Source organism: Sciurus vulgaris (genome assembly GCF_902686455.1).
Source record: "Sciurus vulgaris genome assembly, chromosome: 3".
Classification (NCBI taxonomy): domain Eukaryota; kingdom Metazoa; phylum Chordata; class Mammalia; order Rodentia; family Sciuridae; genus Sciurus; species Sciurus vulgaris.
This window is the reverse complement of record NC_136463.1, coordinates 130190865-130325329: the sequence shown is the minus strand read 5'-3', so window position 1 is coordinate 130325329 and position 134465 is coordinate 130190865. Positions and strand designations below refer to the sequence as shown.

The window sequence follows — 134465 nt, the reverse complement described above, 5'->3', positions numbered from 1 at the left end:
TAAAATCATCATCTCTAGACTGCATTACTGCATTAGCTTCCCAGCTGTTGGTTCTAATTTTGATATGAATCTTGCAATGACCCTACATTGACTTTGGAAGCAAATCTGTCTGTCATCTGGCTATTGTCCACCTCCCAACCTCATCTCCCATTCACCCCATCCCCTACACATATCAAACATTATAGTCTTAGTCAATGATTTCAGCCCAGCCTTTGTCTCCAAAAGCAACCCTCGATTTGAATCTTCTCACTTCTTTTAGTCTATTCTCCACATATAAACTAAAAAGATTTTCTGCTTCCTTTCTAAAAGTTGGCCCAAAGGTAAGCCAAGCCTTTGGTCCTCCCAGGAACTCAAAGATCTTATTCAAAAAACTGAGGTAGTGGACAAGGTCCCCGGTTCCATGCCTGTTCTCCTTCCCAGTCTTATGTTCTTGTTCTAAAGGACTGGTGACCCCTAATAGCCCCTTGCCTGGAATCCTGGCTACCATTTCCTTATTCTGCCTATTGTTATCCTTTTTTCCAATATAGAGGAGAAGTTCTCTTAACAGTCTCATTAACAGGGACATTGAGAAAAACATTCCCTTACTATTGTCTCTCTGAACAATACCTCTAGTTTTCTTTTGGAGGGCAAAGATTTGCTTGTTCCTTAGCAGATTGCTATCGTTCTGGGACCTGGCACTCTTAGTAGTCTTATTCAAGCAAAATCCTACCTCCTGCCTACATGGGGAAGGTCATTGACCTTTACCATCTAAATAATAAAACAACGACTTTACCAAAAACTGATCTCAATATCCATGTCACAAGCATCACTTATAACAATAAAGTAGAGAGAGTTATTTTGTGAAACAAAACTGTGCTCTGCTATTAAATGTATAATTGTAAGCACGGATTTTGTGTATACATTCAGATAAAATATTACTAAGACATTATCTAAAAGCAGTGACTTTGATATAAACTTCATTTTCACTGTATCAGAGCCAACAACTTTTCATATGCCTTCGGAACGCTGAACATTGTCTTGAACAGAGAGGCCTTTGCTGCTTACTGAGAATCCGCATGCTCCTAATGATTGGGTCTGAGCAATAAATAGTCCATGAGCAGGAGTCTCTCAAGAGTTGAGGTATTCATGAGTCAGTGTGCAACTCTGACCCTCCTTCCTCCTGCCGTGATACAAAGAGGGAGGGGTTTTGAGATGGTGGAGCTAGAAAACACAAAGAATCTTCTGTGGATCTTTGTATCATAGCATAGAGGGCATGTACCCTGATGAATTAGTTCCAACTCACACTGGGACTAGCATGAGTAAGAAATAGCCCTTTATTGTGTTAAATCACTGGGGCTCTAGAGCTATATTTTTACCACATCAGTGCCGATGTTATCTTGACATATACATTCCATTATCTCAGATTCTAACATACGAAGAATATGGAAATACACTTTTAAATTGAGAGAGGTATTGATATAGGGAATCATCAATTAATGTCAGTTTTTATAAAGGTTCAGTTCATCTTATCGGAATATATTAAAGACATGGGGAACATTGACAAGTAGCCTGAGAGCTCTCAATATGAACTTTTATCACTAAAACCATAGACAGGTTAAGCAATTGGACTCACACCAAAAACACATACATTGCAGCAAATCATGTTGAAGACTCAATAGAAGTCTTGAATATAAGTTATATAAAATAAAACCTTTTATATTCTAAATTTGATTTAAGCTCAGCAGTTCAAAAAAGATTTAGGACACAATTTATTGGATGGAACTGTCTGAGGTACAGATCTGCTCAGTTTTGGAAAATAGATTCCATACTGAAGAGACTGTTTTCCTTTCTACAATGGATATATAATCCACATTCAGCCACACATTAGCAAATTCTTGATCTTTGGAGAAATGTTAAACTAGAACATCTTTCTTACTCTTGTTGCCCACTTACTAAAGGCTTGTGGTTTAATTGCCTTCTCCACAGCGGGCTTAAAATATTTGACCAACTAGATAAAAATAGATGCAGTTTCCAGAATGTTTCTTGGCTTTTACCCAGGATAAACTCTTAAAACTACTTCTCAAATTATATAGTTATTGTATGTTGTGGAGATAGGGTGAAGATGAGGTGGGAAAGGAAGAAGAATTTTATTAGAAAATCTAAGCTAATATTGTCACTGTGATTTAGTATTAAAGTTGGCCTGAGGTTCTAGTTGTCAAGGCAAGAGGAAGTCCTGGTGAGTTTTGTATTTTATTTCTATTTTGGCCAAAAAATTAATGTTAATGAAGAGGGTTACTATTTAGATCACTAAAAAGCTTTTTGATGGTTTGATTTTGAGTAGCGCTACATCCTGCCTAACCCAAAGAATTCTCTGCAAAGTTTACCCCATTAAATGAAATCAATTTACTGGTCCAGTGAAATTATTTCATACTGTAAATACTTTTTGAATGCTCATAAGAGAAAATTATATCTAAGAAGTAGAGAAACAAGTTTAGCAGGAAAGGAGTCACCACTCACAAGGACATTTAAAGATGTTTCTACTGGAGTATTTTTTCCATTTACGTCAATCAATCATTTGTTTTTGTGGATAGCAGTTAGCAGATCCTATCTGGAGAAAGTTCTGGGGGGGGGGTGGTCTATGAAATGTATAAACATCATTGTTTACTGGGGAAAACAACTCACTCTGATGTCATACAAAACATTCCTCATATAAGAGTGATTAAATCCCAAAGTCTTCATTGACCAAGGTGTCTCACTGTAATCTATTTCAGTATATTTTTCGTAGTTGTTGCAAAGAGATAACCTATTTCCTTGGCGTGGCCTCTGAGCCATCTCGTTCTTCTGATTTTGTGGGTTTCTGTGAGCATTGTTTGCAAATCCAAGATAAGTTGCTGTGTTACCCATTCACCCAAATCCAGAGCAGGCAGGGTCTATTTCAATTCTATGATTTCTTTTATGTAACTGATGGTAGAGACCAGCCCAAAAGACAAGTATTGGAATGCCAAAGCCACCCATGAAGTGGTGTCTTTGCTTCATCATAAACCAGAGACCTGTTTCACCACTGCTACTGAAGTTCTGCTGTGACCACAGAAAACTATTGGCTCTGACCTGTCAATGTGACCCATGATCTCTGAAGTCCAGCAGATCAGTCACCTTTGAGCTTGGGTTTAGACCAGTGCTCATTTTATTCACACTCTAAGGAGACTATTGACAGTGAGACTAACAAATAGTATAGTTCTTGACTTTAGGACTTGGAGAATAGACTTATAGGACCCTGGTAAGCAAACTTGCCATTTACCCTTTAAGAAGGGAAATCCATCTGGGAATCTGCTTCATACGGTGATTGCGAAATAATTTGCCTTTCTATACTCTTGTTTCTGTAGCTCACCAGTGAGAGAAGGATGGAGTAGAAGCCACAGGAAATCTCAGGCAAGCCTTAGGTCAGGTTCCTCAGAGAAAAGACTCTGAAACAGAGAGTGACATACAGAAGAATCATGGATGTTTGCAGTAAGAAGCAACATCTGTAAGGGAGTGAGAGGCAGAAGACTGGGTAGAAAGTGCAGAGGAATTCCGTTGGGATTGCAACAGAAGTCTCATGAGATCCTCCAGGGCATGCCTGGAGCAGAAATGGCTTTTCAGAGATTTCCCCCAAACTGAGGTAAGAGGACTGTACTCCATACCTACTTATCATTCAGCCAGTAGACATGGGCTTTCCCTGAAGAGGCCATATTACCCAACACAAGGCAGCTTGTTTAGCCAAGGACAAATCCTCAGCAGGTCTGTAGCTTCCAGTAGACAACACTCCAGGCAGCTAGGAGAACGATACCTTGATTCATAGGGGGAACATGAGTGACATAGGACAGCATCTCCTACACCCTCCTGATCCTTCTCCCTCCATGCCTTCAGTGAACAATTAAGTGTAGTTTCAGAAATATTAAGGGGAATGATACATTTAAGGGGGAAATGATTAGCTCAATCTCGATCAAGGATACATAAAAAGTATAGGACTACTTACTAAGGAAATCCTAAGACCATCCTTTAATAGAGAAATTAGTGCAATGACTCTGATGATTATAAGCTACTAGAGTAATTTTTTAAGTGGTATTGGTGTGGAGGTAGAGATCATAATTGTTTACATGATCTAGCAATAATTAAGCCAGTTGAGGTCTGACCACTAGACCTCTTCATTGTGGAGTGAATCCCTCACCTGGTTATCTTTTGAACCAAACTTGACCTTTGAGTTCTCTATCAGCCCATGACCATTGGGTCCTCAGCAATAGCCTTATAACTCTGACTGTCAGAAGATTGTGAGGTTCAAACTTCTTTTGTCAAGAGATTTTATGTAGATATCTCACCAGAGCCCTTGTCATTGATAGCATTTTCCTTCATGACTTCTCAAAGTCATTTTAACTCCTATACTACATTTAAATAAATATATACCTTTACACATTATCCAAAATCCACAAAATACAGAAAGGAAAAATGACGATTTAAGGATTACTTTGAATGTCACCACTGCTAACATAATGGTCCTTATTCATCCTTCCATTCTACCCATGCACAAGCCTTATTTTTAAAAATAATTTTAGTATGGAGTCGGAAAGCTATGGATGCAAGTCTTGGTTTGATCACCTAACAGTGTGGTCTCAAGTAATTTATTCTTGACTCGTTTATTCATTCATAAAATGGGAATAATTACACTCACCTCATGGAATTCTGTTAAGCTTTAAAATGAGGTGGTATATGTGAACCACCTATCCTTTTGCTTGGCATACAGCAAAACATTCGATAAATGGAATATCTCTTGACATCCCCACCTGAGGGGCTAAATTGCAAAACCACAAAAGACCTAACTTTCAAGAACTGAGTTATGATCTGAGAAAAGCCTCTTTTAAAAATATTTCAGGCTTCATTGCTTAAATTAATTCCAAACTTTTCTAAGCTATTAAGAGGCAATGGACAATTTGATTCAGCTGTGTAACACGAAGCTGTGTAATTAAACATATATATCCTGAAATTAATTTTACATTCACTTTTATAATACAGTACACTTATATAGAATAACACATGGCTCTTGATTAAGCAGCAGACTGCCGTTCAATCAAACAGCTCAAGATAGACCATAAAATGTGAAAACGCAGCATCAGCACCTAAATATGGTTATGGGATTTTAATATTCACTTCCACACTCTCACCTAGGTAGCATAAAAATGGATGTTTCAGAGAGAAAAATATTAAGAAGATGTTAACATTAAGTTGATCACATTTCTGTTAAATGCTATTGGGTCATCTAGATTGATTCTAAATAAGACAAGGGAAATTTAGAGATCTGTCTTTCAAAGTAAAGTTAATTAGGGCCAATATAATTTTGGTTTAAAATTTTCAATTACAGAAATAAAAAACAACTTTTAAAGGCATTTGCGTTTACTATTTTCTATATTTCTTAGTTTATCTTCAAAATAAAATCTACCGAACTGTGCACACATTATTATGGAAACATTTTCAAAATCTCAACTCTAAATAATCCAAAATCTTGCACAGTTGGGGTAGTGGGGAAAAGAATAAATGAGATCCACAGATGATTTCTTAAAATCTTGTTTCAATCTTTAATGTGATTTTCTTCCCTTCTATAAACCTTTATCTGAGCAGTAAAAAAGTCAATAAAATTGGCAATTTGAATTTCATTTTACCCATCTCCTTATGTCAAAAGACCTTTCATGTAGGGAAACCCCCATGCTGTACTCAAATTCCATTGCCCACTGTTCTTTGCATGAAAATCATTTCCCCATTTTCTGATCATGTCCCCAAAGTCCCAGCTCAAATGCCACAGGTTCTAAAACATAAGCATTTTCTTAAAGCTTCTCTTGTGTGATGATTCTCCACCTGTCTCTCACATTTCTGTGTGTCTTGTGAGCAGAGAGGCACTGGCAACTTTTGTTCTAGATTATCTAGATTATCTTTTCCAGGATGTTTGAATAGAGAGCAGTTTCAGAAGATAGATGACACCAAAAGCCCCCAGCAGAGGACAGCTTTGTTTACTATATAACATAACAAAGATATTGTCTCTCTCCAGAGCAAAGCAGGAGCGGTTTGCTTACATCCCGTTTTGAAGAATTTGGGTTCTCCAAGCTGGAGGCCCTCCACATAAGCAACCCCACTGTTTGGAGGCTCAGCCTCCATCTAAGCCTCTTCTGGTCAACTTTGGGGGTGGGGACTAAAGGGAACTGGAGCAAACTCAAAGTGCATATTGCTTGCCATGCTGTGAGTGATACATGTTTTGGCCTCTGCTATAGAAATATCTTGTCTTCCACCAGCATCCCTAACTGGCAGGCTTGCAAGTGGGGAAATTGCAGTGTCTTCACAGTTCTTGACATAGTACACATTAAGAAGGTATACAAATCACAAGTGTACAAGTAGGTGAATTTTTACCTATTTTAAAAGTTAACATACCAATACAAACAAAGCCCCCCAAACCAAAATATACCAAAAACTTTAGAATTCCACTCATCTTCCTCTAACAGAGTAACCACTTTGCTGATGTCTACCATCATAGTTTGATTTTACCATTCTGGAACTTCCCATAAATGAAATCACACAGTGCCCATTCTTTTGTATGATTTATTTTGTTCAAAATTGTGTTTGTGGAATTTATCCATATCATTGCATATAGTTTTATTTTCTTCATTCCCATGACTGAGCAATATTCTATTAGGTAAATGTAGCCCATTTGTGGTGAAGTCTCTCCTGAATCGCTTAGCTTCCTCTGTTCCCACAATCCTTTATTAGTACCTTTCTTGTTCAACTCACCACCTTCTATGTTGTATTTTAGTTATTAAAGTATATTTATTATCTCCTGAACTAGACTATATATTCCTCAAGAGAACCTGAGCAATATATTCATTCATTCTATTGTACAAACATTCACACTTATGACTGAAGAATGTGAGTTGCCAGCACTGTGCTCACCCACATAGCTAGTACTAAAATATGTGGTGAATGATTGAGTGTTGAGCAAGCAGGAAGCAAAGGGGAAGAAAGCCACAAGGAAACGGCTGAGGAAATTCACCAAATAGAGGTGTCTTGACTCACATAAACTTGACTCTTTGTATAAGGAATAGGACCATTTTTTTTAAAACAAAGAGAAAAGACTTACATAGCAAACTGTTTTAAAATCTTCACATGATTGTCATATTGGCATTAGGAAAAGAAAAACTGTGATTCACACATTACCCCAAATTTGCTCTACTGTAAATATTTTCCATTTCATTTTACTATAATTTGTTCATTTGCTCAAACCACAAGTACTGGCCTCACCTTTTCTTTCTCTATACCTGCCATCCAGTGTTTCCATAAGTCCTGTAGGCACCCCTCCAGAGTACACCTCAAATTTGTGCTGTGCCCATCTCCACTTCTAACCATCTAGTCCTGAGAGTCTCCTGTTTCTCTTCTGCTTCACCTCCATCCCTGATATGGCAGCCACGGTTTTCTTTTCTGTTTTTTGTAGTGTCAAAATATTTGAAAAACTTATTTATTAAATTTAGATTAATGAAATTAGGTTGAAATTCTTATCTGCATTGTAAATAAACCTATGATGTTCAATTTGAGATCAGGTTATCATATTAAGAGATATATATAAAACCACTTTTGCCCTGCCTGAAACACACACACCAATATGTGTGTCAAAAATAATAATAGAGACATTGAATTTTATTTTCCAAGGAGAACTATGTATATATCTGCTGTTCATGTTGTTCAGGGAGGAAGGGATAGACTTGTGTTTCCTATAAAAGATTCATTTGGAAAAACTAGTCTTTTGTATCATACTTGGTTTATATATAATTACCAACATTCATTGGTTTCCTAGTTTGAATATCACAGTTTTCTTTTTGAAATGTAATCAGGTCATGCAACTTCCTGCTGAAAACACTCCAATAACATCTCATAGAACAAAATAACACTTCTTCAAGTTTTTAAAGCCCGTTCTTTTCTAATTTTTTTCAGATATTAATAGACCTTTATTTTATTATTTTATTTTTATGTGGTGCTGAGAATTGAACCCAGTGCCTCATATATGCTAGGCAAGTGCTCTACTACTGAACCACAACCCCAGACCCTTACAGCCTGATCTTAACTGAGAATCTACCTCATCTAATACTGGCCATGCTTGTCTTGCCTGAGGGCCTTTGAACTTTCTCATCTCTTAGCCCAGAATGTTGCTCCTCTGCATCTTTATGTGGCCTGGCAGACTCCCTCTTTTCATTTGGGTGACAGCCCAAGTGTGACCACTCAAAGAAGCCCTCTCTGACCTTCTAGTCCAAAGTAGACTTCCAGTTATTTTCTGTTGCAACTATAGAGCACAGCTTTTCCTCTCTCTGTTATTGTTGTTGTCATTGGTTATAGCCTGTCTCCCTCATTTGAAACATAAACTCCTCAAGGACAGGGACCTAGTCTGTCTTACTTATCAAGGATAGAGGAGGGCAGGATTAGGGAGACCTAGGGGGACTTTAATTTTATTAGCCATGTCCCATTTCTTAAGCTGGTGACAGGTACACTGATAATCATATTATTATTCCTTCTACCTCATACAATCAGGCATGGCTTAATGACAGGAATATAAGAAATACCTTGTTAGGCAACATCATCACTGTGTGAACATCAAAGAGGGCCCTTACACAATCTAAGATGGTTATGATGTCACTAGGTGACATAATCTTATAGGACCACTGTCATATATGGATCTGTTGTTGACTGTAACATTGTTATGTGGGACAGGACCTTATATACATTATACGTATTCATTTTTTAACTATATAAAACTTATAAAGTAAAAAAAAAAAAAAAAAACAGGCAAATTTTCTACTTATAACCAAGATTTCACAATGTGTACATAATGTGTATTATAGTTTTGTCTGACTTATAGACTAACAGCTATAGTGACATGAACTCTAATGTTTATCTACTTGGATGTTGTTAGAGTTTGAATTGTGTTCCCCTCCAAAAACGATATATATGTTGAAGTCCTAACTTCCAGCATCTCAGGATGTGACCTTATTGGAAACAGGGTCATCACACATCTAATTAGCTAAGGTAAGTCTGTGCTGGTGTACTGTGGGCCCCAGATCCAATATAACTAGTGTCTTTACAAGGAAACGGTCAAGTTACAGAGACATAGGAAAAAAGCCATGTGAAAACAGAGTATGGCAGTGACAATGGACAAGCAAAGGGAAAACTGTAGCCACCAGAAACTAGAGGAGAGGCATGGGACAGATTTTCTCTCAGAGGCCTTAGAAACCTGCCAACACATTGGCTTTGGGCTTGGGAGTTCTAAAACTATGAGAAAATAAATTACCATTGCACTAAGTTTGCAGTGCTTTGTTATGGAAGGCCCAGGAAAGCCATACAGTAGTGTTTAAAAGTAACAGATGAAACATGCAGGTTCATGATTTAGGGTCTTTAACATTGAGGAGTGGGACTACCATGGGCACAATGATAAAACCAAGTGCTACTTTTACAGTTTCTTTTTCTTCTACAAGCTCCGATAACACATGTAGTGATAATACAATGAGCCCGAAAGCCAATACCAAAAATAAAGGTTCTTTAGAGCATACGAGGGTCTATGAGAAAATTAAATAGCTCATTTTCCCCAGGACCCTCATTGTCATTGGTTGAATCAATCATTGAGTCACATTTACAGCTATTATTCATAGCATGTCTGGTACCATTATGACCTTTCAGATCTTATTATCTTAGTTGATGTTGGTAGAATTACATTTACATTGATTTCTAAAAGGCAGCGTGTTTGAAAGCATGCTTCGGTGATGTTTACCAAACAGGATTGACAGAGCAAACATAGATAAAGAGTTAAGAATGCTTCGGAAATGGCCAGATGATCAAGGCAAATCTTATTTAAAAATAATTGGATTTATGTTATCCATAAATCTGAAATATATCTGGAGAATGCTCCTTTATATCCAATAGATATAAGGGTAGGGTTAGAGTAAGAATAGTATCTAATCTCTTAAGATCACTGTTTGACAGTAGAGAACAGGAGTTCCTGCTTACGATACAGAAATCCTGAAAATGCTGAACATCGTAATATCCTATGTTCTACTTGCAAATGGACAGTCTGGAATTAAATGATGTGGCTTGGACAAAGGTCTTTGACAACATGGAAGATACCTCATTAGTGTCCATTATTATCTGGTTTTGTTTATAGATGAGTCATCTTGACTTGATCAAAAGATTTTATTTGACTGGAGATTCAGACTGATGACAGCACAGAGTGGCACAGAGCTGAACAACCTCCCTTCAGAGGCTGAAGGACTAGCAGCTCTAAGTGAGGTGCTGGAGGTAAATGCAGCTGGGTTTGAATTCTAATTCTATTCTTTACTAGGTATAGGCTTTTACAAAAATTATTGAACTTCTCTACATTTCAGATTCCTCACTTGTAAATAATGACGCATACTTTTTAGATGTCTTGTAAGGATTGAGAAGAGGCATAAAGAAAGGTAAAACGGGTACTACTGTTATTGGTGCTTCCTCCACCCATCCCATTGCTGACTGGACTAACTGACAGGAGAGTTTCCTCCACCCACAGTTTCTCAGTTCACCTGAGTCTCTGTGGGTAGCACCAACAGGAAGTCACTTGACCCTGCATCTGTTAGTCAGGACTGTCTCACCTCTGCTGTCTTGGTGAACATTGGTCCTTCCCTGCTTTTCTTCCCTGGAACCTCTTTCCTCCTTTCTGTCCTACTTAGGGTATTAGCGTGGGTTTCTAGAAAATGAACCAGAAAGCCAGAAGGCATTTTAGATGAAGTAGTAGCTCAACTGTATAGTAACAACTCATCTCAATCCTTTTTTCCCAGAACCTGGGGGAGACTTTAGAGGGGTCTCAGGGGAGAGGCAGGGCCATCAGGTTGCAGGAGCAATCAGCTGGACTACAGAACATTAGGGGGCTTAGAGCAATACCTCTGTATAACTGGAGCAAAAGTACCTTATCTGCTAATAGGAAGCTGTACCTTTGCAAAACTATCAGTCTGGTCCCAGCCTTCTCCATGTTCATAAATACCCTTCAATTTTGTTCTTTCTCTTCTTGTCTCTTTTCCACTCTTTCATCTGGAAAATGTCAAGTAACACACACCCTGGGCAAAACACCCATCTGTCTTGCAGAGAAGCCAGGTGGAATCAGGGCTGAGGAGATTTGAGGTAAGATCCTGTATTAGTTTCCTAGGGCTCTTGTAACAAAACACCACAACTGGGTGGCTTAGAGCAACAGAGGTTTATTGTCTCCTAGTCCTAGAGGCTAGCAGTCTGAGATTAATGTCAACAGGACCCTCCAACATCTGAGGGGAAGGATTTTTTTCTTGCTTTTCCCAGTTCCGTTAGTCCTGGACACTCCTTGGCCTGTGGTAGTGTAATCTCTGACTCCGTCTCACATAGCCTTCTCATTGTGTCTCCACATGTCTCCCCTACATCTGTCTGCCTAAATTTCTGCTTATAAAAGGACATCAGTCATACTGGAATAGAGTCCACCCTGATGACTATCTTAACTTGCTTAAGTCTGCAAAAACGCTATTTCCAAATAAGGTTACATTCCTCAGAACTGGGGCTAGGATTTTGACATATCTCTTCTTGGCAGGGGTGTGGGGGGAGTGGGTGCAGTTCAACCCCCAACAGGGCCTGCTTCGCTGGGTAGTTCCTCAGTGAGAATTTCATGAGGTCTTCTGTCCTCGTGCCAATATCAAAAGCCATGATTTAAAAATTAAGAGGAGTCTCTATCCTGTACTTAAGCACAAGCATGCTAGGCTGGGGACATCAGGTGAATTTCAGATGACAGCAAACACACCAAGCTTCAGTATTAGAAGGAATACCAGAGATTTCTATGAGTGACCTACCCACTTTACAGATTAGGAAACTAAGATTCAGAAACACGATTTACCTGAACTCTCAGAGTTTATAAGGGTTACAGTAAAAAGTGGAAACCAAGCCTCTGTTCTTTCATTAGTTCACATTCTCAAAGGTAAGCCATTGGTTGAGCAAACATTATATTTGCCTTATTTGGGGGGGGTGCTATTTTAATTCACTTCTTCACCTTATCTTGCCCGTGTGGATGTAGCCTCTAAGGAAATATTTCTCAGAGACATTGGTGCATCCAATAAGCCTCTAAGAGTAATAATGAGAATCAGTGGGTAAGGCATTCTAACAATCCCCAAATGTGTTTTTAACACTGTTATTGTTGTTTTAACATTGAATACACTTAACCAGGAAATCCAAACTTCTTTCTGAAGCATTCCAACTGTTGTGTTTATACCCGGTTGCCACACAACATTTGCTCCCACTGTGTTTTAGTTGGCAAGGGCTGGAGGAAGGGTTTTTGTAGCCAAGTAGCCTCAGATAGGGAATCTTTCCAATCCCCAGAGACCTGGCACAGCCCCAGAATCAATAGTCACAGGAACAGATGCCAACACTCATTTCGTCCAGGGCTTTAGCTAACCTTGGACCAACCCCCTATTTAGACTCTGAACCTAGATAGGAAGAACCAGCTGAAAAAATAGAGCCCTCCAAAGGTTATAGATAAATAAGTAAAAGCTGCACTTTTTTTCCATCAGGGAAAAAGGGGAATCCTGCAGAAGACATACTAAATTATTCACTCCCCTTCCCCCCAGAATAAAACAAATGCAGTCCATGTTGCCAATCTCCTGAATTAAAAATGGATAAACACATTCAGTGTTTTACTATCATTACATGTTTTCTAGAATACAGACTATGGGATTGTATCACCATTGCAGAGTATTTCCTACTTTCATTACGTAATCCAAAAACTGTGAGATGAAAATATAAATGACTTAAATTGGCAGCATGTACATCTGACATATTTTTCCATAGGATATATCATTCATTCACTCAGCAAACTTTGAGCATGCCAACCCTGAGATTCTTAGATGTATAAATCTGGGTCCCAGATGTGCTTACAGATTGTCAAGGAAAACTTTGTGCACCAGCCATGGTCCATGGTGGCACTTGCTATTAAAAAGCTTAGGGGGCTGGAGGTAAAGCTCGGTGGTAGAGTGTGTGCTTAGCATACGTGAGACCCTGGGCTTGATCCCCAGCACCAGGTACACAGGCAAAGCATATGGACAGTGTGATAGGGTTTATATGAATGATTAATTCTGCCTTTGAGGGAGAAATAAAAGGGGGGTGGTGTGCCAGAAGCTGTTTGGAGTTCCTGGTGCTTTAGAAAGATGCCCATACCGGCAGTGCAGCATCAGGCAGGCAGCACATGCCTATGGGGCACCTACTCTGGGCACTGGCCTGGGCTATTTTATGTAAATATTTAAAAATTCTTTCAGCTGTGTCTTCCTTGAAGGCAGATGGTTATAAGCAGCTCTTTGTGCCCATACCCTGCTATGAAAAGAATGGACCTATGCCCAGTCTTTTTGTAGATGGCCCTGGTGCAGGGTGGGCTGGAGCATTTCTGGCGACTTCTTTGTCTAACATCTTGTCCAGGGAAAAGCTACCAAATTACATCACCAAATTACACCCTCCAACTGAGGATGTGCAAGGAACTGTAGTTATTCTGGAGGTGAGGAGGGGTCAGGTTGCAGAGCAGAGGGGAGGAAAAGAGGAATGCGGGGGAGGGAGTATGAGCAGAGAAAGGGAGACTGGAGGTATGGAGCTCATCCTGTTTTATTTGGATATTGCTCTCCTGAATCCAAATGGAAAATAGAACTGAATACCCATGATTAAAAAATGTAATACATGCTAAGAAAGTCGAAAGTAATTTACACCAGGCATTAAAGTGTTTTGCATGAGAATATAGTATGATGTAGACAACCCAAGAATTATGTCTTTCATTAAAAGGTTTGCAACTCAGTGTGCTATGATATAACTATAGCAGTTTTTCTGTCTTGGTGATGGTTTTTTATTTTAAACACACCCTACAAACCCACGAATGCAAATGCATCAGGAACATGCAGCCTCTGCATTTTAACTTATTGTCACCTCTTACAATCACTTCCCCTTAGTACTTCACCTGCTTGTGCCAAGGTGAAAGGTGAGCAGTTATACTGCCATTTGCCCCTCAACCCCATATATCCTGAACCCAGCTATAAAGTAAACCATCATTTCTTTCTTCATTACTCAAAGTTAGCATTCACTAGTTCAAAGCCTGTTTGAGATTATGCATCAAGAATGATATACATTAAGATGAGGATTAAAGGGAAATCAGTTACATGAAAGAAAGGTGTTTTTGCCACAAATCTTGTGTGTGCATGTCAAGAGGTATATTCATTGCCTAATTTAAAAAGAAACCAGGACAACTCCCAGAGATACATACCTGCATCTGGCCAGTTTTTCCATAAGGACACTTTCTGTTTGAAGTTGGACTATGAGGTTAGGGGGAAAATATCTCTCCTTGGCTAGCACATGCAGCTTGTTAAAAAAAAAAAAAAAAAAATCAAGGTGTAATTCTGATTTGAGGCACTCATAAAGAGTAAAATCAAAAGTTGATTCATCCTGAACATGCTTAGACAGGGCAAGAAAACTGGGTTTATGAGTAAGGCTGACAGACTTAGGTTAGCTACAAAATGAGATCAGGTGAAATTCCAAAATCCCTTCACACCCGACGATTCCATAATTTTATTGATTGTTGCCTAATTATACTCACAGTCTTTCTGGTCTGTGTGAAGTGACCATTATTTGATTTGAATCAAATCTTGATGATGCCTAATATGAATCAAAGGGACTACAACCATCCAGGCACCGAATTAGGCACTTTTCATGAATCACCCCATTTAATTATCAGATCAGTCCTGAAATTCTGAAATTATGAGTTTCTGCATGTACCATGCTTTTCAGTATGATTTGTCATATAATTTGGGCTATTTTAAAATTAGGCAACTGAGTTCTCAAATCTGATGCAATACTGAATATGAAATTACAATGATTATATTCCGTATAATGCCTAGAACTCTGTGAGCTCATGCATATAAAATAACAGAATAATGACTGTATTGTTGCTAGGCCAATTTATAACACATATAGGGAACATCATGTGCAAGTCAAATGTGTAAATATGAATCTACCAGGGTGTTGGTGTTCTGGAACATTCTGACTCTAGAGAGCCAGTTCTTCTGGTCTCTGTCATGTTCCTAATGCTGCTCTTGCTCCCAGCATACCATCTGGCATTTGGGACAGGTTTGATAAATTCGTGTGGAACTAAACTTAGGCACATTGATCTCTCTTTCAGACTCCTCCTGAAATACCCTGAGCCCTCTCGTTTCCAAACATTATAGTGGGAAGGTCAGAGGGGCCAGGCCTTCCCATGTGTTTCTGGCATCCTCTCTGATCAAGGATTGATAAGCAAGAGTGTTATCTGAGGTCTCCAAAGCAGATCCTCACAACTCATTTTTGCTTTTAACTCAAAGTCATATTTCGCTAAAAGACTCTTGAGGTCTGGGTAGGGGCTGCGATCTGTAGGTTTTCAGCAGAAGTTCTCTTCTGTATCTTGGGGAGGGTGCTGAATATTTCCTTGGGTAAAAACTCGTCAAAAAAAAAATGCCTCTGTCTCATATTTTCGCACCCAGCTGAGCCATTTCATCATTTCCATCTGCTTTTGCTCTTGTATAACAAACACATCAAAGTGGACTTGGCAAGGAGCATTCCCCAAATATGCTTTCATTGTCTCTTAGTTCATTTCTGTCCAATCAATAAAGGAGAATGTTTTATTGTGGTTAGTGCCACTTGTTTCATGGAATAAAACTAACTTAGCAACTGTCCCTAACCATGAATAACCCTAAGGGTTTTATAATTGAGGAGAAAACAAATATTTGTTAGGGTCCATAGTTTGGACTGGTAGTTTTATTTAATGCAATCCTGTTTCTAGGTATCTATCTTATTGGGGAAGGGACTGAGGGACAGAAAGATTGACCAGTTTGCTAATGATCATAAAATGAATTAGTGGAGTTGAAGACTGAGTTAGGATTCACACTCTGATCATTTGAGAAAGGAGCCCCAAGTTTTTCTACAGGACTCTCTGACCTTCATTAACTCAACAGAGACACAGAATCACAGCTCTGCACGTGTCCCCACTGGGGATGAGTTACTCAGGTCTTTTCTCTATTCTAAGAAGGTTACATAATCTTTGCCCACAATTGACAAATAAACCCTGGGAAATGGCTGCGGATATGCTAGAGGGTTTGAAAAGGAGGAGAGCAGGTATTATAGCAATTTGGCATCTCTGAAGAGCCATTAGTGTTTCCATTGAAGGCAGTGTTCTGAACGGAGGTGATTTTTGCAGTAACAGGCCAGTGCGCCATCACACTGGACAGATCAGAGATTCTTGCTTCTGCCAGTAAATTATTTGTTAATTACCCAAAAAGTATACAAAATTGTAAGTCAAAAGAATGGGGCTGGTAGCTCCATCTAACACAACCCTTTTTCCAAACCTCTTACTGAACATGGTTTTAAGATTATCCACTGCACACAGTACCACCCTTACATGAAGGTAAGTATCTATACCACTCAAATGAGTTCATAGGTGTTTGTGAGCAGTCCACTCTCTTTCTTGAGAAATTACGTTAACAGGTGCAAGGGAAAGAATCAGAACACTTTTCTATTATGTTAGCATACATTTTTTATCAGCTTGAATGAGAAGGTGAGTGTCTATTTCCCTGGTTGATTTAAAATATTACATGATTAATATCTGTATAACCAAACTTCATAGCACTTACTTGCTTAGTTCTCACTTTTGTTATCTGTTTCCCATAAGTTAAAAGGCTTGAGTTTGTTTTGAGACATAAAGAAGCTGCCAAACAGAGAGGTAGGCCATCTGCTTCCAAGGCACAGAGGGTGAAGGATTCTAACACAGGCTCTGGGTTTCCAGTCAGAGAAATATTGCTTAAATAACCAGCAAAATGCCAGTAGGCAGAACTATAAAAATGATATTATAGAAGAACAAGAGACTTCTGAGAAATCATGCCTATTTCCAGATGATGAATTCTTGAAGCTGTAGTTTGGAGAAAAACATAAAAATCTGACAACTCTGTGCTACACAGACTATTTCTCAGTTTTTAAACCATTAAATAGCATCCTGATAAGGGTTTTTGCCTGTGAAGAATATCATTTAACTTTGGAAGCAAGTCAGTCAGCTTTCCATTGCTGTGACAAAATACCTGAGATAAACACCAAGATAAAAGGAGGAAAGATTTATTTTGGCTCAGTTTCAAAGGTCAGTCCACAATCACTTGGTTCTGTTGTTGTGGGTCTGTGGTAGCATGCTAAAACATGGCAGAAGTACATAGCAGAGGAAACTTCTCATCTCAAGACAGTTGAGAAGCAAAAAGAATGAGAGAGAGGAAGGAGTCAGGGCCTCAATATCCCCTTTCAAGGTCATGCCCCCAATGACATATCTTCCTTCAACTAGGTCCAACCTCCCAAGTGTTCAACCAACTCCCCAAAGTGCCAGAGGCTGGCCACCAAGCTTTTAACACATGGTTTTGGGGAATATTTAAAATCCAAACCATAACAGGTAGTCACAGATAGGTCTTTTTCTTTCACTGTGAACATTTACTAAACATCTCTCCATATGCATATTATTTAATTTCTACTCACAGTCTTCTTGTAAGAAACTGAACTACAGTGCAGGAAGTAGAGTGACTTGGCTAAAACCCTTAATCTATAAGTAGTAGAACAAGATTGAGACTCAAGTCTGACCTAAAGCAAATTGCCTTTCTAAGGCTCTGCCAGGAACTTGCTCAGGTAGGCTTCCTAGAGGTGCTCTCTGCTTGCTGTTTTAAAGGAGAACAGTAAAGACCCAAAGCAGATTTTCACAGAACGTCACATAGGCCCTAGTCTGGCCCAAGGTTGACCATAGTACCATGGTGAATTTTAGATGGCTTCACTGGTGGATGCCTCTTTCCACTCCCCCATTTGGAGCACCCTTCTACATTTAGGGTCATTTGGACCCCATGACTACCACCAGCAGATTTCAGCATCCTGCTGTCTTTTTTGATTCGTTTATTTTCTAATTTTCTCCATCCTCAGAACCTTCTCATTTGGGACCTGTTTTCTAGTAGATGAATAAGGAATGAACCTGATACTCCAAGACTGTCTTAACAGTAGCCCTGTAGGAATTCCCCATGTGACAGCCATACTGGGAATTTCAGACACATCAGCACATGAGTGGAAATATTTCATAGGAGGATTGAGAATTTTATAACACACTGACAACCTGGATTGGATGTGTCTGGCCCTGGATGAATTACAAATGTTTGTCATGCTGTTGTCTTTGAGTCATCAAATATCAGATTAAGAAACAGTTTGGATGATACAGTTTTGGTTATAAATAACAGACTGACTCAAACTAACTTAAAGGAAAAAAAAATTTAAGCATATGGAGGTGAAACTTCAAGACCCTAAGGAAAATTAAATAATCAGATCTCAGGAAGAATACAAACAAGGGCTACTCTGGGGGTATATAAACAGGATTTTTATAAAGTGACTCAGTTTCTGTCTTCGTCCATTCAAGCTGCTATAACAAAATGCCTTAGACAGGATAAGTAATAAGCAATAGAACTGTATTTCTTACAGTTCTGGATGCTGGGAAGTCCAAGATCAAAATCAAGGCACTACCAGATTTAGTGACTTCTTTCTCACTGTGGGCATTCTCCTGCTTTCATGTGGTGAAAGGGAAAGTAGGCTCCATTAAGCCTCTTATATAAGGGCATTAACTCAGTCCGTGAGAACAAAGACTGTGTGATTGATCTTATTACCTCATAAAGGTCCTACCTCTTAATACTATTGTATCCAACATGTGAATTTTTTGGTGGGGTTGGGGGGTGAGATAACATAGAGATCATAGAAGTTCCCAAAACCCAGTCTTTATGATTATTTTTCAGCCCAATATCTTGAGAGAAGGAGATTGGTCCAGACTAAGTCAGTTGACCACTTTGATCCATTTGAGTCTTTGAGGCTGGATCATGGGGTGTGCATTGTGGGGCAAAGTATGGCAGGGTTCCAGAGATTAATGTCAATTACAGAGGCCATGGTAGTCACTTATAAGTCAACTCTCCATTTCACAGGAGTGGAAGTGGGGGCCAAGAAGGGTAAAGTGATTGACCCAAAGTCAAACAGCTGGTAGTGGAAGAGCTGAACTCAAACACAGGTCCCTGTGGCTGCTGAGACAGTGCTCTTTGATCTGACCTTCTGTTGCTATTCCTTGCATGTTTCTGGGTTTCTTTCTTCCTGCCCTCCCCACTGCTGAGAGTGCAGTCTTCCAAAAGCTCAAGTCTGATCATGATACTGCTTTGGGAAGTGGCCATCTATCCGTAGCACTGCAGGTCCTGAAGCCATGCCTTGTAGACTGTATTAGTCTGTGAGAGTTGTCATGACAAAATATCACAGAATGAGTAACTTAATAGAAATTTATTTCTCATAGTTCCAGAGGTTGAAATTCCAAGATAAAGGTGCCAGATGTGTGGGCTGCATTCCGAAACCTCTTTTCTTGATTTAGAGGTGGCTGCCATCTCCTGTGTGCTCCCATGACCTTTTCTCTTGCCACAGTGCTCTGGTGTCCCTTCCTTTGCTTATAAGGACACTAGTCCTCCTGACTGATTTTAATGGTCTCATTTACTCTTTCTCCATAAAGGCCCTGTCTCCAAATATGGTCACACTGGGGGTTGGTGAGGGAATATAAATCAGTCCCTAACATGGAGCTTTTCCCATTCAACAACATAATCTCTGTCTTCTCTGTTCCCTTTACACTTGACCAGTCAGCCTACCTCACCCAACCCACAGGTCATGCTCTTTTAAGTTCCTTCCCCCCAGAATGTACTCTTGGTTCTTTGTCCTCTGCTTATGACATCTTGGAACCACATGGATGGTCATGCCATGCACTACTTCAGTGACGTCCTGTGTGTGTGTGACATGTGTGTCTTCTGTAGGACTCACAATTGGATATCACTTCATTTGACACATTTCATATCAATTAATTTATTTAGGCATTGGTTTCTCTAATCAGAAAGTCAGTTCCAAAGGCAGGAGCTATCTTATTGATGTTAATCTTCTCTCCCTGTTGCTGCCCAGCATTTGGTACATGTTAGGTACACATGTATTTGAGTATTGAAGTGTTGATTGCATAAATAGGCAACATGTTATAGAAAACAAATGATTACCATATTCTTTGCCTCCATTTCAAAGAACAAATTTCAGGGGAAAATATTTTTTCAGGGAAAAATTTTTATGAACCAGGAAGGTATTCATATATCATAAATTGAAGTAAAAAGTAAAAACAGGGATTAGAACACTTTTCTAAAGTGAAAAAGAAAGCAGAACTTTGCATACTCGTTAATGACAATGGGGAGACCCACTTCAGATTTCAGGATTTTGCATGGTGGGTCCCTGGTGCAGAAATAAGGAGTGAATTCATCATCTTCTTTCATGTTGCTAATATTGCTACCAGACTATGCAGAACCAGCAATGGGAGACCCCAGGAAACACTGCATGATAGGCAGATGAGACACAAATATGATAAAATACAAGAATAGCACACCATAAGGCTCATTTTTTCATTCATCTTGACAAGGGTAATGTAGTTTTAATTACTAATGATAATACATATTGCCGACTAGTAAATGTCTTGTGATGTATTTTGCAAACCTTTCATCTTAGTATACCACAGTTCTACCGAGTTTGTTCATTAAACCTTTGTTACAAACCAAGAGGTTATTGACTGTCAGGGGAAAACAAGCAAGTTTCTGAATTAAAAATAGGCATTAACAACCTCCTACCACAGCAGTCATATACTTTAAAAACTAGAGAACAAGATGCAGCGATCTTTTAAAATATTTTCATTTAATTGTAAAGTTATAATTTCAAAATTAATAAATTGAATGAAAGCCTATTCAAACTCTGTCTCAAAATGACTGAATAATTGATTAAAACCTAGTTTCAGTTTCAAGGTCAAAGTACATAAAATGTGTTTGCCAGACAAGCTAGCAAAAACAGACAATTGCTTCATTTTATTTGTGTTTATAATTTGTAGTGCTCAATGCTTCTATTGATGTGAGTTTGTCCTCATAACAAATCATGCACAATTATCAATAAGAATTCAAAGAATGCTGCTAAGGTGTGAAATTATACAAATCATTCCACTGCAAAGAAAAGACCCTGGAGGTGAACAGTATATTGAATTTTTTCAAAGGAAAATTATGTTTTTGTGAGTGTGTCATTTGATAAAAAGATTGTCATGGAAAATTAAATCTCATCTTGGAAGAAATGATCAAGGATAGGAAAAACCACCATAAAATTTCTCTTTGTAAATGAATTTTACCTTTTCATTAATGAATTTTTCTATAAGCTTCTAATTATATATGTCAGCTACACATATGTTCACATGTGAGTGATGCACATATACACTTTGACTACACTACAATCTTTGGGTTTAATTCAGATCTGTGTCAAAGGGAAATAAAGAACATAGGCATCATCTCATTCAATGTTTCTCAAAGAGTGGTCCAGAGCCTGCCTATGTTGGAATCCCTTAGGTGCTCATCGAAATAAAAAAGCTTCCCAGATTCTAATCAAGACCTGGTTAAAAGGACGAATGATATCGCTAATAAGTGGAGGATGACACATAATGGGGGGGAGGGAAGGGTTAGTGTTAGGGTTAGAGTTAGGGTTAGGGAGGGGGGCAAGTATGGAGGAAGGAAGTACTGTATAGAGGGTAAAGAGGGGTGGGAGGGGTGGGGGGAAGGGAAAAAATAACAGAATGAATCAAACAACATTACTCTATGTAAATTTATGATTACACAAATGGTATGCCTTTACGCCATGTACAAACAGAGAAACAACATGTATCCCATTTGTTTACAATAAAAAAAAAAAAAAAAAAAAAAAAAAACCTGGTTAATCAGAATCTCAGGTAAACCTTAAAACCTTACAATGAGGCGAGTGAGAGAAACACTTGTCTGGCTAACTGTTGGAAATAGTAGTTCTTGTGCTACGCCCCAGACCTAATGGATTAGAGACTCTAGGAATAGAGTTGAGAAGTCTGCATTTTAACAAGCACTCCTCCTAATTTTGATGTACCATGCTAAATTGGGGGATCACTGGTGTAGCATATGCAATAGTAGCTGGCCCAGATTCCCCACTTTGGATTGCCGTATTCTTCCCCCAGGCACGGTGACAGCTGCTAGCTCTCAGTGGAGTGCCTCTCCTGGTGCTGCCCTCAACTGAACAGAGCCACTTCATCTAGACCATACTGCCTCTCCAGTGCATTCGGTATGCATAACTAGTCTACGGGAATAAGAATGTGGGGTCCAAAAGCTTGGCCCCCTTTATTCAAGTAGGGCAACTCTGACAGACCATTCCAATCAGAGTTCTCATGGGACCCACTGAGGTCTTTGCAACAATTGCACAGCAACTCCTTTCTCTGCCCAATTCCATTGTTCCTTCTCTTTTGTCGATTCAAAGTTATGCCTCCATAAATTTTCTAAAGCAAATCACCATTTTGAGCCTGTTTCCAAAAGAACTAACCTAAGACATCTGGCCCCGCTTGATAAGAATTAGGACCATGCACAGCTGGACGTGGCTGGAAGAGATAGGTCTCCATGAACACCATTCTGGAAAATGGCTCAAAGCAACAGGACATGACCACCTCCCTACCGTTTCCATCCCCTCTGAGACCCTTGATGAAAGTTCTGTACCTGTTACAATTCAGTTTCCGCAGGATGCTCTTGGGAATACTCTGTTCACATCTGCCAACACTCTAAGCTAATCTCTGCCCTGGAGTAGTAAGAAGTGGTAAGTATGACCATTAACTCCCCTCTTAGAATTTACTCTTTCTTTCCCATAGGTCTTTGGACAATCCAAACATCAAAAGACCTTCTTATATTTTTCCCCACCTGCCTTTTTTGCATCCCTATGTAAAGACCAACTCATTTAAAGGAAAAAGGACCTGCTTTCAATGTCACATCTGAGATTTAATAATTAGTTCTTCAGCCCACTAGGAAGGGTACATTCCTGCAAACCTTGCCATGTGGTCTGCTTGGGCATAGGATTTTTGCTGGCAGGGTTGCAGCGCTATCCTCACTGCTCCTCCGGGTCACAGGTACAAGAGACACCCCACTCCAAGGTGGCAACATTCATAGCTTTCCACCATTTGGCCTCAACCCACGTCTCCACCTCTATTCTTACCTTCATACCCTTCATCCAAGAACACTGAGTTACTCATCATGCTTTGTCTTTGACCTTTGTTCCTATTCTCCTGCCACCTGAGCCTTCCTCTCCATTTTGCACCATCTCCACCTCACCTAAACCTAAGACGCCAGCTCAAGCTCAAGGGCATTTCTTCTGTGTAGTCTTCTCAGACTCCCATTCTGAAGTCCTGCTCAAAGCCCCTCTCTCATAGCATCAGTACATTTTGCCTTGAGGTTGGCTTTACATTTTGCTAAATTACAAACTCTTTGAGGCCTGGGGTCATGTTTTACATAACTTTGCAACCCCAGTAAGGTCTAGCAAGGTCCTTTCACATGAAGGAGGGAGGATCCAAAATAACTGGTATATTCCTGTCACTATGGTATAGATATATTAGCATACTGTTACTTCTGAGACATGTTTATAAACACGAATCTATCCTTCTACAAAAGAAATATGAGTATTGAAAGTCAGTAAAAGCTATATTCCTAAGAATGTGTGCCTGGGATGGACACGTGTCCTGTTTTGCCACTTAGGACAGTCCCAATTTACTCCTGCTATTCTGGTATAATTATTAATTCTGCTCTCTCTCACAAGTGTCCCACATTGAATGATAAGTTTTATGGTTGCTCTACTTATCCAAACCAAACTATTAGCTAACATTGTGTTCTGCTTGTGTGTTTATAGGAAAATCACATGGTAAGAATTTCCAAGAGGGTGTGCCTTGCACATATTTTTCCTGTTCTTACCTGTCTCCTTCCTCTATGCACATTTAAGTTGAAGGTTGTACTCCAGAGCTGCGCACAGAATGATTCCACATCAGGGACTTGAAGATACTCTCCAGGAGGTGGACACTATGAGAGACAAGTCAGATCCTCTGTTCAGGGTCCAGGGACTCATCTTTCCTTTGTGCCAATGGCCAGATGCAGAAGCCATTCAAGGGGTCCTACTGTCTCTCACTAAATTTTGTCAAGGTTAAATTATTATGCTTGAAGGCAGACACAACCCCAGGTAGTAATTTCCAAGAATTTTCAGAAAATGACCCAGATTGACATGGGCTGGAAAGGTGTGGGATGACTTTGACTGTTGTTTCTCTGTTCTAAAGATACAGACAGCTCATGCCAACCAGAAATATCCCAACCTCACTGAAATGGAGAGGACGCACTTATATTCTTTATATTTGATTCAATTACTGTTATGGTTTAGATCTGAGGTGTCCCCTGAAAGCTCAGGTATGAGACAATGCAAGAAAGTTTAGAGGTGAAATGATTGGGTTATGAGATCCTTAACTTAATCAGTGCATTAATCCCCTGATAAGTATTAACTGGGTGGTAATTATAGGCAGGTAGGGTATGAATGAAGGATCTAGGTCACTAAGGGTGTGCCTTTGGGGTATATATTTTGTCCATGGTTAGGGGAGCGTTCTCTCTCTCTCTCTTTCTCTCTCTCTCTCTCTTTCTCTCTCTCTCTCTCTCTCTCTCCCTTCCTCTCTCTCCTTCCTGGTGCAATGTCCTGAGCTACTCTCCTCTGCCACACTTTTCCACCATGATATTCTGCCTCACCTCTGGCCCAGAAGAATGGAGGCAGCCATCCATAGAGCAAGACCTCTGAAACCATGAGCCCCAAAATAAACTCTTCCTCCTCTAATTATTCTTATCAGGTCACAGAAGTGAAAAAGCTGATGAAAACAGTCAGCAAGTAAGTAAATAACAACAGATAGCTTATGAACATCTTTTTAAAAAAATCTAATCATCACAATAGTCCTATTGGATGCTATTAGATGTAATTATTGAATATTTCATGTTTATAGTTAATATTAGTAATAGCTTCCACTTCTGGGTGTTTACCATTTACCAGGCACTGTATAAGCAATTTAAAGGCATCAGCTCATTTCATCCCACCACACTAGCTGAGCACAGGCTTAGTTATTGTTTATTGCCTGCCATACCCACAAAAATATAAGTTTTGTAAGGGAAGTATAGTTCACAGCTATATACCCTGTATTCATTATGTCTAGCACAGAGTAAGTACTCACTAAATACTTTTGAATTAATTAATAAAGAATGAATCCCCAGTATCAAAACAAAAATGAAAGAGTAAGTGAACCAATAAGCCAATGAGAAAAGTGCTCTTATTTGTGCTTTATAGATGAGAAAACCAAGATTTGAAAAGAATAAGGTATTTGCTAAGATTTTATTTATTTATTTATTTATTTATTTATTTATTTATTTATTTATTATTGTAAACAAATGGGATACATGTTGTTTCTCTGTTTTTACACGGAGTAAAGGCATACCATTCGTGTAATCATAAATTTTGCTAAGATTTTACAGAGCACAAACTAGGGCTGTCAGGTCCCAAGGTCTTAAACATGACAATATACTCATCACACATATTTTTCTGGAAAGGAAACTTTGGCTCAGGAAGTTAAGTAACTTAATACTTATTATTAGAACTCAGATTCAGGAACTCAGATTCTAACCAGTACTATTTTCTCTTTGTCATGAGAGGATCAGCTCCTATATGCTCAGCATGGACAACCTTGACGGTATTATCTCAGGAGGGAGAAGGGATGAAAGCTCCCCATGTAACACAATCCCCTGGCTTCGCCCTGGGCATTAGTGTTTAGTCCAATGAGAATGAGTAGGGACCAGTATGTAAGCTAGGGTAAGGCTTGCTTTTCTGTCAAACCACAGAGTTTCAATGGTTTCACCTAAATAGTGTTTATTTTTTAATCATGCAACAGTATAAAGAAGGCATCTTGGAGTAGACAGCTCTTCTCCATGTGGAAATTTAGCGACCCACACTTCTTACACACTGTGGCCCTAGCATCCTTAAGAGTTCTCTGTTCACAAGGGCAGAAGGGGAAAGAGAGAACACAAAGACAACTTCTTAAACATCTTGGCCAAGAATGGACACACCTCACTGCTCACAGAATATTGATTAGAACTAATTTAGGCTTCATGCAGATGGAAGTGGAGCTGGGAAATAAAGTCCCCTGAGCAGTCATTTCCCAGGGCACTGGAAAGGGGACACACATTTTTAAAAAGCAACTAGCATCATAGCCATTATGAGAACCCAACGGGTCAGGGAAGAGATGGGGGGTGGGGTAGAAATATGGCCTGCCACTTAGTGAAGAGCAGACATTAAAAAGAGGTAGTGAGGCGAGGGTAGCAAATGCCAGCTTTGGCAGCCCAAGGAGTTTTGTAGAGTTTTTCCTCTTCAGTAATAATGGAAGTACAGTAAGCATGTCTTTGGGGCCAACGTGGTACACACTTGGAGAAGATCCTGGAACCTCTCACCTCATAACCATCAGGCCTCCACACTCGGCAGTACTACCCAACAGGTAGTAATTTCCATTCATGCCCATCCCTACCTTATCCATTTCAGTTGTAAATTATGAATCTTGCAAAATTGGACAATATCATAAAAGCCACAAGATGTATTGTGTGCCATAGCCTTCAGTTATCTTAGTTCATTAAACAGAAAAATAGGTGTACTTCTTTTTCTTTATAGGAAAACTGTATCAGGTAATGTCACATAATATTTCAAAATAGAATTTGTCTTTGTCAACCAAGTAGCAAATAACAAGGAAACACTGAATGTTCTTTTTAAGAAATGATTTGAAATTAATTTCAATCCATTCTGATGGTTCAGTAAAAAGAGAAATATAGGCTTCAGTAGGTTTCTTAATATAGATTGCTATAGTAATTTAAAAACAACAAATAATAATAAAGTAATGATTATATCATACTGCCAGTGCACTTGACAGCAAATAGTATATTTAAAAAAAATAAATTTGCCACTGCAATAGATGCCAATGACTAGACACTAGGTATTGCCTTCAGATTAGAAAGATTCATAGGATCATACTCATGTGTTTTAGAAAGTTATTTACAGAGACAGAGATAGAAATATTAAATGTGTAATTATTCACCACCTTTCCCCTCTCCTGCCTCCCCAGGAGGGTCCTTTAGTACAGAAAGCAATGGGCAGGGTGCGATAATGTGAAAGAAGCAGGCTTGGAGAAACCAAGGGGCCCAATTGATCTACATATGTATGCATATCAAGCTGCCTGGAGAAAACCAACAGATCTGGAAAGAAGGTGTCGGGATCCTGGCCAGAGAGGGAAGGACTGAGAACATTTTGGAATTGAGCAGTTAGTATGTGGGCAGGACTGTGGGGAGAGCTTTCTGGTGGCCAGGAGCATTCAGTACTCACTCTTTGCCCTGGACAGTCAGCCATTGTGAGGATCACTGCGGGAGAGGACCTCTCCTGACCTGCCTCCACACCAGGCCTCTACTGTGGAGAACAGTGCCTAGATAGTAATTAAAACAGCTAATGATGACAACATAAACCTACTTCCTATCCTTCAGACAGCAAGCTAGCGTGTGACCTTCACACTCCACGAGGTAGTATTATAATGAACTATCTTTTACAGATGAGAAAATTGAGGCCCACATAAGCTGAGATCCAGGCCTGGCAGTTTGACTCCTGCTCTATGCCTATGTGTTCCCATCTCTCAGACTGTAGAAAAGTCACTCTAGTCAACATACATTCCCTATGCCATAGGGAAATTGAAGGTCTGGACTATGCCTTGAATAGTGTGCTTTTTCACACAGGACTTTACAGGCAAACACCCCTTTAGGAGACTAGGAGGTAGATAGATGCCAAAATGAAGAGCTGTTTATGGGCTCACAATATTACTTGTTCTTTGTTTTGGGGTGGTACCAGGGATTGAACTCAGGGGCACTCTACCACTAAATCATATCCCCTGCCTTATTTTGTATTTTTTATTTAGAGACAGGGTCTCCCTGAGTTGCTTAGTGCCTCGCTTTTGCTGAGGCTCATTTTGAACTCGCTATCCTCCTGCCTCAGCCTCCCAAGCCTATTACAGGTGTGTACCACTGCGCCTGGCATATTGTTCTTTATTTGATAAATGTTAGTTAATAAAACTAAGGAAATTAAGATCTAAGGAGTTGTGTGTGTGAGTGTGTGTGTGTGTGTGTGTGTGTGTGTGTGTGTGTGTGTTAGTTACTAGGGATTGGACTTTGAACCCAAGGGTGTTCTACCTCTGAGCTATATCCCCAGCCCTTTTTCTTTCTTTCTTTCTTTTTTTTTCTTTGTGGTGCTGGGCATTGAACCCAGGGCCTTGTGCTTGAGAGACAGGCAGTCTACCAACTGAGCTATCTCCCCAGCCCCTCTTTCATTTTTTGAGACAGATCTCACTAAGTTCCTGAGGCTGACCTCAAACTTCTAATCCTCCTGCCTCAGCCTCCTGAGTCCTTTGGATTGCAGGTGTGGGCCACCACATCCAGATAAAATTCATTCTTTTAGCAAATTTCATTAGCCTCTGGCCTATTCACTATAGGCATTTGGAAATAACTGAGTAATATTGAAGAAAACTCCAGCAGCATTCAGACTGTCTCTTCTCTTTAAGGTCTCTATTTTGACAGATCTTGAATTAATCAGAAATAATCAGTTCTTGGTCCCTTCACATCATTTTTTTAAAGAGTATCTTGACCTACCATCCCTGCTAGATGTCACATGAGGATAAATATCAGGGAGAAGGATACTTTCTATAGATAGTCTGGGTTAGTTACTGAAGTTAAAACCACAGACTCTTATACTCAATCTGGAAACTGACTAGTTCTTAAAAACCAAATAAGAAATAAGATAAAGAACATGGAGCACATAAGGTGGGGATTTGGGGAGCTAAATGAGTTGCTCCAATCAAAAGATAGATTGGGGCACTTTGGGAAATACTAATCTTACTGATGATTAACTCTGGGAGGATAAAATAACTTTAGCATCAGAGTCATTCTCCGTTCTATTCAAGGTTAAGCGCACAGACCAACTTGTGTGCCTTGAATCTACTTTCTTCATTTTCTGTTACTGCCACCAAGAAGTAAACTGTAGTTTGTTAGCTAAATACATCCACAAGTAGTCATGGCCTTTGGGATGGCCCTTCATGGGTTTTGATAGGGGTGAGCTCTATCCCCTAGGTGTCTTCCAGAAGTGAGAAAAAGAAAAAAATTTACCTTTTATACTTTGAGAGATAGCATTTCTTTGACAAAACTAGATTTCAAAATTGGGTTTTACTGAGGGTATCCATTCCATTGTCTTCTCAGGGATGAGAGTTAGTGTTGTGAACCAATCACACTGTAAGTGAATTTACCAGTGAGATGCTGGCCTAAGAACTGATCTTTTGTCATGAAGCAAAGAGGCCTGGATGCTCAATGGCAGCAAATGAAAACTCAACCCGGACACTCTGCTCTAGAGTCAGGGATACCACCTCTACCTTATGATAAATTGCATTGATCATGTAGGTTACTGAGCCCCTATCAGCACCAAAGAAAAGACATTATGTTTTGACATTGTCAATTTCTGAAAGTGTCACATAGCACCACAGGTAATGGATCATTTAATTCAAGTTTATGAATTACACAAAGCATAAGACCAAGGTGATAAATCCAAAATGCTCCAAAAAGTTAAACTTGAAATTTATCAGTTTTATAGAATTGGGGTTAAATTTTACAGTATTCAAACCTCACCAAAACCACCTTCAGGGAAAAAAAAAAAAAAAAAAAAAAAAGGCTAAAGCTCAAATTCACAAATTTAGTCAGATAAGAAAATGGGGAAAGTAGAATCTGGTCTCCTTCCTTTTTTCTTTCCATGGTAGGAGTACAATTACAATTACAACCTGCGAGTTTTCATCACTTTAGCTTATTGTAGCCCACTGAGCCTTTAACTTCATTTTCAGCTCTTCATTTTCCTATGCAATTAATGTCTTCTTTTCAAAAAACCAGAAATAGCTTAAACCTTTTGAAATGAACAAGTTCTTTGGGCCTCCTGGGTGGCAAGATGGGAGGGGACCCTAGGAACATCTCTGGACATCTCTTTGGCTATTTATACTGGGAGCATGGCTTGTCTGTGTGCACACCGCCTGGGGTTTCACCGCCGGGCTCTCCTCACAGCGGCCTCCTGGAGCTTCATTTATCTTAGAGGGGAAGTAGTGGAGCGCAGCCTGTCTGATTCTGGACCTGTGATTTCGAAGTGGACAGAGTCCAAGATTGTTGTTCAGTCCATTAAGCAATCCCTTTTAGCTGAAGGGGTTCATCTATCAATCTCGAGTTTCAGCCAGTAATCTGCTTATTTACAGGTTTAATTACTTCTCAGGTAACCTGAACACTTCTCCTAGATATTTAATAAAACGAGTCCTTACTTTATGTATCACACTTTTCTTTTTAACCAGGGCTACCCACTATTGGGAGCATCTATTTATATAAAGATAAGTGAGATTTCTACCTTCCAAGTGTCCTGAGTTAACACAGGAATTATTTGGGTCTCAGGCACCATGACGACAACAGATTGATCTGATATTGCATGGAGCAGCCACCATTCCTGAAACAGAAAGTCAAATATTGATTTCCCAGTGCTTTTATGACCCATTTAACAACAGGCATTTTGGATTGGTTATTTCTTAGGGCTAGAGAGAATTTTCCAGTCAGCCTCCTTCTGAGCTTCTCTTAATTATCTTCTCTGAGAGATGGGTAAAAATTGATGTTCAGCCTTGGCCTTGAACACACCCATGGAAACACAAAGGTACCTAACACTAAGTCAGCTTGGATGGAGAGTATTTAGATATTTTCCATGACAACTACCCAGCTGGGTGAGGGGGAGGTCCATTGGATATGGCTGCTAACAAATTCTCACTAATTGACATCAAGCCAGTTAATTTCTATGTAATAAGTGTTGAGTGATTCAAGGTCCAACCTGACCAGCCAGGGCTGGGTCTACTCAAAGACCTCTACCTGTTTGGCTCTGAGAACGGAACATTTAATGTTTTGCCAAATTTTCAAAAATGCTAGGAGTGAGAACAGTGGTCTTAATCTTTAGTTCTTTGGGCCACTAATTATGTAGCGAAGGGTATAAAGAGGGCTTTACAAATCATTATTTCCATTAGGAAGGTGTTAGAGCCCATTCCACCCAGGGCGCCCCTCCTGTTAGCGCAGCTGCTGTTCCCAGGGGAGGCGGCCGCCGTGGCGCGCTCCCAGCCGGGCTTCTGTTCTGTTTCCCCAGCACTTGGAAGAGAAACAAAACAGGCCTAATGAAAAACACACACGGGAAATGCTTTATTATTTCATCATCCTCACCTACTGCGCTCTGGCACCGCTGCGTGATTAGGAAGGACTTTTCCCTCCGTTAAGCGGCCAAGTGGGGTGGTATGAGGCTGATACTCTGTCATTTCCTGTCAGATCGTTTTTGGAGGAATTTGCTCTTATTTCCTCCTGGCCACATCCCCCTGACGCCCATCCCTCTCTCCCCTGCCTCAGCACGGGGCCACACCCCCCATCATAACCTTCAAAACACAATGTTTCCAAAGTTAAAGGGTGGGAATCCTGGAAATGCTGGGGCATCCAGCACAATCAACCTCTAACCTTCTAATGCTGAGAGATGGTTCAGAACCACCCAATGGATCCTGACACCTGGGGTGCTGAGGAGGGCTGCCCACTGGGAAAACAGGGGGCTTTCTTGTTGATCTTGGTGGGGTGAGTGTGCCGAAGCAAGTTAGAATATTCATTCAGACTATAATCTTCCCATGTGCATTTTCTTGACTTTTCACCAGAAAGGAGAGTCAGATAGCAGACATTCCCCAAATCTCACTGGACCATTAGCCAGTGAATAACCCCTTTCATAAAAAAAAGTCTCCATTTCTTTCCTTCACACAGGGTGAAACCTGCATATAATAGACAATGCATTTATTCACATGGTATTCAGCAACCCCTAATACCAAATAACCCAGGCATGGTCAAGCAAGTATGGCTACCAGGAAATTGGAATGCTGTAGCCCAGACCTAATAGGGTCACCAATGCCTGTCTGGAATAATGTGTATTTTTACCTGTTGGTAACTTGGAAATACTACCATGGCATCTACATAGAAGGTGCTTGATAAATATTTGGCAGGTGTTCAATAAACTTCTGATGGGCCTGCTTATCAGAGGGCAGAAGGCTAAGCCACTATGCTGTACTCCTGTATATTGCCATTCTCTTGGCACCAACATCACATACCACCAGCATTAAATAGTAAGAATCCTTGAACATGGCTTTATGGGCTGCTTGCTCTTGATGAAATTTCTACGAGACTGGTTTGTAACGGGTAGCTACTTTCTAGTATCTGTTGAACTTCTGTCAATGGCATCAGTGATACAGTACTATTACTTTAGTTTAGTTGAATGTGTAGCATCTTCTCAATGAAAACCTGTTGAATAGATCAATGCATAAATGTAATATTGGCATAAGTACCAAAGGTAGGTAGCAGGGGAGGGGGGCTTATGGTAGAAAGCAGTTTATATGTTAGATCCACCTTTATGTATGTTAGTCCTGACTCAGTTTAATTCCCAAAAGAAATGTTGAAATAAATCACGTAAAGTAGCTCATCTAATGGAAAAATTTTAAGGTGAGAACATAATAACCCTCTGAAGCAGAAGTGTGTGAAGATACCTGCCATCATAGATGCATGAAAGTTATGCTTTCTATGTCTGCACTTCATTTTGAAGCATTGACAGATATTGTTAGTCCCATCACAGTTGATAGCTGCAAAAGCAAGAGAATCCTGAAGATACTAAGTGTATGATTATGATGGAAACAATAAATAATTTTTAATATAAAAGGGCTATAAAAATGAAAGTGCTGAGATAAAACAAAGCTCACTCATCAATATACAGCAAAACATTTGACAGTAAGAATAATTCAGAAGGATGAAGAGTAGCTATATGACTTGTGGAAAGGAAGGTACTTAAACAATCGACAGTTGTTGCCAAGAAATTGATGAAATAAGAATTAATTTTTTTGTCTGGGCTATTACAGTTGTTTTCAACCCTTTTTACACATTCAAATCAACCAAGGATCTTTTAAAAAATTCTGATTCTGGGACCAAATCCCAAACCAATTAAATTAGAATTTCTAGTGTTCGAACACAGGCATCAACAGTTTTTAAAGCTTTCCAACTGATTACAAGTGTGCAGTCAAGTTTGGGCCATTGCAGTGGTTCTTAGATTTTAGCATGAGAATCACCAGGAAGCCTTTTGAAACTACAATGTAGGGGACCCAACTTCCAGTGTTTCTGATTCACTGGGTGGGGGCAAAGCCCAAAATTTGCATTTCTAAATAGAAGGGAGACCAACAGGCCAGAGGAAGGTGGTTAGAGGGGAGGAAGAGGAGAGGGCATGGAGAAGTATTGGAAAATGAAATCTACCAAATTATGCTATGTCCAGGTATGAATCCCTCATATATATATATATATATATATACACACATATATATTTACTTATAATGTGCTAATTAAAACAACAATAACAGAAGGGAGAGCAATAGAATAGAGCAAACAGAACAGGAGAGAGGTGGAGAAGGAAAGGAAAGGTATGAGGGAATGAGATTGATCAAATCATATTATGTGCATGTATGAACATGGCATAATGAATCCCACTATTATGTATAATTATAATGCACCAGTGTGTTTTTAATTTCTAACAAGTTTCCAGTTGATGCTGCTGCTTTTTTTTTTTGGGGGGGGGGGGACCACTTGAGAACCAACAACTCAGACTCAAAGTTTGGCTTCTATAAATCTGACAATAATTCAGGAGAAATCTAAGGGTTTGTTCTTGAGTTCATGGTGGCAGCACACCTGATAGGAGGTTGTTTTAGCACCTGTGGCTCATTCTTTAGTCTCAAGGGCACATGAAGTTACACATGGCGAGGGTAAGTACGGAGCAGAATGGGAGATAGGGCAGCTGCTAAATCATTTCCTAAGACATTTGGATGATCATCAAGGAATACAACCTGCCACAACAGATTTTCAACATAGATAAAATTGATCTGTTTTAGAAGATACCAGATAGAACATACATCAGCAAGGAGAAGAAAATGGCTGGTTATAAAGCAAGGCATTGCACGTTCACATCCTTCCTTCACTTGGTTTTTACAACAATTGAGCTTATTAACACCCATCTGGAATTTCTATATTAGGCAATGCAAATTTGTTGTTTGTAATACAAAATTGTGACAGACGCTATAACTAGAAACAATGATATCCATTCAGAATGACTGAGAGAACTTGAGACTTTAAGAATTTAGCTTTGAAGAGTTAGAAAATCAGATGAAGACCACAACTTCACTGCCATACCAATTACTATTAATTCCTAACCAGTACCTGTTGCAAGCAAAGCCAGGTCTCACTTCCACAGTCATCTCTCCCTGACCACCAGCTCATCTTCTCAATGCTAGTGAAGCATGGACAGCACCTGGAGCCCTCACTCAGGTATGGCAGGACCTACGCTTCCTCCCACGCCAGCTCTGGTAGGTGTGTCTGCTATCTCTTCTCCCCTAACCCATTTCATTCATTCATAGTTCAAGAGCATTTCTGACCTCATATTTTTAAAATATAAGTTCTCCAACATAATTACCATTTCTAAACTTTATATTAAGAAATGCAACCATATCTTCTATCTCCTCTTTAAATAAAAAAATATAATAATGAATAGTTAAAATAGTCTGAATGGAGAGTGAACCAAGATTATTAACCCCCTTTGTGATTTACTGAAATCTACTAAGTATCCTTGAGTAGTGTTCCTAGGGTTACATCCAAAGCAACTCTATTCTACCAATCTTCCCATTAAATCATGTGATGCTTATTTTATTATTTTCAGTGACCAGTGGTGGGCATAGAAAGGGTTTTTTTAACTTGTTCTTCAAGAATTTGTGGTACCTGCAGCCTTTGAATTCATCTTGTATTTTAGAAGTTTTGTGGCTTTCCTGAGGAAACCTATTCAAGTAAGCCACAAAGCATTAAAATTTCTATTAAAGATAAAATAATGGGGTTGTGGCTGCTTCCTAAAGGGAGGATTGGACCATATGTTTGAGTGAGGAACTCAAAGGAAAAATATGCATTTTATGGTCCAATATTATATAGCATGCTTTTATAAAATGTATTCAAATAAATTTGATTTTATTAAATAAATCAGAATGCTTGCATGTAAGGAACTCTAAATAACATTCAAATTATATATTGATCAAAAATTCTGGGAAGCGAAAGGATAAAACCTTATTTAAAAATTTTAAAAGAGGATAAAAGCTGGCATTAATCCAATTTCTCATCTTAGGAAATGGATTCATAAAATAAAATGTATCCCTGAAAAATTACAAAACTTGTGCTTTTAATCAAGGTTTACTAAATGTGACATTCAATTTAGTAATTTATTTAGTTTGCTTTGCAGTGTCAGAGTAACCTAATAATTGCCAAGTAATGACTTCAATTTGGGGGACATAACAAAAATGAAAAGAGCCCACCTTAATTATATATAAAAGGTGTATGTATCCTCCTTATTGTTTAAACATGTTAGACATTCAGAATGTAAAAACATCCTGTCAGCTTTTGCTTGAACATATTTTTCTTTTAAAAGTTTTTTTCTTTTTTCTTTCCAGTAAAGCTGTGGGAGATTTTTCTTTTCTGGTATTTAAAGTAAGATAAAGTTTAGCTGATTTCTTTCCCTGACGATCCCCTTCCCCCCTCCAAAGGCTTAATAACCTCAACTCTAAGATTTATGGTGAGTGAAAAAGAAAAATAAGTAAATTATCTGACTGAGGAACCATTCTTCCTCTCTCTGGCCATACAGACTATTTTAAATGCTGCTAGCAGCAGTCTAATTAAAATAATTTCTGTCAGAAGTCTGTGAAATATGCAGCCACAGCCCAGCTCAATGTTCTCGAGCAGGAATGACAAATCTCTGCTTAATTGGTACTTAATATGGTAGTGCAGGATTAGTAATTCTCCAGGATAAAAGGAGATAACAAATAGAAATCTCTTGCTTGGGGCAGGGAGCCTTGGAAGATGAAGAGACCAAGTGGTGCTTACCCCCAAACTGTTCCTATCAAGGACTGTTATTTTGGCCATCATTTATGAAATAACAGACAATTAATGCACATTTTATGGCTAGCTCGAGTCCTAATTAAATACAACTATGTACAAAGAATGTGAAGGGCCCGACTTTCAGAGACCAAAATAAATACTGGCAGAATTATGGTGGCCGTTGCAGCTTTAGCTCATTTTGTTATCCTATCTAAGAGATAAGCACCTTGGCAAAGGCATAAGCTCCTCCTGAGTTACCGCTGTTAAGCTGAAATTCATAGTGCATGTTAGAAAATTTGGAAAATGCAGAAAGGTGAAAGAAGGAAAATCATCCACAGTCCCATCAAACTAGCATGGCCACTCCTAATAAATGGCAGTGTTTCCTTCATTTCTTTTCTAGCACATAGGTTTTTTTGTTTTACTTCTTCTACAAAACATCTGTTCATTTGTGCTCTGCTTTTTTCACTTATTATCAAACAAACATTAATGTTATGCTTTTATGAATGCATAGAATAATTTCACTTCTAATGTGTGCACAGTACTCTATCCAGTGGGAAATAGTGCCTCATGTCTAATCTGTGTTGATGATGTGCCAGGTGCCATTCTAAGGACTTCATGTGTATTAACTAATTAAATTGCACAATAGTCCTAAGTTAGGGACTTTCATCATCTACATTTTGTACATGAGGATATGGATGCACGGAAAGATTGCGTTAATTTCAAAGCTACACAAAATGGTGAGTAGAGTCAGGATTCAAACAAGGGCAAACTGACAATAAAAAAGCAAATTTTAATCCCTGCTCTTATACTATCTCTTGATGCACTACCTAGCCATAACCACACAATGCTCTAGATGCAGATTAGTAAGCTTTATCCATAAATGACCAAATCATAATTACTCTACATTTTGAGGACCACAAACAATTTCTATGTTGTCTTTTTCTTCCTCTTGCTCCTCTACTTCATCCTCCTTTTTACATTTAAAAATGTGAAAACTTATTCTTATAATACTGACTGTACAAAATTGGATCATGTGGCACATTTGGTCCATAAGCCATAATTTGTGAACCTTCACTCTAGACTAAAAGAAAGTTAAATCTAAATGTGTGAGAAGCAATTAAGATGAATTCAAGTTAAAAAGTTTTTGACACTGGAGAGATCACATAATTTATTTGATTGACTCAATTATTCTCATTTCAACTTGAATATTAGTATGAATATATTGCATATGTGTTTGTGTCTATAAGTACATATGTGTGTGTGATATAGATATAATAGCAATTGAAAGACAAAATATTTGCTTTCAGAAGAACTTTAAAGTAACTGTAATAAGAAATCAATTCAAAGCCAAATGAATTTGTCTTTTGAAACTCTCACAAAGTTGGTAGAAAGTCATCAATTCCAATTTACTTTTCAGTTTATGCCTTTTGACAGGTCACATAAAATTCTGGGGTACTCTGTTCATTCCCTTACGGTAGTCATTCTCATCCTGTAGTCCGGAAACCAGCAACAGTGACATTATCTGGTATCATCTTATTTGAAATGCAAAGTTTGGGACCCTCTCCCAGAATTACTGAATCAACACCTCTGAAGGTTAGGTATATTAAAATTTAAGAACCACTGTTTTAAGAAAATATAATTCCAAACAGATCAGTTTGGGGAACAAGGCTATCCATTGGGTGTATGGGGTTCTTGCACATTCATGTACATAAACAGAAGGACTACTTGTGAACTAAAAATTCCACATCATAGTATTATATTATATTCTGTTGTAGAACCACCATGTAAATTAGTCATAAGAATAAGAATGAACAAATTTTAGAGTTGCATATGTATCTCTTGCAGTTATATGAGTAAATATACTGTCATGCTTGTCTTGTTATATGATGCTGGCTCATTACTTAAGTATGACATTCCTTTTAACATTAAGGGATTTAGGACTTAAATATCTGAAAGTCTCTTTTTAAAACCTGGTTTATTATGGACACTACCCCTCAAAATTTAGAAGAGAAGAAAGAGTATGTTGCTTTAAAAAAAAAAAAAAAGAAAGAAAGAAAGAAAAGAAGAAATAAGGGAAGTGGCATAATAGTTTTCAAGTGTGAAAGAAAAGAACTATCAACCTAGAATTCTCTATCTAGGGAAAATAACCTCAGGAATGATGGTGAAACAAACATTCTCAGATGAAAGAAAACTAAGTCAATTCATTGCTGAAGAAGTTTAACATCAAGAATGAAGTGAATGGCAATGCATGGTATTATGTACTCTCTTATTCTAAAAAAGTCATCCAAAAGTTGAAGAGGGAAGCATTATAACATTGTCTGATAGGGCTTTAATGTGTGTAGATATAACAACTCTAACATCACAGGAGAGTAGAAATGGATCAATATGGTGGTACGTTTTCTATATTCACTCAAAATGGTAAAACATTGACTCTTAAGTAAATTATAAAAACTTATACATATAATAAAATTTCTAGAGAAGCCATAAAAACCCATTTGACTGTAAAAAGATATAGTCTAAACCAAAATAGAATTCTAAAAAATGTACATATAATCCAAAAGAAGGCAAGAAAGAGAATAGAGATGAATGGAAAAAGAAGGAACAAGCAGAAAAGAAAAACAGACCTACATCTAAACATTTCAATAGTTATGTTAGATATAAATTGTCCATATATATCATTCAAAACAGGGATTAGCAGAAAGGATTTTTTATCATGACCCTACCCATGCCCCCACTATGTGCTTTCCTTAGGAAACTGGCTTCACACATAATGACATAAGTAGGTTTTAAGTAAAAGGATAGAAAAAGATAAACCACAAAACACAATTTAAAATGTCACTTCTGTTTGCTTTTCCTGGGTAAATGTCTGTCCTTCAAGAACCCTAATACCACAATACAGACTAAATACATTTGATTACTTAATTGAAACACTTAACTGTGTTCTGAGAGCTTTGCTCTGCTCAAGGTACTTCCTGTTTTCAACTGGGCTAAATACAAGCTTAATTGGGAACTACTTCATCTTTCTTCTGTCATTCCAAAGGGGGCATTACACTTTCATGAATGTTTTTGTGCAGTGACAAACACCACTAAGTACAAAAATTGATTTTAATTCCAAGGCAAAATCAACCTGGATATTCACATATAATCCCTTGAATGAGAGGAACACAGTCCCCAAGCTCACATGTGGCTCTAAGTGTTTATTAAACATCATAAATACATCAGATTTGTCCATGGGCTCACAGGTAGACATGCATACACAGGCAGGTCACAGCTCCTTGGAAAACCACCCATGTTCTCTTCCTCAGCTGTACTAAGTAACACATATGGTTCCTGTCAGTAGCACTCATTTAGAGAGATAAAAATCCAGCAACAGCTCAGTTCAGCCTCTCTCCAGTGGCCCTTTCCTTTGATTTCCAAGATATCAAGTGACTACTCACTACACCCTATAATTGCCAACGTTAGCCAGTCCTACCTTTAAAAGAAGAGGAAAGAAATGGCCCAGTTTAAAAAATATATATATATATATATATTTTTTTCCAATACATTACCTAATTAACCCATCTTAATTCTTCATAATAGTAGTTTTCTTTGTTAATTTTCTTTTTTAAGAAATAAAACACTGAGAGATACAGAGATACATGTGTTGACTAACTGTGTGTAAAACTTGGAAAAAATAACCTCAGGACATATAGCTAATTTTCATGGCTAATACACAGTGTTAAATATACTTGGTAGCACAATAATAAGTGATAGTTATGGATATGGGGAATTTTCTTGAGAACTTTTACAGACATGAAACAAGAAATGTTCTCTTCAAACCTGGCTTGAATTCAACTTGAAACATTGTTCTCTTTCTTTTTGTTCTTCCTGTCCTTAACTTCTCTTCTGCAATGTGAAAATACAAGGCAGATGTCTTCATCTCACTGGAATGCTTTTAACCTTAATGAAGGGTTATAATAAATCAGTACTTTTCAACCTGCTTTCTATCATCAACACATATATACTTTTAAAAGATATTAGTCTCCACAGAGATTATTAGAAATAATTAAGACAAGCTAGAACTTATGGTTACTAGTATGTTAATGGACATATACTTACTATTTGTTAACTTTCTTTGATTCGGTAGGAAGTTATCTTGTCCATATGTCTAGAAAATGCACTTACTGGCTAAGACCCTTTTTAAAAAAAAGAATCAAAGTTGATCATTTTGCTGGACTATGTGTGTGCATATGAATATTTTTATATACACATACACACATATAAGATTATGAAAATATAACAGGGTGATTCTGAAAGTTACCTGAATAGGTTATATCTGTTTATAAATAAACTTGGAAATAAAGAGCATTTTTCATGTTAAGCTTTTCCTGATTAATATTATGAAATTAGAATTTACCTTTTCATGGCTAAAGTATTTCAATATTTCATATTTTGTATTTTTGTGTACTCAGGATTCCCAAATGCCAATTTCTTCAATAAACAAAATTCAGTACTCTGATCTCATTAATAGAGAGAAGAAAAATAATCTGCAAAACTGCAGTCCAAAAGAGAGAGGAGGTATAAATAACCTTATAAAATGTGACATCTCAGTGACCTGTTTAACATGGGTGAAATATGGTGAGAACAAAGCAAATCACTATTTTCCAAGATCACCTGAATTAAGATGCAGTGAGGATTAACGTGGAATCTCTCAACTAACAATGTCTGAATCTGAAGATGTGATGGGTTTGAATAAGCTTTGCAGCCTACTAAGGTAAGATAAATTTTTCTAATGGTGACATCCATAAGAAAATTTTACAAGGTAAGCTAACTACCTACCTTGATTCCCAAATGTTTAAAAAGCTGTTTCTGACTTCCAGTGAATCAAACCTACTCATTCACCTTTCAAGAGGCCATAAAGTTTCACGCATGAAACTCTGGATCGGAAATTATGAGACTTAGGTTATGGGGCTCCTTCTTAGGGAAGGAGAACTGGGCCAAACCAACTCTGTGGAATCCCTCTACTTTGCCTTTTCCTCCCTCTTTCCCATATATTTGAGTCCACAAGGTGATAGACTCAATTTCCAATCAGCTCTGCCTTTGGGTGGCATTCTGAAAATTACTTACTTTACTGAACCTTAGTTTTGTCATTTCTGAAATGGCCTGAATGAGGTGTTCTGAGGATGTATGTGAACTTGCTAGTGAAGAGCAAAGTGATAAACAGCTTTCAGAGCAGTTGTGCTGAGTACTGTAGATGCTACTAGTACTTCACTTTTTACTGACCTGTCTGACCTTCAGTATTCAAAACATGTTCCTTCCCTTTAAAATTCCTTCCAACACAGCATATTTTTCTGTTCATAACTAATCCCTTAGAGAGGTGGATGGGATCTCAAAACTGATCTAGTTTAAACTCTTTACTCACAGTTTGAGAAACAGAAGCTCAGAAAAAAAAGAAGAAATTAAAAAAAAAAAAACCCAAGTTCTGTCAAGAAATCAGGATTTGGATCTACATTTTTTTTTCTTTCTTTTTTTTTTTTTTTTATTGTAAACATGGATCTACATTTTAAACCACTGGGCTAACAGTCTTCTTTCTCTACCACTAGGTTATTCATTCGTTTTATGTTTTGTAGCACCAATAAGATGCTAGGCCTGGGACTGCTCCAATCTTGCTTTGTAAAAATAGAATATAGGGACTACAAGTTCTTACCAGAGCTGGGCCTCTTCCTAAACCAGCACTCAGCAGAGAGGGCCATGTTCATCTTGGGCACCAAGATTGTGAAGCCCAAGGATGAGAAACTGGATGAGTTCAAATATGGCATCTCCCAGGCACTTCTGGAGTTGAACTTGGAACTCAGGGCTCAGTCACAGGAGGTGAACGACACAAAATCCAGGTAGATTGAAGTTGGTGGTGGTCAGAAAGCTTTAATCATTGTGCCAAGTTTCTCAATTGAAATCTTTTCCAAATACCCAAGTCCAGCGAGTACTTTATTTGGGGAAAAGTTCAGTGGGAAGCATGTGATTTTTATTGCTCAGAGAGTCCTGCCTAAGCAAACTCAAAAGAGCCATATGATTAAAAGGGTCCCAGCAGTGGCACTCTGACAACTATTCGCAATGTGATCCTCAAAGACTTGTTCTTCCCAAGTGAAATTGTGGGAATGAGAAGCCACATGAAGCTGGATAACAGTTGTGGCATAAACGTTCATATGGACAAAGCACAGCAGGGCAATATGGGACTCAAGGTTGAAACTTTTTCTGGTGTCTATGTAGAAACTTATGGGCAAGAAAGCTCATTTTGAATTCCTAAAGTTTCAACTATAAACAAAAATGATTCAATGAAATATCATTCACATTTTTAAAAATAAAGAAATAAAAATAATCTGTAATAGAATTGAGGCATCTTTCAATGCCTAGTATCTATGGTTGAGTTAACATTCTGTTCAAATTTTAATCATTGTCAGATCACTTTTTTACAGTTATACTGGGACTTTTCTATTAGTGCTGTCACTATAGTTATTGCTAAGAAGGTCTTCCTTTAAGTGAGCACTTAGTAAGAGGTTCAAGGCAGGGCTCAGATAAAAGCAAGGCTGCTCTGGGTGAAGGAGGGGACTACCCAAATTCCAGTACCTCCTGTAGCACCTCAGCTAAACTCCAAACCCTTTAAGGGTATCAGAGTTTGAGCATCTTTGCATTGCATGATTCTCTGTATTGGGCTTTTACATTTCTAGATAGAGTACAGAAAAGTTTTCTATCATTTCAGGGTGTCAGAGAAACTTTGTTCATCCAAAAGCAAACAACAAACCAAAAACATACACACAGACACAACAAAATTGTTAAACTGCTTTTCTATCTATCATATTTACCTCTGAGATTGGGAGAAGGACTTCCACATTTCCTTATTGGAAAGCTGCTTCCTTTGTATCTCCATGTGTTGGTTGGCTGGCTGCCATCCTCAAAAACACAGGCCTGCTAAGAGAGGTTGTTTGTTAGTCTAGTCATGGTCTGTAAAGTGACATACTAGTGATGTTAACGAATTCATGTTAGAGTGTTTTGTAGCTCCCAAGTCTTTTCTCCCAGAAGAGTGGGTGGTGGTTTTGATGTTTTGATAAAGCTCTGTCACTGCTGAACTATGACATCTGTACATGCTGTTGTGTTGGGAACACACTGGGCTGATGAGTCAGCAAGTCAAAATAATGACACACTAAATATACATATTACTAAAGCTTGATGTGGAATCTGAACGTTGTATTGGTCTGGTTAAGAAGCAATATATGACCTCTAGTAAACTATTCTAAATTGAGGGATTTGGGAAAAGGTTACATTTAGAACACAGTATAATTCAGTATCCTAATTTATTTTTTAAGGAAATGATATAATAGAAGGAAGCATTCTTTTGAATAATTGTTTGGAATGATGCCAAACCAATCCACCTTTCGAACATTTACACTCAATCCATAGGCTAACTGGCCTCCAGTTTCCCTCAAGATTAACACATGACAACTCTGGTATACGTGCACCTTGAACTAAGCCCACTTCTATTAGCTACTTTAGAGGAATACAGCCAATACTTGGGTTCATGTTTGGGTTCATGAAATGTAGTTTTGCTTTAACTACACTGTTTGTGAAAATGTTTTATTATCAGAGCTCAACTATCTTCCTTGTGGTCAATGAAGCAAGTCAGCTCAACTGGTCTAATCCCCAGGACATTTCATACTAAATTACTTATTTTACTTGTTCACAAGAAGAAATGGAAACAATATTTCTGTTCCATGTGACTCCACAAGTAAATTATGAAGAATTAAAGCAGTCTAGCTTGTAGTGTCATGATGTAGACACAAATGGATAATGAAGTGTTGGTGCTATAAAATAACACTATGCTTATCCAAAATGGACTCCTCTGATTTGAATGAATACAGTATTTCTTTATTTTCCTATATTTGAGATTACTCCTTAAGGGTCCACTTTTCCCTATTTTCTGAGGACATGATAAACAAGGGGCAGAGTGTGATCGAACATTCCAAGTGTTTTCTGAGTATAACTCCCTTAACACCTTTTTAATATAATTTGTTCTTTTCACTTCTCAATATATCACAGAATCATTTCATATTATTAGTCTTTGACAGAAAAGAAAAAAATCAAGACTTTATTTTTTTTCCAAATTATCCTTTAAGAGGTGAGGGCAGATAGCCTCCCTCTCGGAGATCAACTTCATTCCCAAATACATTGTAAAGACCAGAGTCACTGCCTTCCTACACTAAGCCACTCCTGACAACTGATGAGGACAGAATCTAGCAGAGCGGATCTCCAGCCACCATGCAAAGGATGCATTGAGCACCAAAACAACCCAACAGGATCTGTTTGTTTCCTTTCACACATCACAATATAGTGTTCCAAATGCTGGCTACTACAGAAAATGAAAGGAAATAAGGAGCAGCTGTTTTCCCCTGTCCCAAGGAAAGCACCATCCCACAAGTCTGGTTTAGAACACTGTTTTTACTCTCTGCTCTGCTCCCCTATCCTTTTCTGTCTTTTAGGTCAACTTTACAAAAGGGCAACAGAGCAAGGCTTGCAGCCCAAGAGACAAAAATGGATGGAAAGGAGACTGACAACTGTCTCAGTTTATTCATGGTCCAATTGAATCAGATAAAGAGGGGCCCAGCTTTACTGGTATAGAAATACAGCTTACCCAAAATCCTCAAAAAAAGATCAGAAATACCATGTTTTGTGAGTGTAAATTGGTGTAATTCTGGAGGAGCAATTGGGCAGTGTGTTTTCCAAACCGTGGGCATCAACGTTCCAGTTCTAGGAATTTATCCTTAGAAAAATAATCATGAATATATATTGTGATTTAGCTACAGAAAAGTGTTCATTGCAGCATTGCTTATAACAGTGTAAAGCTGGAAACAACCTCAATTTCCACCATCATGGTTTAAGATATGATAAAATCACACACAGAATACGAAACAATCATTAAAAACAAGGCTGGCAAAGACTAATAACATGGAATGATTCTGTGATATATTGACAAGTGAAAAGAACAGATTATATTAAAAAGTGTGTTGAGGGAGTCTACTCAGCCATAAAGCAGAATGAAATTGTGTCATCTGCTGTTAAATGGATGGAACTGGAGAACCTCATGCTAAGTGAAATAAGACAAAGTCTCATGTGTAGAAAAAAAAAAAGGGGGAAATTAAAATTAAAAAGTCTCTTGCAGAAATAGAGGGGTGAGTAGAGGAAGGGTTCAAGGTAGAAGGGAGGAAAAGGGGAGGGACAGGAGGAAAAAAACTGACTAAATTATGCTATGTGCATGTGTGAATATATCATAACGAATCCCACATTTATGTATAATTATAATACACCAATTTAAAAATTAAATAGAAGGAAGACCAGTGGGGTAGAGGAAGGCGATAAGAGAGAGGGAGGAAAGAGGGAAAAGAGAACTACTAGGGACTGAAATGGAGCAAATTATGCTATATGCATGTATGAATATGTCACAATAAACCTCACCATTGTGTGTAATTCTTATGCACTAATAAAAAGACAATAATTAATTTAAAAGTGTGCACATATGAAAGAAATATTGGAAAGATATATACTAATGGTAGTTATTTCTGTATCATGATATTTGGGGTTATTCATGTATTTCTAGATGTTCATTATAGAACATTTAGAAATTTATAAATACATATATATGCATATATATATGCATATATATATAATGAAGAAATGAAAGAGATGAAATGTCTTTGTAGAAATTGACTGAATGATTGCTTAGAAATCTGTTACGCCTTCACATCTGAAGTGCCATTCAAAATAAAACAAGATTTCTTTATAGAAATGTTTAATTGTTTCTTTAGGAAAACTGTCTTCACCCTGGCAATTTGCAGCCTAACCTGTCACATGTTTTACTTTTATTCTTTTTCTACCTCCAAACAAAGTTCAGATTTACAGCACCTGCCGTCGCTTTTAATGTAGTAGTTGCACCTAATTTCTACAGCGCAGTGCAATTCCAGCACTCTCCATTTCACATTTTGCCTTTAGCAACAAGCAGTCGGGGAGACATAAAACCAAGATATTTTCTAAGGGCAGGTAGCAGACACTTTTACTAAATATGAAATACCAAAGCTACCCCAAGCCAGAAGGGCATTTACTAAAAAGGTTGTAAGTAAGTACCAGATAATTTCAAGCTACTCAGATGGGGCAACTTCTGAAGTTGGATGAGTGCCTTAAGTCAAAGAGATCTTTGAAAAGAATCATGAACCATCTTCCAGAAAGAACCACAAAATGTCCATCTGGAAGAGATGTGAATTTGACCTTTGAATAAACAGCATGAGATAAAAAAGAATGATACAGAATTTCTTTTTCTTCTGCCAAAGCCTGAGAGGCATTGTAAAAAAGACGGTTAAAAGTATGGGCTATGGAGTCCCAGTCCAAACATGGAGAGTTTAGAAAAGTTTTTGATCTCTCCTTGCCTCAGTTTCCTTAGCTGTTAAAAAGTCTTAAAATGTGTCAGTCTCAAAGGGTTAAAAGTTAACAAAATAATGCTGGTACTTTGCATATGTTTGACAAATGAAAAGAATTTTATGACGCTGCTGTTTTATTATTTTAAATTATTTTATTTTACTATTTTCATTTAGTTAAATCTCATCACCAAGAAAGGCACTCATATTGCTATGAATTCCAAGAAATAAATGAAATTCTTTGGAACTTCTATATGGAATATAGAGATATATTCCAAAATCTACTTCAGATTCATAAATATGAACCCAACTAATTTTTAGCTATAATCCTTAACTTAAATTCACAATTGCAATTCATGACTTCTCAATTGTTCTTTGCTACAGATCAAGTTCCTACACAGCTCTCTACCCTAGAATGCACATATATGATAAGAACAACCAGCTGCTTCTTTAGAGTGGCATAGTGTGGGGTAATCATAAGTAGTGCTTTGAAAAACTGCCCTTTGAAACAGGAATGGGCTTGTGTGTTCCCTTATTTTTTCAAACTGGTCTATTAGTGAAGATTTCTTCATTTCCTGCTAATCTCACTGCAGCTGCAGGGATGAACATACCATTAACAATTCTGAATAGCTTCTATGTAACAGAGAAATTCCACTTAATCTTGATCACTATACCTCCTTCCCAATTCTTCATCAAAGCACCATTACCTAAAAGAATAATTAACACTTAAGGATATACTCACTTCTGCTTCACCTAGCACAGTATAGGTCACTATCAATTTGGGTCTGAAACTAAACCACATACTTATTAACCATCCTTACTGAGAGTCAAAAACCTAGCTGTGAGCTTTGTATTCATCATAAGTATTGAACATGTTAGGTCCTTACCATGACATATTAGACTCTAATATGTAGTAAATGCTAGACCCTACTGTTAGCATTAATAGAAAGAGAAATAAAACCAAGTCAAATCACACAACAAATAAATTTTATTTTTGAACACGAAAAAAGTAAAAGACAATTTACCAAGAACAAAACTAGCCTCAGCAAAACATTAATGAACCGATAAATCCATTAACCAATTGTTCAAATTCCACAGACAATAGGGCATATAAGGTAAATTGAGATAATTCCAACTTTCTTCATTCAAAAAAGTTACTGTTACACATTTTATTAAGAATTCATCCACTACAACAGCACTAACAAGAGAAGTGATATCAGATTCTAAAAAACAATCAATATATATTTTAGCTACATTTTAAGGGTGAGACATATATAGTCAAAATAGCTTAAAAAAAATAATGCTAAAACTAAAACCCATACAGGCCGCAGGCATGCAGAGAGCTATCTGCTCCTATTGTCAAAAATCTTATGGTGGGAACTAAGAAAAGGAGCAAAGGACCAACATCCAAGAGGCTCAAAGAAAAAGAAGACCTTACAGTTGACCTCCATGATGGCAGGGTGTTGGTGGTCTTTGCTGTGTCCCATAGTGGTACGTAGCTGACATCAATAGTTGTTGAACAGTTGAGAGAAATAAAAAATTTGAAGATAATACCAGAAAATTCAAAATGGGACTACCATGTGATCTTGCAATCCCATTTCTGGGTAAGATATTCAAAAGAAATGAAATTGATGTGTCAAAGAAACATCTGCCCTCCCATGATTTTTGTAGTATTGTTCATAACAGCCAAGATAGGGATTCAATCTAGATGTCTATCAATGGACAAAAAAAATGTGCTATATATACACATTGCATTTAAAAGAAGGAAATCCTGTCATTTTGACAACATGGAAGAACCCAGAAGACTTTTTTTTTTTTTTTTTTTTAAGCAAAATAAGCCAGGCACAGAAAAATAAAGTGATCTCACTTATATGTGGATTCTAAAAAAAGTCCAACTCATGAAAGTAGAATGTAGAATAGTGGTTATTGGGGCCTGAGGGTGAGAGAAGGGGGTTGGGGAGATATAAGCCAAAGGATACAAAATTTTAGTAAGGAGGAATAAGTTCAAGAGATCTATTTACAATGCAGTGATTATAGTTGATAATAATGGCTGGTATACTTGAAAATTGCTAACAGAATAGATCTTAAGTATTGTGACCACAAAAAATAACATGTATGTGAAGTAATGCTTATGTTAATTATCTTAATCGAGTCATTCCACAATGTATATATATTTATCGAGTTGCATGCTATAAGTATATACCATTTTTATTTATCAATTAAAAATTAAAAAGAAAACACCAGAAGCACCCTTTATATTATAGTTACATAGCTATGTAGATTTCATACCTTTTTCTAACAAAATTGCAGTCAAATATTGGCACCCTGAATGAACAAATGAGGTTAGCAAAGTTTTCTACAGAGTGGTGTCCTAGTAAGTGCTTTGTTTCTTCTGGCGGTTAGGATATCTTGGCACTACCTAGAAATTACACAAAAATTAAAATTCAGATGCCTGTGGTGAGCAGTGAATTCACATTAACTGGGAAAAATACTTATTGTTTAAATAAATCATAAAATTGGACCAAGGACTTGAGAAGGTTAGAATTGCAGTGGAAATGGTAATGGTCCCAACAAGTCTACATTCTTTTTTTTTTTTTTTTTTTTGATACTGGGGATTGAAGCCAGGGACACTTCACCATTGATCTACATCCATAGCTTCTTTCTGAAATTTTATTTTGTGGCAGGCTCTTGCTAAGTTGCCCAGGCTGGCCTCAAACTTGTGTTCCTCCTTCCTTAGCTCTCCAAATAATTGGGACTATGGGTGTGCACCTCCGTGTCTGGCAAATAATTCTACATTCTTAGCTCTTCTTGAGAAAGATCTTTTGTGAAATGGATGCCAGGGAATCATAGGATCCAAAAGAGAAGCTAAGGTACAGTTTTATCATAAAAGTCCAAGATTTGGGGTTCTTTCTTAAAAGCATTTTACAGAGCAATCTCTATTTTCTGATGTGTGTGTATGTGTGTGTGTGGGTGTGTGTGTATTTCTGATATAGGTATATATAAAATCAATACCATAAACTTAACTTTGCTATTGTATTTTTATTAGTGAATTTTAATTATACAAAAATAATGAATTTCATTATGGAAATGTATTTCTTGATGGCTCTGTTATGTGCTACTATTTAAAAGAATACAACTATGAACATGAGTTGGAGATAATTTTCATATTTTCTTCTTGGCCTTGGGTCCTTATCTGACACATAAATTCAAAGCAGGGCTTTGGTCTTGATGCTATATTGCATGTACTCCAACAGAACTGAAAGAAAACACCCGGTTTTCAGAATTAGGATTATAGTGAAATCACAACTCCACTCCAGGCAGGAATTTTTGTTTTGTTTCATTTTTTGGTTCTTGTTTGGATTTTTTTGTTTGTGAGGAGAGTAGGGGATGATAGCGCTCTTGCTGTGTAAAATATATTTTAAAATATGATAATTTAGAATATCACCAAACAGTTCACCAGCCATCATTTGGGTCAATGTTTAATATTTTGAAATTACTCTCTTTTCATTCCTTTTTCAAAATGACTTTCAAGCATTTTCTCCATGCCCCATCACTATACTAGATTCTGTTAAAGATGCAAAAGAAATACTTCATGTGGTCCTTGCCTTCTGAAAGCTTACAACATATAAAATAATTGAAGGACATCATAAGACCAAAATAATTAGGTGCTAAAATGTGTACTCAGAGCTATGCATGCAATGGAAAATCAGGCAGATGTGGGCTGAGTGGAGGACAATATAGTTCATGAGGAGGGAGCTGGAGTTTAGAGTGGGTTTGATAGAGGATATGACAGAAAGAGGAGGGCACTCAGTTCAGTGCACTGCATGTGCAAGGAAGTGAAAATAGGAAACCCACAAAAAATAAGATAGAGTATAATTGTCTTTCTTAAAATTCCAAAATGTAAAGTTGATTTATGTCATATAATTAAAAAAAAAAAAAAACCTAGGTAAGATTATCCCCACTTTACAGAAGAAGAACTTGAGATTTGGACTGCAAATTACACAGCTAGTAAGTAGAGAAAAGAGATGTGAACATAGTCAATGCAGGTCCCAAGCCACATTTTCTCCCTTATCCTGGTTCCTGGAGTTCTAGGCACCTTATTACTAATAAGGGAGATACACAGGCTTACCCTAAAGTGCACAATAGGGGCTGCACTGTGGGAAACCAGAGACTGGAAATAGAATCCATGACTGGGTCCTATTCTTGGTCCCATAGACAATTGTTATCTGAACTCCCCATTCTGTGCAATGTGCATGTGCTCACAAACTATGATCATAAAATCTACCAATGTCATGAAGTTCAAGGAAGGCATCCACACTTTACACAAGAAGTCTGCAGAGAAGCCAAGCCCAGGCAAGCCACTTAACCTTCCTTGATCTCCATTTCCTCATCTTAAATGAGGAGGAAGGACTTGATGATCTTTAGGGCCCATTTTGAAATTTAGCAAGCATTTTATAAATGTCACTAACCATTTCAGATAAACCTTAGAATTCCAGAGATGGAAATGTCAACTGAATAACGAGTAGCAGATGCCATGTGGAAGTTCTGTTATGACCATTCGTAAAAATTAAGATTCCTTGTTTCATTATTGACACAGGAAGGCAAGTACCCCATGAAGATTTCTTTTAAAAATGTACTTGAAAGTCTTCAGCATGAGACAAATGCAAAAAGACCAACGTGCTTTATACAAAAAAAAGGAAATGCAAAATTAATATCATTTTTTTTGTCATTAAAAACACCATAGCTTCCTACCTTAATTAATCTAAATATTCAAGAGGATGAAATACATTTTTGAAGTATGTATGGTGAAGGTCAACAATTTCATTAACTAATTGATCTCTTGTTCAGACAAGTGATGAATCAACTGAGAATTTCTATTTCCTGACTATTTATATTTAAACAACACCCTTTTCTAAGGAGAAACTGCAAATGAAGCATTTCCTAATTTAAGAGGAATATTCTGAAAATAAGCCCATGAAAAACTCTTAGCGAATTCCTAAGCATATCCAGTCATGATTTCAGTTACCTGAGTCCCAGCATTTTCATGTCCTGTGATAAAAGTGAGAAGAGGTGAAAGATTCATATTTTTTCATTTATCCATTTTCATTTACTCTTTAGAATGTCTACATGATTTTTTTCTTTGCTCATGATTGCTCATATAAAATGAACTTTTCTCCATGTATTTTTTTCACATAGCTTTTTAAACTTATATTTATTGAGCTATAATTTACAAACAGTAAAATGCACAAATCTTAAGAGTACAGCCCAATGAATTTTTTACATATGTATAGACCATGTTAACCACTGCCCAGATTAGGATATAAAACATTTTCATCGTCCACAGTTCCCTTGTGTACCTTCCTAGTCAATAACCCTCTGCCCCATGCAAGTAGCTAATATTCTGATTTGTTTTCATGGATTAGTTTTACCTGTCCTTGAAATTCATATAAATGGATTCCCACAGCATGAACTCTTTTGTGTCTGACTTCTTTCACTTAATGCAACATTTTTTAGATTCATCTATGTTGTGTGGGCATCAGTAGTTGCTTTTTCTTGCTGAATGCACAGATATATGACAGTTTATCAATTTGCCTGTTGATGGACACTTGGGTTGTCTCCAGGATTGAGCTGTCATGAATAAAGCTGTGATGAATGTCCTTGTACAGGTCCACTTGTAGATGTATGCACTCGCTCCTTTTGGGTATATTTCCAAAAGTGGAATTGTTTGGTCATAGGATGAGTATTTATCTTTCTATTCATCTTTATTAACACTGTCCTATAACTGCCATAATAAACATCTATTGTCTTTTTAGATATATATGGTTGAGAGATATAGGCAGAAAAAAAAAGGAGGAATTTATGGAAATTCTCATAGTAATCTTGCAAATCCAGCATTAAGGCAGTTACTAAATAGAAGGGCCAGCAATTTTTTTGGTTGTTTCATGAGCACACATAGAGGTGCTGGAAAATCCTGCCCCTCTATTGTCAGGGGGGTTGTTCTCTAGAGATCCACTAATGTTTTAAAAATTCAGATTTCTTAGAAGGAAATACATCAAAACTCAAAATACTTGGCAAGGCCAAACTGACATCTCATTTGCTCACTCGGGGTGGTACAGAATTTGATAATGCATCAGTAGTAACTGACCTGTGTCCAAAATCAAGCAGTACACTTCAGCCTTGACAAGCCTCAGTCATTTTAAACCCATCTCCCTCTCTCTGTTCAGATACCCCTTTCTCCTGATTGGCAGTGTCTGGCCTGCAGGTGTTAAAAAGGTGCTCTTCATTTAGCCAGATAACAATAACCCCAGAAAGCATATTTCCACTGCTCCATCACCCTTCCCCCATCGTCCACCACCACCGTCAGTTCCTTATTCCCTTCGGCTGTGAATCTGTAACGTGCCCTGGGTCATATTTGTGTCATTGAAAGCAAACCTTTATAATTCTGCCCCCAAAATGGAAAGAGAAAAATACCCAGAGGGATCAAGGAGAGTGTCTCCTTACACAAATCTTTCTTTCTGATAAGCGGTGACCCATCGCTAGAACTGGAGATTTATATATGCATTTTGACATAAATCTGCATCTGTAATTATGAGTCATAATGATCTTTATAGGCTGCACTAAATTGGTGAAGAAGAGTTACTGTTATTGACAAAGCATTGACCTGAACATTAGTGGAGAAAGAGCTAATTATTTTTTTTTTTTCCTGAGGAGTGGGACTCCTTTTCTAGTTATGAATCACTTTGAACCCAGGTGTCTGTGAAATATCTTCTCTTCTCCGAAAACCAACATAACAGAGTCTCCCAAACACATCCTATATCTTCACATAATTGCAAATGTATAAACATTTCAAAGCACATTCTAGAGGCTTTTTTTGATTGTTTCAAAGACAGTGATCGGGGTTTGCAAGGTGCCTGAGAGGCCGATCTATATTCTGTGAAAGCAGGTTGTCTGTGAGACACACTCCCATGTCTGAAAGACCTAGGCCTATTTTTAGCTGGGCATGCTCGGATTCCAAGCCGAGCTGCCATTAGCCTTAATAGAGCTCTGTGCACTGACTACTATGTGCGGGCGGCCCAGAAATGTGCTCTTTAGAGCTGTGGAAGGCTAACGGGAGCTTTAAATCACAGCCTTATCATACTTGCATGTTATTGGCAAGTCTGCCTAAAAATAGAATCTCATTACTTTAATTCTACAGTATTCTTAGGTTAGCCAACCTTTATTATTAATAACAGCATTGCACATTTATATAGCACTGTCTGCTCAAGAGAACTTCACAAATTATACACATAAAACTTCCCTACCTTAATGTAACAAGCCATGGGTTAAGAGGGCAGGAGGTAGATGGTAAGCAGTGGCTCCCTCTTTCTATCCAGGGACTGAGAAAATGTCACCAGGTGGCTGTAAACAAAGCCACTCTCTGAACTTGAGCCATTTGCCTAATTCTGCAAAAGTATATTGCATTTTTCATTGATGATTTCCAAGACTCTGGGGACAGCCACAGCCATCCCAAAAATAATAGGCTGTGTCTATGATCCATTTGGGGTTTATCTCTTCAGATCTTGGCTGGGTTTGGGAACCAACCACAATAAAATCACATCCTTTTGCTCACTCACCAATCAATGAGGTGGTTCTGAGGAGCCTCTCAGTGGGTTTATGTGCTTCAAACTCAGCTTCTTAGGATGGAAGGAGGATGGAACATTATCAGCTACTTTGGAGTTTAATGTGATCAGTTAGCAAAGTTAATAGTCATGCTTTCTGAATAAATGCACAGTGGATGTGTAAAGAATACTTCTGAGCATAAGTGGTGTTATAGGCAAGATTTTAGTTCAAAAATGTAGCTGAATAACCATGTGGTTATGTGTGTGGGGTGTCGTACACACGCTTAAAAAGACAGACAAGACAGAGACAGCACAAGTAGCAGGGTGACATTGGTATTCATGCAGCCTACAACTCAGTAAAACAAATATATGGGCTACTAATCTCTGTACTTTTAGTGCATTCAGTGTTAGTGCATTACTTCTAAGAAAGCAGCCAGGGTCAGGACTTCCACAATAACAAACATTTATGAAGGGCCTTTTCTCAGTCAAACACTTTTCTAAGAACTGGAGATGGAAAATGGAATAGGACGCAGCCCTACTCTCCAGCCAGCTTGCAGCCTAGAGAGGAAACTGGTAAGTGAAAGGGAATTTCAGTCCACAGGAGAAGCATTCAACCCACGGGAAAGCATACATAAGCATTAAAAGCGGACCACAAAAGAGAAGCATGACTGGGTCGTTTGTGGTAGAAAATGTGTCCTGGAAGAGGTGGCATGTAGGGAGCCAACCCCAGGATGAAAAAGGAGAAAGTCTCTGAAAGCAAAGGAGTCCTCAAAGCAAGAATTAGATAATCCTAGAATGAAAATGGGTCAATGAGACCCAGTGTATTTAAAGAGGTTCAGGTAGTGGCCACCCAAGAAAGAGAAGAATTCTAAAGACCTGAGCACAAAGAAGAAGCTTGGGCTTTATCTTGAGAGCACCAGGGACTTTCCAATAGACTCTTTCCATGGGATAGTACTAAGGTTCCACTTTGAGATACAGAGGCTGAGAGCTCTGCTTACTCTACCTCATAGTCATCCTTCTGAAACTGACTTTCATTCTTTCTCCCCTTAATTTCCCTCCCTTAGACAGTCCCAAGATAACATCTCACCAATGAGTCAAAGTAAGCCCCTGGGCTCTTCCCAATATCCCCAAAGGAAAATTAGTGGGAAAACTTCCAAGACACTTGTTGGTACCAGACACATTTAATATTCCCAACTGCTTTTGTGACACCAGAGTCTCAAAGGAAAATCCTCTTTTCATAACCATCCTTCCCCTTGGAAAATTTGTTTTCAGATGCACACTTCCAGATGCTAGTACGTTTTCTCAGCTGTAAGATGGAAGCTCAGGAAACCTTGATAAAACAATCCAAGTACAGAATAAGCTACTTCAGGAGGACTCCGGTAAAAAGTTCTTGTTTTCTTGTGATTCCTATGGTTTGATATAAATTTCTTCACTCCAATCTATAGGTCCTGTGTCCAACATGGTAATATTTCCTTGTCTGTCAACATCCAAGGATGTTTGGGAACTTGGGGTCAGAGTTTATTGTTTTATCTTCCAACAGATATTTATATCATTCAATGTTGTGCTATCTTTTAGCAAACATTTTTGAGTTACAGATTTTCCATAAGAAAAAAATAATTCATTCTTAGGCTAGAGTTTGATGAAACTATATTCATATAATGCATTGTAAACTGAAAAACAGTCTGGCAATATATGATCAAGACACATAAAAATGCATTTTTTCAACTCAGTTATCTATCTCGTTTCTGGAAATTGTCCTGAGGAAAACATCCAGAATGTAGGAAAAAGTGAATATAAATATATTAACCACAATACTATTTAAGATACTCCAAAACTGACAACAAAATAAACATCTACCCATAGAACTGTGGTTCATTCATACAGATACAACCAATCAATGGAATATTAATCTCAGTACTGAGGGTCTAGTGGGAACTTTCTGAAGCATTCTACAGTAATTTTAAAAAGAAGGAAGATTTGAAAGAACAAACAAATGCAATAGCCTTTCTAATATGACCTCCTTGCAAAAGGGGATACATGCAAAATAACCAGTCAATTTTACTTAACCGTGTGCAAAACAAATAGATGACACTTTGACTATAGCTACCAGGTAGCACAGAAAAGACAACCTTACACTTCCTAATAAATGAGTATAATCAGCTCAGTTTACTGAAGGCTGTAGGTTATGCTGTTAGTCAATATACATATATAATTTTATTTTATCCTTACAAGAAGCCCAAGAGGGATTATCACCCTGTTTTACAGATAAGGAAACTAACTTCAAAGCAATGCAACTGATATGTCTGACTTCAAAGTCATCAGAAGATTGTCCTAAGGATTAGATGATATCATGTGTGAAACCATCATAACCTCAATATAACAATCTCAGCAGTTGTTATTTTTACAAACCATAACACAACACTGCCTCTAGCAATCTAAATAATCCATTTTTTTAAAAAGTAATTTTTGGCCTGAAACATAAACTATTGCTGCCATGTAGATAAGTTCCAGAAGAATAATACGACCAACACCTTTAGCAAACATAGCCTTTTAGTAATTAAGACCCCTATTGTGTCACTTGGGTGCAGTTCCTTGCTGAACTGAAGATAAAGGCAAAAAATTCTTCTGGTACAGTTCTTCCGCCATTCCTCACAGGAAAGCCTTCTACAATAACGGGCAGTGAGAACAGTTTATCCTTGAAGACTCATGTTATAACATTGTCGAAAAGGGAAGCCTGAGAAAGAGAAGCTTTGAGAAAACAGAAGAACATGAGAAAACTTGCTATGAGAAAATAGCAAGTGGACTTAACAAATGGACTCGTTAGCACAGATGTGTGGACTGTCATTTGATAAAATTCAATGAGGCAAATATTTAATGGTGTTAGGTCATAGCAATCCAATTAAATAATCTGTTTCCTTAGAGTAAGAGCATTGCTTTTAAAAATGGAGTCATCTCACATGACATATGAAACTCTCCTTGGATGAACATAATGTTCACCATTTTTTTAAAATTCAAAGCTTATTTTTAAACAGCATGTTGAGCCAATTTCCCTTTTTCTGTTTCACATCCAATTATTGTCCCATGTACCTTTCAGACAGTACCACCTGATCAGCCTGGATTCTCCATTAGATGTTCAAACAGCCTACTTCTTGTGTCAGAGACTAGGGAGAGGAGAGAAAAGCTGGGCTGCCTGCCCCACGTTCTAGAAGCAGCTTCACTCAGGCAGTCTGTAGCAGCCAGCAAGCCAACACTCAGTTCAGGAGGAAGCTGAGTATAAGAAAGTCCTTGCTTTGTTTCTGACAATCATCAGACTTTATTAAATGAAGGTGCTCACTTATGCCTTTTATGTCTTTCTGCACTATTTTTTTCTGTTTCTAGAAGTTCCAAAACAGACGACTCTACTTACCCAAATTTGAAGTACACTTTATTTTGCCTCTCCTTTCCATTTCTGCTATTTTTGGTTTGTTTTACTAAAGTTGAGAATAATGATTAATAAGAATGCCATTTAACCTTTAATTTTTTTTTAATGCTAAGGTTATTTAAAAGAAGTGTTTACAAGCAGGTAAAGTTCAGCTCCTGGCCTCACTAGCTTAGAATGTGAAAATATGGAAGAAGGCACACAGTCTAACTGAGAAAAGCTGCCTCTTCACAGTGTTTGCAAGAAAAGTCACTGAGAAGCACAAAATAATTGCATAACATCTCAGATACCTTGCTATCAGCTGCTTGATAAGCTATTTTCATCTCTTCATGAATTTTTTTTTTCATAAGAAAAATGGGATGAGACACTTTTTATTTTCCCCTCTTTTGGAATCTTGGAGGGTTTTTAATCTCAAGTGAACTCAATTCACATTTTCCTGGCAGCATTAGCTATCAGTGCAAACCATTTTAGTCATTGCATCACACTGCCAGTCAGCAAGCAGGGACCTAATTAGCTCTTTGCTTTAATGGCAATAGTTAAATTTACATTATTAATTTAAATATTACAGACTCTGTGGACTTGAGCACATAGCTGACATAAAGATGTAAAATGAATAATAAGGTGCTGAGAAACACCAGAGTCATTATTCCCATCATGTTCAAACTTTTAGCTATAATGATATCAATTAAAATTCTAATCCTAGCAAAAAGCTTTGCTGGTTCTCTTTTGTTGTTAAAAGCTGCAGTTATTCTTAAATGCAGGGCTGGGGTATTCAAGTTATACTTTGCAAAATACAGTGGTCATGTAGATCAAAGGACATAATTACATTTTTAATTATAGGTCTGCTTTTTAAAAATACCCACATGGTAAAAATGTAGCAAGTTCTTTGGCATCCTATCCTGTATCTCTAGTTCCTCCTGGGTCCTGAAGTGCCGCAATCACTCTGCAGTGTCAAAACCTGTTTGGGTTGTAAGACAGATGGGACTTTCAAAATGAAATGTACCTATGACTGTTTGCTACTATATATATAAAATGTCTCATTTAGTCTCATCTGTGATTTTCCAAGAGGAAAATGTTTCCAGGAGCAATTTATCTCAGTCCTACAGGTTTGTATCACTGAATGACCATCTGAGAAACAGGCCTGAAATCTTTTCTTAAAGGGAAACTGCTAAGGGCACTACTTGGAGTTGTTTTCAGTGCAGTAGTTGAACAACGTAGAATAGCTTTAAAATGTGTGTAATGCTAATATGAAAATATTGAAAATATGAACTTCAAATGTTCTAATTTAGGGTATGAAATTTTTCATTTGAATTCATGAAGTATTTCATAATGTCTCTGTGAAAACAAAACAACTAGTAGAAAAGATAAAGTAGGCAAAAACGTTTGTTTTAATTCTATTTTAATGCCCCCCCCCCCATAACCAGAGGAGTAAACCAACTTTGCATTTGTTCGAAATGAGCTTCCTCCCCTGCTAAGATAGTCACCTTTTTTTGATAGGGGCTGAAAGTCAGCTACACAGATTCCCTCAATTCCCCAAATGCCAATCCTTCTTTCAGAGCCATTGGTATTATTATTAATATTATTGTCATATTTATTTATTAAGCCTTTGATTAAAGATGCTAATCTCCCCTTTCAAATAAGTTCCTGGAGGTCAGGTTCTGTGTTTTGCTTTTGACTCCCTGACAATGCTTAGCCCCAGGGAGACCATCAGCGATGCTGACTGAATGAACTAGAAGTGAGCTGCCTACCAAGGGATGATGTCAGTTTACTCCGTAGGGTTAAAGATTCTTGGTTGTCTAAATTGCATAAAATGCATTTTCTCATTTTTAAAAGACTAAAGATAATTTCATTATTTATTGGGATCAAAAGATCTCAGTTTGAGTTATACATGGTCCTTTCCCATCAGTGGAGTGACACAATAAGAGACCCAACTTCCTTAGCAGCAAATTGAGGGTAGAAGTGACTTCCCTGCCTGGATTACATAGTGAGAACCCTGTAATTCTTTCAGTAAACTGAGGCACCTAAATAACAAAACCTATAACACCTGTCTATAAATGGGAAATTGGTGATGAAAGTTTAAAGAATTATGACACCTAATAAATACAGTTGCAAGAGTGATTGACACAGTATGGTGACAAAGTATAAGGATTAACAGTATGTAGGTTTCTCAAAAAACTAAAAATAGAAATCCCATATGATCCAGCTATCCCACTCCTTGATATTTATCTGAAAGAACTGTGGTCAGTGTACTATAGACATACACAGGTGCCCACACTTATCACAGCACAATTCACAATAACCAAGTTCCAGAATTAGCTTAGGTGTTTGTCAGTGAAGGAGTGGGCAAAGAAAATGTGGCATATGTACAGAATGGAATATTATTCTGCTATAGAGAAGAATGAAAATATGTCATTTTTAGGAAAATGGATAAAACTAAAGAGCATCATATTAAGCAAAATAAGCCAGACTTGGAAAAAAAAGTATCAGATATTTTCTCTCATATGTGGAAGCTAGAGAGATAACAAAACAAAAATGTTGTCATGAAAGTCAAAGTGAAACCACTAATGTAGAGGAAGGGGAGGTTTTAAAAAGTGAAATTGATCATATTATGCTATATGCATGCATGAAAATGCCATGATAAAACCCAATATTTTGTATAATTAATATGCACCATTTTTTAAATTATAAGGATCAAGTCTTCAAAGAGAACAGACTGTACTGGAGAGGCAGAGTAGCTAGTATTTTTAAAACATGAGTTAGCAATCAATATTATCTTAGTATGATACTTTAGGAGAGTAGTCTAGGGTACAGACTGTGGAGTCAGATTCCTTGGGTGAAAATTTAGAATAATAACATCTGCCTTTTAGGATCTCCGTGCAGATTAAATAAGAGAATTTGTGTAATGCTCTTAGCATAGTACCCAGCCTATGCAGAGCCTCCAATAAGTGGAAGACATTAATCTAACAATCAAATTATATGCAATTCATTAACAGCTCATCTGTATGAGCTGATGTGCTTTATATTGTTTTAAGAGGAATTCCACGTGTTTTCCCTTTTCTAAAAAATGAGGACTCTCTTTCCTATTCTTCAAGGGCCTGGCACAGGACCTGCCCACAAAGCGAGCACCCTAACTTGGTACTCTCTGAATGAATGGATGAATGGATCCACGTTAGTATCCAGAACAATGTTTAAAATTAATGGGCTGAATGTGTCAAAAGAATTCAGCAAAACTGTCTGAAGTTCACTGTTTAAATGTCAGGGAGTTGAACTAATGTTTATTAGACTCTTGCAGACCACTCAGGCACCATTTCTAGCCAAGCAGAAACTTTGTGTCACACATGTGAAAAGTCCCATCCAACCATAAAAGCAAACACTTGGTGAGGGTTTGCAATGTGCCAACCAGAGTGCTAGGAGATAGGACACGCAGCATCCTTTTGATCTTACCAAAACCCTCTGATGTGCTACTCTTCTTATGCCCATTTTACAGAGCATGCCACTGAGGCTCAGAAGGTGAAATAAATTAGTGTGGCCAGAGTTAAACAGTGAACAATGGCCACTTTATGGCTTGAAGCTACACCTGAGATTATATAATACTGGTTTTGTCAAAATGCTTAGGAGTAAGGAAGCTAAGATTTTGGAACTCTGAGAACATGCTAAATCTATTAAAATTTTGAGATGCTTTTGGATCTGAAATTAAGTCTCAATTAAAATGATTCTTCTAAGTTGTTAACTTTAGGCCACTCTTTTGAGCCAAAGTCAACCTCAAATCTTGTGAAACCACAGCCTCCAGAGGACTGAGTGAAACAAAGGGCCCTCCTCTTTTCCCCTGTGTTTGTCCTCTGCCACCTGCCATATATTCATTGTGTATACTTAGCAAATTAATAGAAGGGAAAAAAAAAAACTGACTTTCTCAGCTCATAAAAGGTTAATCCAATTTCTTCAGAACTTCCCTAGCCAAGATCCTGAAAAGAATGGGATTTATACTACAACTTTCCTCCCAGATGGGAAAGTGCTTTACAAATAATGGAACTAATGCAATTCATTTGTGGTGAGTAAATTTGTCACCATGGATGTTGTATTAACTCTCTGAGGCCAATTCAATTGGGGATTCAATAAATAAGCTCTTCCAGTGTGCTGTATGATACCTCGATAGTTACAAAGAGTCTTAGACAAATAGCAATTTGATCCTTTGCCACCTTGAATTCTTTAATCCTTGAAACGTGCTTTTGAACAATGTGGAAAGGATTAATGCTTCCCTATTGTTACACGAGTTGAGGATCATGTGCAAAAAGGAATGAATCGGGCCATCTCAGTTCTTGTTCAATTCTACATCCATTTCAACTCTTTATTTCATAAATATCTTCTCGCTTATTCTTGGGGCATGGCTTTAAAAGTGATCAGCAAAACTGTGCTTGAAGTTTTTCCCTGACTCACCATTGCTGCTATTGCTTCAGGGGAGTCCGAAACCACCCTCTTTTTGCATCCCAATCTCAGGAGTTTCCCTTCCATTCTCACCCTCAGCCATTCTGAAGAGTCTCATTCTTGGACGGGCACCACTGCGCGCATTACGTACTAAATGCTTCCTTCACAGTAAGCTGAAGGTTATTGTTTATTGAGCCAAAGTTGGCACTGAGAATGGAAACAAATGGGAAAAGGATGTGTATTTGAATTCACATCTTGTTATTTATGCCCATGGGTCCATGGCATGCAGCACGTATAAGGATTTCTTTTCTTTTCTTTTTTTTTCTTGAAGTGAACTCAAGGGATTCTTAAAGAAATGAGTAAATGAATGAACAAGAAATAGAATTTTGAAAAATAAAGAAGATTGTATTAAAGAGCCATGCATGTCACCTTGCTGCCATGTAATTCTCTGAACAGAATCCTTTGGTAAAATAAAGACAACACATCAAGCCTCATTAAACCATTGGAATGAGTTAAACATTGGCTCTGGTGAGCACAGGGGGCCAACTCTAGACAAGAGGAAAAATTATTTCCTATACTACAATGGATAATAATTCTGCAGTTGTGCCATCCAAAAGTCCATGTAATGCTCTTTAATTCTGGTATATCTTATATGGGATTTAAATTGTCTAGAGGGATTTGCTAGAAGTATTGTTTTATTTTGTTTTAAATAAAGAAGATAGCTCAGAATTGATAGGCCTTTTTCCCTTTGGCCTTAAATAAAAAGGTCTGTTTTTAATATGACCATTAATCTAGCAACTGTGTTTCCTTTATTAGTCATTAGTAGTTGTATTGATATTATGCACTGCATATCTTACCCTTGTGATGCCATGGTATGTAGTTCAATATTTCTGTGCTTCTTCAGATTCTTCCCTGTGAGTAATTTGCCTTCTTTGGATAGTTGATGGATGACATTGTATGAAAGAAATATTAAAATACTCCAATGAACAATATACCCACCTATTGTGAGTTCTGCATTAAAGGGGTCTAGAAGCTTGTTAAGAATACAGGTTTGGTTCATTTGTTTTCTCCAACTTGCTTTTCTCCATATCGCAACACTTGCTGAATGTACTGTTTGCTTTGATGTAGACTGTGTTATTTATGAAAAGTCTGCACGGAGGAAGAAAACACAGGCAGTATTGTTCAAAGAATCATTAGGGAGGTATTATTTCAGATAATAATGTAATTAGACGACTGTAGAAAGAAATGTAAGTATTCATATTTTTAGCTTTTCTATAGGAATGTAGCTGGGCTAATTAAGGGAAATGTCAGCTAACTTATAACATTTAAATTTAGTGTTAAACCTGATAATATATCTGAAATTACAAAACCTAAACCAACTCTAGCTCTGGTTCAAAAGCACTTCTTTAATTCAGGGTCAGATAAACACTGTTTATAGTAATATACCAAATTCCAATTTTGTAGAGCTTTCTAGATCTTAAAAGGAGTCACAGGCAAAAGAAAATTCCCCACAAATCTGCCACGTTCAAAGTATCCACTTCAAAAGAGAACCTTTTTTTTTTTTTTTTTATCTCCAATTTATCCTGACAAAAATTCTCTTGGGCTTTTATTTCAAAAAATGAAAAATGAGCCATGGCAGTCAATGGTGTATGGCGACTATTTATCTGTTTACACCTATCCATGTGATTGCTTAGAAAAACCAGATTAGACTTTGAATGTGATATGAAGAATGTATGCTATTCACAAGCCCATGTGCCTTGGAGGAGAAATAGGTTAAAAACTCAAAATGAAGTTTTAGAAACCATCCATTTTATTTTGTGTGGACCATAATTCCAGGCCTTTTTTTTTTTTTTTTTTTAGGTAAAAGATATACATTCAATTTTTAAATAAACACTTTGTACAGCAAATCAACTTGAGGTTACATTTTTTTCCAACTAAAGAAAGGTCACAGAGCTAATTATTTGAGTGTCCATGTTTAATTTATGTGACAGGTGTCTATCTGAAAAACACCGATGCATCTAATCTAATTTCAATTAATCAATGAATATGACAAATACACTGGAGAAGCCTTTTATTTATAAAATTCTATGGCAAATACCTTTACAAAACAAAGGGCTTCTATAAAATTAATAATAGCCTGGAATAGTTCTCATTTTGTAGTTCCCAATTTTCATAGATCAGCTTTCCTTTAAGTGGGTGTGCACCTGTAGGAAATTTTATATGGCAGCCGCTCTGCCATAATCAGAAAGCAAATTCATTTTCAGAGGAAAGTAGGAAATACACAATGGCATTCATGCCTTTTTTATGGCCACATCTGCACAGCTCAGGGAAACGTTTGCAGGTATGTCTGCTGATCACATTACAAGGCTGTTATGAGAGAATAAAGTTGCACCTTTGATGGGCTATTGCAGCTGAGTTAGAGGTCCCCGGTCATTAGAAGTTTTGCATGTCACTGAGTGGAGCAGATTGGAGACCCAGAAATACTTTATGCAACTAGCTGAATTTTTGACATTTCCATTAAATGTTAGTAGAACCATTAAATAAAGATGGAACACACACACACACACACACACACACACACACACACACACACACACATAAACACATGCTCACACAGGCGCCAGTGATAAAGAGGAGTTTAGGTTATTTCTGACTTTGCAAGTCCACTGTGCTCATACAGTACCTTCAGGACAGCGTACAGAACAAAGCTGCTTTCAGAAGCAGTAAGTGATTTCATTCTATTAACGTCCAGGTGATATGTGAAGCCCATTATCACATCACTAATGTGGCGGCAGACATTTCCTGGCCAACCCAAGGTAGCTCAAATATTTGTGAGATGTGTGACTAGAAAAGGCAGTCCTTCGAAACCTTGTTAATTTTCTCCTAGTGTCACTGCTTGCTAAAAACAACCAAAAACTGATCTTTTACATTTCAAAAGAAGATGAAATTGAATGCCACAAAAAGAATCACAGGAACTATGTTAACAAAATTTGCAGGAGTTAATTGCAGAGTTTGGGTGAATTGTTTGTGTTCCAGATGCAGTGTGTCCTATGTCAGAGAAAACCAGGCATATGAAGGCAAAATAATAATAATAATAATAATAATAATAATAATGTAACAAAATGTAACAAAGAAAATGGATAATTCCAGCTCACTGTTACAGCCCAATGGATGATCAGGAATCACCCATGACTGTTCTCTCCTGTTCACTTGTTCTCTCTAGGAAGACATCTCATAACATATTGGGGCCAGCTCTGAGGTCCCCAGTCAGGCAATGTGCCCTGGGAAGTAAACAGAAGTTCTAACGAGAAGAATAAGTTTCTACATATATCAAGTGTATTAAAGTACAGAGATAAATAGGCTAAAACCAGAATCTGCAATGTGATTAAAAAAAACCACCGCTACCCCATTTTAAGAAGTTACTGTAAAATGGTACACGTTTTTGTTTAACATTTTGCCAATTCCAAACCCAAAGAGCCCATATGACCCAGAACTATAATTTCTTTTCTGAATAAAGAACCCAAATTAAATAAATGAAAATCATTTTCTAGATGGCAATGACAGTCTACCCAATTAGCCTGATATGTTTAATGAGATAGGTTGCCTTAAAAACAGTTAAGATTTGAGTTCTAGGTAAAAAGTTTTTAATCTAAAATGAATACAGCAAAATCAATATTGATTATTAGGAGTAAAGGTGCTAATTGAGCCTGTAAAACCTTTTAAGAACTAAGACGAGAAAATTTCCAGTAATATGACAATAAATTACACTTAAATAACCAGAATATTTGTGTGGGATTTAATGTCAGTACATCAGCTTCCCTTTAATTAAAAAAAAAAATAGTGTATTACTGATTCAGTCAGTAAGATGATTCCAGTAATATTGTAAGAACAGTGTCATTTTGGTGAGTTACCTTTCAACTTATATTTCATTATGTTCTAAAGAAATCCACTTTTTAGATTACTTATGCTTTTAAGAATTCATGTTTAATCACCACTTGTTTTTTTTAGCTTCAACATCTTTCAAAGCCTGATATATGCTCTTCTCACACTAAAGCGAAAGTAAAGCCATTTGATACAAGTTTCTGGTAGCAAATATCTGGGTAACAAGTTTAAAAGAATAAAAAAATCTATTCTTTCTTGCATTATTATGAGAGTTGACCCAAATTTTCAGTAAATTGCCTTGACCTTCAGTGTGCAAATTCTGGTAAGGTCAATCCCCTAGGAAAGCTTGCTTTAATCAGTGTAGAACTAGAGCTGAAGACTTCCAACATTAACTGTGTGTTAGCATTCAGACCCTCCACTCCATTTAAGGACTTTTCATTCCAGAACATGACAAGGGTTGGAACCTGCTGTCTGGAGCAATGTTTACTGCTTCTCTTTCTCCCTGTCATTTAGTCCTAATGTTATCACCTAATCTATCTACTTCTTAAGCTCCTGGAAGAAAATTTATAACTACATTCAAATTTCTGGCCATGTTTGTGGGTTTTTTACACCCACTCAGGAAATGGGCAACACACTGTCCTCATAATATTTATTGACCAAGCTAGCTTCCCCAATCTTGTGGTGATGTGGAGTGACTGTGTTGTTCAGGCTTCTTGAAGACACCTGGAAATATTGTAGGAAGGACCCTGAAATGGCAGCACATGGGTCTCATCTTGATTTGCCCCCACTGGTGCCCAAAGAACCCACCAACACTAGATTGAACATAGCTATACCCAGAATCTCTTCAAAGAATATCCAGTTCAACCTGGTCTTTTAGTAAAAAGAAAACTGAGGCCCAGGAGTGTTAAGAGTTAACAGGTGATTGGCACTGGAGCTCCATTCCCCGATTTCTATCCCAAAGGTCTCTTTCTGGTAGGCAGGCTGCTCCACAATTTTTACAATATCTGCAGTTTTGCTGGTTGGTTACTTCTGAGGGGTCTTTGGGTGGAAAGTATTTTAGTGGTCCTAAGAGCTTAGGCATTATGGGCAGTCTGTGGTCATCCAGAGCTCCCAAGCAGTGCCTGAGCAGGCATGGCTGCAAACCCCATAAATGTAAGGCAGATGCTTTAGACTTAATAGGATCGGCAGTGGTGTTGTCAGCACATTACAACTCAAATAATTGTAAAATTTCTGCAATGAGTATTACTTTTATAATAAAAATACTAAGTATTATAAAAATATTACCACTGGTAGTAATGCCTACTTTGACATCCCTTCATAGCTTATAAAGACTTTGCTTGTAGTCATTTCATCATATCCTTATAAAACCGTGATGCAGTATTGTATCCATATTTACACATGAGGAAACTGAAGCTCAGAGGAATTAAGTAATTTGCCTAAAGTTACTTATTTTCTAAGTAACAGAGCAAGAACCCAAACCCTGAGTCCACTGAATCTGAATGTTTCTTCTATGGAATCAGAGTCCTCCATGATGTGAAATTTAAGATGGCTCTCTACCATTTTCATGATCACCTTGATAAAGTTTTCTGGCAAACCCAAATGGCTTTCTTCCCTCCAAATTGTAGATTCCTTTTAAATTTTTGAACCCTTAATTTTGAAAGAATAAGGTCCTAAAGAGCCTGATTGTGGCCTGGAGATAATTCAGGACTGTGAACTCCTGCACTCAGGATTTCAGGGCAAAACTTAAAAAAAGGTACATGTGCACTACAGGAACACATCTTTCGGGGACTTAGGCATTGTATGTACACATTTTTTTTACATCTCCCTGTGAATGCATTATAATTCCACTTTAGTGTGGGTGCATTTAATTTAAAAAATCCATCTAACCTACAATATGTATAATCAGAAAAATGAGAGATTACACTCCATTTATGTATGATCTATGGAAATGTATAAATGCATTCTACTGTCATGTACAACTAATTAGAACAAATTTTAAAAAGTTAAAAAAAAAAAATCCATCCAAGAAGACAAATAAATAAGAACAACACCAGCAACCATCAAGGACTTCAGTAATTTACCACCAACATAACATTCATCAAGCTTCATATAATGCCAATCAGCCTAGGGTAGCAGAAATGTCCTTTTCCATATGACATCTTAGAACCCACTGTAAGTGATGATCAGGGCTGATGTCTGAGCTCTTGGAACAAAACTGAGAGCTGGGTTATCTGGGAGCTTGGTGTGAATTACCTTGTGTGTTTCTTACCTCTCATTTCTTCAAGGAAGGCTTTATGTCATCCACAGTCTTAGCAAGGGAGAATTGCATGGTGGGTCAGTTTGGCGGTCTTTAGCTAGATTATCTGGGAGGACTGCCACCACTACTTTCACTGACATTCAGCTGAGTCAAAGCCATGGCTTCCATTAGGGAAAAGACAAAAGACTACTGTCCATCTGAATGGTTGGCTGCCATCTTTGTTACTTGTCCCAAAGCTCTGGGGTAACGCTACATTTCTGAGAAGAATAGAAACACTACAATATATGTGCCTGTGTGCACATCTCTCTCTCTCTCTCTCTCTCTCTCTCTCTCTCTCTCTCTCTCTCTCTCTCACACACACACACACACACACACACACACACACACACACGACATTAAACATTAGTCATAGGTGGAAATCTGCTTTAAGGGTCAACTCTGCCCCAGATTGTATAAAAATAATTGTAGCATGTTTTAAACCACTGTTTTGATTCTTCGTTTATTTATTTATTCATTTAGCTACCAGGGATTGAACCGAGGGTCCTTAACCACTGAGCCACATCTCCAGCCCTTTTTAATATTGTATTTAGAGACAGGGTCTTGCTGAGTTGCTTAGGGCCTTGCTAAATTGCTGAAGCTGGCTTTGAACTTGCAATCCCCCTGCCTCAGCCTCTTGAGCAACTGGGATTACAATTGTGTGTCACCGTGTCTGGCTGTAATTTATTTTTACCTTACTCATTAAACTTTACATATGCATTTTATCATTTCTGTTTTTCTAGTTATTCACACTTCCTAGCATTTTTCTATTATAGTGTTCACTCTAGTACAAGGACATAAATGGTGGCTTCAAAGTTTTAAAGTAGAAATCAACATGCTAAAATTAACTTTTTGAGTGTTACTCTGAGGAAAAATGTGAAATTCCTTTATAAATTATAAAGCAATATAAAACTCAGGATATGGTCACTAATTTAATTTATTAATTGAACTCATATTAATTCATTAACCAAATATTTATTTAATGTTCATCATCTAGTAGCAAGATGTCAAGAATTTGACAGTGTCAAAGATGCCTGAAGACCCCTTTGGTTTGGGCTTGGAATTGTGAACAGTAATTTATCCCATGTGCAACAGGCCTTTGAAATGGGCCCTAAATCAAAAGGATAACATACAAAGCCTTTCAATTTTAAATTCACAAACAACTGAACTTAACTGAGCAGGACTTTGAATACATACCATTCTGTTTAAAGCAAACATTGTAATTTCTCAGCTTCATCAGCTCAAGAATTCTTACCCAGTAATCAAAGGCTGGGTCTATACAATGCAAAATAAAATAGTTATTTGGTAAACATTTTCTTAGTTCCTTTTATTTAAATATATTTATAAAGGGGGTGGTGGGATTTTTTAAAAATTATTTTTATTTATTTATTTTTATGCAGTGCTAAGGATCAAACCCAGTGCCACATATATGCTAGGCAAGCGCTCTACCACTGAGCTCAGCCCCAGCCCTGCTTAGTTTCTCTATTGCCAAAAATAAATTAGAACAATCTATGTCCCTAAGAAGATTTTTCTTCATTCCTTTTGTTTTTACTTATTTGTGTTGATATTAATATATGGGGTATTTTAAAAGAAGAGGGGAAGGACTGAACAATTGTTTTGGTGAACTGGGCTGGACATGCTCTAAATATTTTTTGTATGTTTGTTTTTGTTGTTGTTGTTGTTTTGTTTTGGGGGGATTTTGATGCACCAAATCACATTTGATTCTGCTATTTAAATTTTATTGTCAGAATTTTATCCAGTTCAATAATTTCTACATTATTTTATGGGATTTAGTTGAACAGTACAAAGTAAAGAAAGAGACAAAATTGTTCTCCAATAAGCTTTTATTCAGGATTTATAGACAACTATTCATTTTGTAATTTCTGCTTGTATTGTATATGAACTCTGATAGCACAGAAAATGTTTGTATGTTTGTTTTAATTTTTCTTTTTTTAATAGCAAACTCTCAAATAAGAGTTGCTCTATGAGGGTAGCAAATTTCTCTCTCCAGCATATTACCTGGGTCTGGCTATGTTGGTTAAATAATTAAATGAATAATGAATGAATTGTGGTAATAGCAGCAGCATCCACCAAAACTATAGAACAAGGGTTCAGCCAGTACTAAGTGACATTCAACCAGAATTTTAAGAAGAGCATCAAGCACACAGGAGCCAACCTGAGCTAACTTAGGCAATGGTCTGAGCAGAGGGAGCTTTGTGGTACTGCTTACTAGTAATTTCCTAAAGGTAAAATTTCCACAGGTCCAGTGCTAAAGGAGAATTTTCTTTTTTTTTAAGAGAAGACAATGTAGGGACTCTTCCCTAAAATTAAATGTATTGTATTTGAAGGACTTCATTCTTAGATTATAGTCTTTTCATATTGTAGTATGAAAATTCCCCTTCTTGTAACAAAGGCAAAAAAAAGATCGGACATGTTCACTCTACTTTGCTGGACTAAGTGGGGGTTAAGTTTTCAAATGATTCTTGGAAATGTTGCTGGTTTATGAAATGCCAAGGTCAGGTAACCAATCAGCCACAAAACTTAGACTCACAGCCTGCTCTAGTGACTGTTCAGTGGGACCTGGGAATACGAGTCCCAGGGAGCTCCTATCTCTCTCATGACTGCCGCAGTAAAGGCAGTGACCCAGACCTCCTCTCCTCATGTCTGTGACTTTCTGAGTGTGTTACTGACCACAGGTGAGATTTCACAGTCTGTTTCTAATTCATTTGTCCATTGTTACGACTGAACTATTAACCAAGTTTTTGAAACTAAATGATTCATTGGATTCTCCTTTCTTGGAAAGACTTCAGAATCACTTGGTTCCCAACCCAGACAGCATTCTAAGGTCCTAGAGTTGGGGAGGCAAAAGCATGTTTTAGACGATAGCAAAGGTACCAGCCAACCTCCCTGTACACAGTCCTACTACTCCTGATGGGGTGCTAATTTTCACTCAGAAAATCTACTTAGTCCAAATATGGGAACTTTCTCACGTGACACAGGGCTGGTTAAGATCACACAGTCTACTCTGATCACACAAGTGTGCCGATGTCATTAAAAAAAATTGCTCTGATGCTGGGCACACCAGTTGTCTGAGAGTTTGAAAGCTTATGTTGTCATGTGCTTTCTGCTATTATTTGTGCTGAGAAGATCTTTCATCTTTTTTTTTTCTCTTTTTTAAGTTGGTCAGAGAAAGTGGGGTGGTGCTTTTCCTTAAAATAATTTGAACAAGAATTAGAAACGAGTTAGCATCTGTCACAAATGAAAATTAAATTGTCCTCATTCACTAAAAACTCCCAGCAGTGTCTAAAACCAAGTCAAACCCAGCAGGCAGCTTCCCTACCTGGGGAAATACCATGAGGCTGGACAAATGATGAGACTGAGCTTTGAACAAATAATCCAACATAAGACATGGTGGAGCAGCAAATTCAATAAGATCTTTGGTTTAGCAGAGAAATTATGTGATGTCAGAAAGCCCCAGACTTGCTTAGCTACATGTCTGAGAATGCTGAAAATGGTTCTTCCTCACCCGCTGATACAGATGTACAATTCACTGACCTGGTTTTCCCCATTTGAATCAGTAGTGAATGATGCAGATATAGTTCCCAACCTTCCCCCATGAGCAGTTTTTTTAACATATGGAATTCAGAGGGGGTAAAAATCATATGTTCAAAAGAATGTATACTTCCTGGACATTGAAAATTAGTTTCTAGGGTCACTGGCTGATACCAAAATATGACATTATAAACTGCTACTAACTCATGAATGCACAAGAAAGAACACTGGGCTGGCACCTCACTCAGAACTTTAACAAGGATTCATTCATTCATTCATTCATTCAGATTAATAAGCCTAAGAAGAGTAGAGTCTGCCTGTAAGGCCAGATCCTAAAGTAGGGCATTTACACTGGTATTAAAATCTGAGAGTATCCTGAAAATAGAGTTCTTGACCTGGAATTCTGCTTCAAATTTTGTCAACTAGCTAGTAGTGTGTTTTAGCAAAAGATTTTGCTCTCTGAATTTTGCTCAGTTTCATTATCTGTAAAACAGGGATCAGATTAGTTCACCTCCAAGGTCTCAAGCATCTATAATATCGTCCAACTTAAGTTGCTGGCAAAATAGCAAGAGAAGATTTTTAAGGATTAGCAGAATTTTCAAGATAAATTTTTATCATCCTCCTCAACACATATTGAGCATCTTCTACAATAGACCACTGCCTTAGAACGTGGAGGAAGTTGGTAAAAATGTCTAAATTCAGTCTTTGACTCAGAAAGTTCTGACACTCTTGTTGAGGAGACAAGATACATGCATCAAACTGTAGTTCAGGGCAACCAAAGCTAAGTGTCAAGCATGCAGCACAGAACTGAAAGATAGCAAGCTTCAAGGTTTAGAGCAGAAGAAATCATTTTCATGGAGAAAGTAGGACTTTAACCTAATCATCTCTGAAGGCAAGCTAAATCAGAGAACTTTAAATCTAAGATTATCCTGTAACAATTAATTAATGTAAATAGTTAATAAAGGCTGCACCACTAATAGGTATAAATATAATTAATACTGCAAAAATTAGTTCAATTTATAAAGGACTGTTTTTCCAGTACAGATTTTTCCATGATAATTAATTACAAATTTCCTTTGAGTAATCATATCATATGAGCCAACAACTTTTCATGTGACACAATAACTAATTCTGGTTTAAATAATAGTTTCAAAATAAATTGAAGATGACTACTGAGAAGTACTGCTGACAAACCACTAGGATTCCTTCCCTGAGCTTCCAACAAAGATCTCACCACTGGACCCGGGGAAGAACACAGGATAATAGAAATACTTAAAACAGCTCTGTGGCAATTATGAAGAATTCTGCTCTTGCCTGGCACTGAATCATTTTAGTTTTGAACTGATGGACAGTTAAGACTGCAGATTTATCAATTCTGCCATTAGGAAGTAGAGTAGCTTTACTGTGTTAGACAATTTCACTTATAACTGAACAAGGTTCAGTAAGAAGACAAACAAAAGAGATGCATTGGACTCTTTTTGTGTCCCCACAAGGATTGAAGTACCTATGAAAGAAGAGAACTTGAACTGGTAACATTCAGGGTGAAACTTAGATCAAATTCAGAAACACAAGCAAAAGGCTTATGTCACAATTAGGTCATCCTGTGTTTGCAGCTCTGATAATAGTTGAAAGGGGAAAGATGTTAAGAAATACATACAATTAAAAAGCAAGAAGTAAACTGGGAAAATACTTATTTAAAATTAATGTCACACATCATTTTAAATTAGTCTCTTCTGAACTCTGCCTCAGTCTCAGCCCCTTGCTTGTATATACTTAAACCTGTAGACAAACATGAAATCAGTTTACATAAAAACACTAATTAACATACACCACTTGAGGATAACAAACCAATCTTTTCATCTATTTTTAAATTCTTATTGTGAATCCTTAAAATATACTTCATTTTAAAGCATCACTGATTCAATTTTAAAACATTGCCAGAACCCGCTCTGCTAATCTGCAAACTCGATAATTCTCCCCCAAACCTCAGCACACTCAGCAACAATTTAATAGCAAATATCTCTAGTGGGACCTCATATTACTAAGATTCTATTACTTTTTATATTACCAAAAAAAAGTGCTAGTACACTCTAAAGTATTATAAATAGTTCAGACCAGGCAATGCTTCTCAAAATACGTGAAAGTTTATTTTTTTGCACTCAGTAACCTGGGATTTTTATCTTGCGTATTTATAACCTGTAATGTGCCCTCCCACAATTAGTACAAAATGTAGATTACTAATCAACTTCCTGAAGTTTCTGGCCATGTTATTTATGTTAATAGTATTACTAAGGGTGCTAAGTTGTATGCTTAATAACCCAATCTTTCTACTAAATGCAAATTCTAAACATATCTTAAAATAATTGCATGTATGCCTAAAATGGGCTTCTTTAATTATATTCTTCTTAGATTGCTAAGCAGGCCTTTTTCTGATTGAAGGTATTTGTGTTTATGCTTCTTGAAGATTTTTAGTTTGAGGTCTAAGAAACAGATGTAAATCTGCATACTTAATTGTTGTAATACACTTTAAATGACCTTTAAGAAATATACATTCCCCCACCCTGTTAACTACAGTGCTTTGTATCTTGACAGAGGTTTCTGTGAAATTACTCGACTTTTGAAATGTTCAAGGTTTTTCCATCATTAAAACTATTTCAACACAAAGTATATGAAAATATGTCAACTTATAAATACAGAGATATTTCCACATAGAAAAGAACTTTTAGTGCCCAATCAAGGAATCTCTTCCATCATTTCATGCTAGCTCCAGTTTTAAATGGGTCCTTACTCATATGGCTTGTGACCACTATGCTATTTGTTTATTTGCGATAAATATTATTCACAATATAAGCCACATTCTTTATTTAAAATTCACATACTTTATTTAAAATGAATTGCAAAATGCCACCTTGATTATAAAGCAAATCCACTGCTGACATTTGCTCCAAGTGTATATTGACATGTCAGTGATGCAGACATATTGATTTCCTCCAACCTATATTCCAGGTTCTACAAATTCTCTAAGGGTCACAGATGATGCCCAGTTCTCTGCCCCTTTTCTACCCTTTACTGCTTTTCTCATACATGCTATCACTTTAAATTTCCTCTCCACATTAATACTGTCTAATTCTTCTTTTTAAAAAATTTACAATGAGCTATAATTGTCACAGAAACCAAAATACTTCATTTTTTTCTCTCCCTGTAGACGGATCTAACCAGCAAGCCAAATCGTAAGGAGGGGGCTCCTCCACGTGCTCTGAGTCAAACAAAGGAAGGTAATTGGAAATCTCACATTTGACACACAAAGTGGGTCCTAAGCATTGGGATGATCTTGCTCACCAGGCTGGAATTTTCCACCTCCCAAGGAGGGAAGCATAAAATCTCTCTGGGTTCCCTTTGGCAAAAATGCAGTCCCACAGCCTTTCAGTTTCTGTGGTCTGTTCTGGACTCTGTCCAGAGTAGGATGGATTTCCTGGCAAAGCTGGGAGGGCATGTTCAGTCTCCGATGCCTGGTGCCTGGAAGTGACAAAGGTCAACACAGTTTTTTCAACGCTGACAGGCAGAAGTTGCCCTTGTCTACCAATTTCCCAATTTTTGACAAACTCAGTAACCACTACTGTTCCAAAAATGCATTTGTGCCACAGGTGTGGTGGTCAACAAGCTTAATGCCCAGCTGCTTAGAATCTTAGAAATATTAAGCTCCTTTTACAGACACAGAAAACAAGACCCAGAGAGGCTATATGATTTCCCAAAAACCAGACAGCTGGCTGGAACACTCCCGCTTTTCTTCGCGGATTTTTTTTTTTTTTTTTTTTTTTTTCCATGAGACAGCACTCAGGACAACCTTTACTGGGTTTTAAGCTATTAAGTAAACTAGACCGCAAGTGGTGTTTGCAGGCAACGTGAACAAGCCAGCAGGGGCTGAGTACCACTGTACTCAGGGTATACAACTGTGGTCTGCAGTGTCCTCAGCTGGGTGCCTTTATGTTCCTGTTAATGTAATAACTGCTCAACTTAAAGTAAGTCTCTTTCTAATGAGGGTCTCTAAAATTCTGACTCCAAAAACAAGGAAAGGTCATGCAGATGTAGAATATGACTCAAGAGCAGCAGCAAAGAGGTCTAAGTGTAAAACCAAATCCCTCCAACTCCTCTCACTTGGCATTGCACCAGGCTCACCGGGCACAGTCTCCCAAAATTCTCTCTTCCTCTAAAACTCAGGTTGAATGTTTATCTACACTCGCAAGTAGATTCCTTTCCTTGTTCCTCCCCAATCATTTCTTATATAAAATAAATAGTTCCAACCTGGACTTGTCAAATTTGAATCTCTGCTTTTATTGTGTGTGTGTGTGTCCTATTTATAACATACAATATGAATGCATCACATAGAATATATGTGTATAATATATGTGCACATGTGTAGATATAGGTGTAGATATCTCTGCTACCAATTGAGAGTGTGAGCAACATCTGTAATACCTGTTTTCAAACTTCTATAACTGGAGCTGATGTCAACTGTGAAAATAACTAGAATGAATGAGTTGGCTATGTCATAGACAGATTTGGGACACAAACAGAGAGTAATCTTTTGGTGTTTCTGGTCCTCAGTGTCTACCTTATCTCATCTCTGCCTTGACTGCTAAAAAAAAGGGCTTATTAAAGTCATTTCCACACACATATGACATCGGTAGTTAATCTCTTCTTAATCCTGACAGTGACTCCCAAATCCCTTGTCCCCCATTCCCAAAGTCTTGGATTTCTGGTGTTTAAATTGGTCAAGCATTAAACCAAGACCAGCATGAGAGAAAGTTGCTCAGGATGAAAGGGTAGATGTCAGAGGCAGAAAAATATAATGAAGACATTTTTGTTGTAAAAATGTACTTGGCATTTTTCATTGGCCAATTTCCTGATTCATTAGTGGCCTTTCAGCCTTATTTGCTTCCCTTCCTGTTGATTTTCTACTTTTTCAGAAATTATATCACTTCTGATAAAAGAAATAAAAAAGCCAATGGTCTGCATGCTCTGCTAGGCCCTGAGGCAGTCACTGCTGATGACTCGGGCCCACACTGCTTTCCTGCACCTAATCTGCCAAGGAGAGATCCTGTGCCTTCCACCTACACTGATCACAGTAGCAGATGAGGGAAAGAATGTGGTAACACAGGTAAATCTCAGATCTTCAGAAAATCCAAATTGCAGAGCTCCCAAGACTTTTTGGGTTTTGAAAGAATCTTAGTAGTCTCTCTGGGGCTTGATTTTTTTTTTTTTTTTTTTTTTTTTCATTTATAAATTAAAAGCTTAAAAGTTTAAAAATTCCTAACGCTTCCATCTAGCTCTGAAGTCCTTTATGTTCAGAATGCACAGCCAGGGGGTGATTGCATGATCCTCATGTGTGCTCTCAGGGCAGTTGTGGGTCCAACCATTGCAAACAGCAAAGAGTAGAGGGCAAAAAAGTGTTATGATTTTAAGCATGTTGGAGTAGCTACTGAACAAATGAGGACCTCGGCTGCTGTGTATCCCATACAACCACTTTATCAATGGAGGGATATAGAGAAAGGAGTGTCTTTTTCCAGGAAAAATCAAGAGAAACTGAAGTATCATCCTTAAGACTTCAGGAGCGGACAGCAGTGATGGGCAGAGTGAGAGCGGCACTGATATGAGACCAAACACACACTCAAGTCTATGTGTGAAGAGAAAGAGCTGGCTCATAATGTGCCTCTGTCACCTGTGACCAGCAAGCTTTACCATTTTCCAATTTTCATTTAGCTCTGGAACCCTCCTGCAGTGGGCACTATTCATTAAAGAACCAATAGTGATCATCCTCCTTCCCCCGATTGATCTGGCTTTCCTGCACTAAACCTCAAGCAACCATGAGCACAAGATAGATAGGGTTCTCCTTCACACCCAGAAGTCCACAGTTGAAAATCTGATCTGGTGTTAATACAAATTGTCTAAACCGATGCCCAAATATTCAAGCTAGTGTCTTAACTAAATGTGCCTGGGCCACAGCCACCCTGATTTAGGTGCCAGGTTGCTAACACTCCATCACCACGTTTCTTTCTTTCAATACATAAGTGTCAGAGAATGGGAACGTGACAGCCCACTGCAGTCAGGAGAGAAGATGGAGATCAGCTGATCATGTGCTCCTCCCCTATTCTTGAGAGAATGAGCCGCCAAGAGCAAATTCCTGCCAAAGGGAAACCCAGCTGGATCACGAAGTCAGGAGGAGGCAGCGCCAATGTTTTTTTATGTGTTTTGTTTGCTTGCTTACTTTTTAATGAGAAAAAAGGATTGTATGTCTTATGCTTTCTGTGCTTCTGATGTTTCTTAGCATTCAAAACTTATTATATTTTGTTAGGAATATAAACCACAAATATTTTAATAATGATCCAACTAAGAATTTGATAACTCTACTCCCAAAGATGTATAAAGGGATATGTATATGTGTGCATATGTATTTTAAAGGTGCCAGGCGTTAGCACAGTACTTGAGAGAGAAAAAAACTGTTAATATTGATTTCCCGCCCCCTCCATGAGATATACCTGAGAACCACAGCCAAGGTGGGACTATTTAGTCTATTCTATCATTAACCTTTCTCCACAGTGAAGTCACAGACTTCTAATTATAGAACATGCTTGCTGAATCTCTGAAAATGCTTCAAGTCTGAAACAAATTCTTATTTTGAAAATAAAATTATTCTACCTGTTTCTAAAGTACTCCAAAAGTTTTGGGGACCAAATGTTCCTAAATTAAGTCACACTCACAGATCATAAAGTCTTCCTGGGTCTTAAAAATTGACTCCTGTGTAATCTAAACCCATTTTCCTCTGCTGGGTCCAGTGAGATGGAGAAAACTGGCTAGTGTTCTCCAAGTTTCTGCCGTACTTCCCGGAGGTTCACTTTGCCTCCCTTCAGCCTTCTCTTCTCCAGGATAAGCAACTCATCCCCTTTCCTTGTTTAGATAGACTCCAACCCCTGTCATCATTTTCTCTGCCTATCATGAATTCTGGGCAATTTTCACACATATGTTTTCAGTTGCAGACCCAAAGTATAATATTCAAATGAGAACCTAACCTATGATAAATTTTGCACAAGGATTATTTCCCAGGTGAAAATGATAATTGACTCAACACAGCCAGGATCATCCTGCTTTCCTAATGCCAACACGAGGTTGAAGACTCGTAGACCTTTAAATGCCAGATCTTCCGCAGCCAAGTCTATGTCAAATTGTAACCTCTATCTAGCCCCTTACCCTACCGCCCATGACCCTCCACAGGATGTCTCTGCTAACAAATTTATATTTTAGTTCTTCCAGTGGTTTCTACTTTCACTCAAAATAAATAAAAGGCCTGCACTGCTCTCTTGATATTTCAACCTTTGCAGTTGGTGGCTATTGACTTTGCTCCAAGAAAGATGACAAATTTTACTCATTTATACGCCTTTCCTTCTTGCCCCACTGCCCCCCAAATCTATGAGTTAACTCATAGATTTCTAGTTTTTCAGTTGGGTAACTGTATAAATTTAAGAGTTTAATTACACCTCCATTTTGGGATCTAGCAGTTTTCAAAATTGTTATTGGTCTTAATACTCTTAAGAAGAAAGTTAACACAACTCACCACCTCTGGACTTCTGTCATGAGATAGCTTTTACGTCAAAGTTTATAATATTTACTTTCTGTCTTACAAATATTATGACTTCTGATTATTATAGAGATATTATATATTGCAAATACAAGATGAAATTCTTTGCTACCAAACTCATGTTATTGAAAATATTCTGAGCATCACCATCAAATAAATTATCTATTCTTAAACTCCACCAGACCCTCAAAATCATGCCACAATGTAATTTACTTCTTATTTGAATCCTGACTTTTTAGGTAATGCCATAAATACTACAACTGGTTTTAAGCAGTTGAAACTGATTAAGAAAAATTTTCAAGGATATAGGGAAAGGTAAAACAGACCATTGGTAATATTAGGCAATGTAAGCAATATTCAAATAAGAGCACAACCTGTGATATATTTTATAAAAGGATTATTTCCCAAACACAAATGGTAATTGTCTTAACGCATCCAGGATTATTATATATATCCTGTTATTATACAGGATCTAGGTAATTGAAATAAAAAGGAAGGAATGAATCAAGACAAAATTTCAAAATATTTAGTTTATGCAACCACAAGGAGAAAAGTCGCATTGATTCCTGGAAAGGAGTGCTTTAGTGGCCTTGATCACTAGTTGTGGGAAGAACACCTTGACTAACACCCCTTCAAAGTTGCACACAATGGTCAAAGATGATTCTCAAAGACAAAACCAAAATGCTGTCACTAGAAGAATAGAAGCATGGTAGACAAAACAACAGCTTTTATCACTTACAATAGTACTTGTCACATTTTAATGAATAATTGGGGTAATTACTAATTGCTATATTCCTTTCCCACAAGATTTTATGTTCTATGAGGAGAGATTACATATCGTATTTGTTTTTTTAATCCAAATGCCTAGCACAGTATCTGGCTCACAGTAAGCACTTACCAAATATTGTTGAATAAACAAAATACTTGGGTAAACTGCTTAAAACCAGTTTAGTTGGAGAGGCAGGCTTAGTTTAGTTGGCTTCTGGGATATACTACATATACTATTTATATCAGTTTCTTTAATTATAATAAGTGTTTTCAGATTGCTGAATTACATGCCAAAGGAGGACTGCTCTTTTCAAAGGCATGTCACCATGCGGAAATACAGCCCAAGATTTCTACTGCGAATGTTGTGTTTAAAAGAAGGGCACCTCTCCAGATTTCTGGATCATAAAAGGATCCCATGATCTTATCTACAGGCTTCCCAAACAATTATCTGACCCAAAGTATGGCCAGCAGTTTGAAATTTCATTTTCCACTCAAGATGTCACAGCTAAAAGTCTGTGGACCTCTGTAGCTGCATTTATGTGCTCATACTAATATGTAATACTGAAGCTAACATCTACCCTAAGGAATCCATCCTTGCTTACCACTGTGCCCTGTTCTTAACAAACTAAGGTGGAGTCATTGGTTGATATGCCTGCCTCTCCAACTAAACTATGGTCCCTATGACAGAAGAAAGCGTGTCTGATTCATCTTTGTATCCCTGGTGCCTGGCACGGGGATAGGAAAAGGGGAAAGATTCATGAATGTTTATTGGACTTAAGTAACCATCAGGAAAGACGGTCTTTAACAAATATAAACAAATATAACAAGTTTATAGAACACTAGTCCAGACTTCAAACTATTCCAGAGAATGGTTTTTCATCTAGAATAACAACACTCTCAAAAGGGAAAACAAAGGAAGGAAAGAAGGAAGGAAATAGAGTTCAGTTCTCTAAGTTGTAGAGAAATATTAGGTTATTTTTCAAATGAACGCTCTCACGAGCTAGTCAGTGGGGCACAATATTTCTAAGTCAGATTATGACAAAAGAAACAATAAAGAATGTGAAAATTAACCTCTCAAAGAGCTCTTCCTCTATATCAATCAAGAAGAATGTTAACGGGGACAGTTCGGTCACCAATTCCTCACCCATGTCAGAAATTTAGTTTCATTTTGTGAAAGCTGTTTGTGGCTGTGTTTGTAAATTTGTAATTCCTCTCTAGACAATAACTAATTATTACTGATTACTAAAATATAAGTCAACAAAGATATTTTCCTGTTTACATTCTTATCAGACTGTATCAGAACCATCTGTTTTCAAGTTTGTTGTTGCTGGGTTTTGTTTTTTTTTTTAATCCCAAGGGATAAATTCTCCACACTGCATTCAAAACTACCTCTATATGCACATTTGCAGTTTTCACTAAAACCCTTTGGACAAGGAGGAAAAACCTACCTATTCTATGAAAAGAGGAAAAGAATTAGGTATCTCATGGAATTTACTCTTTTTTCAAACAAAACATACACTAAGATCTGTCCCATCTCTAATTACTCTCTCTTCATCTGCATGGGTGACTACTGAGTTTGTTAAGAGTATATATGTGGAGCTAAAGTAATTACAACCTAGAAAATAGAGCAAAAGATTCTACTAACACAAAGTAGATTCTGTAATTTTAAAACCAATAATATGTGACCTCTCTGCTCTATTGTTCATCAACACCAATCTCCTGTGATACAAGCAATAAATAACTTTCCTTCTTTGAAAAGAGGCATAATTGTTCCATTGCCAAGGAAGTATATGAGATTTAAATGGTGATACTCACCGAGTTGCTACATGGCTTTGGGCAAGCAATTAACCTTTAGTGTCTCAGTTACTTCATCTGTAAAATAGGGATAAGGGTTTTGCACAGGTGCGATGCCTGGATTAATTAGTATAATTATCATTATTGATGGGAAAATAATGTTGGTCACTGATATCATATCTCATGTTAGCACTGGGAATCATTTATATCTCTTCTACATTGAATCAGTTTTATAGTAATCTGTGGGAAAAAAAAATGACAAAAGCCACGTACAGAGGTGGTCCAGATCCACGTAGGTTCATATCCTTAGTGGATTTTTAAAAATCATTTGCATATATCACTTCGATTTTTTTCCCTAAACTTAGACTAAATATGTAAACTACAAAAACACAGGGAAAAAATTTCAAGGCCCACAACGAACTGGTAAATTGCATTGCAGCGAAATGCTTTCCCATTCATTAGTAGTGACATCATGATATACTAGTAAAAGTTTAGGCTTGAGTCACTGAATTTAGAGTAGTCAAAGTCAAATCAAAGTATACACTGAAGACATTGCTCAGATAACATCCATCACCCTCTACCTCTGTGGGTACATTTGTCCCACAAGAACACCAGCTCAGATAGGCAAAGACCAGCATAGACGACTGAGGCACATGAAATGTCAATGTGGAAAAAACAAGAGGGTTCAAAGCTGGGGACTACAGGGTGTCCTTACACCATAGCATAGATCATGACTCACGAATCAGTGAAAAAGGCAAATTGAGGAAGAAATAAAAGGCATTTGTCTTGGTTTTCATCTTAGATTCCCAGGTGTTGTTACTATGATTCCTAGGTCAGGATGCAACACCTGCTTTAAAAAACAAAACAAAACTCCCTTCACATGTTGGCAAAAGTAACCATGAGCCACACAGGGAAATGTAAAAGAAGACACTCGAAAGATCTGTGCTCTACATCATAAGCCCAGCATCGCTTGGTGTAGAATCTGTTGTTCCCAGGTGGAAAACTTCTGCTTGCTTATGATACTAAGAGAGTTCCACTCAGCAAGAATTCTTTTCTTGAGCTGAAGGGACATCAAGCCTCAAATTTCCAAGGTCTCTTTAGAAACGATCCCAAGTACACTCTTGGTAAATCAGTCATCCTAACCCTTCAAAAGAGGAAAAGAGGTTAGTATTCCTAACCCTTTTCCCCATATTTACCTCACAATCATAGGCAGCAACTTCCAAACAGAAACACTGAAGTTACTACCATTGTTGTAGTACCCTTACCTACCTCACGCACCTTAACGATTAGCATTTTTAGCAGGATTGAAACTGCTAACACAACTTCTCTATGTCCTACACCATTAAACTTGATTAGAAATCCCTTCGTGATTAACATTCATCTCTCTGTATCGTGCTTGAAGGTTAATAATATCCGCCAGCTCCTCGGGGAGGGGGAGGGGAGCATATTTATGAAATGCAGAGCTGAGTGCATCTGGCATCCTGGAGAGGACACTTCCCCCTCGGTCCACTAGAGGGTGGCTTGCCTGAGCCAGGGAGGACGCCAGGCCGGGAGGCACAGCTCCTCCACTCGCTCGGGCTGCACTTGAGTCGATACCCACGGCTCTCTTTAGGTTTTCATTTCCCGTAAAGTCACTTTGCAAATGCCAGAACTCGGTATTGGTTGGCCCTCAGTATGGTGATGGTGGGGTACGCGGGGAGGGGGAATCAACCTATTAGATTGCCTAAAATAACATCCAGTCTAATTCTTCCAAATCAACACTGTGTGAGATAAACACATAATGTGATCCTGAGTTTAAAACTTCCCTGGTTTCTGTAGCAATGTGTGCACGCTGCAGATGTGGATACAGAATGAATGGTATGTATAATGTGCCAAGGAAAGTGCTTGCATTGTATATAATGCATAAAGAAATGTACCTAGCCCTTAGCATACCAGCTGTTTCTGCTTATAAGCCTGAGTTATCCAAGAAATGCAGTAGGACATTTTGTAGTAAATATCATCCCACTTGATTGACTTTTTTTTTTTTTTTTAGGTCTAACCACTTATGCTGATTTATATAATTTAGGAGGAAATATAAATTTTAACAATGAAAAACAAACCTTACAAATTCCTTCTTTCTTATATGTTGTGCTCTTAAGAAAGACAAGGTGGGGAATGAACCTGTTTTGGTGAATTCTGTGTAGATGGTACAGTGAAATATAATCCGTTTTTCCTATCTGTAATATTGTTCAGTGTAGCAAACCCTTTTGCTTGTTACAGTACAGTAAATGGGGTGTTTAATTTGGGATTCAATGTAGTCTAGAGTCAAGGTGCAGCAGTTTTATTACAGAAATACAATTTTATTGGAGGCTGAAGATTTAATTTCCACCTTACGTAGAGAGCCATAAATGGCAGGCCTATTTTACATTTTGCATAGCATTTGATATATGTAATTCCTGCCCTAATTTTAGAGTTTGAAAAGGTGGAAGAGACAATACATAGATTCAAATTCTTCAACATTTCAGTCACAGATGACATTTAAAAAATGAACAGATTTTTGTTTCTTAGTCACGAATTCAAAGCCATTTTCCCCTTCCCTGACTGAGCCCTGCCCCACATCCCTTCCACATTTTCCTGACTAGGTGAACACAAAGCCATCCTGAAAACACCCTTGTGTTGGAGCAAACACTTTCTTTGTTTAAATTTGCCTTCTAGATGACATTCTTACGATGACCAGATGATATGTGGAGTTTGCCTTCTATTGTTCTTAATATCTGTCAGGGTCACACGTTAATTCCTGTCCAGATCTGGAATAAAATAATGTGTAAATGCAATGAAAGGATTGAATTTGAAAGAAATAATTAAATGACGTAGCTGAAAAGCTGTAACATTGGAATCCAAATTTGGGGAATGGTGTCATTCTCCTTCAAACATAGTCATTACAAGACACACACACACACACACACACACACACACACACACACACAATGCTGCCCTTCCATCTGTTTGCTTTTGCAGCCCTACTTCTCATTCACACTTCATACCTTCTTTTGACCACCAGGTGGAGCCCTTTGTTTATGGACATCTGTCCATTCCTTTTTTCAAAGATGCTACAGGGATAAATAGCTCTGGAGCTAAAATACTGTTGCAAACACGAAAATTTAACACACACAGATAAAAAAAAAAAAAGGTAAAGCTTTTCAGGCATTGGTATAATAAACTTTGCTTTAAGAGTCCTATTGCTACTAGATTTAATAGCTTACACATTTCCCTATTTACAACTTGTGCACACCAAACAGCAGAAAATAATATTGTCGTGTGTGCCATAAACAGTGTTGCTGTAGGTCTATTTTATGTAGCACTTTCGTTTTTATAATCTCAAATGTTTGGCAACTGCAGTCAAAAAGGAAAAAAAAAAAAACACCAAATACTATATGCTATGAGCCTCTTTTTTTTCCATCTTAAAAATATGTACCTCGTTGAGAAGAAAACGTTTTTCTTTAGACAAAAGAGAGTGATAATTCATCTATAGAAGGAAAAGACAATGCAAAATTCTTCTTTTTTTCCAATTCATCTCTCTTCACTTTGAGATCTAGTTAGAGGTAAGTCAAAATGTGTCTAGCTTTGGCTCTGATAAGAGCTAATCAAAACTGAACTCTATTAGCAAATGTACCTTTTTCAATTATTTTAATATTCTTATTTTAAGAAATTAATCAAAGCTCTTCTCATAAATAAAAGGCAATCATTTTTAAAAATTAAAACCCTGATTTGCATGTGCAAATAACTGTGGAATGAGCTCACCTAAGCTAGCTTGCCAATGACCTCAACCTTGATCTGGAAAGATCGTTTATTCACAAGTAAAATATTCACATTCTCTATGCTAACTCTGTCTTGGATCTTTTCTTAAGGTAGATTACTAACTGTGATGGTGGAAGGTCTATTAATAACACATGCATTTACCAACCCTGTGGAGTTACATATTTAACTGAAATATCATCTCTGTTGCATTTTTAATTTTAACCAGAATTTGCCCTCTTTGTGCTTATACAATCTAAAATTTTGCTTAAGCATCTGGAAAGCAGTGAGTGGAAGAAGATTTGTGTGTGTGTTTTATTTAATCAGTCCCTGGGCCTGAGAAATCTGGCTTTTCTATTGGTTTAGAAACCGGTTTTGTGACGGGAAACTGAACGTGAAGGAGCCCCTCATACAACAAAAACGCTGCCACCACCATCTTGCTGGCCGTGCGCACACAATGAAATGGTGGCACAGAACACAGTTAGCACGTCATGCCCACGGGAGTTGTCCTCGAGAGCATTCTGTGCTCTGATCCAAACATCGAGCTTTTAAAATAATGTTGCTGAGAGGCTAGAGGTATTTGTTTTCTTTAAATAAATAAATATATATATATAAATAAGTATATATATACATATATGTACATATGTATATATAAATATATATATAGAGAGAGAGAGTGTGTGTTTGTGTGTGTACATATGCCTGTGTATGAAATGCTAAAAGAATCTGCGATGCACACTAGGGGAAAGGCTAGAAAGGACTAGTCAAAAATTAACACTCCGGCTCAGAGTGAAAGCAAACCTAAGTAAAAAGCCCAGTTCCCGAAACTGCTTCTAAAAGTCCACAAAGCTGCACAATGAATTTGGCCTTGATGGTTCCTTTCATTTTAGCATTCACTGCTTGCAACTTTGAGTTGGAAAATTTAAGAAGTCTGTTTTTTTTTTTTTTTCTTTTTCCCTAATGTCCTATGAAAATTAAAAGCAAACCCACATTTGACTCTCACCCCACAATGTGGGTACCCCACACTGTCATTTTTTGCAGGGGAAGAAAATAGGACCACTCTTTCCCTCCTCTTCCACTTCTCTTATTTTCAATCATTACAAATGCTGCCTTGGCTCTTTTTAAGTGTGGAAATTCTCATTTTTCTGCAGTATTTCAGACTCACACATTCCTTGGGGATATACTGAGAGGCTAACCAACTGCACATGGGAAATGAGAATGTTCGTGGCTAGAAAAACTGCAGTCTTCAGTAATTTTCCACTTGGAGTAGAAGTCATGAGCGACTTTTTTGTTTCAAACATGATGACTTGAGTGTGGTATAGAGTGGTAGGCTCACATCGAAACGTAAATAGGTTGAAGTGTCTTAAAAATTTACATTGACTTCTTTCTACAAACATTTTCACTATTTTTGAATGCATAATAAATAGGTTAAAATGGGACTCCTTTCCTCCACTTCCAGACAGAATTGTAAAAGGCTACTGTCTATAAATGAGAAATAGCCCTGAAGGACCCACCAGCAGGCTATGTAATATGTGACATAGACCACCAGGGGCTGAACTGAAACTGCTAATACTTTTTTCATAGGATCATTAGCTAGAGTTAAACAAGGTGTCAAAGTGAAAAGATGGGGAGGTTGACCTGGCTCATTATATTCGCATGCCTTCATTTTAATTATTCTTTACATTAAAATTAAATGCTAATATTTAACTTCATAACTTAAATTTTACCCCAATACATTACCTTTCATTTTTTAAATGACTGATGTATTATTTTGTGACTACTAACAAAACTTTATTTTCCATGAATATTAAAACTGTCCTGAGAAAAATGCAATTAAAATTTAAGGCTAAGAGGTTATTTGTAAAAATTTTCCCTATTGCCCTTTTGAGATAAAATTAATTGATTTGTTTTGAAATTTCATTCTTAAATCAAAATTTGTGCCTCCAGTCAAGATGAGTGGGCCTGTGACTCATGAGTGAGTGTGCATGTGTTCTTGGCCTGGTGCTGACAGTCATCCTGTAAAAATATGTTCCTTTATAATAGCTGCTTTACAATTTTGAGACATTGCTAGGTTTTTACGTGCACTAATATTAGTTGACCTGCATACCTTAAATAAAGCCAACCCAATAAATTTAGGATTGTGGTTGAGAAATAAATGTCACGTTAGAAGCCCTCAACCAGATACCAGAAGAAGGATTATGTGATTGTTTAGTCCAAAAATTAAGTTTCATTTTTTTAATTGGTGTGATATCCTGTCCTAAGTCAATACTGCTTAAATCAAAGGCAGCCACAATAACCTGGAAGGGGACATAATAACAACTCCTTTCATCCCCTGGCTCAAATGTTTTTATGCTCAACCCTAATTTTTGTTAAAACACTTTCAGGCAAAGACAACAGGAAACAGTAAACATGGCAACGCCATGAAAATAATTTTCGGATGCACTATTTCTCTCCGTGTTCAAAGAGTGAGTTGTGCAGGCTGCAGAGGAAAGTGCTGTATCATTAAACCTAATGCAGACGAAAACAGCCGACATTCCAGCAAAATGGATACCCTTCTCCATTTCATAAATCTTGTGTCCAGCTAGACCAAAACCAGGAATTGACTCAGTCCCTCACAGCAATGACCTGAGACCATGCTGCATCACAGTAGCACCTTCAAAGGGAACCAGGGGTACCGGAGAACAACTTCGGGAGCAGGCATGCAATTGTTACTGACAGCCAGATGTCCAGCCCAGCTGCTGCAACTACCCAGTAAGATTGCAGATGGTCCTGAGACCTCTGCATCTAAACAGCGAATCCAAGTGAATGATAAACAGATAAACAACAATACCACAAATCATCAACTTGAACTGAAAAAGTTGCTAAGTTGCTGTGACTGATAAAGATTTCAGATGTCAAGAGTTGGTCAACTCAATCCCTTCTCCCCCTTCCCTCCTCCTACCTCTTCCCCTTTCCTCCCAAACAAAAACCTTGTTAGTGGTTAAAGACCCAGCAGGAAATGTTTTGACACCCAGTGCCAAACGCTGATCTGCTAATCTGTCATTAAAGCCTTTAATATATTTAAGTGTTTAGATTATGGAGGCAAACGGGACTCCAATAGAAACTACCTTATTGTGGAGTACAGAGACATAATAATTTGGCTAACTCTATTTACCTTATTATACTTCCTTCTTAATTAAAGATTACCTTACAGGAGTATCTTAAAATTCAAAGATAAAGGAAATTTATCTTATTCTATCTAGATATCTTCATTTCCTCATTTTCAAAGATTCCATATTGTCTTGAAGTACTTTTCTCTTGCATAAACAGATGTGACGTGCATTTGTGATTAATAAGCTAAAACAAATATCAAGCCATTCTAATCTAAATATCTAATCCAAATATTAATGAAGAATTTCAGGAAAACACTGTAAAACTGTCTTCTTTTGTAAAACATTTGAAATTTTAATTTTATGGGATTAGATACTTACAAAAATACTAGCACTACATTCAACATATTTGTTCTTTCGGTGAGTATGGGTGAATATTTCAGTACCGTGAACTATTTTGCAATTGTCATAATGTCTCTGAGAGTAACTGAAAATTATGCCCTTTCAGGTAAACTCCTTTTTATGGAGTTTTCACAAAGATGCTTAGACTTAATATTTCAAATTCATTTCTTCTGGTGACATTCTTCTCTAGGGCTCTAGTGTAGACATCGATTTCAAATACACTTTGAGTTCTCAGCTTTTTCCAAACAATGTCCAAACTGAAAGCCTCTTAAAGAAACTACTGTGAACACTGATCCCTTTCTGCACAGCTGGCCTGACAGTCTGGTCTCTTCAGTTGCCACCAAGACTTTACTTCTGTGGACACACATAGCAAATCTCCAAACAGAAGCATCTAATGCCCTTTCCCAGACACAATTCCAGAAAATATGCTGACCAGGAAGAAACAGCAGGGGTGAGAGAAGTGGCCAGCGTGCTCAAAACATCTTAACAAGCACTAATTGAATGTTGTGCTTGAAAAATATGGCTTAAGAAAGCCAAATACAATAACTTCTTACAGATGGTTTTAAGAACTAACAAGACCTGTAGGAAACAGCACATTAAGATCGGTGTCCCCAAAGTCTCTTACAACCATTAGCGGTTGGAGGTGGTGTGCACTTCAGGAAGAAATTATCAGATGAGAAGCTGGGGAGTTTTTTGTTTATGGTTTTTTTTTTTTTCCTTGTTTCTCTCAGAAGTGGGCATCTGTTTTAGTGCATGACACTGTCAATTACTGAAACAGACTGTAAATTGAATATAAAAAGGGCATTAGCAGCTTTGAAATCTATTTTTTTCTAATAGGTACAGAACCATCCTGGAAAACAGCTGTGAACACCAAGGCTGCTGGAACCGTGCTTTGTCATTTCAAAGTTCCCTGTTCCCAAGCACAGTAGGCATTTTAGAACTGCTCTTTCAATTACTGAATGAATTCTTTCAATGGTTACTCTGTGCCAGGCCTGGGTAAAGTTTTCCAGATCAAGTTGTTAGGAAGACAGGTAGGATACCCACCTTTTAGAGAGTGCAAACTGGGTGAGGCTATCTGTTGAAGTGATGGGTGAATGGATGGCAGGATGGAGGGCTGGGAAATGTGTACTGGGGACAAAAGGTGTTTCTCAGACACAGGTCTGGTGGTCTAGTCTGATATTCACTTGGGATGAGACCTCTGGTCTGAGCATATTAGAAGAAAAATAGAGCCTGATTCTGAGAAGAGATGTTCAAGACAAACTTGGTGGTGGCAACCAGTTTCAACATGGACCTGAGAATAGGTGCTGACGTGGTAATCTGAGCCTCAGATAAAGAAGTGTTGATGTTAAGTGACATTTCCCAGGATGTAGGCCTGTTCAAAATTACTGTTAGTACCAGTGTTCTTGGCAGAATCTGTAAGAGTCGTCTCTGATAATAAAGGAAAACAGGAGTATTTAAAAAAAAATTTTTTTTTAACCTTCAAACTATACTAAAAGACTAAAGGAAATATGTGATTTTATATATATATATATATATATATATTTTTTTTTTTTTTTTAATGAAGAGACTTCTTATTTCTAGCTATTTGTAGAATGCCTCTTGGGAAGATGTCTTGCTGGCCAAAACTGTCTTTCCCTCTGGCAGGCTTCCTGACCTCCTTGCTGCTTGTTTGCTTTAATTCTAGTCCCATTTGGCATGAATTCAATGCTTAATATCAATGTTCTACAGCTTCTCTATACCCAAGATGCAAAACAGTGAAACAACTGTTAGAATCAGTAAGACCGAATGGAATAAGGATGAGAGATTGTCAATCTGCTCTCTCCAGAGCAGTTGTCAGAGTCTTTGGGGACAAAAGAGGTATTTGAGCAGGGACTCTGTTGCCAAACCTCTGCCATGCAGAGCTGGTCAGTTGGGAACAATGAGTCAAATCTAGATAGGTGAAGGTGCCGAGAGGGATTCAGTGAAAAAACTCCTGCCAACCTAGATGCTTTCCATAAAAGAATTGGTTAACTAGATTTTCCTTTTCTAGCACATGACTTTGCAGTATAATGAAAAAAATTTTCAAATGCTTAGGTTGATGGGATAGTAGTCATTAATCCCACAGAACACCCATGCCATGTCCCTCCTGCTTACCAGCAACACATTCCAACCCACATGGAACAAAGACTCTTCCCTGGAATCAGTGGAGTGAAACATCTTGTTCTGGATGTGGTAGAAATTCACTCATAAACATTTCCAAAAACTCTTCTGTGTCATTCCCTGAAGAGCTCTATATGTACTAGTTGGTAGGAAAAATGTTGGCCATTGGGGTGGGGCAGTGGGCCTGTTGATGGAATTGTTAAGGGCAGGGAAAGTAATTATTTTTAAAGTTGTAGCATTATTACTATAAACTTCAGCATTGGGGAAGTCCAATAACTAAAGAAAGCAAGCTGTTCTTACTATCACAAAATAGGAAAGAGTAGTTCAGGTAATGCTGCTGATGAAGATTCTGGTGGCCACCATTCACACATGGGGGCTCAAGGATGCCTGGCACTGTCTCAACACCTTACATTCACTTGGTTATTTAATGCTTACAATGAACCTGTTAAGTAGGAATCATCCCCATTTGGCAGATGAGGAAACTGAGACTCAAAGAAGTTAAGTAATTCCTAACACTAGTCACATCTAGTAAGTGGTGGAATATGTATTCCATTTTCAGAGTCATCTGCCTCTGAAGCCCATAGCATTATACTGGCTCTAAGGCCATTTAATATTTAAGTCAAAATCTACGTGATTTTTTTCATTCACACTCATGAGAGTTGGGTGAGTATGTTTGAAATCAGGTCTGGAAGACCATTAGGACAGTCTTTTAAATACATATTTAAATGTAATATTTCCATATATTGTCCAAATCTTTGTAATATTTTATGGGCTACCAATCTCATTATTTTTGTTCTCCTTCCATACTAGATTTTTCCAAAGAAGGGCCACAGATGTTTCAGATCCAAAAGATGTTGCCTTTCCTCTCCCAGTAGGAAGTAGTGCCCCAAATCTGGCCCTACAGCAGCTGGGGGAAGCCAAGGAGCCTGTACACACATGCTTAGCAGGAATGACACTCAGAAGTCTGAGACACTGGCAGGGGAAAAGAAAGAATGAAGAGCAGGAGGAAGCAAGGAAGAAGAAGGGAAAACTTTCTCATCTTCCTTATTCATTCCCACAGTCAGCACTGAGGTCACCTCAGAACCATGAGCTACTGCCTCCCAGCTGGCCTCCCCAATCACAGGTTGGAAGTGTCCCAAGTCCCTCTGTAGAGGGTTTTTCTCAGGAAGGAGCAAATGAGGTGTGTGGAAGCAGACAACCTGTAAGTCTTGGCTTGTCATCTGAAACACATGAACTCAGGCAAGCCATGAGCCTCTTTGGGTCTCAGTTTCCTTATCTGTAAAAATGAAATAATGACAAGGTCCATTTCACCAAATATGAACATCTAATGGAATCGTGTACTTTCAACAGCTTTAGGGAGTTATAATTGACACATAATAAACTGCACATATTTGAGAGATGACGCATTTGAAAGAGCATTTGTCAACCATAAAACTTTAATCTGTCCCAGGCAGAAATCCCATAATAACTCCCTCATTTTTAAAGTCATTTTCTGTTGGGTTTTTGAGAGTCTTCATAACTGGGCTTATCCTGCCTAGTCTACCTCACTTCTCACCAATTTCTGATACAGACACTCTGATATGATAAGGCCAACCTTCACTTCATTTTCTTCAACTGGTTCCAGTGGTAACCCATACTTCTGCCAGTCATCTCTCAGCTCTTTCCAAATCCTTCACTCCTTCAGCCCTTGGACACAAAGCTTGTGCTCTTGGCCAGGCACTGTCCTAGGTGCTGGGATGCCTTTGCAAGCAAGAAAGCCAAGTTCACTGCCTGTGGCCCTCTGAGAAATTTCCCTCAGCAGAGGTGGTGAGCCCCTGCCAGTCATCCTTCCCCAGGTGAATCCAACTACTCTAGCATCCTCTCCCCTAGGAAATCCCTTTTAATTGCCATTAACTAATTATCTTACCCCCCCCTTTTTTTTTTATCTCCTACAGTTTTTGTAGGCTCTTTCATATAACTTAGCATGTGATTTTATTTTGTAAAATAAAATACAGGAAGTTTTTTTTTTTTTTTCCATATTCTTATAACTTAGAGTAGATACATCAAATGCTAATTGATTTCCAAGGAGTGCATTCAAAGAAATGTTTCCGAAGGAACTGGACCCATCATTGCCCCTCGATGGCACTGTACTATGGGCCGCTAGGCCCTGCTCAGAGGACGGCACTAACGAGGACAGTCTGATTCATGGCTTGTCCAAAGCCAACCATAGGGGAAGCCACGCTCAAGGACATCTTCCTGCTGCCAGGGAAAGACAAGTGTCTCCTAGCAACCAGATTCCAGTGGCTTCCTGTCCTGGGAGCCGGCCTGGGCTCACTGCTTTGTTGGCCCAGTTTCGCATTTTAGCCTTGCTCATCATTGAATATATTCTAGATTCTGAAACTTTTAGAAATAAGGTCTGATCTGCAGTCCGGCGGCCTAGATTGGAGTTGAGATACCATTTCATTCATAACATCCTTTCAGCAATCATTCATGACTTTCATGGAAAAGAATGTCTGGTCTTAGCCTAAAAAGGGTGAATATATTTTTTAAAGATCTTATTTATATCAGAGCAGTTGGTTTGAAAGATGTGTAAAAAGGAAAAAGCATGCATTATTTCCATCAAATAATCAAAAAGTACTCAGACCTTTTCCAAAGAGATACACTATCATTCAAAATCTGTTATGGCAATAAACTTTAACTTGGCAAATTCACAGATGCAGAAAGAAAGGCAAGTCAAATTTGAAGAAAGTGGCTCAAGATCTTAAAAGTTTTCAGTGGTTTAAAATTATATCTGCTACAAGATTGGTTCAGCATTCATTGCCTCAACATTCTTTGTGGAGATTTCTAACCTCGGTTTTAGTGTATATAGCACTATAGCTTTACTTTGGTGGGACTGAATTTAGCAGCTGATGTTGCATTTTTAGTTTTCTCTTATTCTAATTAATTATTCATCAAGACCATAAGTTCGTCATTGTTTAAAAAAATTATTCAGACTTCATAGTGACAAACTCAAAACTAACACTAAATATATCCTTAATTTCCCAACCCTATAAATGTGAGTTAAAAATCTGATTACTTTTCTCTCTCTTTAAAAAAAAAAAAAAAAAAAAAAAAAAGCAAATGAGACAGGTTGAATTTAGTATCCACAAGCACATGTCTCAGAGAACTGGTAAACCTGCTCTCTTTCCCAGCAAGCCTGATATTGTCCTGGGTTCCTGGCTTAGAGTCTGCTGCTTCCAGATTAATGCAGTGAGACTGGGCTCTATGGAATCAAGAATTCTTGAGAAGGAGCCCTCATTTCCTCCTTCTCTCCCAGCTAACAATCACAAAGCCATGAGTCAAAGCTTAATTCTGTTTGGCAGTGGCAGAGTCTCACCCACCTAGACCAAGCCCCTTCTTCTCTGGAAGAACATAGGATTTGCCAGAAAGCCACCTTTACCTTTCATCCTTTCATCATTCATTTAATTTACCTCTGGATATATTTTTTAGTAAGCGGGTGTTGAACATTCTGCAGAAAAACTTGTTGGCTCCTTGGTTTCCTCTTTGGCAGATCTGTGCGTATTTAACTCCCAGGTGCAAAATTAGCCGTGTGGTTTGAGCAGAGCACTCTGCTGTACTCAGCTTGCTCACTACACAGCCTCTCATGAGCATGGAGACTTTCCTTATTGTCTCACACTGCCTTCCATACCCTGAAATGGTCAGAACACCCACCGAATATCTTAGGGGAATGACTGTCTTTAAAGTTCCTAAGGGAATTTTGGTTAAAATTTTGAAAACTCTCTGCCACCCACTGAGTTCTGATTTCCCAGTCTTTAATAGCCATGTAGGTCTGTTCATTGGACAGCTTAAAACTACTCAAAGGAAATTCAGCTAAATTGTGTTTTTCCAAAGTGGGGGGGCGTACCTTTGACTTCTCCTCTGGCTTTTTCCAAACATCTGCTTGCAGTGGAATGAACTGAGGACAGGCAAGGCCCTGTGAGGCAGGCCTGTCTCCTATCCCCTTGAGTCCAGGATTCTAATCACTGCTCAAGATTCGAGATGATTCAGGAATAACAGGCCTGGGTCCCAGCCTTCATCCTTTCCATTTTCATCATGGTTTATAGAATAATTGTAAATGGTCAAATTGGTTAGGGGTTCTAGAAAGCCAAACACAGTGGGAGTGGTGTTAACTGCATAGATTTTATATTTCCACAGACCTGGGTTAGACTCCCAGGCTGTTATATACTAGCTGAGTGACCTTGAAAAAGTCATTTGACATCTCAGAGCATCATATCCTTTACCTGTAAAATAGGAATTGTGGTAACTACCTGTATGATCTGTGTGAGGATGAAGTAAAACAATGTATGCCAAGAATTTAGCATAGTGCCTGAAACTACTGTGTATTGGACTACAGATTATAATTCACGGTGCTTTGAAATGTGTACTGTAATAGATTATCTTATCAATTTTCTGTTACTTCTGTGCAAAGCACTGTGCTGAGTGATAGGGTGACTCAAAAAAGTTTCAGGACCTTTCCTAAAAAAATTTGTAACTTAATTGCAAATTGAGAAAACAACACAGAAACTCATTTTAAAAAGCAATGTGGTAGCTGTGTGTTCCCAGTGAAGTCAAGTCCAAGCCTGAGACTGATGCTGCTGCCTTAGGTAATGACCTGTGGGCCACACCTGAACCAAGTAGATAGTTTATGAAATAGCATTCAGCACATACCTGACAAATAGATATTGACTCACCCTGTGCCAGGCACTGTGCTGGGTGACAGGTCTTTCTATCTTCCTGGGGTTTAAGAAGCATTCAGGATCTGTTTGAAGTATTCCATAGGAATTAACCCTTACCATTCAGCAAAAGGCATTAGTCCCATTTGACAAATGAAGAAACTAAGCACAACAAGGTTAAATAACTTGTCCAAGGCCATATAAGTTATATGTAGGAGAACTGGATCAGAATGTACCAAAGTGATTTCAGGGCCTGGTGACCTCACACTTTCCACTCTCTTGCAGCAGCTGGTATTAAAAGGGACCCTTTCATACCTCTAGTCTGGCTCCTTACTCCTCTTTACCATGGGTGGTATGATTGGGGCTTACTCTTTCCTTTCCTCTCAGCACTTAAGACTTGAGGAGGAACTGAAGAGTCCCTGTGGGTGTGAGTTAGGCCATTCACTGAGCAAAGCACGTCATCGGTTACTATATTTTAGCCAATTACACTTTTTAAAAAATAAAAATTACTAACACTTCCATGCATTAAAAATATCTGCTGTAAGGGACGTTTACTTCATAATCTAATAAAACAGATTTTTAACCTAAAAGCTATTGTGGGCTTTGAAGTATTATTTAAATTGTCCTAGACACAGATTACTTATAAAATTGAACTGTCACTTTCTAGCAGAATGCAAATTAATATGCTCTCTTGATTTCCACACTTGAGCATAAATCCTCTTACATAAAACACTGTGAAATTTGGAGGGCTACACTCTCTATGCCTCTTGTAGTACAAGGCAAAGAACACAAACTGTCAGTAATAACCAAATGGAAGAAGAATGCTGACTCAGAGCCTAACATCACTTCCTTTCTTAGTTCTTCCACTGTCAGAGAGATAATTTGAAAGAGAGAAAAAAAAAAGAAAGAAAGAAAGAAAGAAAAACTGCCTCCTATTTGCAAAGGGAAAACATCATAAAAAGAGAAAAATGGCTGCCAAAATAGTTGCAGCACATAAATTTTTTTAAAGGATGGATGCAGTTCTTCCTTATGCTTCTTACAGAACCTAGACCACCACCAGCACACAGAGCACACAGCACACTACTAGAACAGGGGCTAAGTTTTGTTATGGTTAGCAAATGACATACAAAAACCAAAATTGGTCCCTTGAAGTTGAAATCAAGAGTCCTCATCAGCAGTCTCCCGCACAGGGGAGTCCACACATGTGTATGCTGGAGGCAATCCTGCGAGAGGCACATGCTTTCCCAAGAGCTGTGTTGAACAATGACGGATTATAAAATCTTAGTGTGATGTATTGAAACATCTCTCTCACACACACACACACACACTCATGCATGCGTGCGCACACGCTCGCGCTTGTGAAAAACACTGCCAAAGTCCCTCAAAGCCAAAGTTTAAAAGAACACGAGTTATGGACACAGTAACACTCATTTCAAAATCACTCCGTTTATGAATCCATTCCTCAACTCTTTTATCGCTTTGGCACATATTTAGGAAATAACCGAGAAAGAGAAACATGAAGCTAGAGACAGAAAAAGTAATTATAAAACAAAGCCACCCACCTTACTTTGAGGGTCAAGAAGTACAATGGCCTTCTTTTGTAGCATCAGTGTGTTAAGTGATCATGCATCTATTTAAAAGAAAAAGGAAAATTCTGTAAATAAATAAAAACAGCATCTCAGTCCTTCTTAATGCAAGTCTTAACCAAAATAAATAAATTAATTAAAAATTAAAAATAAATAAAAACATTATACTCTGGCTCCCTCGTACATGGCAGAAAGCAGAGTCCTCCAGTCCTCCTGTTTTGCAAATCTAAAGGAAACCAAAAAACAACTGCAAGAGGAGTTGTTCTGGCAAGAGGAAAGGACCTCGAAACACCTTATGCCCTCCTGGGTCCCTCCCAACGCCTTCAGTTGTGGGCTGTAGAAGCTGGCCCTGCTCAACACCAATGTCACCATCGGCTGTTTAAATGGCACAAAAGTACACTTAGAAATGAGAGGAAAGTGACTGACACGGATCTGCTGAGCCAGCCCCACTGCCACGAGAAGAGCCTTAAATGCCCACACAAGGAGAATAAAAAGAAAAGCACATTTTGCAATAGAATAAATTCTTTTTTTTTTTTTTTTTTTTTATTGAGACCGCTGAAAGTCACATGACCCTGAATGTAGCTTTTTAGGAAAGCAACCAAAATGGTAAAGAAAGGAGTGGGGCTGCCTCCTTCCTCCCGCAGCCTCTCAGCCGCGTGTCCGCATTCTTCTGGGCGCATCTGTGGAGCTATTAAGTGGGATAATCCCTCTGGCCTTTGATACATTTCTGGACATGATTATTTCATTACTCGCAGTATATCAGTAGGATCATAATAAAAAGGACTTCTGACAACCTGCCAAGAGTTTTGTGGCCTTGTAAACACAAAAGTGCTCTAATAAAATTTTATTAAGTGTTAAAAAGTCATAAAAAGTGAAATAACATAAACTACAAAATTTACTGTCCTCAGCAAATGCTGAAAATATCGTCCACAGTAAAATTAAATTAGCATGTAATAGACAGAGAAGCAGTGTGGAGTGGATTTAAAAGAGGATCCAGGGAAAATGACACTGTAACCCAATCAGGGTCACGGGGATTTAATTCGGATTTTTCCCACTAAATGTGAATAAATGTGCTGATTACAGACAAGAGCTCGGGGGTTACCGGAGTCTCACACATTGTCAATACTTTGGAAGAAATAATATATTGCAGATTGTAATGAGCGCAGGGAGACGCGCGAGCGTCTGGGGGGAGGCGACGAAGGAAAGCGTGTCCACTAGGGCGCGCTGCGAGACCGGGAATCCCCGCCAGGGTGCCCACACCGCCCGGAGCCGCGCACGCCTAGCCCTCGCCCCCTCGAAATCATATTTACAGTGAGAGGTATCCCCCCGCTCCTGTGACATTTTCTGCAAATCGGAAGAAAATGAAGTGTAAGTCTAGCTTTGCCGCAGGCAGCCCTCGACTCCCGCTTTCAGAATGGGAGCCCTGGAGAGGGATGCGCTGTCCGCGGCGATGCTAAATCCCCAGGGAACGCACTGCCCCCTCCCAGGCAAGCGCCCGGGGACTAGCCGCCCCGCCCCGAAAGGACGAAGAACTAGCGAGGCCTACGTCCAGTTCTGCGCTGGGCGCGGGTGCGCTCGGATTGCCGCGAGTCATCCGCCCCGTCGCGGGTTCAAGTGCGTTCCCGCCCTAGACACCACCGCTCTGCGAGTGAGTTCTTCCCTGCCCAGCCCCGTTCCCGGGTTCAGAGTGCCCCACTACCCTGGGGACCTCTCCCCGCCTCCCCGCCGCGCTGGGCCGCCCGCTCGGGTCTCGAATCCCGGCGCCAAGGCGCGCCGCGCTGCCACAGTCGAGACCCCACTCCTCCTCCGCCGGGGCCCACGCCTGAGGGTCTCCTCCGAGCCCAGCGTAGAAGTTCCGCCGGGAAAAGAAGTCTGGCTTCCTCTCCACCCTGCTCCAAGTGGACTCAGGAATCGGCAGGAAGTGGCTCGAGCTGCGCCTCTGCCGACCGCCCTTGCTTTACTCGAGAAATGCAGCTTCCACCCAAGTCTTGTCTCCCCCTTCCCCCGAAAGCCCCGCGCAGGTTTGTAAAGAGGGGAGCGAGGTCTGATAAATATTCGTCTTCCAGGGAGTAAAATGTTGGTGACGGCGCGCAAGAAAGATGGGTTCTTTTTAGCTAGAAAGAATCTACGTGCTACGTCCTGTTTTGCCGTTCCAAAATGATGCTCTCGCTGCCCTGCGGAGACCGTATCGCTGTGTTAATTCCAAGTTAGTGAAATGGGAAATCAGTTGGCAGTGGCGTGTTTCGTGGCATCATTTTTCCTTAGGAGTGTCTAAGATTTTAAGTTTGTTTTAAGCAAGGTTTTAATTAGCCATATTTTGCCATAAAGTAAACTTTTAAAGTAAGTCTGTTACTAAAGCCTAGAAGAGGTAAGTTAAAGTTACCATATACTGTACAATCCTCCAGATTCCTGTAGAGGCATGCATAGGTTACTAAGGCGAGGACGTCTTGCATTCTTAATTTTCCAAATGGCAAGGGCATTTGATTTTAAGGTAGCAAGGTTAATGTTCAAGGGCAAATGGAGCCTCTGAGGGTCTCTTGATGAATAATGTTAAATACTTCAAGCATGAAATAAATATGATTTACGGTACAAATTATACCCCATGTTTTAGACTTCTTTAGTTATAAGTTATATGAGAAAGATTATTAACAATTCTTAAATGACAATGTTTATTTTCATTTGCAAAGTACATTTAATTTGAAATAGGCTGGAATAGCGGGGTTAAAAAAGCAAACAAGTCAACTTAAAAGTGGTTTGGTATTTACTATGAAAGGCTTTGAGAGATCATCAAAACAGAATTTAAAAGAATGGATATAAATAATAAAATTCTATTTTGACCCAATGTTCCTGCCCCCCAGGGAAGGGACAGATGACACTCAGGACTTGCCTTTGAGCCAGTCCCTGCAGACAGCAATTGTAAATGTGGTAGGTCAGCATTGCCTTTGAAAATGCAGGGCAAGTATGTTTATGGTAGTGCAGAAACAAAAATTTTTACTACCTAGGATTTCCTCAGTAGTTCAGACTAAAAGTTTTGCATTTTAAAATTTATGATAAACATTTCTTCACTGATTTATGAAGTTCAGAAGGAAACTTTGTACTTGTATTATTTTGTTCTGTGTTCACATTTCAGATTGAAGGTCATCTGTCCTTTGAAAAAGTATTTTCATAAATATTAAAACATTACAATCAATTATTTGTACCCCTTCAGCTACACATATGATTGCTGTAGTCTTTTAAAAAATTTTAAATAAGATTAATATAACCCCATTCAAATTTAATGGAGGGAAGAGGATTTCTAAGCCTGTAAATGCAGTCTATGTAAAATAGTGAGAGCAAACATTTTTCTAAAGCAACCTGGAAATTTATACATTTTAAATGAATATGAGAACATATTGTAAAGTACTTTTCTTACATCATTCCTTTTCCTTCCAAAAAATAAGAAATTCAGAGACTGTTTTCCATCCTATACTAGTGCAATCATCAGATTTTTTAAAAAATCATAATAAATGGTTCTGTTAAGATAGTGACTAACTTTTAAGACATTACGAAGAAAATAGAAGAATGTTCTCAATATATATGTTTGAGGGACTTGAAAAAGTGAGAAGTTTGTAGACACATTGTGCTACTGAAATCTGTGAACATTAAAATGACCAAGTAATTCTATAATTATATCTAAGTAGCAGAAATATTTTTTCCAACTGCTTTTTAAACTTTGAAAATTTTATGTTTTAATTAGTGGCTTTCTTTTAAATCTTGTAATTGTTTAATCATCTATATGCCAAAAATTATTGAAGTTTGTTCCATTGACCTTCTGCATTAAAAAAGTGAAAAATATTTTATATTGATTGTCTTTTGATATACACGGAATAAATTTGAACATGTGCCTTGTTGGACTAAAACACAATCCAAGTCCATTTCTCTTTCTAAAACTTGGCATTGATCCTGGTCTCACTTTTTATATTACACAAATTACTACTGAAATCAATTTGGTTATGACAATTTGTAGGAAAAATTTTAAAAGACAGTGCAAATTTTACCCAAAAGAAAATATACAAGGTACAAAGTACCTAATAGCTTAAGTTCTATCAGGGGATTTCACCTTTGGATTATAATTTTAAAGTTAGTTTTGCACTCAGAAAGGATTTTCTCTTTATTTATGAATATCTAAATTTATCTACCCTGCAACTTGAAAATCCAACAACCAAATGCCCAATTTATGTATTTTTAAGGTGACTAAAGTTAAGAATATGAGAAGCAGGTTGGCTTTATGGAAGCAAGCAAATAATTCAATATTGTATTTTAAAATATAAACTTAATTTTAGTTTATGACAGAAATCTTGTGGCCCCTCATCAGTTTAACTTGTAAAAACTACCTTTTCCACATTAGAAGTTCATATTTAAGTTTCCTTGACTGCAAAATCACTCTAAAACAGAGTGTTTTATGTGAAGGACCATTTCATGTGTTGGTTCCATCGATTACATATGAATGTATAAAAATCTTGTTTAAAGACTAGTAAAAGTAAGGAAATTCCAAGTCAAGCTGGCTAATTCCATTCATAATTCATCCCGAGTGCCTGACTTAGGAAACTTGCAAACAGTTTATAGCTATACATACAAAATAAGTTTGCTTGCTTTGTAAGCGGGAAACAGTTCACTTTGACCTCCTTGCTCAGAGAAGCTTAACTTGATAAAACTATGGAATGTGGGTTAAACTTTTTGGTTTCCCAGGAATTTTCCAATCTCAACCCTTTATGAATTTTCACTTTTTCAAAATGTAAACACACAAAGACAACTTTTTGTTCTGAGGTGGGATTGGCTTTCTTCCAACCATTGCCTTCCCCCTATGTATTGGTCCCATCATCCTTCAGAGTGCTGGGGGAACAGAGGCCCAACAATGAGAAAAAAGAACATGTGCTATTTCTCTGCCCCCTTCATCATACTCACTGCCCTTTACTTTGAGAAATTTAATACTGACACATGGTTCAAACTGCTACATCCACAGTCCTAAGGACTTTTGAGAATTAGCAAGAAACCCATGTAGACTTTGGATTCTGAGCTGGGAAAAGCAATTGGGGAATCCCATGCCTCAATACCAGGGACACTTACAGGCTAGCTTCCAGATCTTAAGCAATCCATCTGCTCATTTTCCAAAGCTGCTCTGGAGGCTCATGCATTCCCTTAGTTTTGATCTTCAGGAAGACTTTAAAACATTTTCATGGAGTTTCTTAAACGTTGTGAGGAATCGTAATTTTAAACCAGACTAATTTTAAGGGTGAAAACTGGCCCAGAGAGAGTCTTTACATTGTAACTTCAATCTGCTGGGAACTCTAGCGACTTTTATATAGATCTTGAAACTGTGGGTTTCTGGTGGAAAAGGTTACCATCTACTTGGAGTAGCTGTCGTCAGGACCAGGTAATATCCACCAAACACGCTTCATTAAACTGGAACAAACGTGACACCGAATGACTGGCTCCCTGTTTTCCTGAATGTAGGTCATTTTGTGTCCTTACAATTTAACGTTTGAAGGGATTTCCTGTCTTTGAAGTATAGCAGTTTGTCACCTGTGTGGCTAACCTCCTTACAAGTTAGGGCTCTGTTCCTACTTTGAAAAACTCAGTGACTCCATGTTCCCTGGCTGAGTTTCCCGGCCCGCTGGATGCAGACTGCAGCTGTGGGATTTTCTTAACAAGTTAGTGCCTGCAGAGCCCCTGTTCCAAGCTTCATTCCTCTAGGTCAGAGAGCCTAAAAGAAAAGCCTGGAGCCATCCACTCACCTGGTGAAGCCATAAAGAAGTAAGCTTTCATAATGAGAGGCCATATATCAAAATTCATAGCTTTCTAGAACCGGAGTAACTGGTGCTCAGGCATTACGCTCTCATGCCAGAGCATAGCACAGTGACTGGTGCCAAATGTGCCACAGTGGGTGAAACCCATCTAAGTAGTAAAGTAATCGGTGTCCTTGTAAAAACATGGTATGATTTCTACTTAAGAATTCATACCACTTCATCATCTTTTGTGATATGAACCCTACAATTAAATGCTTCTAGTAAAATGTATTTGAAAGAAAATATCTGTCATAAAGTGTATTAGGAGACAACTGTGAATTGTTTCTAAGAATGATAGGTATGCTTACTTTATCAAATGATATAATTGCATGCAGAGTTCTTTGTAAACCATAGCACACCCTACAGATGAAACCCATTGCAGGTATTTTAAAAACTCTGACTCTACCACACCCACCAACTAATCCTTGTGTTTCTATTGCAAAGATCTAACTTGCCTTCTTGGAGAAACTTTCCAATTGTTTGAAAGTCTGAGCACAAGTCAGCCATCTTTGCAATACGATCAAGAGTGTCTCCATCTAATTTGAAAGTAAACATTTAGAAGTTTATTAACTTTAAGGGCTTTCTTTTCAGAGAACTGGGCGTGTGTACGTGAAATTAAGACATTCTGATAAGTTGTGCTGGGGATATAGCTCAGTGATAAATGCTTGTTTTGTATGCTCAAGGCCCTGGATTATTCAATCTCCAACAATGGGTTAAAATAAAAAAAGGAAGAAAAGAGGAATATTCTGAAAATTGAGTGAAAAAATAGATTTCAATCCAATTCTGGTTTAAGATCATGAGCAAATAAGAAACTAGGCAGAAAATTAAATGTGTCAAATGAAGGCATATTGGCCTAAATTCTGTTTGTAATTCTTTCACAATAACTTGGAAGGCAACTTTGATGCCTGTGCATTTCCTTTTTGTGGGATATTAATCACTTTGTCCCACTTAATTTCTCTGGAAGAAATTGTAACCTTGGTAACAGACTCAGCCCTCCTGAGTTGTGTATGGACACCTTGCAGGCTGCTTTCTGGCCAGTGGCAGTCAATCTTCTGGAGAAAATGCCTTTAGCCACATCTTCACAAAGCATCCATCCCAAGGGCATACCACCTGTGTTCCAGAAGTGACCACACTATGTCCAGCCTAGAGGATAGACTCCACACTTACACATTTGTCTCAGGTTTCTGAGGGACCCTGTTTCTAGTCTGCTTTTAGCAACTGTAAGCCAACTTTAAGTATCAGAATGGATTCTCTAGCTACCAAATGAAAATCCTAACTTCAGTTACATGCTCCCACACCTTCCATACGGGTTAAATGTTCTAGTTATTCCTTTGCTGCATCACAAATGATATGAGCACAGGACAGGTGGGAGCAGGGCACCGAGGAACAGCTGACATCTCCACAGACTCCAAGCACTTAGAATCACTTTGAAGTTACCCAGCTGCTCTTTTTTTTTTTTTTTTTAATTGTCTTCAGTGAAACTCCAAAAACCCCATAATACCTACCTCAAAAGCATCAGGAGTATTTTAATTGGGTAATAACCATACATATTTTTCTTCTGATAAATTAAAAGGAATTAAGAATGAAATTTTATGATGATTATAAACTGTATTACTGACCCAAGGGACAAAAACAATTTTGAAAAATATGTCCTATGTATTTGGCAGGAATATGAATTTAGACTTTTAAACCATTCATCTTAAAAGCTCAAGCATCTTATTAAAGCTTTGAAAATAATATTCTCATGATACTAACAGGATAACTTATAATCATGATTGATATTATATCATCAATATTGCAGCAGGCTGTATGCCAAGTATAGAAACTGACTTAGTCTTTGCCTGTGGGGCTTATAATAAAAATAAAAAATGTGGAAAATGGTAAAAGATTTGGTATTGGAGAATTTTTTTCCCTTTCTTTTTCAATTAAAATTACTAACATTGAGAAGAAAAAGTGATTTTTGGAAATGGTGGAAGCCAGGCAAATTGGACTTTTTCTACTACATATTGTGGGAGGATCTGATCAAAAACTTTAATAACTAGCTGCTGTTTGAGGACCAGTTCCACTTACATGAATGTGAATCATCAGTTGAGGGTAACCCAGGGAGCTTAGCCTAGCTGAGGCCAGGTACCTGTGTGGAATACAGCTTGGAGCACAAGAGTTTTTTCTAGCTTCTGGTCATGTTCATCAATGATCAGTTAACTCTGGTAACACTTTTTGACTCAATTGAAAAATGACAATTGGCAAATTGTCCCATTGGAAAATGGGAAATCAGCAAAGATAGGGTGGGTAAAAATGGACACGCTAAGTGGAGGGGCAGCCTGAGTTGGCATTTTACTCAGGCTCATATCAGCAAAGTCCTAGCACTTCCCAAACACTTAATTGCATGTTAGCAAAATCAAGCCCCTTACAGTATGTATTTAACTGTGAGTAATTTGTTCCAGTTAAGTCTTAGTACTTGTTAGCAGGGCCTACCTCTGTTAAGACGAAAGAGAGCATACCCAGATTTATGACCTCTGCCCCCAGGTCTAGGGTTAGTTCTAGCTTCACTTTATGACTTGTGAAAAGTTACTTAATAGGTCTGTGCCTCAGTTTCCTTGTTTGTGGAATGAAGACAGTAATGAATGCGTCTTACACAATTTCTACAAAATACCTAGAACACACTTTGCAGTCAGTAAATTTCTGATACTGGAGTTGCAGGAGATAAACAAGACTGAATCTTTGTTCTCACAGTTTTGCGTCACCTAGAATTTTAGAGAGTGGTCAAAAAGAGAGAGCATCTGAATGCATAGCTGCAATATTTGAATCTTGTTCACATTCAGAAATAGCCTTGAACTCAAACATGAGCTTTTAGTGCTAGCTGACCTTCCCTCCTCCTGTCATCACCTGAAGGAAAATATTTTCCTGTAGCAAAATAGAACTTAATTCCTTTCACTTGGAGTGATAACCTTTACCAGACAAGTTAGGTTAAAAACTGACCCACGGCCCTGAGGTAGGCAATTTCCATGAGATAAGGGGAAAGACTTGCTAATTCATTTTGGGACCTGTGGGGAATGTAAGAATGGCAAAGCATGTGGAGTTTTTCCTAATTTGTATTTTCAAAAAATCCTTCTGGGAAGTGACTTTTATATGCCAAGATTCATTCCGTGATTAGTTTTTATGGCCAAGTTATAACCTCTTGAATATAGGACCTGGAGTAGAAATGCTCACACCCGTGCATCTAGAGCTGTGTGATTGGCATCCCCTTCATGCTGTGGCTCATGCACAAAATAAACGTGGAATGATTTTTGCAAAGTTTTGGCAGAGGGGACCTGCTATAACTTCTATGTCGAGCACACTGTAACATCTGATGAGCTACTCCATCTAAATCAGCAATGTGTAGCCCATTCACTGTTGTCTCTTTCAACAAGGCCTTAGTAAAACATCATCAAATTTTCACTGAAAACACACTGTACTTTCATACCTGAGATTTTGAACTGGAGGCAAGAGATGACACACTGGCTTTGTTGATCCATTTCTTTAGCCCTGTCAGCTAGTGAAGAGACACTAGAGAAAGATGTGAGTGAAGTCCTCTTGACTGAATCTGCTCATAATATTATCAATATCAGAAAGAAAGGGGAGCGGGGACAGAGAAGGGAGGGATGGGGGTGGCAAACTATGATAGCTTACTCTAGAGATAGAACTTTTCTCGTATATTCTGAATTCAAACCGATAATAGTGATATTTGTGTCACACAGTTGACCAAATTTCACTGAATTTTGTTTATCTGTTACTAATGGGTATTCTTATAGCAGATACCTAATTTCAGACTAGATTTGAAATTTGCTCTTAAATTTTGAATATTCTGCTTTTGTTCTTTACAAATGTCCAACAATCTTCCACATTTTCTGTTTCTTTCTTTTCTTTTCTTAACTTGGTCAATCAACTACCTTTAGCCAGATAGTACCTCTCAGCCTTAGTTTTTCCCCTGACTTTCCCTGCTGACCCACATGGGCCCAGATGTTCTCATGCATAAAGTGAGATTCTTTATGGAACCACTGGAGGGCTAGAGTGTGAGTGTCCACTCAGTGATCTGAACCCAAATTAATTGGTACATTTTGCGATCACCTTGTGTGTTCTCACCCCTCCTCCAGGTGGGTGGAGGGGTGGGATGTGGGGATCCTCATTAACAAGGAGAGGATATTCTACTTGGGGTAATAAAATCTCAGGTTATTCAAGAAGGTAGACCATAAAGAGCTAAAGTGTGTGGTGTATACCTTAGTGCTTTAGATCAAAGGAGAGTGTTTGTGAAGACAGAAGGTTGCAGAAGGGTTCGCCAGCGGAAGTGGCCTGCACCTGGATTTGTGAAGGGTGAGTAGCTTTGACTGGATGAAAGAACCTTGTCATTACGGGCTACACGGTGGGGGAAATGCCAAGGCAGGGATGGCTCAGTGTTCCTAGAATTGTAAGGTACCCAAGAGATGACTTCATTTCTCCCCTATATGCTTCCAATTTGTTTGTTTTGGGGTTTGTCCCTCGGTTGGCTAGTTCTTACAGGGACAGATTGGATGGTCTGCACACACTGAGATCTTCTTTTTTACTTTTTGTCTTTTCTTAAATCTGGTTAAAATGGTATTTTGATCCTGCCATTTGCTTAAAACCCCACAGTGGCTCCTCAAGCGATCCTGAAGATTGCTTGCCAGAATTTCAAGATCTAATACCCTTTCTCTTAGTCCTTCTTGCTTCTCTAGACCAGCTTCAACCACCTGGAACCTACTGTGGCTATTTAGTTCCTATAAGCCCAGCGGCCACTTTCTCTCTTGCTTGTGGCCCTGCACGTAAAGCCTAGGTCTCGGTTTAAACACATCCACAGGGAGACCAGGTGAGGCTCCACAGACATTTCCTTTCACAGTTCCCTTCAAGAAATATTTTCCCCAAGATATGAACTATGATTATCCATCTTGGGTTCAAATAATTATCTTAAGATACTTAGATTTGCCCATAAATTAATTACACCTTTATTTTTTACTTTATTTTGTAGAGCGATTTTAGATTCACAGCAAGATTGAACAGAAGGTACTGAGGTTTCCCATATGCTCCCTTCTGCACACATACAGCCTGCCCCATGATCAACCTGCCCAGCCAGCATGGTACATTTGCTACAACTGGTGAACCTACACTGATACATTGTCATCATCCCTAAGTTCACCCTTTACATGAACCATGACTCATATCCATCATAGTATCATGTAGAGTAGTTCAACAGTCCTTTTAAAAATTCTCTGTGCTCTGCCTCGTCATCCCTCCTTCCCCACTCAACCTCTCTGGAAATCACTCATCTCTTCTATATCTTCAGAGTTTTACCTTCTCCAGAATGTCATACAGTTAATATCATACAGTAGGAAGCCTTTCAGATTGACTTTTTCCACTAACTTAGTAATATGAGCTTAAATTTCCTCCATGTCTCTTCATGGCTTCATAACACACTTATTAATTGATTAATAATATCCCACTATCTGGAGGTACCACGGTTCATTTTATCCATTTACCTACTGAAAGACAGCTTCATTGCTCCCAAGTTTTGGGAATTATGAATAAAGCTGCTATATGTACCATGTGCGGCTTTTTATTTGGACACATTTTATCTTAATTACTTACTTGATATCTCTCTTTACCATAAGAGTAAAAACTCTTTGCAACTAGAAACTATGTTTGTCTTGATTACAAGTGACAAGCAGAGCACCTGACCCTGCATTCATTTAATCATTCTTCATTCATTCATTCAAAGCACTCCTAATGTGCCCTACAACAGGCAGCAAAAGCAAACAAAAACTCTGTCCTGGTTGTGGAGATTAACACTAAAATGAACTAAAATAAAAGATGTGGTATTTTATAGTATAGCTATAAATGCATAGAAGAAAACTAAAATAAGGAAAGAGGAAAGAAAGCATCAGGTGCAGGGAGAACTTTAGATAGGCAGAGAGGCCTCAATAAGATGGTGACATTTTTAACAAAGAATTGAGGAAGAGAAGGGCAAGTCGTTCAAAGAGCTGGAGAAAAGCAGTCAGGTCCAGGAAACTACAAGTGCAAAGGCCCAACTGGTGTGATTCAGGGACATGAAGAAGGTCAGCAGGGCTGGAGCACAGAGAGCAGGGGCAGGGGAGAAGAATCTTGATCCTGCACATAAGGAATTGATGGTAGCAGGACTGCCTCTCTTATTATTTAGTGTGTGCACTTTAGACTGGAAGATCCCAACAGACAGATCAGGCTGTGTTCTTTTCTGCTCTAAAGACTATGTTAAATAATAATTTTAAATGACAATTTTAGTGATTTAAAACAATGATAGTAATTCAACATGGAACAAAGCTCAGCCACCATGAGTTTGTTGAGTGAAAGGATCTCAACACCAAGTGCCACCCTGGGAGCTTATGTGAAAGCCACCTGTGACTCAGGGAGCACATGATCTTATGTGGTGTCCTTGCAGGAGACTTAAACATGGAGGTGGAAGAACATAGAAGTAGGTAACTTTGATTGCCAAAGAATCTTTTTTTAGAATATTCCTCTGTAGAGGAAGTTAGGGGATGAATGATTGATAGCAACAACATAGAAGATAGTTGTGGTTTCGTGGGTGTTTGTTGTTTTTAATCCAGTTATTCAGGGAACCTTGTTCTTTGGCTGCCATAGACAGCTGCAAGATGGTTGGACTTAAGATTTTTCACCTTACAAGGTGTACCCACAACACCGTTCTGTTTCTCTCTTTCAGTACAGTACTCAATAAATTACATTGTCTATAAAATAGGCTTTGTGTTAGATGATTTTGCTCAACCATAAGCCAAAATAAGCACATTTAAGGCAAGTGAGGCTGAACTATGACATTCAGTAGATTAGGCGTATTACGTGCCTCTTTGACTTGATATTTTCAACTCATGATGGGTTTATTGAGATGAAACCCTATCATAAGTCAAAGAGCATCTGTATTAGTATAATTAGCAATGAAAGTAACCAATTCATTAGGTGACATTTAGCACCGTTCATAGTTACCTCATGCACAGGGAAAGAGTATTAGACATGCCAGAAAGGGGACTCAAGTGGAAGGAATTCCTTTATTGAAATACCTCCTCATAGCTACAGACAGACTCCAGAGTTCATAACTGGTGTGGGCTCCTCAAATCCCTTCTGTGCAGGACATCTGGCCCAGGCTAACGGTGTGGAACATCACTCAGCACGGCCAAGGGCGCCCTGGGCCGCGCATGCTCCATCAGCACACACCACACACCAGCTTTCCTTCTCTCAACACTTGGCTCCCAGCCAGTTGCAGACTGCATGAGTGGAGCCTCCTGAGAAAAAGGTGCACACACACACACACACAAAAAAAAAAAAAAAAAAAGAAAAGAACAAAGAAAACAAAAAAAAAGGGCTAGACCAACAACACTACCTTCAAAACTGATTGTGAGAACAGCTTTCCAGACTAGGACTTGGTTTGAGCTCCATTTTCCAAAGAAAATCAAATCTTCATTATGTTTGTCTAGAATCTAGGCATAGCACATGACATTATCCAGAAAGTATAAATTCACTCGAGAAATGCATGTTAACATACATAAAGCTATTGGTGCCCATGAACATAATAGCAAGCAAGAAATATGAAAAGACACACTATCTTGGAAGATAGTGTGTTAGTGTCTCACTTCTGACCTGTGGTTCAAAGACAGAGTGTGAGGCACTGATTGCCTATCAAGATAGTGCTATGGGGCTGGGGGTATAGCTCAGTTGGTAGAATGCCTGCCTCGCAAGCACAAGGCCCTGGGTTCAATTCCCAACACCAAAAAATAAAAATAAAAGATAGTGCTACCTTCTTGGCAGGCGATTGAAGTTTTGGGCCTTCCCTTCTTTCCTCTAATCTCCAGCATTATTTTGTCATTGTTAGTGGAGGAGACAAGCCTCAGTTTGGTCTGAAATCCTATGACATCTAGAGCTACATGATCAAAGGCCATTGTAGGAATTTGGGTTGATGCCAGCCAAGTTCAGGCTGTGCTTCAAATGGGTCCTCTATGTGCCCTTTAGGCATGGGCAAGGGCTTACTGGGTTTGATCTTGAACTGTGCACGTTTGGGGAGTCTCTGCTCCCTTCAGTTGATAAGCCCTGCTTGGCAGAGCTCTGCTTTAATGAACGTGGCCCTCGGGTCGGTTCCATTTCCCATGTTTCAGCACCTCACTGGGTGTAACTTTATCTTTCCATTTCCCACGCATGATGGATCTGAAACAGTGCAGGTGAAGATTGTCTTTGACCCAACAGCTGGATTACTTCCAAGTTTCAAAACCACAGAAGAAAAGTCCAAAATCTCAGCTCTTCTTATCACTACCATTTTATGGCACAGCCACAGTGGGTGAGATGTTAATATGGTTAGTCACAGTTCCGGTAAAATAGTGGTTACTTAAAAGTTCATTCCTCTATTAATTGGAAGGTTAGAAGCACTGGAAATAAATAGCAGATGGTAGTTGGGGTAACAGAAAGATGTCTCTCAAAAGCTTGGAAATAGGGCAAGTGGTTGACCTCTGAACATTTAGTTAAATAAATGCATAATTGAAGGAGATGAAGAGTTTCTGGACCCTTTGGAAAAAGTGATTCAGAAGAAGTCTGGGTATAGCCCAAGACTACAAGGAACACAAGTTCTGCAATGCTTCTCAAATCAGTTTGGGACAATCTTTTATAGTCACGATGCCATTTAGCTATGCCTACATTTGCATTATTTAAAACATTTTTTTTTAAACCATGGAGCTCCATAGCCACCCATTTTTTTCTCCCTCTTTAAGCCATCTTACTAGCAGACTAAAGAACTGATTTGCAAAACATACCAGCTCTTGGAATACAGCTTGGCTCAAGCTAATGAAAGTATGTGACCTTGCACTGGAACACAAAGTAAGTAATCAGAGAGGGAGGATTTTGTGACTGATCTGGAATTGCCCAAGAGTTGGGGGTACTCCAGTCACCAGAGACTGAGAAGGGGTGTGTGTGTGTGTGTGTGTGTGTGTGTGTGTGTGTGTGTGAGAGAGAGAGAGAGATAGAGAGAGAGAGACTTGGAATGTCCTCTCATCTGTCCCATAAATTGCAGAGAACACCCTCCAATACTATATTCACTCTCCCTTTGCAGGTTTCTGAATATTGATGCAGTTTCTTGGATAATATGATACCAAGAAGTTGTGACCATGGATGGGAGGAAAGGTATTCTACACTCTGGAACAGGATATCCACCACCACAGATAGCCAACATCTTGCATTGGCCATCAGTTTCTTGTGAATTGACTAGATAGAGTAGGACCATCTCTGAATATCCTGAAAAATGCCTGGGTCTTGCTTTTCACAAGATTGTCATCTTAGGCTGGGCTCAATTTCTCCATTCATATATTGGGGATACTAATACATCATGGGAATGCTGTAAGTATTAAACAAGATAATATGTGCTTCGTGCATATCACATCATAAGCATTCCACAGATCTATTTAGTATTCAATTGTGTTTCCATTATGATTCTTTTATGATACCATTATTGAGTAAAATAAGGATTACTTAATCATAAGCACTCTGAAATTAGCTAGTATGTAACTAACAGGAGGGTGGCATATACAGAGGGGAAACATCAGAAAAAGGGATGATTCAGGTCTTGGAAAGGACAGAGCAACATTTTATCACAGTACTCAAAATGGCACGCAATTTAAAAATGATGAATTGTGTACTTCTGGAAATTTCTATGTAATATTTTTGCACTGTAATTGACTACAGGTAACTGAAACAGTGGAAAGCAAATCTGTGGATAAGTGAGGGACTGCTATACTCTGAATCCACCCATAAACTTGGTGGTTTACCACCCTGAGTGAGGAAATAATGACTGATTACAATACTAATCTTGATCTCATTGATTTCCTTCCATTTGGTTGGCATAAAGTGTTCACAGTCAACAGCAGAAATGTTGCTTTTCCTACCAGAATCACTACTGCTAGGAGACCCAGATCTTTGGGCATAAGTGAAGACTCAGGACCCTATGGATTGAAAAAATATACTAGTCTTAAACCAGGACCCATAACCTTGTATTTGCCTTAGACTCTGAGTTTGAGAGTAGTCACATGCAAATTGCTACTAGATTTAAGTACACATGTTATAATCTATCAAAAGATAGACTACTAGGACTAACTTTTAGAAGAAAATGATGGAGGACTCACAGTTGGGTAGGGATTTTCTGTGGACCTGAGTAGGTAGATGCTATAAAGATTTGGTTTTAAGATTCTAGAATAAAAGGGAAAATCTGAAAACAGAATCAAAGACGTCTGTCAAAAAGAAAATCATTAAGCTACGTTCAACAGATTGAAATCTAACTACACACATAAAGACTATTCTGAGGATAAAGAAATTGTGGTACATATATACAATGGAATATTACTCAACCTTAAAGAAGAATGAAATTATGGCATTTGCAGGTAAATAGACAGAGCTGGAGACTATCATGCTAAGTGAAGTAAGCCAAACCCCAAAGTACTGAAGTCTGAATGTTTTCTCTGATAAGCCCCCATATGGGGGTGGGGAGTGAAGGGACTTTGGATTGTGTGGAGGGGAGTGGGGGGAGGGGGATGGGAAGGATGGTGGAATGAAACATATTATTACCCAGTATTCATGTATGATTACACTACCAGTGTGATTCTGCACCATGTTCAGCCGGAAGAAGAAGTTTTGCTCCTTTTGTGTACAGTGTGTCTAAATGTATTCTACTGTCATGTATAACTAATTTTGAAAAATAAAAAAATTTAATTAAAAGAAAGAATATTCAGAGTTCTAATTTTCTTCTGACTATGACTTTGGGTGACACTACCCAAGTCATAGCTTCCTCTTCTTGAAGTGAGTTTAATAGTGCATCTTCAACCCCACATGATATCGTAAAGGTAACATGAGTGATAGACATGAAAAGTATAAGGCCTATTCAGGGGCAAAATTTCTATCTCTTTCACTAAGCCTTGAGCTCCTAGACAGGTAACTTGTACTACCCAGAGTGCCCAGGCCGGCATTTCTCTTAAGTGAATAAATAGGTTAATTCTTCACTAGGTGGTTCTGAGAAAGAGCGATGCCCCTGGAGGTTCTGAGTAGCTCCAATGGGAGAAATCATGTTCTGTTGGGGAACCCCCGTTTAACAGAGCATTCGAGTGAGAAGCACACCCCTAAGAAGCTATTGCTTTCTGTGGCGAAAGAAAGAATGGAATCAAGATTGGCAGCAGAAAGAGTTCAAGGATTCCTGTCCAGGTCTTTATGCTGACAGAAACTTGCCAGGAAAGGCCCCAGCTCTCTGATGCTGTGAACGCCTGTCTGCGTGAGGCACGGCAGAGTCTGGAGGAATGGGTTTGGCTCTGTGCTCAGTGCGGCCAGCCCAGGGTGATGGATGGCTTGGTGTGCTGTTTATCTAGTGCAGGTTGGTATTTCACCTCTGTTTTCATTAGACTGATGGTAAGGTAATAATTCTTTCCTCTGGCTGAAAAATCTGTCTTGAGCCGTTTGTTGATCTTGAACGGGCACTTCAGGTACACAAAGTCACCCTAAAGGAGATTGTGAATGAAAACTTAAATAATGTGGGTCGGCATCATGGAACTCCAGCAGCACTGGGCATTCGCTGGACCTGCTGTGGTTATTATTCCTTAAGCCTAAGGAATTGCACAAAGTAACTGCATGCATAGGAAACAAAAAGAGATGGTCACACTTGATTTCTCTGGAAACATTCAAGCTTCTATCTTAAATGAAATCAAAGCAGTGCAGTTTTCATAAAGTGCTTTCATGAAGCAGTGTGTTGCAGTGGGAAATGTTCCAGCCTGCACCTCAGAAATCTCCACGGTGATTCTCTCTCTGGGAAAATCTCTTATGGTCTCTGAGCCTCAGTCTCTTCATCTCTCATATACATTAATATGAGATACAATAACATACATATACAATAACATATGCATTAGTTTGAGTTGAAAGCACTGCTCAAGATAGCATAGCCATTAGTTTTTCTCCAAGTCTAGTAGGAACACCTGAGAAGAATGATGGGCTTGTGGCATTAAGAAGATGTAGCTCATGGGTCCTCTCTCTTTCCACCCTCTTAAATGAGGAACACAGAAGTAAAGAGAAAGTTGAGGGTTCATTAGACACCAGTCAAGAGAGAAATCTCTCCACAACCCATGAGACAGATCCATCAAAGCCATTTTCTAGGTATGTGACCTGATGGGCATGTGAGAGACCTTCCACTCACAGGGCCCAAATGCCTGCTGCATCTCATTTATTCAATAGAAGGTCACCATCAGAAAAGATAACTTCTAGGACTGCTGGTCCTAATTCTTAGGACTTCCATTATGAGTGAGGGTCCCTCCCTTCCCATCAACCTATGGGGATCAGCCATCCATCCTTTCTGTTCCATAGATCTCATGTCTGAGAAATGGTTCTCATTAAATATAACTAGGAATATATGAATATATGTCCTGATTGGTTCCTGACATTCCATTTTATGCATTTTGTGCCAGTATTATGGCACTTCCATTAACCCTCAGGGTGTCTGGGTTTGGACAATAAACTATATAATGCCCCAAACACAACATTAATTTTTCTGTAGGCACCTCCCTACTGCCAAGGAACACTTCCTGTATACCACCTTACTACCCTAACCGTTGTTGTCTTGTCCTATACAACAAAGGATTTACCTATTATTTACTTATTATTTTTACTTTATAATGGTCTCATATTTAGGAAGCCCTTAAAAGGTTAGCATCAGATGATAGCATTTTTTCAGCAGAAATATGCCATCTAATATATAGAATTTTAAATGTTCTAGTAGCCACAGGAAAAAAATGACAGAGAAACAAATGATATTAATTTTAATAATATATTGTATTTAACCCAGCATTTCTACAATATTATCATTTCAACCTGTAATCAGTATAAAAATAATGAGATGCTTTGCAAACTTGTTTACATATAAAGTCTTCAAATACAGTGTGCATCTCATAGGTAGAGCATATTTCTATCTGTAGAAACCATGTTACAGTGCTCAATAGCCACATGTGGCTGCTGGCTGTCCAATTGAGCAGGGCAGTTTTATAACATCAATATCAAATCTCACCGTGGCCACAAATAAAAATAAACCCAATGTCCTGGCTGGATTTATTCATAGCTTTTAATCCCTCACTAACACAAATAGCACAAACTTAAAGAAGATAGAAATAAAGATTCTGTAAAGATCTGTGTTCTATCTGAAGAAGTTTTCATATACTTGAAAGCCAAACATGTTGATAACGGCAGGCCCACCCTATACCTCATAACCATACCATGATGTAGTGTTGGAAAAATAAATATTTTTACCTGTGAATACAGTAAAAGCATTTTGTGCTCTACAGGTTGGCTACAGATTCCATTATCCCTGAGGTCAACTTGTGATAATGCAGTTACAAGACGATCAGAACCAATTGTTCTGTCACCAAGGATATGGTCAAGGCGAACCCTCACACATAATGTCACCTATGATAATTTTTTTCTTACTGAAATAACTGAGTTTGATTTGTCTACAGCATATTATCATTGTCGAGCCCAGACAAAATGATGGCATTGGGGTAACAGACCCGTCAGTGACTACCATTAGGAGCAACAATATCTGGGTCTCAATCTTTCTATCTATGAAATGGCAGTGATAATAATTAAGACTAAGGTCTTAGCACAAGGATATGAGCAATCTCTTCTCATCTTTCTGAATCCCAGTTTAGCATAGTGCTTGTGATTACAGAAGTAATTTTTCAATCTCCCGAAGTGTTCAAGAGAGAGGGCCATCCGGTGAGTCACTTATTCTTTATTCTCCTTAGTGGGTTACTCAGAGTTTGTGACAAGAACATTACTAATTGCCTAGCCGGTGCCAGGGGCACTGCAGAGTCGTTGAGGAAGTCACTGTTAGTTACAACCCGTATACAAGCCGATTACTCTCCAGAGGCAGCATGCCATCCTGGGAGAATTCAGGGCTGGTGCCTCAAAGTTCTTCCACAGACGAGGTGCGCAGCCTGGGGCAACCTATTTTAACTGCAGCCTCCTCAGCCATGAACAATGAGAGCAGCAATCCTCACTGCTTTGGAACAGAGTTGTGTTTATTAATTAGTTTGTATTTCAAAGTGCTTCACAACTGGGAAGTTTCACTATTGAATTAAGGAAATTTTCCTTTCATTTTATCCCCCACCACATTAGGATGAAAAGAAACTGTGCTCACTGAGGCTATAAGAAAAATGGAAGGGAGTCAGGCAAAAAAGCTAAGAAACCTGACTGCTAAGGTAGTGGCTCATTTCCCTGACTGTAAGACGGCACCCATTAGAGGGAGCTTTGTAAATTAGGTCTCTTAAAGGGCAACCAAACTTGCTCTCTGAAGAATTGCATTTGTTTTAGACTTAATTTTTATGATCCCCTCAAGAAAAAAGAACAAGAAAATGAACAAAATCACACTGTGATGGGGGATTTGAAAATGAGAAGTGGCATAAACAATATCATGTTTTCTTACTAGGAAAATAGTTTGGACCCGGTAGTATCCCAACCTTGAGACTCCCAACCTCTTTGTCCTTTTCTTAGCTTATCTCTGAAGGGCCACCAGTTTTCTCCTACTGAGTGATCCATTATCATCTAAAGATTGTGGAGAGAGAGAGAGAGAAATTCATTCATATCCTCCTTGTGGTTCACTGTCTACTCAGTTTTTGTTTCTTATTCCATACTTTGCATGCAGCTGCCTGGCCAGACTACTTCTCTGCCTCCTTTGCCTCTGACTGGGGTCATGTGACAAGTTTCACCAATGGAAAGTGAACGGAAGTAGGATTTCTGAGAAGTGATTGTGCCTTCTCCACTACCTCCTAGGGCTGGAAATGATTCTGAAGACAGAGAGAAAGGCCAAGCCTCGAGAGAGAAGCCTGAAGCCTTTATCACCACATGGAGAAAGGGCTCTCACAGATAAGGCACATCTGCTTTGGATTGTTCTATGAGTGAGAAATAAACTTCTTTTGTGTTAAGTCACCAAAAATTTGAAGTTTATTTTTATAGCAGTTAATGTTACCCTAACAGATACACCGTCAAAGCTGAACCTCTTCCCCAAATTTCTCCTTATAATTGTCTTTTCCATGCCAGATCATATCGTTTTAGGATACTCAGGGTCATGCAGAACTTATCAGGTATTTAATTAATGCATATGGAAGGGAGGGAGGGAGGGTTAAATTGCTGTACATGCCTTTAAGGTGATTCACCTATTATCTCTTAGACTTTCAAACTCAACATGTTCATTCCCGCCCCTCCCTCACTTTCCCATTAACTGATGGAGAGAGGAAGAAAAGTCCTACTTTCTTCATAGTCTTCCAAAGGATGGACACACTGCCATGAGGGAAATTGCTGGTCAGAGGAAAGCAATTCCTTAGAGTAAGCAACTCACATATCATCACCCAAGAGAGCTGGGCCACCGCCAACATCTCCATCAGCAACTTGGAAGAGTTGTCTGTCTTCCCAATACAATAAAACTGGAGACATGAGTATCCAGAGCCCCAGCCAGCACAATTACACAAAGCCAAACCACATTATCACTTGTAGGTTGCAGGATTTATGGCCAACTAGGATGGAAAAGAAAGACAAGAGATACTTTACTTGTTCAAAGTCATCACTCACAAAAGACAAAACATATTAATAATAAAGAAGAGTTGGATATATTCTACTTTTTCTAATGAAAACCTTAACAATCAGAGCAGACACAAGCCAACATCTTAGAGAAAAGAAAAATGACAAAGATGGCTGGTTTGTTCCCATTCACAAAATATGCAATTGAATTCCTTTATTGTAGAAAATTTCCTTTCAAATGCACTGAGGCAGCACTCTATTTTGGCACTTTCCTGGATTTGGAAAAGAGCCTCTGATTTGGAGGAACAGAGGAGTAGGTTTATATTCTGCATTAAGCAGTAAGGCTAACATTGTTGTATCCCTAGGAACCTGTGAGTTTATGCCATGAGGCTGCTCTTTCCTGCTCGAATTCCCAGGAACCATCCTCTTTATCCAGCACAGCATTCTTAGGCTCTATTGGAGCTGTTCCTTAATTATCTCTGCTCCAGAGCATTCACCCTGTGAGTGCAGGGAGGACCCTTGCTGTCCCTGACTAGTGCTGGTGAATGGCGAGAGCTAGAAAACCGTGGAAGAGCCCTGATCAGTTCACAGTTTTATGTTATCAAAGTTCTTTACATCGACAATTTGATTGCCCAGTTTCCTTTCAGACAAGGAAAAGGTAAACCCGTGTGATTTTTATCAAATGTTTGTAAATTCTAAACTATTTAATACATGTTACGGAAACTAGTGTTTAACTGTTTTATCAATATCCAAATTCCAGCCTTAAAACTTCTGCAAGATAGAAAAGATTATTTGAGAGGCAAAGGAAGGTGCAATAGAAGCCTTCAAACACAGGATCCCTCCTTTAACTCTGTTAACGCTTGGACTAGCTCCCCAAACCTGAAAGTGAGTTTGTTTCCAGAGTACCTGAAACAGAGACCGCATTTTTTATGATGTTTGCCTTTTCACAGCAAAGTTTACCTAAGGGAGCTATATTTTCCCTGTATTTATTTTTAAATCATTTGGGTCTTCCAATAAAATAACATTCTCATTTTCTTCCCTCTTCCCAGATGAACACATTTATTGTTTTAATCCATGAAGTGTTCCACATGGACTGTGGTTGGTAGCTGGGACGCTCCAGAGTGGAGCACTTGGAAAAGAATGTTATTTGCATTTAGGAAAATACTTCTTTGGCGGAATGTCTAGCCGCTAAAATAATAACAGTTCATCAAAAACCAGTTATCCCAGATGCCCTTCCAAGAGTGGCAATCAGATTTCCTAGAGTTGAAGAAAAGTTTGAGGATTGTGGGAGGTGGAGAGCAGAGGACAGAAACCATGTTTGGAAGCAGGAAGTGGTTCAAGGAATTTGAGATCTGACACACAGAAAAAGGCGTGGGGACAAGGTTCTCTGTGTACATCCAATCTGAACTTAACCCAGGTTAGTGGAAAGTAAAGCCATTATCCAATGATCTGTGGTTGCCTCAAAAATGTGTTAGGAGTTGTAACCAGACAAGAGTGGGCACTGAGAAACCATCAGCACCTCTGACCTGAGTTGGGGTGGCACAGCTGCTGGCTGAGACCTGTCTGGAAGGGCCCTGTGTCACCTACAGTCAGGATGGGGTCTTGGCGGGAGAAGAAAGCAATCTTGCTCCAAGCACCTGAGTGGTAGGTGAGGGCTCCACCCCTGAGCTGCTTCTTCGACTCCCTTCTGGAGCAATAGACAGAGAAGTTCAGGAGGCTCAGTTCCTTGCATTAATACCTCTAAAGTGACCATAAATTTATTTTTTTCATTCAATAAACCAGAATATGTATGTGTATATGATTAATATTTATATAAAAGTGAATGTCTTAAAATTAAACTTAGATTGTGGTGATGGATGTGCAATTCCATGAGTATGACAAAAATTATTAAATTGTAGCCTTTAAGTAAATTTTATATTTTGAGTTGTATCTCAATAAAGATGTTTTTTAAACTATTATGTATTTATCTAACTTTTTCCTAAAAAATATATATTATCCACTGAGTTTTGTTGTTACTGACTTCCTACCTTCCACAGTTTTATTTTACCTCTTTCAAGTCTTGATAATCCTGGATATAAGGATATAATCTAGGACTGATAAATGTTTTCTAATGAATCACAGCTTTATCCCCATTTTACAGCCACCAGAGAAGGCCAGGACAAATTGTCTGTGTTACGAGATCAGCAAGAAAATTTATGCCAAAAAATGAAACTGACCCAGAATGAAGGCCTTCATGTGTTCCCGCAGTCCCTCCTCCCCTCCAGAGTCCTTATGGCCTTCTCTGGGGATTGATGCTTCTTGCAGTCTCAAGCAACAATCATAATTTGAAAGGTGATGCCTTCTGTGATACCTTCCTCTTCTGATACCTTCCTCTTCCCCCCCCTTTTTTATTTTGTAATTTATTTTTATTTTATTTTTCAGACTGCATTTTGCTTCCACTTCAAACATTCTGTGATCATGGATGAGATCAGTTGACATTGCTGTGAATGTGAAAATTGGTGGTTATTTTTTAACCTACCTTCACAGCTAGTTCAGAAGCAATAATTCTGCCTTACAATGCCTTGTGTGACATAATTGCAGTTGTTTTATAGGTGATAAAATCTTATAAGGGTTATGTTAGTTTTATAAGAGTTGCTCATCTTCTTTTTTTGATGAGCTGGTAAATCAAGCAAATAGCAGAGAATGATGCTTACTGAACTATCTATCAAGAAAAATTAGATTTTTAAAAACTTTTCAAGAGACCAGTAAAAATAACTGACCAGTTAAAAAAAGACATACACAATACATGTCTCCTTTAATATTAGATTCAATAGATATAAAATTGCATTTTAATAAGTGTTATCAAATAATAAAAATAAATAAATTTTTAGAAACACTACGCATTGTTCATTGAAAACATTTGTTGAGGCAAATAGAGAAAATTGTTACAACCATAATTTTTCTATCTTTGCACAAAATTATAAGAAGAATAAATTCCATGTTAAACCCCGAACAATTTATATATTAATATTTAATTTTAATGTGATGAATGAGCTTGCTTCTTGCTTGTTAACTTATCTAATCAAGGTTAGATTGATGACAGTACCCATAGGAGATCAAGTATATCAAAACTATCTCTATGTTTTAATAATACTTAAAATAGAGAAACCAGTTTCGGTTTCCAAGAAGAGGAAAACTAGATAGTTTGGATATTTGTTTTTAGTTTTTTCCCAACATGAAATAAGTGGTACTCTATTTGTAAAATTTTTCAAGTTTTTATAAGCAAAGAGTTCCAATGATGTATTCTAGGAAAGTATATTAAATTTAAATTAATTTCTGTATGGACAGGAATTCTGTATTTACATACAAATGTAAATTGACAAATTAACATTAAAAAATAGCACATTTCAGCACAGTCATACTGCTCCCCCGATATAAACCACCTCCTGAGTTCTGCAATCCCTGAAATGGTCTATATAATGTTCAGTGAAGTGAGTCCACTAATCAGGCATATGGATGTCAAACTGCTATATAAATTAATGTCTATTTAGTCCTCAATTTCTGTACATATCTCATTTCAGACTAGTAATAGTTGATGGACCAGCACTAGTCCATGGACCAGACTTTGAGCAGCACTACAATGTAGGTGCAACACTCCTTTAATTCACCAAAGCAATTGGGGTCAGCTCTTTTGATGAATTCAAGCATGAAATTGGTGCTTGGACTCTCAAAACAGATTTTGTGATCCCATGGATTAATGTTAACCTAAAAGGAAGGTTCAGAAAATTGCTGATGGGTTCTTCATTTGAACCTTTCCTGTTCAATACTTTTCAATGATTTAGATGAAGATGCAAAATAATGTTTTTCAGACTTAAAAGTATAGTTCATAATTTGTTAAGTGCTTACTTTGTATGATCCATATACTGGGTTAATTGTTTTACCAGAATTCTTTTTTTTTAGCCTTTAGAATGAAAATGTACTACCTACCTTTGATATAGGTAGAGATTGTTCTCGATTTTCAGATAGAAAAATTTACATGGCTAGTTAGTGATGGACCTGATGTTGAATCCAGTGCAACTAATCCCACATCCACAGGTCTGACCCATCTAAGTGGGTAGGCAAAACTGGCCAAGATTGGCAAAATTACAAGTGAAAGACACAGGGTGTTTGACTTATTCTCTAGACCAAATTGCTGAGTAACAATTAACAAGATGAAATTTAGGAGGGATAAGTGTCAATTCTGCTATTAGATTAACATAAGTCAATTACACAAAAGTAGGTTGAGTAAATCTCCTAGGCCTCACCTTGGACCCCACAGGCCTCACCCTGACTCCAGACACTGTAGTAGTACATACCCTAAAGGTTTCTGCTAACTGCATCTCATTTAAAGAGCTCACTTTCATGTCATTGAATTCTTTTTCTTCTTCTTTGTTTTTTTAAACAGCTTCATTAAGTGTATTTGATGTACAAAAATCTGCACATATTTAATGTGTACAAATTGATGAATTTAGATATATGCATACACCAATGAAATCATTACTATAAGCAAAGTAATAAACATATTGAAACCTCCAAAAGTTCCCTGTACACCTTTGGTTTTTGTTGTTTGTTTGTCTTCATGGTAAGAACTATGTTTGTTTGTCTTGTTGAGTTTTAAAGTGCTCAATATATTATAGTTCACTCTAGGTGTAAAGTTGTACAGCAGATCTCGAGAACTTATTTATCTCATATAATTGAAACTTTAGGCCCATTGAACAATTAATTCCCCATTTCCCTTTCCCCAGTCCCTGGTGACCACCATCCTAATCTCTGCTTCTGTGAGTTTGTGTAATAATATATCTACATTTAAAGAGAAGAAAGATCACAAATAAACAATGTAACCTTACAACTCATCCTAGAAAAAGAACAAGCTAAGTCCAAGGTTAGAAGAAGAGGGTTTTATGCTAAAAAAGAAGTAATTATTAGAGCATAAATACATTGAATAGAGAGTAGAAACTGGGGTCGGGGGAAATCAACAAAGCTAACAAATGGGGTATTTTGTTTTGTTTTGTTTTTGTGGTGCTGGTAACCAAACTCAGGGTTTTGTGCATGCTAAGCACTCTAAAACTGAGCTACATCCCCACCTAAACAGTTACATCTTTTGAAATGATTTTGAATATTGATAGCTTGATTAACTAAGAGAAAACATTCAATAAATAAAATCAGATATTAAAGAAGAGAAGACAACATAACACCACAGAAATAAAATAAAGATAATAGGAGTCTACTTTGAACAATTATATGGCAATCAACTAGATAACCTAAGAGAAAGAGACAAAATTCTGAATGGGATTCTCAGGACCCACACCAAGGGAACCAACAGTCATGACAGCTGATGGATGAATGTGCTTTGTAATCAATGGTTTTCAGGGCCAGCAATTCTGGGAAGCATTCTGTATCCTCAGGTGGTCCTGCAAAATGGTCCAGTTGACTGCAGCAGAAACTACCTTCGTAAGGCACCTGTGACTGGCTTTTCCTCTTTCCCTATGCAATCCTTTCTAGTTTCCACTCTCCGTAGCTGGGATCACCTAGGAAGTCACCTCTTACACATACGTCCTTGTCATTAGACTCCGCTACTGGAGCAACCAGGTGAAGACACTGGCCTGGCAGCTAAGTGCTCTCATTCCTGTCATTTTGGTCTTGTTGAGAAGGTTTTACCACTGAAGACCTGCAATAGATCAGCTGGCAGCATCAACTTAAAGTTCTTAGCATTCACACAGGCTCAATCACTCCATGTCATATATCACTTTGTAGGTGCCAGGAGGGATTAACAACATACCCTCAGGAGTGCACACACCCACACACCCACCCCTGCGTGAGCTCAGTGATTTGGACCTGTCACATTGTTGCTCTAAAGCACAGATGAAAGCATCCTGGGCCAAGGCACTCCTGGGTTGAGTCAAGGGATTTATTGTTTGCTTTGTTGGTCTTGTTTTTGTTGTTTGTTTTTACTTCTCAGGCTTTATACAACTGGTTACTGTGATACCTCATCTTGAAGAAAGGCCCGCTAGAACAGGCAATGATAAAAATTATACCAGTATTATTTTGGGTATATTTACATACAGCACCTTTCTTTCCAAGTGCTTAATGTGTCTTCACGTCTCTGATTCTTTAATCTTCACAATATCCTTATGAGTTGAGCCAGGGCAGATAGCACAAGACCTATGATCCGGTTGGTTGGGTTTCCAGTGTGTCTATTGGAAAATCTGACACATTCAAGAGAGTCATAGGCACTTTCAAAATCCTGTTTCTCCTGATTAAGCTCATTTGTCTAATTGTTTTCTTTGTTTTGGGGTTCTTTCCAAAGTTAATTACTAAACTTAATTGGTTCTAGTTATGAAACATCCAAGACTATATTCTTTGTAAACATATGTCAATATATTAGCTAGGCCTAAATATTTATAAAACCTTTCAATTTATTGTGGTCCTTTTTGTCTTCTTTGATAGTGGTTGTCCCCCAAGAGAGACATTCAGCCTTAGTGACCAGAGATTACAGAAAGCGAAAGCTTCTATTTCTCTTTAATTTGTCTTCTTGCTTTATTTTAAACCTAAGCCTGTGTTGGAAGAGTTTTGAACAGAATGAAAAAGGTGAATTCCAGTGTTAACAGAAGTGGTAGGTATATCAAAGATGAGGAAGGGGCCAATTTTGTGAGCCTAAGTAAAGACCACGCATATTTTCCCCCAAGTGATGGCTTTGTTGTATCAAAAAAAAAAAAAAAAAAAAAAAAAAAAGAAAGAAAGAAAGAAAGAAAAGAAAAGAAAAGTAACTGTTTTCGAAGTATCCCTAAATGATCTATTCCTGCCCAGGTATCCCCAGGGTGCCTTGACTGTGCCTACAGACTCTCCCACTCAACCAAGAATTCAAGCCATTTATCTGAATCTAAAATTATTCCCCTGTAGATGCTTACAGAAGACCCGTGGGAATGTTCACATCAGTAAAAAAATTGGTCCATAGCTTAACAGCTATGTTTCTTAGCTAAGGTCTTTGGATAAACTCCAAAGCAATAAATCATCACATGTGCCAAGAGAGAACACTTTTTTTGGAAGTCAGATCAATCTATATGACCCTAATATATACTACCACATAATCATGAGAGTAATAATGGACACCCTACAATTGTATACCATTACAAATTCATCACATTGTATGAATTACAAAGTGCTTTCCCACTTTAATAAACATGTGAAGATACCTGGGGATGACCTATTATGCAGTGTGACAAATTCTGTGTATGTTAAGGTATGTTCTGTGTATGTTAAGGTATGTTAAGGTTTTTCTCAAGAACGTAAGTGGAGATGAACAGTTCAATGAGGGTAAGCAGTGAGAAAATATGTAAATGGCAGAGCACATTATTGGATGGGGTGGAGGATATAAGTAGTCATAGAAAGTTAGGAAGTTAATGGTTAAAAAATAAATTAATAGAAGGAAAACCAATAGAGTAGTGAAAGGGAGTGGAGGAGAGGAGAAGGAGCAGTATTAGAAATTGAAATAGAGTAAATCATGTTAGATGCATTATAGATTTGTCAAAATGAACCCCACAATTATGTATAACTATAACTCTAATGCACTAATTAAAAAGAAAAGAAAAAGGAAGTACACTGGGCATGGTGGCGCACATCTGTAATCCCAGCAGCTCGGGAGGCTAAGTCAGGAGGATGTGAGTTCAAAATCAGCCTCAGCAACTTAGTGAGGCCCTAAGCAACTTGGTGAGACTCTGTCTCAAAATTAAAAAGATAAAAGGGACTGGGTATGTGGTTCAGTGGTTAAGCGTCCCTGGTTCAATCCCCAGTACAAAAAAAAAAAAAAAAAAAAAACAACAAAGTTATCAAAAAGTGTGAATAAGCAGGTGGAAGTAGAAAATAGAGTACAACTATATGGCAATCATAGCACCTTGCCAAAGAAAAATTCAAATTCAGAATTTGGTCTAACTTTGAACTGGTCAAATAAAGCCCATCTTTCAGTTGTATTTGGTTCCCTGACCACTTTCTAAACCCTGAGGGAGAGGGGAAGAGTGTGAAGAGAGCAGTGGACACACTGAGGGGACCTCAGTGGACATTGTTATAGAGAACTGGCCCCCTGAGATCAAGGCCATGAGTCAGAGAGAGAAATGGCCAGGAGAAACCCTACAGTGCCCTCCATCCCTGGAGACTTGGCTATCCACTCTCAGTTCCAATCTACATGTGGTCTTCCAATAAATGCCTTCCTTTTAAGTGGTCTGAGAGAAAGAGAGAGACTCTTTCTTCCAGTCACCACCTATCTTTACTGATTTGTAAAAAGCTCTCCATCATAGAGGCTGGAATTTGGGGCTCCTGCTGCTTTCAATGCACCTCACAAGATTTATCTTCAGCATAGGAAGATGGAAGCAAGAGTAAATGCTTCCTATTTAAAAATGTTTTTTATTGGCTCATAATAGTTATACATAACAGTAGTGTCTATTTTGACATAATTATAAATGCATGGAGTATAATTTGCTCCAATGAAGTTTTCAGTACTTACCCTTGACCTCCCCCTCCGTGTTCCCTTTCCTCCACTCTACTGGTATTCCTATTTATTTACTTTTTTTTTTTTTTTAATTAGGGTCTCTCTAAAAGATATGGGGAGGATTCCATCAACATAAAGGAAAGATCAAGGGAGTAGAAGAAAGGAATTGAGGGGGAGGGAGAAGGGACAGGATAAGGATAAAACAATGGAATGAGTCTGACCTAACTTTTCAATGTTCATATATACTACAGTGAATCTCATCATTATGTATAAATGCTTCCTCTTCGAGCTGCCCTGCATTTCAAGCCTCACTTGATTCACAGGGCCATGAAATCTTCCCTTCAGCCCCCTTAGAGAAAAGATGCTCCACAGGAGGAGTTAGTGGTGGTCTCACCCTTGCTGGAACATGTAGCCCCTCAAAGTCATGCAATCTGTCTTTGGAAAACCACACAGAGGATCTGAACACCTAAATACATCGTCACACAAAGAATATGAAGTAAATATGTAAAATAATGCAGACATACATTAACCTAAATGGTGCTAATAAATTGATAGGCTTAGCAGGAAATGGAAAGTAGCTAATGGAATAATGAAGAGTTTGTTTATGCCTGGAGCAGACGACCATCATCCGTCATGCTTCCAGTTCCCCTGCCAAGAGCTGCAGCCAGCAGGCTTGCTCCAGGTTGTGTTGAGCCTCATATATATTTCTGCTTCTTACATTTTTTTTTTTTTTAATACGAGGAATTTAACTCAGGGGTGCTTAACCACTGAGCCACATCCCATCCCCAGTCCTTTTAATTTTTTATTTTGAGACAGGGTCTTGCTAAGTTGCTCAGAGCCTTGCTAATTGCTGAGGCTGCCTTTGAACTTGCAATCCTCCTGCCTCGGCCTCAAAGTCAAGGGATTACAGGACTGCACCACCGTGCCTGGCTCCCTGCTTCCTATATTCTAAAGGAAACACAGTTGCCTTTTGAGGAATAGGAGAATAGACCCAGAGAATGATCCACATCAAGGGACACTTGTAAGGTGAATGGGCATTCAGGTAGGATTAGTTAGTGGTTAGGGACATGGTGGGTTTAGATCTGTGAATGGATTTCTAGAGCAGAAGTGGGCTCCTAACTAAAGAAAACCAGTCCATAGACTAGCAACCAACCTATTGTGTGTAGCCTTGAAAGGTCACCTAAGCTTGTTCAGTCCCAGTTTTCTCTTTCGTAAAATGGGAAAATAACAATACCTAACTCAAAGGGTTCTTCCAAGTACTGAATGAGAAAACAAAATGAAGCACCATGGTGCACTCTCAACAATTGTGCCAGGACTGACACAATTGTCATTTAAACAAAGAAGTAGTCACATAGCTGAGAGGTCTGTGTCTTTAAATTTTTACAAACTTCTATTTACTACAGAATCAAAGGGAAGTCCACTAAGTGCAAATGGGCAGATTTTAATACCAGTATAATCACTTGTTCATTCATTCAGGAAATAAGAATCATTCTTTTATTAAAGGAGAGAAAAAATAATTGCTATCAAAATTATCAAAACCTGCTTTATAAAATGTTACTTTTACTTTGTGATAAAAATTTAAGAAAATATTTCTTCTACTTCCACTATGAAAAAAGTCACAATTACATGTTGATGATATAAAACATGATACAGACACCAGCGATCTCACATGGGTATATAAATGAATATGCCAGTGCTGGTGATACTGCCAATGTGTCAACGTGCACCATGGTGAACTGTGACTGAGCCCATCATGAGTGACACACCTGTTCTCTACTTTCCCACCCTGCCTGGCAGCAGTGTCAGAGAGAGGGAATGAAGGCTGAGGGACTATTTAGAGGGCTATGTATTTCTGTCATGATTTTCAATTCTAATGTTCTTGAAGGCAAGAATTGTATCTCATTCATATTTTTGGGGTAATATCCATGAGCATCAATTACTATACTAAAAAATCTTGGAAATATAAAGGTAGAGTTCTTAATTTCAATATCCTTAGTATTTTCTCTTTTTTTTTTTTTTGAAGTACTACTGAACTTGAGTCATGGTCAATTTGAACAATGGGTTTCTTCAGCATGTTTGTGGTAATTCAAGTGAGGCAGAGAAACTGACTTAGGTACATGGATTCCTCGGCCTGGGCCACATTCCCTCTCTCCTTGGACCCAGGACCAAACCCAGCATGCACTGTGCAGTAATGGAGGCAGGCAAACCAGAGAGGCTCCCTCTGGAATTTGATGCCACTTCCTTCTGTTGGCAGGTTTGTCTCCAGACTCCTTAGAGCTACTGCTTCAACTCACCTGTAAAGCAGTCCCATAAGTGGCTGAACATCCCTGGACAAAAGGGGGCTAAAGTCATTTTTTCCCTCCTCGAGCACACCAAAAGCAAATGACTTTGCCAAAAGATGATACCTAGCACAAGATTACTCCACCGCAGTGTATCTTGGGGTTCAGATACTGCATTCTTTCCTGCATCTAATACACACAGCAAGAACACTATGGAAACTATAATAAATGCTTCTAATTAGCAAATGAAAATGCATCTGAGTCCTGTGAGAGATGCTGCTGCTTAAGAACCCCCCTTGGCTGCTGGGGCTGTGACCATGACAGATCAAATCTCTTAAACACATAAGGACAAAGAGATGGGGATTCTCAGACCCTTCCATCCATGGAAAGGCTTTTGGTTCGCTCTGAAGAAGATTGTTTTGTTTTGTTTTTCCTCCACTTGTAATAAATGAGTTAAAAGCTGAATCAAATTTTGATACTTAAAAAAAAAAAAAAATCAGCCAGTACAATTGATAGCCCCAGTTAAAGGAATGAAACACTTTTGCATGGAAACAATGATTCATGAACTGCTCTTCCCTATAGGAGAGAGATGAAACCATTTGGGCTTTCCTCCGAGATGCTTATATTACTGGCAACGTTTTAAAAAAACTTCATTATATAGGGAAAATTTCAGCCTTCAATTTTTCTTCTTGAGAGGGTTTAGTGGTTGCTTTGGTATATGTGTGTCTCTTGGTGAGCTTGTGTGTGTGTGTGTGTGTGTGTGTGTGTGCGGGCGCGCACACGCACACGAGTGTTTCATAAAATTAGATTCTAGCAAAGGAAAAGTGCATTTATGCAAAAGCAATTCATCAACCACTTCTGTGCTCAGAATTCACCGAGGTAATTTAGATACTTTAATGGCAAGGTAGTTTAGGTAGGTAGGAGGCGATGTCCCCTCCCCCATCCAACTGCTATGGTAATAGAAAATGTGTGCTCTAAATGAATCTTTTCAGGAAAGTAATTCTCGTTTTAATTATTTATCCACTACCAAATATAAAATATAATTACATAGCCAAAGTCCATGGGAGCAAAATCCACAGTGCAGTGTAAAGTAGAAGAGCTTTCTGCTTTTTGAAATTTTCCATTAAAAAAAAAGATATTAAAAAAATAAGATTAGCCAAATGCAGCTTTTAGCGCTAATCTGATTTTCATGTTAGTGTTTAGCAAAAGCCCACTGCTTGATCAAACACAATGGCTCCAGAATTTGCAGTGTTTTTACCATGGCCTTGACCTTTATGATGTCAGACATATATTACTTCTCTGCTATAATTTACTATTGACATCATGGATTAAATTTGTTGTTTCAGCTAATGTAACTGAGCAAGCAAGGTAGATTGTGAAACCGAAGCCAGCTACTGAAATACGAGGGTTGTCAAGTATAAATTTACAAAAGATATTCAGACTGGGTGTGGAAGACAAAAACAAATGGACAAAGAAGCTGTTTTTGACAGACTGCAAGGGGCTAGAGACTTCAACTTGAACATTGTAAATCCAAATGTCATGAAACACTGCTGCAGAGTGAGAGACACGTCTATTCCTCAGGAATATAAATGGTGATGGGAAACCAAACTTTCAAGAGGCTGTGCATTTGTGAAAAGTATTTCCCTGCTGCCCGATAACAAACCTACTGATGGCTTCTTCCTCTCCCCCACCCATTCTGAAAATCCTTACAAGTCACCAGTAAATGACCACAAAGCCAGTGTTTCTTGGGACACAATTTGGACAAGAAACCAAGGAATATCAAAAAATATGTTAAGATGTATTTTTTAAAGAAAAATAAGTTACCTTGACAACTGTCTCTCCATATGTGAGCCATGACCAGTTTCCAGTCTCATACAGATTCTATTCTCATACTAAAGTGGAAAACATGTTAGAGAGGATATTGTAACTGCAGAAATGTGGAAAGGGCTCCCGTCACTCAGTGTTGCCCCTTGGGGGTAACTGTGCCACCTCTATGAGTGGTCTCTTCAAGGAGCAGCCTGGCTCGCAGGGGTGGGGCTGTATAAATCTGCTCATTCATGGCTGACCTTTCTTTGTAACCTTCCAAATGCTTTACTTTTTCAGATACTCTGCAAGTGAAAAGAATTTTAGAATTACTGAAATCAGAAAGTAGTAAGTGTGTGCTTTATGGATAAACTGTTGGGCAGATGACACAAGAAGAATAAGAAGCCGAGAAAGTGAAAATACTTGGTCAGTGTCACAGCTTGTTGTAGGGACAGTGTCCATTGGATTTTTTTAGTCTAGTCCAGGGTTAGACTATGCATGGAGCTTATTCAATGGTCATGGATGCATTTGGGATACTTTTAGAGGAAAAGCAAGCCTGGGGATTATTCTTGTCCCTGTAAACCTGCTTAATGACCTGCTATCCAACCTTTTCTACGGAAGCTATAAGAACTCTTTCTGAGGTCCATGAGTCATATACATGACGAAGGATTTTTATAGAATAACACATGGTATTTCATCCGATCCTGGGGTTTGAAATTAGGTAGTAATCATTACAGACAGACATTGCCTTCAAGGTTACAGTCCAATGTCTACATGTGTCTATGTATGAGAGAAAAAGTGTAAATTCCAAGAGCAACTCTAATGTGGAAAAGTGACATGAATATATTCTTTGTTCCCTGACCCACAAAGTGCCTTTGAATAGCTGTCAAAAGACTGGACTAAGACCAGACATTATTTCCATGTAGTCATGAAAAGAAGTGACACAGAAAGTTCTCACTTACATCCACTTTGGTCAGTCACAGAGATCCCCAGATTGAGCATAAGGTGATCTTCAGAGGCCCATCATCACCTTGCATGTGACTAACCTGGAAGGAAGAGGTGAATCCATATTTCTCCTTTATTAAAACCCTTCAGTGACTCGAGCTGAAATTCAAAGTCATCTTGTACCACTGTTTCCTTTTCCTATTCCTATTTCACTCTGCCTTCCTTTGTTTCCTTAACCATGCCAAGATCACTGTTGGCCTTTGCACTTGAGATTTTTGCCTAAAATGCTCTTCCCCAAGGTCTCCAATGTCTGGCTTCTTCTTATTGTTGGAGCCTCTGTTCAAATATCACCTCCTAACCATGATATCTAAAATATGAGTTTTCTACCCAAATTCTTATTTTCACAGAATGCTGTTAATACCCCTTAGAGCAGCACAATCATCTGGATAATTGACTTATTCATTGTCTGCCTCTTATTGGAACCTCATGAGAACAGGAAACTCCTCCCTCATTCACCATGAGTAATTCTGGCAAAATTTCTGTCAAGTACCCATATGACAAATGCTTATTAAATGAGTGAGTGAGTCATATGAAGGTTGAGGGTCTTTAACTTGATCTCACAGAATTTTTCCCAACTCTAAAATCCTATGATACCCATCTCACAGGCTGCTGGGAGGGTGACAGTAGACACTGTACACCACTGGTATACAAAAATGTTCCCATTAGTGTGATTTGGGGCAATTTGTAAACTGTTAAACAAAACTTGGCTCTTTACACATTGTTTACAAAACAAAGCCTGGAATAATAGAAATTAGATCCAGAGCAAATGAACCATTATAAAATAAAGTGTTTTCTAAAGAGGTAACATTCTGGAAAACAATATCAACTGAGCAATTTTTCTCTCAATCAGTTCCGTAGAAAACCACATTCTCCTCCTATGCTGTAATATTTGAAGAAGTCCTATTTGCAAGTCACTTCTAAAGGGCAGCGATTTATTTTGTATTAATGATTCTGTGATCTGCAGACCCCACTCAGTGAGATCACATATCTCTATAACATTGACTTGATATGAAATTTTATTGATGGGAGTAAGGAAGACGTGCCTATCTAAACACCTTCATTGGCCCCTTTTGTGTTGGTATGTGGAGTATTGATGAATGTGTTGAAGCCCAGAGCATGTTCTTCTGGCTGGAGCCAGTCAGTTCTGGGGTTTTTGTTTTTTCTTTTTTTTCCCACCCCAGGAGTGAGCTACATCCTCAGCCCATTTTATTTTTTATTTGAGATGGGGTCTTCCTAGTTGCTTATGTCCTTGCTAAGTTGCTGAGGCTGACGTTGAATATGCTATCCTCCTGCCTCAGCCTCTGGAGTCTCTGGATTACAGGCATGCACCAGCATGCCTGGCAACACTTGTTTTTAATAATAACATAAGAATGAATTCCCAATGAGTGATTTGAAGCAGTCACCTCACTGCATCACTTTGATGTCCATGTTACCCTTAGTTTAAAGAAGTTTTGTTGGGAATACTGGGCCTTGTGTCATTCTGCTCCCTCTAGGTCAATGGCTCCTCACTGCCCCCTAAAGTAAGTCTGAATTTCTGGCATTCAAGACCCCTCAACATGGATCAGCCTAATTCCTGTGCATGTATTCTCTCTGCACCTACAAAGGCAACCTGAACAACCTGAACTTCAGCCAAACTGAGCTATATGGAATTTTCAGAACATGACTGGTACTTTCTCACCTGCCTGGCTTTGTTACTTTGTCCCCCAAACTCTTGAGATGGGAGATCACCTCCATCCACAATTCTCACCATCCCCACCTGTGGAAAAATTTCATCTTTCTTAATTTCTATAATTCCCCACCTGGAAGCCATCTCTCCATACACTTTGTATTTAATTATTATCATGAAATTTATACTTTTTGAAAACAAACAGTAGAGATGGTTCTAAA

General features: G+C 38.2%; 1 protein-coding gene and 1 long non-coding RNA gene across 6 annotated transcripts; one reads left to right on the top strand and one right to left on the bottom strand.

The window, feature by feature from the left end:
- Positions 1–27216: 27216 nt before the first annotated feature.
- Positions 27217–98091, bottom strand: LOC306656701. Of its 2 annotated transcripts, XR_013762613.1 has the most exons (5): positions 97726–98091; positions 97534–97601; positions 42920–43022; positions 30481–30576; positions 27217–27490 (listed from the first exon to the last, which is right to left on the bottom strand). It is a non-coding gene; the product is annotated as an uncharacterized lncRNA (long non-coding RNA). The 2 variants fall into 2 exon arrangements; XR_013762614.1 differs by lacking the exons at positions 27217–27490; positions 30481–30576 and adding an exon at positions 39345–40019.
- A 373-nt stretch (positions 98092–98464) lies between these two features.
- LOC306656698 (uncharacterized protein) lies at positions 98465–118524 on the top strand. 4 transcript variants are annotated; one of them, XM_079132215.1, is made up of 2 exons: positions 98465–99578; positions 118248–118514. In XM_079132215.1, exons 1-2 carry the CDS (start codon positions 98972–98974, stop codon positions 118370–118372), a joined length of 732 nt encoding a protein of 243 aa, XP_078988341.1. In that variant the 5' UTR covers positions 98465–98971; the 3' UTR covers positions 118373–118514. The 4 variants fall into 4 exon arrangements, 2 of the variants coding, with proteins under 2 accessions (XP_078988341.1, XP_078988342.1); XM_079132216.1 differs by having other exon boundaries at positions 98467–99578; positions 118120–118515; XR_013762611.1 differs by lacking the exon at positions 98465–99578 and adding an exon at positions 114416–114810 and having other exon boundaries at positions 118120–118524.
- The last annotated feature ends 15941 nt before the right edge of the window (positions 118525–134465 follow it).

Excerpts from the sequence above, each read along its gene's own strand:
- LOC306656698 (XM_079132215.1), top strand. The coding sequence starts at position 98,972 with ATGGGAGCCCTGGAGAGGGATGCGCTGTCCGCGGCGATGCTAAATCCC. Across the intron at positions 99,579-118,247 it reads CCCCCGAAAGCCCCGCGCAG|GGCTGGAAATGATTCTGAAG; the intron begins GTTTGTAAAGAG and ends ACTACCTCCTAG.